General features: G+C 40.3%; 1 protein-coding gene and 1 long non-coding RNA gene across 2 annotated transcripts; one reads left to right on the forward strand and one right to left on the reverse strand.

Annotated features, from left to right (window-relative positions):
* Positions 1-7,871: 7,871 nt before the first annotated feature.
* Positions 7,872-120,841, forward strand: Wwc3 (WWC family member 3). Its single transcript, XM_085837892.1, has 23 exons — positions 7,872-8,462; positions 51,620-51,729; positions 54,984-55,187; positions 65,597-65,673; positions 67,216-67,295; positions 80,631-80,760; positions 81,595-81,744; positions 84,237-84,310; positions 91,939-92,181; positions 99,858-99,947; positions 100,743-101,305; positions 106,505-106,625; positions 107,897-107,971; positions 108,820-108,906; positions 109,814-110,006; positions 110,380-110,547; positions 110,906-111,057; positions 112,489-112,654; positions 113,399-113,563; positions 115,182-115,274; positions 116,083-116,310; positions 116,754-116,881; positions 118,342-120,841. Exons 1-23 carry the CDS (start codon positions 8,185-8,187, stop codon positions 118,406-118,408), a joined length of 3,642 nt encoding a protein of 1,213 aa, XP_085694018.1. The 5' UTR covers positions 7,872-8,184; the 3' UTR covers positions 118,409-120,841.
* LOC147004465 (uncharacterized) lies at positions 92,245-97,934 on the reverse strand. Its single transcript, XR_015047125.1, has 3 exons — positions 97,826-97,934; positions 95,626-95,754; positions 92,245-93,264 (listed from the first exon to the last, which is right to left on the reverse strand). It is a non-coding gene; the product is annotated as an uncharacterized LOC147004465 (long non-coding RNA).
* Positions 120,842-142,224: the final 21,383 nt, after the last annotated feature.

The following is a 142,224-nucleotide window of genomic DNA, read 5'->3' on the forward strand; positions in this document are numbered from 1 at the left end:
CCCCTTCTTGTATCTGCAGGCAGAAACCTTGGAACTATGCTGTTTGGCTCAGAATGCAGAGGTCTGCAGTTTTTCCAGATACTCAGGGGACAAGTTCAGTAATCCTAAACAGAAAGGAATCCATAGAGGAGGAAGTGTCTTGTACAAGGCTGGCTCAGGGCAGCTTCATCTTTCTAAAATTATGGTTTGCTTGAAATAAATTTTAAATCAGCCTGCTAGTATTTTGTTAACCAGAACCCATGGGCTGAAAAGGAAATAAAAATAAAAATACACTATTGAAAGAGGCAAGCTGGAGAGGAATGAAATTAGTTCCTTTTCCACAACCACTACAATCCTCTATGTTTTGACACAAGGTCTTTTTCTGGAGCTAGGGTTGGTCTCACAGCTCTCAGTTTCCCATACACCAGCTTTATAGTTGTATGTATACAGTTGTATACACTTGAGCCCAGTTTTCTTGAATTTAGAGAGAAATTGGTCCAAGTGTCATTCATTCTCTCTCTCTCTCTCTCTCTCTCTCTCTGTATTTTTCTTTCTTTCTTTTGAAAAAAATGTCAAAAAAAAAAAGAAAGAAAAAAATGTCAATATGTATTCTAGTAACCCAGGTACGCACCTATAGTGTGATGAAATCTCACTTGAGAGGAGCACTGCCCACCACCAAATCTGAACCAGGATTTCTCTGGTGACAAGTTAGAACTTTGCAAAAACATGTCTGTCTTTATAGAAAGCCAAGGAATAAGAAAAAAGGAGCAACTTTATCCCATTTACTTTCCAATTCCTGAGCCAGTGGAGAGGGTGCCTTAGGAATCTGCTTTTCATCTTCCTTCTCACCTCAGAAATTAAGATAAAAGAATGAGTAAGAGTAACTTCTAATCTTTTTCTCAGAGTAAACTGGAAGGCTTGTACTATTTAAATATATATGAAGTGCTCGTGATTAATTATTCTAGCATTTTAAAAATGTTACATGATAAATTATTTCTTCTGCAACCCCAATCCATTCCTATTTCCCTTGTTCTGTTAGCACAATGTATAGAAGTGTCTGACCTGATACTTCCTAGAATACTCCCATGTTATAGAAGGTAAACAAGACTTCTGTAGTGCCACTGTCTTTCTTTTTCTCATTTTAGATGTGATGACTGTGCCTCATGTGCATTGATCCAATTTTGTGCCTTCCCTTTTAAAAAATACATTTCTTTTCTTTGCAGAAAAGAGAGTAGGCAGCATATAATAAACTAAAAGAAAAAAAATCCAATTCTGCCCTTACTTGTTTGATTTATTCTATAAGAACCATTTTCAAGATAACATTTTCTACAAGTTATAAACCACTGCACTTCAGCAACTTTGGAAAGGGAGCTTCCCAGAGGGCTTTTGGGTAGGAGAACAAAAGAATTTGCATGTCCTTTACCCAGAGCCAGAATGGATTTTTCTGGACTGTTTTTCCATGTGAAATCTTGGTGGGAGGATGGATCCTTACAATGCTCATACTTTTGTTGTTGGCATGGTCATTGGTTTTAATGTGGAGGAAATAAAGAATGCATAATTGTGCATTCAGTTAAGTCTAAAGACTCCTTTACCCAGCAGTATTGTGTATGCTTGTGTGCATGTGGTTTTTAGTTCAACATGGAAAGTCCCATTTGACTGCAAGAAAGGCAGGCCTTATTTTCCCTATGCCTCCCTAGTTTTGTGGCAAAGCTGCAAAATTAAGAGCTTTTTCGTGCACACATGCACACACACAAGCACACGCACACACCCAATAGCTCTTTTCCTTTCTAACTCCATTCTTAGGATTTAGGGACAATCAGCAATCAGCAGATGGCTAGCACAAATGATGTGAAGCAAAAGGACTAATCAGGTAATAGTAGGGTCTTGGGCATCCCAGTGCTGCTTCTTCCTCTATGACTCAGCTCCTTTTTAAAAGACAAATATACCAGTCCCACTTCACTTGCTTAAGGCAGTGTTCTATAGATGGTAGTAGATGGGTTTGCGAATGGAACTTTATCAGAGAGAGTTTCCAATTATTCTTCCATGCCACATCACCCTCCTTTCTCCTCTGTTAATGTATAGATGAAAATGAAGACTACCTATAGATACTGTTATGAGAACAATAACTTACTTACTAAATAGTGCATATTTACTAGATACTTAGAGAAGAGCAACCTCTCTGGAACTGTAAGGATCCCTTGAAGCAGTGGCCAAGACAGGTTCTCATGTGAGTGACCGATTGAGGGCAGATTTATATGGGATATGGTAGGCAAAATAGAACCAAGAAGGCCATGGCAAAGCTGTGGTTTTAGAAAAGTCTACCCTAATCCTTTGGGCAGCTTATGAGTGTATACAGTACTGGAGTTGTTTCCACCAAGGCATGGTAGCTGGGCTGATATTCTGAATAATCAGTTTTGGGGGTGTGTATAGCATAAAAAACTCTCAAATTGTCTCTAGAGCTTGGCTATTTAAACTCTATGTGGTGTCATGATAAAAAGAAGTGACATGTGTAAATGGTTTATGAATGTGAAGTGACCAAAAAGTAATTCAAAGTCAGAGCTGAATGTAGGGACACATGCCTGATATTTTAACACTTAAGAGGCTTAAGCAAGAGGATAGGAGTTGAAGGCCAATCTCAGCTACATAGTGAGCTCCAGGCCAGCTTGGGCTACATGACAACCTGTCTCAAAACAACAACCCCATGTGACTTCCCGGCAACCTTGGCCCTCTGTGTAATAGCCCTGAGTGTCCTGTAACTTGCTCTGTATACCAGGCTGGCTTTGAACTCACAGAGATTCACATGCCTCTGCCTCCTTAATGCTGAGAATAAAGACATGCACCACCATCACCCATCATTGCATGCATACTTTGTATTGCACATTTTGTCACACCATATAACACCAACAGACACTGAAACATTGGACCCAGATTCAAGATGATTGAATGCTATGACTTGCAATCTTTTTACTGTACACAAATTTTCCTGTTATTGTAGAAACATCATAATTTAATTATGGAAAACAAAGACAATATTTTCTTTCCATTATTCCTCAGCATGGAAGTATATATTTAGTATCTCCTTGGTTGTATTGTTCTGAGTTTCAAAAATTGCTATATTTGTGTTGGTGAATTGATAGCATAGGGGAAACAGGAGAAGAAGACCTAGAGAGGGAGATAGCAGGACATAGGTGTTCTAAAGAGGGAAAAGGGGAAATGGAAGAGAGATTTAACTGGGATGGGGAAAAAGGTAGTACAGAGGGAGATGAAGGAAAGAGAGATAAAGAATACTAATGATGTTTGAAAATGCCACAAAGAAACATAATTTTATTAGGTTACTTAAAAACATATATAACATGTATACATACATGTATAGTGTGATATTATGCCACAAGGGCAATAATGTTCTTCTCAGGAGCCATAAGCTATCTGATAAGTGCCTCAGGATGTGACACAAGGAAAATTTACATTTGAGTTGTTGGCAAAGGGGGTCCAAGAGATTGCCCAGACAATATAGGCTATTGTTGTTGACCTTGTTTGCCTCCCAGAACTTGAAGGTAAGGCCCTGTTTCTGAATACACTGTATGCTTGAAACACAGGACTTGGAGGAATCAAGCTAGATCTGATCTCAAAGTCTCCTTAGTGAGGAGTAGCACTTATTGGAAGGAAGCTTCCAAGGGAGAAAGTAACCCATAGTTCTCTCTGGATAGAGATGCAAGCCTTCAAACCACAACAAAGATCAGCCTGAAAAAAATGTCTTCTATGGTGAAATAGTGGCACTTCTATCTTAGGGGTAAACAACCAGCTATCTAATTAGACTTAAGAACCACTCAGCACCACACACTCATGCCTGGTATTATCTTTTTAAATTATTTATTATTATAAATAAGTACACTATAGCTGTCTTCAGACACACCAGAAGAGGGCATCAGATCCCATTACAGATGGTTGTGAGCCACCATGTGGTTGCTGGGAATGGAACTCAGAACCTCTGGAAGAGCAATTGCTGCTCTTAATCACTGAGCCATTTCTTCAGCCCCCTCATGACTGGTATTATAAAGTTAGTCAAATGTCAATGGCTGGAGACATAATAGAACCTATTAGATAAAGTATGAGTATAATTTTCTTAAATCAATATAGCTTCTAACTGTATTCTAAAACATTTTTGTTATACCTACGCGTAAATGTCCCTCTCTCTCCTCATCAGAGAAGCTTCTTCTCTTTAATAGCAGACAGAGACTACTGTAGAGCTCCATAAGTGGTCAAATGCAGGTCATAAGGGATCATGTCATGGCCAGCCCCAGGTGGTAAACCTCCAGCACAACCTCTGTCTTTAAGGCTCAGAGAACACTGTGGGAGAGGAGGCAGAAAGATTGTAAAAAGTCAGAGGACCAGAACGTCTGATGAGAGATAGTGTCTTCTAGATATGACAGGTATGCTGCACCTGTGAAATCTCAACAATATGGTTGCCTAAACAACACCTGCAAAATAACAGCAGTTGACATACCGATGGGGATGGGGATGGGGGGGGCAGATTTCACAAAGTCCTACCCCTAGGCGAAGAGCCCCACAGTCAGAGGCTTCTAAGAAGCAGTTAATCAGTTTTTCCCACGGATGAGACCCAGGATAGGTTATCCAATCCCAATTGCTCAGCCCTAAAACCTTGTACATACAAGGACTCCATATAGTAGTGTGTGTGTCTCTGTGTGTGTGTGTACATGTGTATCAATAATAAAATAATTAGGAAAATCTGAGAGGGAGGAGTTAGAGGGGGAAGGATGTGGAAATGATACAAAAATAATATATTCATTTCAATTTCTAAAATGGACATAAATATACTTCTGCCACAATTGTCTAACATTCATAATAATAAAATCAAAATACTGATCAATTCTAAAGAAAATGAAGATGACCTATGAACTACAAAATCAAATATTCAGCCAGGGCTTAATTATTTATGCAAATAAACAAAAGGCATTTACCTGATTAGTGTGAAAATTTGCTTTAATCTTTATTAAGTTTGTAAAATTGTATGTTTATCAAAGTAATATCTTATGATTTATTAGCAGAAAATGTTTGATTTGTTTACCTATTACCCAGGGTTATGTAAAAAATTCTCATGTGAAGAGGGTTCAGAAGCAGAAAAGGTTTAAGGAGTGCTACTCCAATGGAGGAACTTGCCTCATCAAGGCATTCTGCATAGTACCTTGTAGCATGTGCTACACTATCAACAAGGATTTGGTGACAGCAGTTCATGGATCAAATGGCAAAGACTCAAAACTCAGGGATTAAAGAGACTGTGCCTCACTGAGCATTGGTGGCACACGCCTTATATCCCACCACTTTGGAGGCAGAGGCAGGCAGATTTCTGAGTTCGAGGCCAGCCTGGTCTACAAAGTGAGTTCCAGGACAGCCAGGACTACACAGAGAAACCCTGACTCAAAAAGGAAAAACAAAACAAAAAACCCAAAAAAACAAAACAACAAAAAAAGGACCTTGCCTCAATTTCCCCATCTAGTATATCTTCATTCACAGTCCCATAACCATCTACTCCAGGCTTCAAGTTGAGGCTGGTTTCCAGGTTTCGTTAGGAAGACAAATCACAACTCTTATTTTCTATTTCTTTGTTTGATTCCCAAGAGATAAGGATGGAGTTGCACAGTGCAAGATCTCACCCACTCCCCAGTGCAGTGTCTGCCCATGTCTCTGATCAGTAGAGCAGGCAGAGAGTCTCTCACCACAGTAAAGGCCAATCAATACTGGCTTTTTAAATTTCCTAATTGGATGCAGTTTAATCTCTCATCTTACTCTTTATCTGATTCTTTTTTGCTTTGTCTGGCCTTCTGCCTTTTCTCCTTTTCTATGGGCTGATTTCATACACACACACACACACACACACACACACACACACACACACACACACTTCTAATCAGATTTGTATGGCTCTGAACCGACAATGTATCTAGGAGGATGGGAATGAAGCTTGCCAGAACAACCTGACATGGTGATAAACTGCCTTTGGGATATGCAGAAAGGGAGAGGAAAAGAAGGCAATGACAGTCTATTGGCCATGAGTGGTAGCAACCAAAAGCAAAAATGTCTAAGTGGGTACACACAACATATAGGGCATTTTGTAACACCTGAGTCATCACAAAGTAGATGCCTCCATGGCTACAAAGGGATGCCTCCCCACAACTTAAATCTTTGACTTTCAGATATTTTACCGAAAGTTTAGTAATATTTGCCTAGAAACTACATGCTCCTCACTTCTAAGATAGTTAAAATGTTAAATACTGTGTCAATAGTTGGTTTTAAAAATTGTTTAGGGAATAATGGTAAAAAAAAAAAGTATTCTGTATATGCTCAGTATACACACTGCACACCAGGAACAAAAAGACATTTTCTCTTTTCCTTGGTTAGTCAAATCCACAATTTGAGGCCCTCGAGTATGGAGGGAAGTCTGAATTTGTTTTTACAGTCCTCCACTCCTTTCCTTGGACACCTAGTAATAATTCACGAACCACTAAAATGATGGAGCTAGTGAAATCTCCAACAGAACTGTCTGGTAGAGACTAATAAAACTTGAGGAGCAAAGAAATGTCTGTGTTTTAGGGGTAGATGGGAAAGAAAGACCTTTCTTGTACACCTTTGTTGGCAGTCTCTGAATCTTCACATTCTTTTTAGATACAATTCTCCCCGTTGTACAATAGTCTGATTTTACGAGAAAATTGGAAGGTTATTAAAAAAGAAAAAAAAAAAAAACACCCAAGGAATGAAAACTACCGTGAACATTTTTGAGTTGCGGGACATGGGGAGCACGTTTTCCCTGAGCGACTTCCCTGCGTAGTGAATTTCAACAGCTGGTTAAGACTTAGTCATAAATGCTTTTACGTTGTTGTGCTCAAAAACCATGGCATAGTCTTATGTTTTATGTTCTAGTGTACTAGTGGATTCTGGCCTTGGGTCTATAGCTGGGAAATTTAGAGCAAGACCTAGATTTCACTCTGGGGTCTTTGTTTCTACGTTGTGAGAAGTGAGCAGAACAAAAATTACCAGTTTGGTTTCAATGTGACCTGGCTTCCTGGTCAGCCCTAGCTTTCTAGGGTCTTCGCTCAAACTGTGGGTTCGTAACATTGAGTAAAGAACACAGAGAGGGTTCTGGAGTCCAATGTAAGGAATCTATAGAGGGTCCATGAAGATCTCCTAGCTAGGTTGTGAGTTTGCCACCAGCCTCGATGTCCTCTCATAGTTGTGTCCCCTGTTTCAATCCAGAAGACGGTGGGCGTTCCTCCGCCGGCTCCTGTGGCTTCGCCTACTTTGCAGTGGCTAGAGCTTTGAGTAGTCAACAGACCAAAGGCTCAGCCTCCACCCCCAGGTGCGCAGAGGGGAGGACCCCAGGCGTCTAGGGTCTGAGGGCGGGTGAAGAGCGGTGACTGCCCTCTCCAGGAGTCAGTCCTGAGCAGGCTGCGTCCGGGTGCAGCACCGTCCTCCAGGCTCTCCTTTCTCTCAGAGGTGGCCCGGGGGCGGACTGACGTGGCGGCGCCCGTCCAGGCCGCGCGGTGCGGATTCCCGAAGCTGGGGGAGGTGGCGTGAAGAGGGAGGGTAAGAAGGAGGAGCAAGAGGAGCCAAAGAAGGCAGGCAGAGGAGGAGCCGACAGAGAGAACGGAGGGCGGGCAGAGCTGCTGGACAGAGGTGGAGCTCCAGAGGGAAATGGAGGAGGAGCTGCGAGGGCAATGGAGAGAAGGGAGAGGCGGAGTAAGGGGCGGGGGAGGAGGAGGAAGCCGAGGCCCAGAGCAGAGGTGGAGCCTCGGAGGAAGATGGAATGAGGAGCAGCAAGAAGGGGCGTGGCGAGCCTGGAGGGGGCGGGGCCACGGAACACCCCGCCCTCCCGACCGGGCTGTGTGGAGCGAAGATGGCCGGACCGGCCTCTGGAGCGGAGGAGCCGCCGATAGAGGTGGCTGTAGCTCCGGCTTGGGGACCGTGACTTCGCGCGTGGCACCTTCCTGGGCCATCCCAGCGCAGCGGACAGCGCAGCTAGCGGCTCAGGAAGCCTGTCGGGCGCCGGTGCGCGGGCGCCCAGCAGAGGATGCGCCGGGTGCGGCGGGCGGCTCCCCGCAGCCGCCCCCGCGCCCCAGGCGCCCGGCCTTAGTGCTGGCGGAGGAGGCGGCGCGCGCGGGGCGGCCGGGCGGCGGCGGGGCCCGAGCCGTCATGCCGTGGTTGAGCGGCGGCCGGCGGCGACGGCGGGGTCAGTCGCGGGAGGCCCAGCTGGAGCCACCGCCTCCTGCTCAGCCCCAGCGGGAGCCGCCAGCGCCCCCCGTCGCCGTCCCCGCACCTTCGGTGCCCTCGGTGCTGCCTCAGGCGCGGGCCCGTGAGAGCGCCGAGCTGCCGCTGCCTGCAGGCTGGGAGGAGGCGCGCGACTACGACGGCCGTGTCTTCTACATCGACCACAACACTCGTCAGACGTCGTGGATTGATCCCCGCGACCGGTAAGTGGGCCATCGGGGGCGGTGTAAGTGAGAGAAAGTGTCACCACAGAGGATGTGAGGGCGTTACGTCCAGTCCCAGTGTGGAACAGCCAAGAGTGCTCTAGGTGTCCCTGTCCCTGGGACCCCGGATCAGTATAGGTGCTGAGATGGGAATCGGGGCACTTCTATTCCCAGGATTGGAGCTTTTCTGTTGTCCCTCAGTCCTGGCTGTGGTTGTGAGGATTCCAACCTTTGGGCCCAGGGAAAGGATGGAGTACAGGAGGCCTCTAGGTCTGGGAGAAGTTCCTGTATCCCTGGTGTTAAGATGAGGATTTGTGCTTCTCCATCGTACATCCCCTACTCCCCAGTACTTTGGCTGAGGACGGGAGGCAACCGCTTTAGAGTCTTTAGAAGGATAAACTATCTTCTCCGGGCCCGGTGTTGCGGAGCGGACACTGAATTGATTCCCTCTGAATTGATTCCCTCACGTCACCCGCTGTCCAGGGCCTGGGAGCTGGGCCCCTGGAATTTCCTTTCTGGAGTCTGACGGATGGCCCTCTTTTCCTTTTTCAGTGATGGCCTCGCCCATCTATATCCCGGGCCTTTAGCGGCCCACCGCCCCAGCTTTGGAGGGACAGGAATTCCCAGCCCCTGGCAGATGTGAGATGCGCTGTCACCTTGGATCACAAATGTGTGCACCAGTTTTGAGAATGAGAGAATGAGTTCCCTGCCTGGAGTGTTCAGTCTGGTTTTCATCCAAAACCTGATGCCAGACGGGCATTAAAAGTATTCCCAACCCTTCTGGAGTTAGGAGAGGCTGTTCCTAAAACTGTTTTGCTGCTCTAGTGCCTTTAAAATCAAGTGAGTTAAAATTCTGTTTGAAATAGCCTTGCGTATTGTGGCCAGAATGGGATATGATTAGTCCCATATGCTTTTGGAATAAGTGAAAAACAAGAGTTGAATTTACGTTTCCTTTTTGTGCATGATATGCACAGGGCACGAAGTTGTCCAGTTCATGTAAATAAATCTGATCAAGTAAAAACAGATTCTTCTAAAAGCACTACCAGATTTCATTTAATGTCATGGAATAAAGTTTCTCCTGCTTCCATTGAGTCAACCAGTTTTGGAGAGATGGTGTGTGTGTGTGTGTGTGTGTGTGTGTGTGTGGTGTGTAAATGGGAATTCGGTTGAAACCCAGTGTTTCCACTGGTTATCTGATATCTTGTCCTCTCTGGAGCAAGTTCTCTCCACCCTGTCCTGAATGCCAAAAAGGAAATACTGTAGGCTTCCTAGTGATTTCAAGACTTGAAAAGGCCCGTGTGGTGACATTGTGCCTGCTTCCTCCCACCTACACAGGAAAGGCAGCTTTCATGGCACTGGTGTTTGAAAATAAACTTTTGAGGAGGGAAACTGCTAACTTTTTTGAAGATTTCTATGGGTTTGGATAGGGTAACACAAATCTAAACAATCATGGTTCCTGAACATTCTCTCTAACCTTTGCAGACCTCTGGATACAGACAGAAACCTATGTAAATCCAATCTCAGCTTTATGGGTTCAAAAAATTCTTATTTTAAAAATCAGGTGATGTATAATTGTAAGCACGTGTGAGAGCCCCATCTGTTTCATGAAACCTTGGATGATGCTGAAATTGATAGAACGGCTTGAAATGTGATGCTCTTATATTGTTTTATGTCTATTAAAATTCTAAACAAATAGAAAAATGAACAAATTAAAACAGTGTTTAAAGTAGAGCATGGCAGCACATGTGTGTAATCCCTTGGGAGGCTGAGACAGGAAGATCAAGAGTTCGAGGCAAGTCTGCTGCATTGCAAGACTTGGTCTAGGGGAAAAAAAAAGGCATTTTGCTTAGGAAAGGCAAAGACCTACTTTATACGGCTAATATAACAGTTGTGGTTATCCTGCAAAAGAGGTTTATAATAAATACATAAATGTAAATATTTTAATGTGTAGCCAGCAACATAGGTACATAGGTCCTACAAGAGTCATCTTCTAGGATCTTCATTCACCTCTGTAGATTTTGCTTTCTACAAATCTGTTTTGCTCCTGAATAACATTTTTTTTAACTTATTTTAGATATAACTTAGGTTGCAGGTTTTAAAAAGTAACCTAAGTGCTAAGTGTCGATTGAATGAACAAAAGTGGATATTTTACATTCTTTTTTGTAAAGTAAAAACACGTGTGTACTTTTCCTGAGACATTGTTTTTATAGTGAGTGAAAATTCAGCTGGGGACAGCTTGAACTTCAGCTCCCATAATACCTTGCACGAAATATGTATGGAATGTTCAGCAAGCCACAAACATTTCAGTGGAGCCTGCTGAAGGGTGTGCTAGTCATTCTTCCTCTTTGAAAACACAAGGTTGCCAATTTTTATAGGTGACTAGGAATTCTCTAAGGTTGTAATTAACTTTTATTATATGAACAAAACTGCATATCAGAGCACTATGTTTTCTCCATGTATATCTGACAGGTTTGGAAGCTTGTTTCATTCAGAGGACTGAAAAATGGTTCAAGAGGTGTTTATGATATAGCTTCCAAACAGAGACATGATAGGAGAGGGAAATAAAAGTATGGAGGAATAAATGAATGTGCTAGTTTAGATGAAAATTGCTGACTTTGGACATTATTTTATATGTAATTATTAAAATCATTAATATCATAAAGTATACCGCTGTTAAAAAAAACAAACAAACTGTGTTCCAGAGGATATAAACAAAACCTCTTCTAGAATGTAAAAAGAATTGTTTTCAGTATTATTTTAGTAAAATTAGATATTTCCAGCTCAGCATATTGGTGAATTATTGGACCTCCAAGTTTTAAAGTAGTAATGAAGAGCATGTGGTTGTAAGGAACCATCTTTACAGATAGGGCTACACATGTCCATGGAAAAAAGTCTATATTTTACTGACAGAACTTTTTAGTTGAACTGTGAACCACCCTTCAGTTTAACTTTATTATTTTTATAGATAGATAACTGTTGATATGATTTCCATAGTTAACTTAATATATCCATAAATGTTGGGAAAGAATTTTGCCATTTCCATGGCATGAAGTTAACTTGAATAAGTCATGTGGGATTTATATTCTACATATATTATCTTAGTGTACAATGACCACCCGATAGAAAGTTCTTTCTTTTTTTTTTTTTTAAAGATTTATTTATTGATTATATGTAAGTACACTGTAGCTGTCTTCAGACACTCCAGAAGAGGGAGTCAGATCTCGTTACAGATGGTTGTGAGCCACCATCGGATGGTTGTGAGCCACGGATGGTTGTGAGCTGGGATTTGAACTCCGGACCTTCGGAAGAGCAGTTGGTGCTCTTACCCAATGAGCCATCTCACCAGCCCGAAAGTTATTTCTTACAAAAAATGATTACAAATCTTTTAAAATTTATTTTTTTCCATGTATTTATTTATTTTAAAGATTTATTTATTTATTTTATGTATAGGAGTATACCATTGCTCTCTCTCTTCAGATACACCAGAAGAGGGCATTACAGATGGTTTTGAGCCACCATGTGGCTGCTGGGAATTTAACTCAGGTCTTCTGGAAGAGCAGGTAGTGATCTTAACCACTGAGCCATCTCTGCAGCCCTATTTCTTTATTTATTTATTTAATTTATATCCAGATCACAGCCACCCTGACTACAAATCATATACTTGGAAAATATAGGACAAAAATTTTTGCTTGTTTCTTTTAAAAATAATTTATTGCCTTTAACAGTTTTGCATGTATGTGCTTCCTGCATCGTTCTCTTGAATTATCCTGTTCAAGGATCCACTCATTGAAACTGGACATTTTGTTTCTTATAGCCTAGTGGTGTTATGCAGTACTGGGAATGAAGAACAAGCAGTGGGCAAAAATCACATTTAAGAGCCACAAGATAGTGGTTAAAGGTGCCTGATGCCAAACCTGATGACCTCAGCTTCCTGCCCAGGACTCATGTGGTAGAAGGAGAGAACTGACTCCCAAAACTTGTCCTCTGCCCTCCACATGCATACTCTGGCACATTCCCTTCTCTAAATTAAAAATAAATCGCTGTGAAATCATATTTGAGATCAGAGCTGAGTGTAAATAATTGTGAACTGCTATGATTATGTCACGGCATCAGAGTTGAGAGCCATTTGTTTACTAGATGGGATTTGACCTGGTACCACATGTAAGAATTCTATGGTATATTAATAATTCTCTGAGCAGGCTTTTTCTTCTTCTCCTCCTCCTTCTTCTCTTTGTACAGGAAGTGAACACACAAATTTATTATATGCCCAAGACATGGAAGTATTTTACTCCAAGCTTTTGCCTTAAAGAGAAAACATTCCTTGGCTCTGGTATTTGCAAAGTTGGAGCCTTCTATAACAGAGCCAGATAACACGGCTACCTTCTTGGAACCACTATTCAGTATTAATTAATAGGAGCTTGACTATATTTACCTCGCAGAGTCTATTTCTGGGTTATGTGAACTGTCTAAGTTGAGCTTTCTGATAAACAACTTAATGATTTTTCCATTTTTCATTCTTTAAGATTATAGATAGTGTTTGTATGAACACGGGGGAGTTTTTGGCTTTAGAAGCCATCAGGGGTCAGGCCCTGGAAAGAATCTTCCTTTTGTATCCATTTCGATGTCAACTACTACTTTTCAGTCTAATATCTTTTCTTTGTCTTCCCTTCTCTCTCTTTTATTTTTTTCTCCAAGAAAAGTAAATGGAAAAGTCATTGATTTCCAAAAATAGCTCTCGGATGTTTAGAAATCTCCAAGTTTCCTTCTCTTTCCTTTCACTCTGATTTGGGAAGTGGAAATAATATGTAGCACAATCTCTGGCAGGTTCACTTCAGGAAATTGTGGGTCAAGTGACATGACAGGGTCACCTGGTAAGCCTGAAGTAGGCCTTTTTGCTTCTTGTCCAGGGCCTTCTGCTGCTGTCTGCCTTTCCAATAAATTCAATAAAATTAATCTGTTGGAATAAAAGTAAAGTTAAATCCTATAAAGCTCAATTGTCTCCACCTAAATCTAATAAAACAAAGGAATATTTATGAAGAGTCTTGCCCTTATGCCGGGACTTCACGTGGAGACCAGGTTTTGTTGTAGATGTTTTGTTTTCTAAATAGGAAATAGTAAGCATATTGTTTTTTAAAAAGGTGATAAAGGTCATGGGGCATGCCCTGATTAAGTTCCTTAGGTGAAAATAACTTCCAAGGAGAGGAGGAAAAGTTCTCTTTTTAACATACACTATTTATTGTATATATTTCCTTAAGAATTTCATACATGTATATAGTGTGTTTAGATCTGCTCTACCCCAGTTCCTTCCCTTCTAATTTCTCCTCTATTTATCCTCACCACTTTTCCCTTCCAGTTTCATCTGTTCTCTTTTTAAAAACTTACTGAGTCCACTTAGTGCTGCCTCTATGTGCATGGGTATAGGTTCACCATCTACTGGGGCATGGGTAGTCTTTCAGGGGTTTTTATCCCTGAAGAAAATCCCTCAATTGCCAACAGGGGTGAGACTTCATGAGGCCCTACTTTATCCATGCCACAATTTTAGGCCTACCTTTTCAGCGCTTAAGTTATTCAGTCATAGCTGCTGTGAGTTCAGGTGTGCAATGGCCCTTTGGCCCTGTCATGACTAAGTCTCTTATTCTCTGTACCTTAACCAGTTGTAAGTTTCTGTATTAAAAGTCACTGTCTCTGATGAGGGATGAGAGATCTCTTGATATAGATATATAAATAAGAGCTTAGGGGACAGTTTAATGCTATGTCAATTTAGTATTAGGTTCTCCCCTAGGGTCTATAATCTAGTAAGTCACAATATTTTTGGCTCAGTTAACACTACTAGGAGTTAATTCTAGCTTATAGAATGGTCTTTAAATCAAATCAGAAGGTGGTTGGCTACTCCCATAGCCTATCAGTAGGCATACCTTGCAGGGTTTACATTTGAAGCCAGGAAACTAGTGAGGGGTCATAGGAGGGATTTCAGGGTAAGAGGATTGAACACAGATGGTATGACGGAAGAAAGGAAAACGTGGATCAAGAATGATTAAATGGTGTCAGAGAATGGTAGGGCAGGTTAAAGAAGGGAGTATGGGGAGGAATAATTTAACACTGAAGACCTTTGAAAACCTACTATTGTAGACACTTCTTGAAACACTAGATAGATAGATAGATAGATAGAGATAGATAGATAGATTTTTTTAAATGGAGTTACCTTATATTCAAGTTGGGGTGAGCAAGGCCTCTTTGGACACCATAAACTAGTAAACAAAAAAAATCTAGTGCCAGGTATGGGTCACCTTTCTCTTTTTGAGTTATTGGCCAGTTGGTTTTCAACCACATCCCACCCAAATGTCACAGACTGATGCCATTGCTCTTGGTTATTCTTTTTTTTTAAAAGATTTATTATTATATATAAGTACACTGTCGCTGTCTTCAGACACTCCAGAAGAGGGTGTCAGATCTCATTATGGATGGTTGTGAACCACCATGTGGTTGCTGGGATTTGAACTCAGGACCTTCGGAAGAGCAGTCAGTGCTCTTAACCGCTGACCCATCTCTCCAGCCCACTCTTGGTTATTCTTAAGAACTTCATGATAAGTCTTTATAAATAATGTATTTGGGTCATAGGACATGGAGAAATTAAACTGGTACCACTATTGGAGGGAGAAAAGTATTCATCAGTTTCACTCTGCTAGGAGAGCTCTCTTGAATATGGAGTGGTTTTTATCCTTGTCCATCAGTGTCTTGGGGTAAGATACCCAAGTGCTTATAGAACTGAGTAAGGTAAAAGAGGTGCATGAAAAAAAGAAAAAAATGCTAGAGGTGAGAAAATGCTGAGTGTGTTCCAAACAAGTGAGAGAATGAATTGATTGGCTCCAAGGTTGTATGTAAAGGCCTAAAGACTTGGGCCAGACCATTCCTAGCTTAGATTGCCACAGTCTTGGGGCCAGAGAAGCTAGTAACATCTTGTTCAAACTCCTCTCTTCACACTTGAGAGCCCAGCCAAGTGGTGTGTTCTATCTGTAGTTAGAAGGGCATGGGCTCTCCTGACTCTTGACCCATTGCTTTTTCTAGCATGCAACTTAACCAGCCAGTCCACACCCATTTTAAATATACTACCTCTGTTCATTTAGTTGCTCATCTGTTCCATGGGGCATGTTGCACAGCTTCTCTTTCTCTTTGGCAGTTTTCCCCCAAGGTTCAGGACTCTAATTGCTGCTCTTATGTCTTTTTTTTTTTTTTCAGTAAGACCTCACCATGCAGTAAAGTTTCTCTCGACTGGGATTCCATGCCTTTTTTCCACACTGCTGGAGACAGATCTCAGGGGCCTGTTAGTGTTAGGCAAGCACCTATGATTGAGTCAAACCCTACCCCCTGGCTCTGTGGATATGGTAGACATATGTTAAGTATGTATCATGTGCCAAATATTTGCGTGTATGCTTTCATCAGAAGCCCATAATAGCTGGAGGAGGGATATATGAACACGTGATTAAACTGAGGTCAATGGGAGGCTGACTCAGAGACCTCTTTTCCACAGCCAATGAAGAACAGGATACTTAACACTCCCCTAAGTTGGCTAAATTTTATGCCCTTTGTACTATGCTGGGCCCAATGGTTATTTTATCTTGCATTCATTGTTGTTTGATGTTGATTCCCTTCTGAGGTATCATGACCCCTTAAAGACAGATATATTAATGTCTTATTTTCTGTTAATAAGTTACCTTCTATGGTAAGATAGACTTTGCAGATACCATTATGTTAAGAATTCTGTGATAGGGAGATGATCCTGCCTTATCTGGGTAGGCCCAGTATCATTACAGGGTTTACTGGAGGGAGCAGGAAGATGAGGATAAGAGAGAAGTGAAGATATGACAGTGAAAGCACATGGCCACAAACCAAGAAATGCAGACAGCCTTTAGAAACTGGAAAAGGCAAATAAAGGATGCTCTTTGGAGCCTTCAGAAAGAACTTCAGCCCTAGAGCTACCTTGAATTTTAGTACAGTGAAACTGATGCTACTAAACGTGTGAGATGTAATTCACTTGTTTTAGTTGAAACCCCTTGGTCTTTTGTTGTTTGTCACATCATCAATAGACATGAATACCATATTCCCATGCTTTGTGTCTTCTGGATCAGCTTGCTGTTTTTGAAAACAACCTCTCATTTGTCACATGCCAGTCAAGAAGCATTTCCTACCAGTTGTGCTCTCAGATCCACCTTTCTTGTAGCTTGAGTGTGGAATCTTTCTTTTTTTTTAATTTTTAATATTTTTTATTACGTATTTTCCTCAATTACATTTCGAATGCTATCCCAAAAGTCCCCCATACCCCCCCCCCACTTCCCTACCCACCCATTCCCATTCTTTTGGCCTGGCATTCCCCTGTATTGGGGCATATAAAGTTTGCAAGTCCAATGGGCCTCTCTTTCCAGTGATGGCCGACTAGGCCATCTTTCGATACATATGCAGCTAGAGACAAGAGCTCCGGGGTACTGGTTAGTTCATCATGTTGTTCCAACAATAGGGTTGCAGATCCCTTTAGCTCCTTGGGTACTTTCTCTAGCTTCTCCATTGGGAGCCCTGTGATACATCCAATAGCTGACTGTGAGCATCCACTTCTGTGTTTGCTAGGCCCCGGCATAGTCTCACAAGAGACAGCTATATTTGGGTCCTTTCAGCAAAATCTTGCTAGTGTATGCAATGGTGTCAGCGTTTGGAAGCTAATTATGGGATGGATCCCTGGGTATGACAGTCTCTAGATGGTCCATCCTTTCATCACAGCTGTGTGGAGTCTTTCTATGCTGAGACTTATATATACTACACCCTGTCCTCTGTGCTGGGCTTGGAAAATGGGGATGAGGAGCAGGTTGGTTGTTTGGCAGTATCGGAAATTAGAGACTATTAGAGGCTTTCTCAGGTGCTGATGGCCTACACGGCAGAGATATGGATTCTAGGTCTAGAAAAGGCAAGGCTCCTCTTGAAGATTTTGGGAAGAAAACAAGAAGTCTGAAGGGTTTTGATAATGCCTTAAGATATGGCCAGTGACATGATCAGGGACCTCAAACTTCTTGCTACAATCTTCAGAGTTGCCGAGGTACTCTGGACTAAAATGAAGGACTTCCCTAGCTATTCTTGGAAGCCTCATTCTGACTATTTTGTTTATTCAATAATATAGTTACAAGAGAGAACCTTTTGGGTCACTTAAATGACTTTAAAGCTGATGGTAGAGTCCTCAAAGGTATCTAGACTGTAAAAGTGTTACTAGACGAGGGTTTCTCTGCTATAGTAGTCTTGGTATTTAGGGACAGAGAGTTGTTTGTTTGGAGGTTGTAGCATAGGATAGTTAGCATTATTCCAGGCCTCTATTTATTAGATCTAGATACTGGTAATGATTCCTCCCCAAACTCAAGTTTTGGTGATCAGAAAATTTTTTAGACATTATCACATGCCTTTGGCAGGAAGGTAATATTTCTTGGTTACCTTGCTTTGATGGTAGACTGCATTTTGATTCCAGCAGATAGATAACTCCTGTGGTACTGTAAGACCATCGAGGACTGACTTGTTTCTGTATTTCCATGAAGAACAGAAGTTATACATAAGCATCTGAAAATCCTTGAAACAGCACTTCAAACATTGGGATATTAGATGCATATATTAGATGCATATTGCTCTATTATGATGGTAATCTCAATTGATAGTCATTTATGATACCATAATACATATTGTATATATCTGTATACACAGTGGCACAGAGGAAAATGAATGTATTTATACTTTATTGTTTGTACCAACCTGGAGCTGAGATGGTTCCCTATGTTGAATGTGTAACTGTGCATATATGTACACTTACATATGGTAACACTGCCCACTGCTTACGATGCTCCGAGTCATTGAGTCCTCACTTAAGTGCACAGAAAAGCAGTGAGAGAGTTGCTTCTGCCTTTGCTCAGGTCTTGAAAAAAATGCAGAACAAGCACACACATCTCAAAGGGCTGCCTATGCGCTGTGGGATTCCCACTGTTTCATCTGGAAAATTCTCTATTTCTTTAAATGGAAGGGGCTCAGGGAAAGAGTGGGAAGAAGATGAGAGGAATGTTGATGCTGAGAACGAGGAGTGCAGCCAGGCTGTCTGTGCCACCCCCAGATGGCTAGCTGTGCAGTGTTGGTGGGTGGGCCAGACAGGACATCCTGAGCAGCCAGCTCCTAAGGATCAGCCTCATTCCTACCAGGTGAGAGAACTAACTCCTACCTGGAGCTTGGCTGTGCCTGTCACCTCATGGCTATTTTGACCTTCCAAAACTCTCTGTGTCAGGATGTGGAGTTGACTCAATTTGTCTTTTTAAATAGTTAGCTTGTCTCTTGCTTAGTTTTAAACCTTTGAGATTTAATTCACATACTATAAAATAACTCATTTTAAAGGGGTACAACTTAGTAGCTTTAGTCTATTGATGAAGTTGTCAGCCACTAATCCTTTTTACCCCTCCTCAAAGAAACCATATTTCATTAGCAGCCATTTTCTGTCTTCCCCAAAGCCAGTCTACCACTAATCAGTTTTCCATGTGTATCATCTCCTAAATGTCTTAGGTTGTCCCTGGATAATTCTTTATAATATTCCTGTGGATCTTTTTAAAAATTAAAAGTTAGGAAAAGGAAATTGAGGACTGAAGGAACTAAGCAAAAATATGTTGTTGTTGGTTTTAGTCTCCTTTTTTTTTTAACTCATTCATATCTTATTCTGCTTTGTCTACATAGTACCTGACATATAGTAGCATTCCTCCCTAAATATTGAATGTAATCATGTGGTGGGGACAAGTTTTACCTATTTGTAATGGTCATTTTACATTTCTATATTTCACAGAATTTTTCTCATATGTTCTAGAGTACTTAAGAGCAATTCCGTCTTACAAAGATGTCACTGCCTCTAGTTTGTTTGACTGGCCTCTTTTTATCTTGACTCAGGATGGGATCCATCTTTAGTCTTGATAAAATCCTTGTTGCTCTTAGATACTAGATCTCAAATGGGGAAGGCTCTTGTTTCCCACAGGACATCTAACAGTATTTGGAGACATTTTGGCTGCTACAACAGGGGGATAGCATATAGTAAGTAGGTGGAAGCAAAGGAGAGTGTTAGGTATGCATATGATAGTCCTTATAACAAAAGTGACCTAGCCCTAGATCTTAATAGTACCTGAGAGAGAAATATACCAAACATTTAGCATAGAAGTTTACATTGCTCACACAGGATTTCATGACCCAAATCTTTCCAGTTGAACTGGGATGTGAGGTATGAGGCAGGAATAGTTGAAGAGAAGTCCTTCATCCCCATAAGGTGATGTAGAGCTAAATAATGTCCTATAGGGCTAAGCAGCTGTTCTGCTGCCATTGTGTTAGGAAGGAGCTGTTTGTGAGGTTGAAGTTGGGAAAACAGAAAGCGTATTTGTTTATTCCCTTGCTAAGGTGTATGGATAGAGGAATTATGCCTCTGGGTGATCTACTCTCCATACTTTTTCTCACGCAAAATTAGAAATGTCTCCTTAACTTTAAGTCAGTTAAAATCTGTTTTTTATCCAGTCTACCAGCCCACAAAGTTATATTCATTTATATTTTCTACCCAATGTCTTCTGTAGTTTTCTTCATGACTTTTTTTCTTTCTTTGTTTGTTTGATTTGTAAAGAGAGAGTTTCTTTGTGTAGCCTTGGCTGTTCTGGAACTACTTCTGTAAACCAGGCTGGGCTTGAAACTCACAGAAATCCGCCTGCCTCTGCCCCCCTAGTGCTGGGATTAAAGCTGTATACAACTAAATGCCCCAAATCTTCAAGGCATTTTTACTGGGGCCATACTCTGTCACGAAGTATATATACCAACCCTTGTTTCCCTTATTTTTAAGCATTTTGATTGCTTGTGATACTTACGATAAAGTACTCTAATTGGAATGCTCACATGTACAACTCTTTTCTTCAATTTTTTTTCTTTTTTGTTCTGTTTTTGTTTTATGTTTGCCTTAGAAGGGTAATGTTGTTTCTAAATGTAGGGATAAAAATGCCTTTGTTTTGACACATTTCTGTTTTGGAATGTTTTAGAGTTATAGAAGAGTTATAAAATTTGGGTAGCTCCCCCATTTTTAACTTCTAATATTATCATTTTTAGCTTTGATGAAACTGTGATGTGATGCCAATCTTGATCCAGATTAATGATAGGCAAACTCTAGATATTTGTATTTCACCAGTGTTTCTATCAATTTTCCTTTTCTTTGCCAATGATCTCTCTCTCCTTCTTCCCCACCTCTCTCTGTCTCTCTCTCCCTCTCTCCCTCCCTCCCTCCCTCCTCCCTCCCTCCCTCTCTGCCTTTCTCTTTCTCTCCTTCCCACCCCCTTCTTTCTGTCACCAAACAGTCTTGCTTTGAGGCTTCATGGATTTTGGAATCATGGAGCTTAAGAAATCAGATATAAGGGAGTAACATTGTTCAGATAAAGATGGCAGCATGTGGAAAGCTTCTATGTACTTTAAGGAAGATCACAGACTTGTATAAGCCCAAATCTACTCTGTTGCTGAATGTGTGTATGTTCCTGTTCTTAACCATCATAAGCCTAGATATATCACAAAAGATTAATTCTACAGTGAGTCACTGAAAAATTTTCATGGTTTTCTAACATAGCTTCAAACAGTAGGGTACAGTCCCAAGTACAGGATAGTTTTCACATGGATAGGGAGACTATTGGACCAACTCAGAAACCTGAAGCTTAGTGAAAGAAAGTGAGGCAAAGACAACAGATTGTATAATATGACTACTACTTTATTCAGAAAATAGAAATTTGTAGAGGTGTGAAATGGATTAATGATGTCTGTGTCTAGAAATGAGAAGATCTGGTGTTGGCAAAAAGGCAAGAGGTATCTTATTGGATAATATCCTAAGATCAAAATGTATGTTGTACAACTCAGTAAATTTATTAAAATCATGGTATTGTACACATGATATAGGAAGAGTATTGTACGATGGCTATATCTAGTAAAGTTTTTACAAGCAATATTTTTTTAAAGATTTATTTGTTATATGTTTGAGTATGCTGTAGCTGTCTTCAGACAGACCAGAAGAGGGCATCTGATTCCATTAGAGATGATTGTGAGTCACCATGTGGTTGCTGGGAACTGAACTCAGGACCTCTGTAAGAGCAGTCAATGCTTTTAACCTCTGAGCCATCTCTCCAGCCCCTATAAGCAATTTTTAAGGGGAAATCATTTTAAAATTCAGATAGCAACCTTGACTTTGTAGTTGGAGAAATCAGACTATGTAGATTAGATTTGGCAACCTCTTACCATGCAAAAGGATTTTGGGGCTGCTTAAAAAGTCCATACAATTGTCGGGGCAAGGTGCCAAGAAGCCACATGTTAATATTGCTTAGGAACTTTGCCAACTGTAAGAGGAGAACAATAATATGCAACAGCCTGGTAATCATTACAGCCACAGCTAACTTCACTCAGAGCCATTGATCTTGTAGGATGACTCACTCATATTTCTGTTTGTTTTAGGAAAGTTGAAGTGGTGTGTGGTTACATGTCAGGATTGGGATTATTCAAAAGGAGAATCGTGTGAATAGAGGACCAAGTTGGTATTTAGGCCTTCTTTAAGTATCAACATTCTTCCCTCCCACTCCCAACCCCCCACTCCCGAATTTTGGTGATAAACCTTTGAAAATTGTATTATACATTTTTTGTCTTTTTAAATTGCCATTTGAATGGATGGCCAGAAACAGGATAGACAGGAACCTTACATCATATCAGTAACCATGTGGGCTGATTGCAATCATGGGACAGCTTTTCCATGTTCCTGGCTCTATAATTTGCTGTGGGCTATCTGATACCCTGTTTCCTCTTCTATAAAATGTAGTTGAAATATTTGCTTTCTAGGTACTTTGGAGGATTCAGCAACATGGTATAGACACTTAGGTCAGTGTTACTGCAGAAAAGATACTACATTTTATTGATCTTGTGGTCACTTTATTTGTGACTGTGTGTGTGGGGGGGTGGTGTTCTCATGGACATATAGGTGTGTATGTATTCATGTGCAAGTCAGAGAACAAACTCAGGGTTCTATTCCTCAGATACCATCAACACCGTGTGTGTGTGTATGTGTGTGTGTGTGTGTGTGTGTGTGTGTGTGTGTGTGTATGTATTTTAAGATAAATTCTCTCACTGGCCAAATACTCACCCAGTGGACTAGACTGACTGAATTGTAAGTCCCAGAAATCTATCTTTCTGATTACAGTGCAAATCACCATATGTGGCTTTTTTTGTAGGTTCTAGGGTTTGAAGTCAGGTGATCTTATGTGCAAAGTAAGCTTTTTAGTAAGTTATGATCCCAGACATGTTTTTAAGAATAAGATTTTATGCAAGGTCAGGATCTTCAGCTACATCTTCTTGTAGCTCAGAGAATATGTCGTTAGGTTTGACAGGGTTAGAGAGAAGCAGTGGAAAACAATGAAGAGTTCACTGTGAGCTTAGATATTTTTCTAGCAGCATGTTGCCAGAGTTGTAAAATATCTTCACCCTTAGGTTCACAAATTCCATTGAAAGTGGTGGTTCTCAGCCAGGGATAATTTTTGCCTTCCAGGGGACATTTGGCAATGGCTGGAAACATTTTTGGCTGTCATAGCAAGGTGGTGGGTGGGGATAGTATGGGCTAAGGTCATGTAGTGGGTTGGAAGCCAGTAACATTGCTCAGCATCCTGCCAAGCCCAAGATGGCCTTTCATGACAAAGAATGAGCCATCTCTACTGTCTACAAAGTGGAAACCAAGTGGTCCTACATTGTCCAAATGGAACTTACAGCAGTGGTTGCAAAGAGCAGTAGTGAATATATAATTATCTTCTAAGGTAAAAATTCTGCCAGATGATGGTTGGTGGTGATTATAAAAGGTATAGGTCGCCATTTTGTGGAGGATATCAGGAAAAGCCTCTCCAGATTCAGGCAGTGGTCTTTGAGCTAATTCTTGCAGATCAGATGGGAGCCTGCCATCTTGCTAAAGAGCCTTTTAGGGAGAAAGACCCACAAAGGCTGAAGTGAGGAAGAAGAGGCCAGTTGGAAGGTGCTATTTGTAAGTGAAGCATCTATTGACATGGACTGTGGATCTGATTCTAAATAGGCTAGGAAGTCATTCTCCTTGAAAGATTTACCATTTTACTTGAGGTTTTCTCACTGTTTAGAAGACTAGGGTGGTAGGAGCTAAGACAAGAGAACTAGTTTGGAGAGACACTGATGGATCAGGGCAAAAAGGAAGTGGCGATGCTTGCAGACATAGATATATGTAGTTTCTTAAGTCCCTGGATGCTGTGCTTTGGTTATGTATATAATTCACCCTTCTTGAGACCCTCTCTCAGATCCCATATCAGCTTGGGCAATATCAGATCCTGTCAAAATGGACATTCATTCATAGTGGTTTGATCAACAAAGAGGAACTGGCTTTTTCTCTGAATTATTCTCAGCTCTGCTGCTGGACCTACAAGAAATTTTGTATGACAGAAAATGTAGGGCCATGCACATATTATGTTCTTACTCTTTCACTACATGTATAGTTATGTATTTAAAGATGGTATCTATAGAGGAGATCCAAACACTTTATGAATGCCCATATGTTGTAAGTAATGGTGCTTAGAAAGGTACATTATTATTTAAAATTGGTGATTACTTACTAATGGGTAGAGTGATTAAGAACCTGAAGCAATGGGGCCTGAGATTCTGGGTGAGCTCTTCCACAGAGATGTCTACATTATTTATCTTCACAAGTACACTGACTTTTTTCAGAAGCACTGTGGTCTTGTTTTACTTGCTATACATATACTTATTCAAAAGGCATTTGAGATAAATCATTCTGTGATTGACCTGATCCAGGTTAACCTTAGATTGTCATCTTGTTAATCTTAGTATGAAAAGCCAAGACACCAGAAACCAGCCTTCCCTTCTCTCCAGCCCATATCATAAACCTCCAAAATGTCACCATGTACATGGCATATTGACAAAAATGTCAAGGATTACCAAGAATAGCTTCTTGCATTCATATGCAGTTACAAGAGAAGGACAGAGTAGCTTTTGAATTTCAAGTGCCCCTGCAGTGGCCTTAACCAGCAATTCTTGTTTGAACAACTTCCAAAGCACAGCTCTACCATGGGACTTTAGAAATACGTCATACCTTGAATGTTAAAATATGAACACACACACTTCTTATGTTCCCAGAGTTACTAATGGGATTATTTTTGTTGTTCCATTTGTCACCCAGTTCCCCCTTTAAAATAAAGATGGCTGTAATGTTTTACATAAACTGGTAACTGATTTTTTTTCCTGACTCATTGTCTGAGTCTCAGATCTCAAGCTTTGCCAGCTCAGTCAATATTTGATGGAACTCAAAGTCTGCATTTCCTTCAGATGTGGTCATTTTCTCTTGTCACTTAGAGACACATAGTGCTTCTTTCTCATCTTTTTAGGAATGGTTACTGGCCACTCACTGTTTGCAGTAGACTACATTTTATTGCAGGAGCCAACATCCATTTCTGTTTCATTTTAGAGTTCTAAAACCATGTAAATTAACTCAAACAGGTGGTAGGAAGCAGGAGTTAAGCTGTTTTTTCTTCTACCTTCATGCCCTATGCCACCAGTGGGGAAAAATCCTTGGTAAGCCGGTAGCATGGATATCTAGGTCTTCTGTCAGTGGAGAGATCTTCACTGATCACTTTACAGAAGAAATGAATGTGTTTCTGTGCCTCCTATGTCTTTTTTGTGGTTGTTCTAGGTCTCACTAGTGTAGGATTGATTGTGCTTTCCACCTGAGTTAATGAAGGGGCTTCAGCATAATCCAAACTACTAAAATAAATGGAAATCGGGACGTTTTCCATGAAGTAAACCTATGACATAATGGCACCTCAAGCATATGAGTTACTGACATTGGTTTTGCTGAAGTGGTTTGCCAGCAATATTTGCAAAGGTGGGAAGTGTGTGGGTGAGAGAGAGAGGGAGTGTTTTCTCTCCCACAGAGCAAATTCACATGAAAATTAAATTCGTCTATTAACGAATGTGTTTTAAGTGAAAATAATGTCGTTAAGTTCTTTCTCTCACACCAGTTACTTAAAAATATAGATGTAAATAATGCAGAAGTATAACATTTGATTTTCTGGCATGCTGTCATTATATGTAAAGTTCATACTTATAAAGTCTGCTGTTAAGTTACAATTTTTTATGGTGTTTTAGTAAGTTTTCAGTTTTGTTTTAGGCCACATTTATAGCTGTCTTTAGCTACATGTGGCCAGTGGGCTGTGGGTTGGACATACCTGGTATTGAAGCAGGATTCTTTTAGTAATTAAGAGTTATATTTACTCAATGATAGATCGATTCTTCAGAAGCAAGGAAAAGAAGATGCTTGGCAAAGGTGTTGTTTGTAGCCCAGTCAATAAAAAGACAAATGAATAAATTTAATGATCCTTCATTGTAACAACTTCAGTGAAATTATTTAAACAGTATCAAATTCAGTGGACCTCTGATTTAACACCCAATTTCTGAAAAAATAACAGCAACAAATATTCACAGTGAAGAAAATGACAATGTCATAGGCTTGAAGCCTATTTTTATGGTGTGCCTTATACCCCATAATTCCTGTGGGAATCACAAACTCAGTGTCAACCCACCAGCAGTCCTGTGGGCCTTCCTATCCAGTGATATCTGTAACCACTGGTATTTGAGACAGCTCCTAGTTGTATCCATCCATCCATCCATCTTTTTTTTTCTGCAGCCATAATCATCTCAATAGGACATACACACACATGTGGCCCCTTTCCAGAAGATTCTGATCAGTAGGTTCTAGGATGTCCTGATACTCATTACTCCTTCCCCCACAAATAAAAATTATTCAGTCTAAAAATTAAAATAACATTTAAATAAAGCTAATCACTAACATTTTAAACTGTATAATTCAGTAACATCCAGTACATTCGCAGTATTGCGAAACTATCACCTTTATCTTGTTCCAAGACATTTTACCAGCCTCAAAGAAAACCCTGTACCTATTAAGTAGTTACTCTTCATTCCTCCTCACCTCCAGCCCTAGGCAACTGCCGACTTGCTTCATGTCTTTATGAATTGGACTCTTCTGCACTTCTCATGTGAATGGAGCAGAGTATGCATACTTCTACCTCACTGCTTTTACTTTAGCACAATGATTTCAGGATTCATCTGTATTGTAGCCTGTGCCAATACTTTTGCTTTTATAGCTGAATAATATTCCATTCTATGGATAGGCTATGTTTTATTTATCCATTCATCTATTGTTGGTCACTGGGGTTGTTTCCACTTTCTAAATAGTGCTGTCATGAACATGCATGTGTATAAATGTTTGGACTGGGAACACTTGACCTTGGCAACTGTAAATGATGGTACTTGTAAAGGAAGAACAATTGTGGAGCAGTTATAAATGCCATTGTATTATTTCTTTGGAGCAGAGGTGTGAAATGGAGATCAGGACATGAGTTTGATGTTCTGCTGACCACAAAGATATTTATATTAATGCTGAACAAGTTTCCTGCTCTCAGCTTCCTTTATGCTGTCTGAGCCCCACCCACAGGGTGAGTGTGGGGAGTGTGTTCGGCAGTAAGGATTTGTTATTTGTTTGCTCCCTGGTAGAGCTGAATTCCTTGAGGTTAACTCCTGGCACTGAAGATCTCAAATAGCTTTTCTTCAGCGAATAGTTAAACAAATGCATAGCACTTTGTAGTATTCATGGAGCTTTTCCTAGGGTGGGGTCCTCTAGTGCTCTCATCCTTAGCCAAGGTGACATGCCTGAGGCGTATGAGCATCATTTATCCCAAACTTCCTGCACGCCTCACCTGGCAAGTGCTCTTGGTACGTGCCTGCCATCTGGCTGCCCAGGTTGTTCCCTAGGAAGGATTTCCCATCTCGGGGCTTAGCTTGCAAGGGTCATTGCACACTAAGGTGCCCACCTGGGTTGGCTCACAGTTGGCCAGATGTAATATATTACAGAGTGGAGGGGGCTGTGCTAGAGTGAAGGGATGGTCCTAGTCAGAATAAGCCACTTTTGTCTTTGTAGACTGTTAGCCCACGTGTACCAGCTCTTATTTATTTATTTATAGGATTTTATTACAGATTTCAAAATGAAATCTGAGTTTAACTGCTGACAGCCCACTGTAGCAATGGCAGAGCATCCCCAGGGCATGCATACCCCACTTGCCCTCAGAGATGGAAAAAAAGGGATGGCCATGCTGGATTCTGGGTGAACTTTTTAAACAAATGGTTTCTTTTGTTTTCCTATGCACATCACCACCAACAGTTACAGATGATTTTGGGGGTCTTCTCTTGATCCCCACTTCTGAAACAATTAACCAAAAGGTGATCATATATAAAGCAATTTCTCCCTAACCATCTCATGAAAGTACTCTCACATATTACAGTGTCTTGTTAAACATCATTTAAAAGTTACTGAGCTGGGGTTGTAGCTCAGTAGGCAGAATACTTGCTTAGCATGGCAGCACAGCTTAAAACTAGATGTGTGGTAATCCCAATACTAGGAAAATGGAGGCAGGAAGATCTTAATAATGACAACAACAACAACAAAAACATCCCAGCTAGGTTTTACAGGACTTCTATTTTGATTATTCTCAATCCATAGCAAACCCCACATGGAGTGAGTATTGAATGAATAGCTTTTTTTTTTAAAGACATGGTCTTAAGATCATCTAGCCTCAGCTTTTGGAGTGCGGGGTTTACAGTTGTGTACCACCAAGCCCAGCTAATAAATGATATTTTCAGTATGCATAATTTGTTGAATCATAACCTTAGCATGGTTCATTTGGTTTTATAATTTATTTATTTTTCTTGTTTCAAATAGAATTTTGGTGCAGCCTTTTTAAAACTCACAGTTTTTAAAATTTTGTTTTGTTTTGCTTTTGGATTTATTTGTTTGCTTGTTTGTTTGTTTGAGATTAGGTTTCTCTGTGTAGCCCTGCTATGTTGGAACTTGCTCTGTAAACCAGACCGGCCTTGAATTGACAGAGATTCTACTGCCTCTGTCCTCCTAGGACTGAGAGTAATGGTTTGCATATTACCAGCTGCTACATATTTTTTCTTTATTTTTTAAAAGATTTATTTATTTATTTTATGTATGATGTACAGTCTTAAGAAACACCAGAAGAGGGTATCAGATTCCATTACAGATGGTTGTGAACCACCACGTGGTTGCTGGGAATTGTACTCAGGTCCTCTGGAAGAGCAGTCAATGTTCTTAACCACTGAGCCATCTCTCCAGTAGCCAACATATTTTTAAACTTATACATATTTTATTTATTTTTATAGATGGTACTGTAGGCATCTGTGGCCATAATATTCTCTGTAATGGGAATACTCTATGTATTAGGGTATATTTAGAATCCTTCCTGGTCTCTATTGTCAAGATATCAGGAACAGTATCCAATTTGTTTTATTTGGTTGATTGTTTTTGTTTTTTGTTTTTGTTTTTGTTTTTGTTTTTTTCCCAGACAGGGTTTTTCTGTGCCTGGCTGCCTCTGTAAACCAGGATGACCTGAATCTCAGAGGTTTGCATGCTTCTGCCTTCTGAGTGCTTGGATTAAAGGCATGTGCCACAACTTTTGACCCAATCTGTTCTTATGATAAATGAAAATAAGTCTTTAGATTTTGTCTTTTCTGATTGAAGATCACTGAACTAAAAGGTATCAAACAATGAATTTTAAGATTTGAGACCTTGACCTGTTGTTCACTGCTTATGTTTACCCCCTATTTTACCCATTCTTTTCTGAGACCCTGGGTTCTTCCACCGTCTTTTGCTTTCATCCCAGAATGCCTCTAATTTGGGGCCTTCGATAGCAGGTATTTCTTTTCTCCTAATGCTGGAGGCCAGAAGGCACATTTTGTTCCTAATATGCACTCATTTTCTCTCCTTGCAGACAGTCACCTTCTTACTGTGTCCTAACAAAAAGGGAATCAAGCTCTTATTCCTCTTCATCTTCTATCTTTTATTTATTTATTATTATTATTTATTTGGTTTTTTTTTGGTTTTTCAAGACAGGGTTTCTCTGTATAGCCCTGGCTGTCCTGGAACTCACCCTGTAGACCAGGCTGGCCTTGAACTCAGAAATCTGCCTGCCTCTGCCTCCCAAGTGCTGGGATTAAAGGCGTGTGCCACCATACCTGGCATCTCCTATCTTACTCTGTAACCCAGGCTGGCTTTGAACTCCATGTCCTATTGTCACTGTTTGTCGTCTTGTCATAATCTTAGGGACATCTTCCCTACAAGATTAAGTCCTGTGCCTTTATGACAATATTTAATTTTTATTACCTTACCAAAGGCCCTATTTCCAAACAGTGTCATTTTCTAGATTAGGACTTTAACATGAGCTTTTTGTGGTGCATAGTTTAATTCATAATATTCTACCCTTGGCCCCTCAAAATTCATGTCCTTCTTATATTTTTTAATAGATGATTGAGTAAATTTAGTAAAAAATAGTTTCAGTAAAGTTTCCAGTAGAATGAATTCTGAATTCATTCCAGCATCAACTCGAACATCTGATGCCCAGAGTTTCTTCTAAGTAGTATCTAAATCAGATTTGGCTGAGATTTGTGTGATTCATTCTTGAGGCAAAATTCCTTCCCAGCTCTGAACCTGTAGAACCAGACAAGTGGTGTGATTCCTAAATATACTGGTGTAACAGGTGTATGGTAGAGAAAGAAGCAGGAAAGGAAGGAGGTGGCAGGTCCTAGGCAAGTCTCAGACCTGGAAAGGTTATTCCATAAAAATCTTAAGGCCAATGTGTAGTCTTTGGCTTGAGGCCCCACTTTGCACTACCCACATAGCTCTGCAAAAGCATTGATTCTGAAACACAGAAGAAAATATCCTCATTTCTGGGCCCATGGTAGGAAGATCTGGCAACTTTGGTGGTCTCTGAGTTACCTTAAGGGTAATTCTTTGCTTTTTTTTTTTTTTTGAAAATTAGTTTATGTTCAGTTTTGAGCATAGTTTCATTATTTAGGTTCCAAGAAGTCTGACATCCTTCATTCATTTTTGTCCTGATTTCTTCATCCACTTAAGTTCAGACTGGCAGTGGGATACAATATTTTTTTCATGACTGCTACTGAGATAGCTGATTAATATTGTGGGGAAATGTCTGTAGGCAATGCTTGTCTATCCCAGCTTTTCAAAATCATTTCTATTTCCATAACCTTTCATTGCTCTTCTTCCATCTTTAAGTCCATCCATCCATCTACCCAGTTATTTTTCTTTCTTTCTTACAGTCCCCCATTTGGCACAGAAGACTCTGGGGTACACACTAGGTCCTGGGGAACAAGACCTCTTCACAATGCACAGACTATAGTAGAGATAGCTGAAGGCACTGGTTTTTCAGTGAACCCTCAGAGCACAGAACCTTGGGATAAAGACTTTCTGGGCAACTGGTAAGGTAGCCGCCTCTCCTTAGAAAGGGTAGTATGAATGCACACAAGGATAGGATATTTTGATATCAAGTCATTTTCAGAATTCAAGCTCTGGGTGCTTTGGAAGATACAGAAAGAAAAGGCCTCCCTCCCTTCTTGTATCCTCATTCTCAGTGATGGAAATGCTGGGTCACCTCTCAAAGCCAGAGAATCATGGGCCTTTGACCTTCTTTGCTTTCTGGATCTCAAGATAACTGTTTAGCTCTTTCATGTTCCTTGTCCCACCATGAGGTGGACCTTGAGCACACAAGGTTTGTGTCAACAAAGGAACTCAGCATGCAGTTCTGATAAGCATTGTTCCAGTGATACAGGTGGCCAACCAGTTGAGCTCATTAGCAGGTTCAGTTTACCTGACAATTCCCTTTGATGATAATATTGAACTCTTTTTGGACAAGCACCAAAACGGTACCCCCTGAGGGAAATAGCTTGAATCCTATGTGCATAGCCAGGCTTGGTAGACTATGGCCTGATACCTGCATGCCAGCCTTAGGGCTTGCTAGGCTGCCTGGATTTCTACAGATACTTTATTTACTATAGCTTTTAGAGAAGTTCAGTATGGCTGCTAAAGACCTTCTGGGTACCATAGGGTCTGCCAGAGTGCCTGGGATATATGGCTTGGTTCCACAATCCTGAGTTGGAAGTAGTTGATGTGATATAGAGTATTTACTACATTCTTTGAAGTGTAGCATTCCAGCTTCCTTGCAGTTCTAAAGGGGAATTTGCTATCAGACAGCGTCATAGAGTTAATCAGAGGCCTCCAGATGTTTTGAGTCAAATTTTGTTGCCCATTGTCCTGCTCTGGAGATTTAATATAAAACACCCCTTCCCCCAACAAAATACAATTCGTATGACTTGATTTTGAACAGAATGACAGACAGTCCCTTCATCAGTGCCTTATATTGGAGGGATGGAGACCTTTATTCTAGAGGAAGTCTAAATCTAGTCCAGGAACACCATCATTGAGTCGTTGATTTGCACATTTGTGTGTTGGGCCTCTGCTGGAGGCACTGTGAAACAGGTGCCAACAACTATGTTCCTGCCCTTTGGGAGACTAGAACAGGGGAAAGCTCGTCCTTTATGTCTTTCAGAACACTTTAAAGGAAGGCCACTGGAGTAGGTGGAATGCTAAGAAATGTTCACAGAGGAAACCTAGTTGTCCCTGCAAGTAATTTTCTCACAGAATACAGTGGACTTATTATTCACCAAATCCTGTGCCAGAGACTTAGTGATTGACTTCATCATGGTATCAAAGACTGTAGCCCCACCGTACCTATTCCCATTCCAGATCTACCTGAAGAGCTCAGATTTTCTGTTCTGCTTGCCAGATGGCTCTCTCCTGGCCATACCTCCCCTCTCTCTGCTCTCTACTTTTTCTACAGCCCAGATCCTCTTTTGCAAAGTCAATCTGCTGAGGACACATCCTACCTAGTTCCTGGTACCCAGTGGCTCCATGTCACCTGCAGAGCTTAGCTTGTAATCTTTATCAGGACATCCCAGGCTTTCTTCAGCAGCTTCTCTTCTAGAGCAGTTCCGCACTCTACAATGGGACTGGCTTGTTAAGGCTCAAGAGTCCTGTTTTCTTCCTTTGCACTTTGGAGGTTGTACCATGGTACCTAGGTTAAAACCAGCCCTTCCACCTAGAGGTGGGGTTTGTTTAGTGCCATGGCGATGCCCTGGGGAGAGAGCTTTGAGAATAGGCTTCCTGAAACCAGAGTTCCAAGACTGGCTGCATTGTGAGTATCCTGAGTTGGCACATTTTTTCTAGGAAGATTAATCAATACCTGTCTCTAACACTCAAAGAAATTCAGGTCCTACAGAGAACCGCCATCTCCGAGAGCTTATTATGCTCTACATACATCTTTGCCATGTAATTTTTAATGTCATAAAATTTTGGCATTCCCCACTCTGTGGCTTTAAAGATCATAGATGGAGTTGGCAAAGGTGCATTTATAAGCAATGGCATTCTCATGCCTAAGCAAAATAGACTAAAGAGTATTGGCAGGAAAAGGTGAGTGGGGTAGAAAACGGAGTGATAAAAAATCCTGTAACTTTTCCTCCTAGACGTCTGGGGCAGGCTCCAACACAAATGGAAGAACTCCATCTTTATAGTATTTGAAAAGTTTACTATGAGATCGTAGTGCCCAAGGGACTGTGACATTGTTGCCTTGGGATGCTGGGGATATCCAAGAACCATCCTGGGTCACCTCCCCTGTGATGCTATTTCTAAAGGATGTTATTATTCAGCCTCTTCCCTCTCCTTTGGCCACTGTGCTTTTCCTTTCCCATTTCGGCTGAATGCACTTCTTCCGTTAATTGTTACTATTTGTTTCTTTTTTCCCAAAATCCTTCCTTAAAACCTCCCCTTTTAAATTTTAAACACTTCTTCCTGTCTCTTTAGGGGTAAATTAAAGGACAAATTATTATAATATAGTATTATATTTTTAAAAGACTGGGTCAAAACCCATTGTAGCATTTTGGCAGCATGAAAAATAAAAGAAGGTGGCCAGTAACTTGTCTCATGCTTTCACAAAAGTAATCATAATTAGAAATCCTCTCATATATTATGTAAGGGACTTCTCAAGAGAGTAAGGATGATAAAAAAAACAGCCATTGAAAAGCAGAGTCTATGGGCACATTCTTATTATTCTAACGTGGCCAAGAAACCCTTCGATTTTTGCCTAAACTGTGCTAGTTTGTTGTACAGGCTTTGACTGGTCTGGTGTGTATTTCTCTCTTCTTAGTTTCTACTCAGGGAAATGAGTATAGAGGCCAGGGCTTTTGTGGGCCACCTCTGAAAATTTGTGTGATGATAAAAGAAAATTTCTTGTGTTTGACTGAGAGCAGTGATAGCCTCAGATGCCTGACTTTTGAATGTGGTTGCAAACCTGGCAGCATCATAGTTGTAAGTGATTGCATGCATTGAGTGCTTTAGCATTTATATGACTAGGCACCTCTCTCTCTCTCTCTTTCTCTCTCTCTCTCTCTCTCTGTGTGTGTATATATATATATATATATATATATATATATATATAATTTGAAGGTTCTGTATTGACCCAATTAATTTTGGATTAAACACATTTAAAAAAAATTCATATCAACTGAGCATATACAGGGTCTTCCCCCTTTATGTTCAGTAAACCATATAGGTTAACAACTACTTACATAACATTTACATTGCATTCGATATTATAAGCCACCTGGAGATGATTTAAAGTAGATAAGGGATATGGGTAGGTTGAATACAAATTCTGCATGTATTATTTTGTTGTGAGGGATTTAAGTACACAGGGAATTTGGTACTCACAAAGATCTTGAAACCAGTCCCCTATGGCTACCAAGAGTGACTGTATAAATACATCCTGAAGTATTGTTTTCCAACAATTGTTACTTAAAGTTAAGAGGACTATTTTACCTCAGTACAGAAATGAAATACAAGCTTACAACAACAATCCATGGTACAACCCTTATGAAATGTGAAATGCTTCAGTAGTTTAAGGATTTATTTTTATGTGTATTTGTGTGCACACATATGGATGGAGGTAACCCTGGAGGCTAGAAGATGGTATTAGATCTCCTAGAGATGGAGTCACAGGCAGATGTGAGCCTCCCAACTTGGGTTCTGGGCTGGGAACGAAACTTGGGTTCTCTCCAAGGTAGTATATCATTTCAGCCACTGAGCCATCTCTCCATGGGGACCTACTCACCGGAATTCATTGTTCCTTTGTGAGTGTCTGTGGTGTGAGAATCCTGATAGTGTTAAGGTGCTGAATGAACACAAATGAATGCATTGGATCAGATATCAGGGACTGAGATAATATTTACATATATTTTGGGGACATTCTAAAATTTTACTGATTGCAGAATTTATAGATCAAAATATCCAGAGCATACAATAACTCAAAGTAAAAGAGATGACCATGAAGCTAGCTTCCTCTGATGTTTCTTTCTCTTCCTCAAGTGTTTCATAGGATTTGGAATCCTGAAATTGTTTCTTCCCACTGCAAATTAAATACTCAATAGGAATCGCAATGTTTGTGTGTGTGTATATGTGATGTAAAAACAGTGTTTAGTGAGAATGTAGATTGCACTTATTTATTGCAGTTTGCTGAGTTTGGACACATACCACACACTCGCACATGCACATGCCTCCCACCATCTCCATGTTGCTCTTCTTCTTGCCTCTGGTTCCTCTTTAGAAAAAGATAGGTTTCAAAAGCTTGACTATTCTGTGTGTCATCATTTCTTCACCTTTCCTGATGAATGAAGTGGGATGCTTGGGGATATTTCCAAGGGCCAATTTCCTTTCTCTGAGGGTCAGCAGGGAGGACTCACATGTGCCCCCAGAAGATACATGGTCTCCTCTGCACATGTATAGATGCCTGAGGTTTGAGAGGAGCTTCGGGATGAAAGGGCAGAGGTAGCCTTAGGGAGTTATGTGAGCCCTTCAGCCTTCTTTGGGTGCTCTTCTTTAGCTCCCTGTCTCCAGAACTCATTTCCTAACTCAACAAGCCCACGTTTTTGATAGTGCTGGTAAACAATCCTGAACACTGGTTGTGCCCAGTCCCCAAAGAAGATGCCATACATCTATCATGTTGGAGGCCATTCTTCTAGACCAATAGCTCAAGATTCAAATCTGTGTACTTGCTCATGAGTTATATTCCCTTGAGACTTCCAGCAACTAAACAAAATACCAAACCTGCTGTATATGACACCTATTTGGGTGGCAGGCTGCATTCAGTGTTGATCAAGTCAAGTCTGACTCATTCTATATATGAAATAGAGCACTTGCTAGGCATGCCCTAGACTTCCACTGGGATTGAGTCAGAGTTAGAGGAGATGCCAGGCTAGCCCTTGAGGCACCAATACTAGGGGAGATGTGACATGTAAACAGGCACATCCCAGAATATAGTAAATACTGAGGCCAATCAAAGAAAGGCACTTTGCTCAGTTACTGAGTCTAGACAGGAGGAATATGGACTACAACTTGGAAGAATCAGGAGGTGGGTGAGTTCTCTCCTTGTCTTAATGATTTCTGAAACCTGGTTCTTGTATAATTCCAGCTAGGGTCTTGCAAAGGACAGCTTCTCTGGTCAGACAAGTTTTTAGGGCTCCATCATCAGCCCGATGGTTTTCTACTACCATAAGTGATAGAAGAAAACTTGTAAGAAGTTAGTTGACACCCTAGAGCTGACGTTTCCAGGATAGTATGCATAAACCATCCAACCCTTAACAGTTGGTTTGGTGAGCTCAAACTGGGAAGAGCTTGATGTGTAAATCACATACCTGATTTTAAAGACTTTAGACAATTAAGAATAAAAACATCTCGCTGGGCAGTGGTGGCGCACTCCTTTAATCCCAGCACGTGGGAGGCAGAGGCAAGTGGATCTCTGAGTTTGAGATCTGGTCTACAGAGTGAGTTCCAGGACAGCCAGGGCTACACAGAGAAACCCTGTCTCAAAACAAACAAACAAACAAAACCAAACAAGAATATAACCATCCCAGTTAAGGAAGGACCAACTTTCTTTCTTGAGGTTCAGCAGGGAGGACTCACAAATGTCCCTAGAAGATACATGGTCTCCTCTGCACATGTATAGATGCTTGAGGTTTGAGAGGAGCTTCGGGATGAAAGGGCAGAGGTAGCCTTAGGGATTTATGTGAAATGAGGTGAAATAGACTTAAGACATAAAAATGTACTTATGGTCAGTACATTTTTAAATGATGGTGTTTCTCAGTATATAAAGAGTAAAATATTTCATTATAGTGGGTTAAAGCATGCCTTTGCAATTAGTCATACCAGTGTCTTTTCCTTTTAAATTGTTTGACTTTCAGTGTCACAGTACTTCCCTAGGAAATTCATTTTACTAACTAGGCTGAATTTTTTCTTTTATTTCACCTCAGTTTTTATACCATTACAGCTTATAGATGGAGGGTAACAAGACATTTTTATGTCATGTGTGGAATGTGAGCTTGATGGACTTGCAGAAAAATTCTTTTTTCTTGCTCCTGCTGGGTGACTGTGATTGGATTGGTCAGGCCTCCTCTGGGTGTGGTTTCCTTTGGGTGGTACACTAGCAGATTGGTCTGAGGTCAGATTGCTTTTAAACTATGTTCCACTCATACAATATTATGCTGCTAAATCAGAATAATAAAATTCTTCTAGTTTTTACAGGAAAAAAATAGCATAGAAGGAAAATAAACCTTTATGGAATATGAAGTAAGTTCCAGAAGCCTTGAAATGGGTTTCTACCTTTCAGCTCTATCACTCACCTAGAAAAGAGGGAGGAACTGAGATAGGATATTGAGTCATTTTTCCGGGCTTAACAACATTACTGTATGGTTGTTCACCTTTAAAGTTTTAGAGAATTGCCATTCTCTGTGCCTGTGAGTCAATAAAATATATATTAAGGGACCTTCCATTCAGCCACTCGTCCATTGAAGGCATTTCCCAGATCTTCTCACTTCCATTACACCAGTGCCTGAACATGTTTTAGAACTGGTTGAATAAGATGGCTGTGAGAGCTGAGCCCGGGAAGTTTGGATCGTTTCCTAAATGCCTCCTCTACTGATTTGTCTTAGGACAATTTATTCTTTGCTGGATGATAAAACATCTTGCCAAGATCTTGCCTCTAGATTTTCTTCTCTTGCTACTTCCTTTCTTATGGATAAACCTATATTCAGGAAGCCTTATTATGTATCTGGAGTTGGCTTAGTCAGTAGAGAATCAGAATGAAAAGATACAGGAAGTCTTCAATGATATTTCACCTAGCTCTGGTAGCCTTCCTTCCCACTACAATGTGCATCAGCTTAGAAACAGAGATGCCCAAGGAAAACCTGATCCTGGCCTCTGGAGTCCTATATATTTTATCATCTGGGTGTTGTGATCTCAGTTGCTGATTTTTTTTCTTTTTTGAGACTTCTAGTAGACTATTTTCTGTCCACCTACCTCTATACAATGATTTGGATTTCTGAAATCAACTAGGTTAATTGGTTAAACACCTCATTGTTTTCCTGGGGGCTCCAGCTTAGAAAGGTGAGTCTCAAGGAACAGAATTCTTTCATTCAGGAAGCTTATGGATTAATAGTGAAGGTAATGCCTACTTTGACAAGTAAGAATTGACAGTGGCCATAATAGAAATGTAGACACTGATCTTTCTTAATCTTTCCTTATAAAACACCAGAGTGTATATGTTGGGGGTAATAGGAGAGAGGAGCAGAATTCTGTAGTTGCTTACATATCTTGTGAATCACTAAAGAAGCATCATCAAATGAGGTGAATTAGACTTTTCACAGATCCAGAACGTCTTTCTTCTTTGTCTGGCACTTCACGTGTGTTAGCCAGCAAACTGTTGAACAGTCAGTCATGGACCTAGGCTTCTTCAATGGTGTGGCTCACTCATCTTTTCGGCCCTTGTTGTCATTTACCTACTCCTTTACTTTTGGACAACAGAATAGGGAAGATAGATGACATGGGGATCCTGCCCAGAAGATATATATATATATATATATATATATATATATATATATATATATATATATATATATGTTAACCTCACATTTCCTCAAAGCCCACAAAACCCTACTCAAGCAAGTGTAGCCTTTCTATAGATCCAAGAACCACATATCACAGTTTCTTTTCCTTAGTTTTGAGTAACAAGTACTCAGATACATCCTTTAAATATTGCCTCAATTGATGGAACAGTCCCATTTTATTGGCTGTTGAAAAAAGCACTTGGCACACTTAATGGGATTTTGTGACATGAGTGATACTGCTGCTGGGCTATTAGTAACACTGACCTTCAAACTTAGGCAAGTGAGCTGTGACCAGATTGCTGCACTGGTCAAAGCTGTACCCCAAAGAACACGACAGTGTGTGGCTTTGCAGGTAGGGGTTGCAGCAAAACATTCATACCTGATAGGAAGTTGTGCTCCTAGGAAGAATATGGTCATTTAGAAGAATCTTAGTAAGACACACCTACTTGAAGGCTATAGAAAATTGTTACAGCTTGTGTAACAAATCAGCAATATAGATCTGGTGATGTGCCTTTTGTTTGTCAGAAAACATTTAGATTGGTGGTGGTAGTGGTGGTGGGGCTCTTGCAAGTGTACTAGTGAATTGCTTGGGGTACATCTAATTCTCTCTCTCTTTTTCCTTTTTATTAAAATTTATGTGACATGTCATTTTATTATTTATTTATATATTTGTTTTTCTTTCTTTTATTCTTTTTTATTAGATATTTTCTTTATTTACATTTCAAATGATATCCCAAAAGTTCCCTATACCCTCCCCCTGCCCTGCTCCCCTACCCACCCACTCCCACTTCTTGGCCCTGGCATTCCCCTGTATTGGGGCATGTAAAGTTTGCAATACCAAGGAGCCTTTCTTCCCAGTGATGGGCTACTAGGCCATCTTCTGCTACATATGCAGCTAGAGACACAAGCTCTGGGGTTACTAGTTAGTTCATATTGTTGTTCCACCTATAGGGTTGCAGACTCCTTCAGCTCCTTGGGTGCTTTCTCTAGCTTCTCCATTGGGGGCCCTGTGATCCATCCTATAGATGACTGTGAGCATCCACTTCTGTGTTTGCTAGGCCCTGGCATAGCCTCACAAGAGACAGCTATATCTGTGTCCTTTCAGCAAAATCTTGCTGGCATATGTAATAGTGTCTGAGTTTGGTGGCTGATTATGTGATGGATCGCCGGGTGGGGTAGTCTCTGGATAGTATATCTTTTTGTTTTAGTTCCAAACTTTGTCTCTGTAACTCCTTTCATGTGTATTTTGTTCCGTATTCTAAGGAGGAATGAAGTATCTACATGTTGGTCTTCCTTCTTCTTGATTTTCTTTGCAAATTCTATCTTGGGTATTCTGAGTTTCTGAGCTAATATCCACTTATCAGTGAGTGCATATCTAAAGACTTCTTTTGTGATTGGGTTACCTCACTCAGGATGATATCCTCCAGATACATTTATTTGCCCAAGAATTTCGTAAATTCATTGTTTTTAGTAGCTGAGTAGTACTCCATTGTGTAAATGTACCACATTTTCTGTATCCATTCCTCTGTTGAGGGGCATCTGTGTTCTTTCCAGCTTCTGGCTATTATAAATAATGCTGCTATGAACATAATGGAGCATGTGTCCTTATTACCAGTTGGAACATCTGGGTATATGCCCTGAAGAGGTATTGCTGGATCTTCTAGTAGCACTATGTCCAATTTTCTGAGGAACCGCCAGACTGACTTCCAGAGTGCTTGTACAAGCTTGCAATCCCACCAACAATGGAGGAGTGTTCCTCTTTCTCCACATCCTCGCCAGCATCTGCTGTCACCTGAATTTTTGATCTTAGCCATTCTGACTGGTATGAGGTGGAATCTCAGGGTTGTTTTGATTGGCATTTCCCTGATGATTAAGGATGTTGAATATTTTTTCAGGTGCTTCTCAACCATTCGTTATTCCTCAGTTGAGAATTCTTTGTTTAGTTCTGTACCCTATTTTTAATGGGGTTAATTGTATTTCTGGAGTCCAGCTTCTTGAGCTCTTTGTATATATTGGATATTAGTTCCCTATCAGATTTAGGATTGGTAAAAATCCTTTCCCAATCTGTTGGTGGCTGTTTTGTCTTATTGACAGTATCTTTTGCCTTACAGAAGCTTTGCAATTTTATGAGGTCCCATTTATCAATTCTTGATCATCACCCCTTCCTGATAAAAGTTTTGGAAAGATCAGGAATTCAAGTCCCATACCTAAACATAATAAAAGCAATCTACAGCAAACCAGTAGCCAACACCAAACTAAATGGAGAGAAACTCGAAGCAATCCCACTAAAATCAGGGACTAGACAAGGCTGTCCACTCTCCCCATACCTATTCAACATTGTACTTGAAGTCCTAGCCAGAGCAATTTGACAACAAAAGGAGATCAAGGGGATACAGATTGGAAAAGAAGTAGTCAAAATATCACTATTTGCACATGATATGATAGTATATATACATGACCCTAAAAATTCTACCAGAGAACTCCTAAACCTGATAAACAGCTTCGGTGAAGTAGCTGGATATAAAATTAACTCAAACAAGTCAATGGCCTTTCTCTACACAATGGATAAATGGGCTGAGAAAGAAATTAGGGAAACAACACCCTTCACAATAGTCACAAATAATATAAATTACCTTGGTTGACTCTAACTAAGGAAGTGAAAGATCTGTATAAGAACTTCAAGTCTGAAGAAAGAAATTGAAGAAGATCTCAGGAGATGGAAAGAGCTCCCATGCTCATGGATTGGCAGGATTAATATAGTCAAAATGGCTATCCTGCCGAAAGCAATCTACAGATTCAATGCAATCCCTGTTAAAATTTCAACTCAATTTTTCGCTGAGTTACAGAGACAAAGTTTGGAGCTGAGACAAAAGGATAGACCATCTAGAGACTGCCATATCCAGGGATACATCCCATAATTAGCCTCCAAACGCTGACACCATTGCATACACTAGCAAGATTTTGCTGAAAGGACCCAGATATGGCTGTCTCTTGTGAGACTATGCTGGGGCCTAGCAAACACAGAAGTGGATGCTCACAGTCAGCTATTGGATGTATCACAGGGCCCCCAATGGAGAAGCTAGAGAAAGTATCCAAGGAGCTAAAGAGATCTGCAACCCTGTAGGTGGAACAACATTATGAATTAACCAGTACCCCAGAGCTCTTGACTCTAGCTGCATATGTATCAAAAGATGGCCTAGTCGGCCATCACTAGAAAGAGAGGCCCATTGGACTTGCAAACTTTATATGCCTCAGTACAGGGGAATGCCAGGGCCAAAAAATGGGAATGGGTGGGTAGGGAAGTGGGGGGGGGGAAGGTATGGGGGACTTTTGGGATAGCATTGGAAATGTAATTGAGGAAAATACGTAATAAAAAATATTTTAAAAAAAGAAAGGGCAATTTGCAAATTCATCTGGAATAACAAAAAACCTAGGATAGCAAAAACTCTTCTCAAGGATAAAAGAACCAATCACCATGCCTGACCTAAAGCTGTACTACAGAGCAATTGTGATAAAAACTGCATGGTACTGGTACAGTGACAGACAAGTAGACCAATGGAATAGAATTGAAGACCCAGAAATGAACCCACACACCTATGGTCACTTGATCTTCGACTAGGGAGCTAAAACCATCCAGTGGAAGAAAGACAGCATTTTCAACAAATGGTGCTGGCACAACTGGTTGTTATCATGTAGAAGAATTCGAATTGATCCATTCTTATCTCCTTGTACAAAGCTCAAGTGTAAGTGGATCAAAGATCTCCACATAAAACCAGAGACACTGAAATTAATTGAGGAGAAAGTAGGGAAAAGCCTCGAAGATATGGGTACAGGGGAAAAATTCCTAAACAGAACAGCAATGGCTTGTGCTGTAAGATCAAGAATTGACAAATGGGACCTCATAAAATTGCAAAGCTTCTGTAAGGCCAAAGGCACTGTCAATAAGACAAAAAGGCCACCAATTCTCTTATATCATTTGCTTTTACAGAACTATTTCCATTAATGAAAGTTGTGTACAGCTCTTTTAGGCTCTGAGGCAAGAACCAGGAGTCATCTTTCCTCTGAGTAGCCAATGAGTTTATCCATGTACCTTGACAGTTTTGTGTTAGTGACAATGAAAAGATTAGCCAATGCTTACTTCAAAAAAATTTTATCCTCAAGGAGTCTTTATCTTCTTATTCTGTATACAGTCCTTGGATTTAGGAATGACTAGTTCTAAGGATCTGTCACTGACTGGGACCTTCACATTTCATTAAGGCATCGCATGTCAGTTGTAATGATGACTGCATTCTGAGTAATATTACTCTTCACACTAAATTCTAGAGTTGGGACTTGATAATTAGTGCCTTTTCCATTTTATGCATATTACAATTAATATTTGAAGCTAAAAATGCATTTAAACAAGTAATCGAAATGACTTTTCAGAACTAACATGGCAGGTTTGTTAAAACTTCAACAGAAGAGATGGCAAGATACCTCAGCAGGTAAGAATATTTGTCTGATGAACTGAGTTTTATCCACTAGGTCCCACAGGTAGAAGGTGTTCTCTGACCTCCATGTATTCACTGTGGGAGATGCATGATCATGTACATTTGTGCACAAACACACAATAAATGTAATAAGAATTTGGCAGCCATCCAAAGAATCTTTTTTAAAAGAACCCTTGCAGCTTCATTTTTGGGGCAAGCAATATCCCCAGAAATCTGTTGCTTGCTACTGAGTGAGAACCTTGGCTCTAGGGTATAAATGTTATGCAGCCAAAAGTTGGAAGAAACAACCAGAAGAGCACACAGAGTCGAATTCACCACATAAGTAACCACAAACAAACTGTGTCCAAGTTCCGGTGGGCTTGGAAATATCCTGGGAGCCAGGCATCTCAGAAAAGGTGAAGGAAGTCATTATAATTGCTTGAGGATTGGTTGGCTCTGAAATTGAGATTAATGGTATCCTCTCTGAATAGCATATTAAAAACAAGCATGCATTGGAAATATAAAGATCACTTTGTTCCAGGAGAGTGGAAAGTGTAGTTCAAGGGCAAAGAATTACTCTGGCCTCCTGATAACAGAAATGTGTACAGAAATGTGTGTGCTCTCTACTCATAGTTCCTACTTCAGGCCTCTACTTTTCTATAATTTGATGATTAGTATAGATTGGACAAGCCCTTGGGCCCTGCCTGGCTGGGAAAGAGACTATAAGCTTCTAGGCTCATCTTCTCAGGGCCCTGCTACCTCCTAGTTCCTGCCATGTAGTGGGCAGAGCAATGGCTGCAAAGATATCTGTGTCCTGATACCTGTAACCTGTGAGAAAATTGTTTTAGGTGGCCAAAGGGACTTTAAAAATGTGACTCAGTTAGGGATATTTTCATGGGAAGATTATTGTGGTGGGCCCCACATCATAACAAAGGGTTATCTAAATAGAAAAGAAAAAGCCAAAAAGACTGCAAAAGAGTTGGCCTTTCCAGCAGTGTTTCTGAGAAAATAGGAGTAAGAGGCTACAAGCCATAGCCCCAGGACTTAGAAAAAGGCAAGGCAACAGTTTCCCCCATGGCAGGCTATGTGTGTCCCTCTAGACTGTGACTTTGTAGACTACATGTGACTGAAAGTAGCTATGAATGTGATCCAATGCAAAATCAAAACAGGACACTATGAGAATTTTAGGTTTTAGATATTCTGTTTTGTAATTTTATTGAACTGTTTATAAGCTTAAACTTTTTAGATGACAATTGTAGTGTCAAAAGTCTGGACATGCTTAGAAATGTGAAGCAGACCTCTGTAAGTGTGTTAGATATCTTTAGACCTGAGACTGGTCAGAGAACAGTGGGCCAAACAGCCTTTATGAACTGTGAAAGAGGAAACTCGACTGTTTGAAACGACCACTTTGGTTGTTGCAAAAAGCAGGCAACCCAGTCTGAAGCAAGTGCTGGTGCAGTGAGACGGCCGGAAGGGGACTAAGTGCCTGCTGGTCTCTATGCTGCCGCCAAGGAGGCCACAGTCAGCCAACATGACCCCATGAGGTCCATCTGGTTATCCTCAGTGTCAATATTTCTTAATAGAAACATGGGCTGGGGATATAGCTGAGTAGCAGTGCACTTGCCTTTGCCTGGCAGGTTTTAGGATGTAGATTCAGTGGCTCATACTGGGGAAGGGGAAGGTGTTAAGAAACTGAGGCTCAGGGCAAAGTGGACTGACACACTCAAGGTTTAATTTATGAGAGTACCCAGCCCTTTTTGAGTTGTCATTTAGACAGCATAGCAGGATGTGGCAAACAAAGCAAAAAGAAACCAGAGTGTGGGCTTCCACCACTCTCTCAGTTCATACTGCCCTGCTCTTTAAGATTGGCCAGCAGGACATAGTCCCTCTGTAGAGGCCAAAACGTATGATTTTCTCAGAGGTGAATCTGCCATGGCAAGATCTCTGGGTGGTGGTTCAGGAGAAAAAAGTGGTTCGTCTGTTTTCAGTTTGTACTGCATTCTTCTACATTTCCCACATTCTGAAAATGCTGTTCAGCTTATGCCACTGTTGGGCCTTCCTGCCTGTTCTCTCTGGGTAAAGCATGCTCAGGCCAGATGGACTTATTCTGAGCTCTGGAGTACATGTATTAAAAATATCTCCAGAGAGTGGTGACAGACCTTACTTCTTTGGCTGGCAGGAGCCTAAGGTGGTTGCTAAGCTCTTTGACAGTATGTAACAAGTGTTGAATATAAGTGCATGTCCATTATTTATCACAAACAGCAGACCATTGGAGCATGCTTGAACAATAGAAGCCTGGTGAATAAATTCGATCTGCTACATAGAATGAAAGATTTCAGATCTCAGTAATGTGAAGAGAGCTAAAAGACATAAATATCCAACTAGAAAAATCAGCTTATGAAATTGTATAGATGTATGTATGTATGATATCACTTGTGTGAAGAGGTAGGGAAAATTGGGAAGGGGAGAAAGCTAACATGTGAGTCTAGGTCTTCTGTATAATGAGTGTTTTCTTGCTAATCTTTAGAGTTTACTATCTGTTTTTGTGTATTGAGTTTAAATAGTGTAGAAAATCTTCCCAAAGCTGAATATTTCTCCACTATATAGATAGATCATGTTTTATATACTCATCAGTTGAGCTCTGTTACTTATTTCCATCTTTATGCAATTAAAAATAAGGTTTTGCCTTGAACATTAGAGTATACGATTTTTGTGTATGTGCAGATAGATATTTTCATTTTCTATGTATATCTACCTAGTAGAGGGGCTCTGGGCTAAATAGTATTAGTATATGCTTAATTCTTTGATAAATTGGTGAATTGTTAAAGTGAATAGTTCTCATGGATATTTATACTACTGAAAATCTGGACTTAATATAGATGTTACCAGTTGGACAGAGCTTGAGTAAATTACATTAATCCCTTGACTGAAAGATTTGTACAAATACAAGTTATTATTTAGCAAGCATTTTTGAACACCTATTTCATTTCATTTCATTTCATTTTTCTTCCTTTCTTTCTGTGTGTCGGTGCGTGAGTGTGTGAGTGCTCAATGTGCATAGCATAGCATGGTGCGCGGATAAAGGTCAGAGAACAGCTTATAAGAGTTGGTTCTCTTCTGGTAACACATAGTTTCTGTGGAGTAAGCTCAGGTCAGTAGTTTTGACAAGAGCCTTTACCTGATGAGCCATCTAGCTAACTCCGAACACCTATTTTATACCACGTCTGGGACAAGGACAAAGGCACTGGAGATAGAACGTTTGTTTTCAAGGAGCTTGGGCTATTCAGTTATTTCACATGATCTTTACAAATAATTTATTGACAGTGGAGGCAGACTCCCTATGCTATAGTGCTAGGTTAGCATGTATAATTTCTAGAGAGACTTACGAGTTAAATGTTAGAAATTTAAGTAAAAATGATAAAGTAGAAATTTCTATGTACTGTGTAATCATGACTATGTCAGACATTTAAGTCTATTTTTATAATTTTTTTATAATGAAACAAAACTATCCCCTCATCTGCATATGAAAACTGTGGGGTGGAGTAGGTGGGTTGTGGGGCAGGTAAAAATTGAAGAGGCTGGATAGGCTTTCTGTGTGTAGAAATGGAACCTTGGGAAATAGTGTGCTGTCTGCTAGACTTGATCCCTTCCTCCTCTCCTCAGACAAAGTGACTCCTATTTGATGTACTTTGCCTGTTCCTGGCCTTACCCAGACATCAGCAATTGCCCTGCTGGGTAGTTAAATAGGAGGCTTTTAACTTTTTTCAGTGGGAAAATAGCTCTTCAAAGTTAAAGCCTTAACCATGTTTTTGTAAGAAGACAAAATTGAATTGCTTATTTATTTGCTCAAAGAGCATTATCTAATCTTTTTCCATAGATTAGAAAGGATTCCAGGACTAGAGCTGAGAAACTGCCCAAACCAGCTAATCTACTAGTCTTGATGATTCCAGAATGTTCTACTTGGGGCCCGCCTGAGCGCCTCCCTTGCAAACAAGCCCACTTATCTCCATTTTAAACATTCGGATCTGTCTGACCTGGAGAGGTGGGTGGGAGTGGTGAAAAGCAATGAGCCAGCATGATTTTACTCTTGAGCAAAGGGCAGCCAGAAGTGTCAGTGTGGGGGATTCCTAACAGGGTTGGGTGAAATACAGCAGAGACACCAACCTTAGAACAAAAGTGCCTTTTGTTTGTAGTTTTGCCTTTTTTGTTGTTTGTTTAATACTTTTTTATTTTCTGAGATTATAATATAATTACATCATGGTCTCTTTTTCTTTAATTGGTGTTATTGCTGCTATTGTTGTTGTTGGTGGTGGTGGTGGTGTGTGTGTGTGTATCTATGTGCATGTGTGCTTTCCTTCTTTTAATTTTGCTGGTGTGAGATTATTTCCTATGTTTTATATTGGTGTAATTAACATCCTTGGGTTGGAGTTTTCTTTCAAGTATCTTATCTGATACATTTATTCATTCCTAAAAATAAAAATACAATCTGCTCAGTCCATATAATGTCACTTTATGTATATCGTTTCAGGGCTGACCATTTGGTATTGGATAAACAATTTGTGTGCTCTTAGTTCATATGTCCAGACAGGGACTTACTATGTAGCTCAGCCTGACTTCAAATTCCTTCTTGCCTCAGTATCCCCAGTGCTGGGATTATAGGCATTTGCCACCATGCCTTACTTTGTACTCCTCCCCTTCATTGATTCATTCAGAATCAAATCAATGACTTTTATAGTTAATATGTTAACATAGAAAAAAAAGGATGTAGGAAATGGGTAAGGGCTGTAAAAAAAGAATAACATGTGTGTTTCTGTGCATTATTACCTAACATATTTTACCTGTATGTTCAAATTGATAACATTTGCAACTTAGAAAATGTTACTGTTAGTGTTAATGTAATCACAGTGTTGGAAATCCTATCTGCTTGGTAGTATTAAAAGACACCTTATGTAGTAAAAATTTAAGTATAAAGAAACACAATAAAAGACAAAATTGTGCTTAAATGAACTGCTGGTGGTCAGCCAGGCTGTGGTGGTGTATGCCTTTAATCTCAACACTCCACACATACTTCCTTACACACTATATAGAAGTAGGAAAGAAAAAACTAAAAGTAGAACTAGAAACAGAGAAAACAGTGGATGTAGCTCATTAAGAAGGGAAAGGAAACAAACACTAAAAATGACAAAATTCAAGTCCCAAAATCTAAAGAAATTCAATAAAAATGTCAAAGACTCAAATGTCTCAGTATCTCCAAGACCTTCCTATCTTAAAGTATTATCCACTGACACATATGAAGACCATCATGAGGGTTTTCTGGTTGTTTGGTTGTTTGGATGGCTTTGGTGTTTTGAGACAAGGTTTCCCTGTTGCCCTGGCTATCCTTGAACTCACTCTGTAAATCAGAGTGACTTCTAACTCACAGAGGTCCACATCCCTCTGTCTACTTGAAAGCCATATGGTGAGATGTAAAATATTGTGCTCGTTGGTGTCAAACAGTCCTGAAGATGCCTGAATTCTCTAGAACTCTTCCCTTGAGAAGGTGTGCATCCTGTGTTCATTGGAAAATACAAGAAGGAATCTGACTATGAAGGGTTTTAGGGTTTGGAGTAATTTAGATTAAAAAGGATTGATTTTCTGGAATTAGAGACCTGGATATTATTGTAGTGGTAGCTGAGACTCTCAGTGAGGATAGGAAGGACTTTCTTAGGAGGAAAGCAAGACTGCCTTCCTTTCAAGATCTCTACTGTGCTCTGATTGAGTAAGGCTACTAAACAGCCTTATGCCTGTGGAAGATGTACAGAAATGTAGTAGATATGGCTCAGAGTACATATGGCAATTTTCTAGCCCACTTGCCCAATGAGTCAAAAAAAAAAAAAATGAAAGTTGCTTCCAAAGCAGAAGGGGTTTGGGAGATGGACAAATTCTTGCTAATGATTTTTGAGGGGTGAAATTGACCTTTTCAGGTCTTGAGAGGGGAGTAGCTTTAGTCACAGGCCTAAGAAAGACTGAAGCCAAGGTGGAAGACTGAAGTGGGCATGGATTTTGCAGGAACAAGGTGTGTCAGGGAGATAGAATCTACCTGGAACAGAAGTTGTTTGGGAATAGGGCATTGAAGTAAAAAGAACTAGTTTATGGGCTTTTTTGAGGCCTGGAACACTCACTTGTGTACGCGTATGTACGTGTGTGTGTGTGTTTTCTTAGAGATGGAATTCAGGGTCTTAAACATGTTAAACAAGCATACTATTCCTAAGCTATCGTCTGAGCCCAGTGTTGTGCATTTTTGCAGAGAGCTACTGCATTTGAGGGAGAGTCCTTGACTCCCTGCCAAGTGACAAGACAGAGTATCATGACATTTGGTCCAGGATGAAACCTAGTACCTTACATTTGGTGCTGCGTGTTTGCTTCCCAATGCAATCTAAGGTCTATCATGAATGGTTCCCCAATCTCACCCTGAAAAGTCAGCAACTATCGTCCTAAGAATTCCACTTTTCAAATCTCAGACAGTGCCCAGAGGCAATATCCTCATCATTCACGTGATCAAATCGATTCTGAAGGTGCATAAAACATGATATATTTATTCCTGAAGTAGTGTTTTCCCAAATACCTTTTTGGCAGCATAACATTTTTTTTTGATATTGGTACAGTAAAGACATGATGAGGTAGCTTAAGCATCTTTGGAATGTGGTTATGGTTTTTCTCAAAGCCAGTGGTCTGGGAGAATGTGGTGGGTGCTGTGGATTCTGAGGCCACCTTCAAGGACTTCATAACTTTTCTGTGGTTGTAGAGGCCTTGCTGTTGACATTAACTGAACTCCAAGAAGTGTAGCTCCTCATTGGCTTGCATTGAGACACTCATTTTGTGCATAATTATAACAAGTCATGTTTGACATAGAAAGGAATTGGAATCAGGAGACATGCCAAAATAAAATTCATCAAAATGGCAGAAGTACTATTCAATTTTCTTCCAGAGCAGAGAGTATGGAGATGTGATTAGAACAACTTAATTTTCTTTATAAAAAATGGAAACATAGCATCTTAAAATTTTCCAGCAGTTCTGTAGTCTAAAGTGGATTGAGCTCAGCAGCCCTGTAAAGATATGTTTCCCACTTGCAAATGTTAATTCAATCATATCATATGTGTAAATAAACTTCAGAAATACCCGTCTTTGGGCATGGTTCTCTAGGCTTATATATGAGACCATGTACTATGCTGGGATGGCAATGATATCTCAGGGTACAATTTGTATTAAAGCAGAATTATTTTTGCTGTGACCTGTTCCCATCATGCACCACATCCTGCTACTGCTGACTTAGCATGGGAAGCATACCATCGCACTACTTTCCCTGGAAGTAAATCCTGTTCCAGATGTGTGCTGTGGGATTAAACAGGGAAATGTGCAATAGATTGGTCTCCTCTGTGGTTCTTCCCTTCCTCCTGCTTCCTCTCCTTCTCCTCCTGCTTCTCCTCCTCCTTTATAATGTACCATTTTTGGGAGGATGTCTATAGCCTATTTTATCTTTTATATATTTTTGTTTTTGCAATGACTATAGCTTCTTGAAATCATATGTTTAGTATGTAAATTAAACGCAGATCAGAGTCAGTGTTCTGATAGTGTTTATCAGTTTTTTTCAACTATCAAAGGATAAAGAGCTTTGTCGTCGAACCAGTTTTGGGGAAATCTCATGGGGACTAGCTATGGTTTTGATGTCTTCAGTTTTCTGCAGCCAGGGACTTGAACAGAAGAAGTGGGAGGACTGAGCTTGTGAAATTTAGATTGTCAGATTCCCATGCATGCCAGTCAGTGTGCATTTATAGAGACAACCAAAGAGATAGCTGCCCAGACTCAGACAATTATAGGTGTGTCCTGTTTTATACAACAGCTGCTGCCCTCAAACCGGCTTGTCAATCAACATGATCATGAGAGTGGGGGGAGGGAAGAGGCTCTGATTAAAAAAAAAAATCCATGGTACACCCTTTACTTTCTCTATTTCCTGCTAAGTCCAGGATCCCTTATTCAGATTTCCTTCAAAAGAAGAGATATTTGTAGGCATGGTGCCTCGGCTGTTTTTCTCTAGGAAAAGAAAAAAAACAGGACTCTTTGAAATCTACGGTACAAGGAATGAAGGAAGTACTCACAAGGCCTCTCACTGTATTGTTAGGTTTCTTGGCTTTTTACTTTTTTTGCAGTGGTTGATATTTGATTTATTAGTAGATAGATGACAATATTGCAAGTACTTTGTACATAAACCTAAGGCAGTGTTCACGTGTATTACGTGGAACTGAAAGTTGTGAGGGAGGACATTTCTCAGGGAGGGAGAACAGAGCCTAGTTCTCTCCTATTCTGGAAGAGTTACATTCCATTGCCATGGCCTCATTAATCACACTGTGGAAGGAGACGCTTGTCTTACTTGTTTGGTTAGTCATTGTCAATATCTGTTTTCACTGGTCTTTAAAGTGTGCTTTGCAATAGTATGAGGCTTTTAATTGTGTTTGTACTTACATGATTATCGATTGTTAAGTAACTAGACCTGGTAAATTAATTTTCAAGCCAGTAGGTTGGGCAAAATCTATCAATTAGTTAATATGAATTATTATTCTACACTAAATAATAATTTAGATCAGCAAAATTATTTGGCCTGATTTTGAAATTTGTTTTCATAATTTTGTTTTGCAGGATAACAAAGCCACTGACCTTTGCTGATTGTGTTGGGGATGAACTTCCTCTAGGATGGGAAACTGTATATGATAAACAAATTGGAATTTATTATATGGACCACATAAATAGTAAGTAGATTGATAAATTTGCATTGTTATATGTGAGAGTTTTCTTTTTTCTTTTTCTTTTTTCCACATAGAATCTCAAAAATGCTAAACCCTTGTTCTATAGAACAAAATGATCATGGAGGTTTTGTAATGTGGTATACTCAGTTTTCCTTAGCTGAGTAATGAATACACAAAGCTATTTTCTATAAGGAATAAATTCCACAGGCATCCACGAAACAGAAAAACATCTCATGTTGATTGCAAAGTAGTGCCTACACATTCTTAGAAGCTGTTGTGATTGTCTTCTCCCCAGAGGCAGTGTCGGGAGACATTTTCTATAGTCAAGCCTGGGAGAGGTGCTTTTGGATGTTGTGGGTGGAGACTAAGGGTGCTTCTCAACATCCTATAGTACTTAAGATGGCTCCACCATAAAGAGTGAGCATGCTTCTAATGTGAGTAGAGGTGAGGTGTAGAAACCCAAACTTAGAAGCTGTACCACATTCAAGATCTGTTTTCTAGTTCTTGCTCTTGGTATTTTGCCTCTTCATCAGCCTTCTTTGACCAAATCTTCATTAAGTTTCCATTTCTGACTCTCTTTGCATTTTCATTCTAGCTCCTCTCAGTACTTTTGTCATTGTCATATTGCTCCTGAGGCCATGAAGCATGACTTTCCCTTGGCTTGTTTTCTGTGTTTCACTTTATTATGTATGGCTGTACAGCATGTTTTTCTTTACCTCTGTGACTTTGGAGTTTTTTCCTACTCTGGGCCTGTAAGGCTGACTACAAACTTTTAGTTGCATGGATCTGAATCTTTGTGTCTTAGAACTTGGAACAGTGGACTGTCTGATGTGGGACACTGAAACTAGAGCAGTTCCAGCATTTTCTAAAGCTTAGCCAATAATTATTGGAGAAAGGGAAGAAGTACTTCCCTGGCCCTTCTGCTTTTCAGGTGGGTACCCAAGTGTCAGGAAGTTTTAGGGTGGATCTGCTGCATACTGGAAAGGACAGAAGAGAAGATGAGAGGCTAAAGCTAACGGTAGCCTTTTCACTGTTTCTTAGCATGCCCAACATCTCATGACTGTTCAGGGGAAAGCGGTCGTCTAGACTTGTCTTCCTAGCTAAGGTTCCAAGGGGAAGTTTTAAATACATACTTTCTTCCTCTCTAGGGTCCCCTGGACCACGGGCATTAACACTGTGGCTGTATCACTAGGTTTTGTCCTTCTCAGGAACTGGTGGCATGGATGCTTATACTTACCAGATGGCAAAGGCAGTGTGGGTCTCTAAAGATTTCCTGGGGAGCCTGCCTGCTACTATGGACCCAGGACCCCTTCCAGCCAGTCTTCTCTCATAAACCAAGCTGTCTTCTCTGGTATCCTCTTGTTTGCCATTTCTGCTTTCGTCTTTCCTATGTCACAACAAACATTTCTAGAATTCCTGTATACTTCCTATTGCGTTATAGTCCTTGGGACACAGGAGAATAAAACAAGTTCTCAGTTCTTAAGGGTTTAATACTCTCAGAAGTGGACATGAACCTTATGAGCAAATAGAGACAAAGGATTTTTTTCCAGCCACCATAATAGCATGTCCTACCACATAGGAAACAGTAGGTGAGGGTAACAGTTGTAGTGTCCAGAACTCCTTGCCTACATCTCTTCAGAGACCCAACTTTGAAATTCTTTAAAACACAAAATCTGAGTAATCGAGTATGAACATGGGAACTGTACAGGTTGATGATGAAGTAAGGAACAAATAGATCCTAGACTGGCAGCCTACAAGGTTCCCAAGACCCTCTGGGGCTCTGGAATAGTGAGAATAATGCTGTTCACCTGGCTGGTTTCAGTGGGTCTCACAGCTGAATAAACATCAGGAGCATATCTGGGCAGTTATTAAAAAGCCTGCCCATGTCCTATATTAAGCCAACTGTATCTGAACTCTGGTGCTGGGATAGGGCTCTGACTTCTGGTATTTTGCATTTCTCTCTCCCTAATTGAATGTTTGGAGAGCTTTGTAAGAGTCTGGGGTGACAGTGATGACTAAATAGGGTCAAGGAGGTCTTAGTTTGGAACATTTACTCTGTCTCTGACTCTGTCTCTGTTGCTCTCTTGTCTGTCTCTGTCTCTCTCCCTCCTTCTGTGTGTATGTGTGTCTCCACATGTGATTTACCTTTCTAGCCCTTTGAGGTAAAATGCATATATTATAAAGGAAGTCATTTTAAAGTAAACAGTCAAATAGCACTTTGTACCTTTGCATAGCCACCTGGAGTTGCAAAACACTCTCATTTGAACCAAAGGGAAAGCCACCTCCTTAAGCAGTCACCCTGCAATCATCTTTCCCCCAGTCTCTGGTATTTACCAATCTGCTTTTTATCCCTGCAGTTTTGCCTATTCTAGACATTTCATATCCATGGGGTCAAACACTATGTGCCCTATTGGGTCTGGATTTCTTCAGTTAACATTGCGCTTTTAAGACTCCTCCGTGTTGGAGCCTCTCCATGCTGTTACCGCAAATCTTCATGACCCTTAGCATGCTATGGGAGGGAAACACAGACATGGATTTCTTTGAGGATAGGAGTCAGGTTGATTCCCAGTGTGGCTAAGCTCAGGTGAGGCTAGTTGGTGTTACTTATACTAAAATGGAAAGCTTAGGATGAGGCAATGTGTGCTGTGTATTGTCTGGCATGGTCTTGCTTTGGATAGTGAAAGGCCATTGTATGAGAATGAGTTGCGCTTTGGAGACTAGCTTACAATTACTTTGAGTCTGTGTAGGAGTTGAAGTCAGGAAGCAGGAATTCCACAGACTGGAATTGGAGAAAAAAATTGGAGCTGTAGACATGTCTTTGCGCTCCCCAGGCCTGCAGAATGAGAAGGCAGAAGTGGGGAATGTTACAGTTGTGAATGTCACGAGATAAAGAGGTCAAGAGAGAATACAAAGATAGTATTGGGGGATAGTAGGGTGTAAATTATCCCACATTAAAGAGGTCTGTGAGAAGAATGTTACAAATACCCTTTAGCTTTACCGTTCTAAACTCATTTAGGGTCATCTCCAATGCTTATTTTCTTGTATTTCCTTCCATTTTGTCTCTAACATTTTCTTGTCTGAGCTATGGGTACCTTAGTAGAAGGTGGGCCACTCTTCAGAAAGGTTCATGATGTTGACTCTTCCATATTGTTCATTTTGGTAATTTGTTAATTAATTACTCACATAAATACCTGACTGTCAGTCAACTTGCAGAGTTCACCCTCAGCTCACTTGTGATTTTTCCTTTTTCACTTCAGAGCTTACCCAGATTGAAGATCCAAGAGAGCAGTGGAGGAGAGAGCAAGAACGCATGCTGAAAGAGTATTTAGTTGTAGCCCAGGAGGCTCTCAATGCCAAGAAAGAAATCTACCAGATCAAGCAACAGCGGTTTGAGCTAGCTCAGGAAGAATATCAACAACTGCACAAGTTGTGTGAGGATGATGGCCGCTCATATACCAGCTGTGAGTTGATTTGTCTCCTTCAGTGAACATCTGTTTCTTTAAAGCCACTCTCTTGGCTGAGTTCTCTGAATATGGTCAGTTGTATTTGGGCAAGACAGCTTTGTAAAGTCTTAGTCACATACTATTAGGCAATCCATATTTATTACGTTGTATGTGTTGCACCAAGATTCTGGACTATGGTGTTGACTAACAACGAAAGATCAGGTATGAATGGTAAAAAGTAAACATCCATACAGTCTCAGGCTATGATATGAAACAATCTCCTATTTCATGTTTGCCAGGTTTCACTTGGAGGGTTCTGCTTAGAGATGGCTTCAGTTAGCACTGCTTGTCTGAAAATGATCTCTTGAGAAAACCATAGAGCAGCTTTCTGAGTACTGTGTGGGGAGATCCAGCAGTCTGTAGCTATGTCAGTCTCCCATCTGTGTAAAGGCTGTTTCTGGGCTTTAGGACTTTATTGGTCAGAACACTGGGAGTCTAACTCAGGTGCCTCTGACCCTTAAATAAGAGGCTGTTCTCTGCTGATCTTAAAAGGAACATCGGGGGGGTTACATTTAAAGGCTGCCAGAAATGGATTCTCATTTTACTAGTGCTTACCAGGCACCTAGGTGTAGAAGGATCCAGGTTCAGTTTCAGAAACCAGAACCTTTTGTGACGTGAACAGTCACTATTTGAACCTGCATGGCCCTTCCCAAAAGAATTACCTATACAGATATCTTAGTCACCATTGTTTTTGCTGGCAAAGATCTTGGAGGAGGAAGGGAGGGAAGAAGGGAGGGAGGAAGGGAGGGAGGGAGGGAGGGAGAGAGAGAGAGAGAGAGAGAGAGAGAGAGAGAGAGAGAGAGAGAGAGAGAGAGAGAGAGAGAATATGAATGAATGTATGAAATGAAGTTGGTACTATAAGGTTTTGCTTTTATCAATAGCCATGTCTGGTTAAGACATCGGGGTGGGGAACCTACTACTGACACTGCTTTCTTACCAGGTATTTACTCTGGTAACAGAGCTTTGACTTCTAAAGATACAATCATAGCTCTTTTTGTACTGCAAGTCAGAATGGAATTGAGGTCAAAGGGCTGTATGCCTTGTGCTTTTGTTTTGCAACTGCTGAAGGTGAAAAGCTTGGAAGCTATGGATATTGGGGAAGGGTTTCCTTCTGAGTCAGGAATTTAAAGGATTTCCATTGCTCTGTTTCTTGAGGGACCGCAGACAACTCAGGTATGATTGTGCGTTGTTTTCAAGTCTTCATATCTCTTGGTCAACTGTAATATTTGTTCCTCCTAGTTTATTTTTTGAACTTTCCACTGGAAAGTAATAGATCAGCTCAGCAGTGAGCTATAGAGACTTTCTTCTCTCCACAGTTTTCTTTTAATTTCGGTAGGAGGGAAATACTGGCTTCATAGAATGCATTAACATATATCCCTTCTGTCCTCTATGAAAGAGTTCATTTTTTTTTAATATTTTTATTACATATTTTCCTCAATTACATTTCCAATACTATCCCAAAAGTCCCCCATAGCGCCCCCCACTTCCCTACCCACCCATTCCCATTCTTTTGGCCCTGGCATTCCCCTATATTGGGGCATATAAAGTTTGCAAGTCCAATGGGCCTCTCTTTCCATTGATGGCCGACTAGGCCATCTTTCGATACATATGCAGCTAGAGACAAGAGCTCCAGGGTTCTGGTTAGTACATCATGTTGTTCCAACAATAGGGTTGCAGATCCCTTTAGCTCCTTGGGTACTTTCTCTAGCTTCTCCATTGGGAGCCCTGTGATACATCCAATAGCTGACTGTGAACATCCACTCCTGTGTTTGCTAGGCCCCGGCATCGTCTCACAAGAGACAGCTATATTTGGGTCCTTTCAGCAAAATCTTGCTAGTGTATGCAATGGTGTCAGCGTTTAGAAGCTGATTATGGGATGGATCCCTGGATACAGCAGTCTCTAAATGGTCCATCCTTTCATCACAGCTACGAACTTTGTCTCTGTAACTCCTTTCATGAAGGATTTGGTATCCATGCTACTTTAACTATTGTGATACCATTTACTAGAAATGTCCTTGGGTATAAAGTTCTTTGTGGAAAATTCTCAACTCCATAAAGGCATATTTAAGTTTGTGTTTCTTCTTGAGTCCATTTTTGTATTTATGTGTTTCAAAAGTTTATCTACTTCATCCAGTCCCTAAGTCAACGGTCTTTTCTGTGAAGGTAAAAGTATAAATACTGGTAGCCAACTACATTCGGCCCATTGGAAGATAGTTGGACTGTAAGCTGAGCTGTCAAGTCTGCAAATAATTTTTTTAATGTTTGTAGGCAGACTTTGAGGTAGGTGGTCTCTTCCTTCATGCCTGATATTAATGTGTGTGTGTGTGTGTGTGTGTGTATAAGCAAAAATTCACATTGAGACTAGAGATCTGTATCAATTGTACTCTATATTCTTTTTTGACACAGTCCCTCACTGAACCTAGACCTCCCTGATCAGGTTAGACTGGCCAGTTAGCTACCATGTGGGCTCCAGAATTCCAGTTCAAGTCCTTGGACTTGGCATCGAGTGTCTTACCCACTAATCCATCTTGCTACGCTTTTATTTTTCTAGTATTAAAGTAGAACTCCAGGTTAGTTATTTAAAACATTCTTATTTTTTACATACCCTTTCAAATATAAATTCTTCTTTAAGCTCTGTTTGACTCCATCCCTCGAAATGTAGTACGCTGGGCTTTTTCCTATTTCTTTTCATTTTCTTTTGTGAATTAATTTTGACACATGGGGGTCTTTAGAAGTAAGTTGCTGGACTTCTAAAAGATGTCCAGTTGCTGCTGATGTATAATTCTGTGCTCTTTTGTATGGCCCATCATGTATGTAGTGCTCTCATAGTATCAAAGGTCACAGACTTAGAGACACAAGGTCCCACTGAGTTGAAACATCGGCTTAAATCTGGGGCTGGGGTCGTACAGTTAGCAATTATGGATTTTCCAGAAAGTTACTTAGCAGAAACAAGTTGAATCCACTTAGCACTTTTTGTGGCTAAAGAAGAGTGGATACTGGCAGTGTTTTGTTGCTGGGTTGTTGTTTTATGTTAGACCTACCTAGTATTGTATTTCTTTCCAGAAATGCTTATGTGCTTTATCTGTTACATGTTTTGGTTATCTCTCCAAGAAAGGATTCCAGTTCAGACTTTAGAAGGCAATAGATGGTGTGGAGAGGTGGCTCAGCAGTTAAGAACACTTGTTCTTGCAAAGGACCTGGGTTTGGTTCCCAGCATCTTCCTGATGGCTCCCAACTGTCTGTAAATCTAGTTCTAGGGGATCCCATGTCCTCTTTTAACCTCTGTCGACACAAGGCACATGTGGCACACCAACATAAAAATGAACAGAGCAAAACATATTACACACAAAATAAAATCAATAAATATAAAAACAAATTTTGTTTTAAAAAGAAGGAAAGAGAAGGAGTGTATGTCAGGAAAACTTGAAAGAACTTTCTTGTCCGTGACTGGAGAAGGAAAACTTACTCAAAGGAAAGTATGTGCTACGACCTGGCAACAAGTAGTGTAACTTGGCCTGAGCATGGAGACTTAGCATAGATGACATTGAAAATGCAGATATCCTTAGAGTACTTGCTTTAAGGAAGAGTAAGTGAGGCAATCCAGTGTGGTGCGGAGCCTATGGAGCAAGGCTTCTCAAAAGTCCAAGGGAACTGAGGCACCGACAAGATCATTTTTTATATTTCCATAGGCTTTTCATTCCTTTGACATTTAGGCAAATAAATAATTATACTCAATTATATTCCTTCCTCCAGTTAGAAAGACTCAAGATACTGTTTTTGACCGGACTTCTGTGTCACCAGGAGAAGTACCTTGTGACTCTGAGTGTAGTGATGTTAGGACATGTTCAACAGGTTCCATCACCTGACTTGCCAGAAGTAACCTTCTAGACCCAGTCGATCCAGGAGTAGGCTGTCTTGAAGGCCAGAGTTGGGCCCGTCCGTTTTCAGGAAAGGGTTGGAGATGCCAATGGAGCTTCCTGGGGCCTATCAGCTCACCAGGGAAAAAGTCAGCAATGAATGGAATCTAGGAGTTAATCCAAGTGCTTTATCAAGTGGCTGCTGTCCCTAGGGTTTCCACCAGGCCTTTTCAGTGTTCTGTTTAACCTGAGCTACTGATTACAATAAGGAAAACCCTGCTAGTCATGACTCAACTGAATTCTTTCTAGCCACAGGATAAAGTTCAGTAGAGTCCTATTGGCTTAAATGTCTGTAATCTAATAGATGTCTTATATGGCCACAACAGAGGACCTGGAACCATATTAGAAGCTTCTTCTGGCTGGATCCATAGCTCATCTGGCTCCAATCAGCTCCATTGGATCTCTTTGTATGCCAACTGGTCAAGGAGGACGTAGTAAGCTCCTTGCTGTGCTACTGTCTATCTAGATCTGCTTCCTATTCATTAACTTTCTCCATTGAAATAACTTGAAGCAAAAGCAAAACAGCATTTAAAAAGCTAGTGTTTGAATATGTTAGTATGAATGCTAATCATAATCACAAGATGTGATCTTCATTGTTCTCTAAAGAAATTGAATATAAGGCTGGGGAGATACTTTAGTTATTAAAGAGCTTGCCTTGCAAACATGAGGACCTGAGTCCAATCTCCAGAAACCATGCAAAAAACTGGGTGTGGTAGCACATGCTTCTAATCCTAGTACTAAGGGAGGTAGAGACAGGTGGATCCCCTGGGGAATCAGCCAGCCTAACCTACTTGGCAAGTTCCAAGCCAGTGAGAAATCCTGTCTCAGAAAGGTACTGCTTAAGAAGCAAAATCTGAGTCTGTCTTTGATCGACGCTTGCATGTATACTAGCGTACACATCTATTCTGGCACACAGATGAACAAGCACATGTACACACAAGCACAAACCTCAAGTGGGGAGAGACACAGACAGACAGATAGGCAGAGAGGAGAGGAGATGGGAAGGAAAGAGAGTGAGAAACAATATCTATGGGACTAAATGATTTCTTTAGTTGTTTAGTTATGTACCCAGGAGATGATAGAACTTAAACTGGAACCCATATGTGTTTGTGACCTTCAATTCTCTATACTTTTTCTTAAACAAGGAAGAGGCATCTCAGAAGTGCTGGTTGCAATTTTGAAACACATTTGGCACTCCTACATTTTCAGGTTATCTAAAACTGACTGTAAATGAATAAGGTGTCTAGAAATTATGCAAAATACATGGGACAACTACAAGGGAGAGTACTTTCTGTTTCTTGACTTTCTTGTGTCCCACACAGGATCATAAACCATCCATTCATTTTTTTTTCTTGTTGCACAGATATTTAGTGCCTGCTGTTGGTATGAACTAAATGCCGGAGACACAATTTATCCTTAATGGCTGATTGTCAGGAAAATGAGGCAACAGTGATAAACATAGAAACAAACTAGAACAGCCATTTCTGATGCTGGAACAGAAGGGTGTGGAGAGGATTGGAGGAGTGGAAGTGCATTTTGTCCACACCCTTCACATATTTACCCCTGAGCTATATAGAATCACCAGAATGACACTTTATTCATTGGAAAGAAAAGATTTGTGTCAATATTGAGCCATCTGGTATCTAAGAATATCCAAGCCTTGACCTTTTTTTGTTCCTGACTAAAACAGACTCAGATGCTCTGCCGTATTAGAACATGTCTCCAGGAACAGAGATCACAGTCGTCCTTCATGTCTCTGATCATTTGAGCTCACTGCCTGGTATACAGTCCTATTTTATGCTTTGTATACCTCAGGAGATGAAGCAGTTGTATGGTGGACATACCTCTATTTTTCCTACTGTTCCATTTTTCAGAATTCTCTCCTACATGTTTCATTGCAACATATTCCTCTGTTTGCCTTCCTTTTACTGATTAATGCATTCTTTTATCTCAGCAATTTTTTTCTGTAGTTACTCCCTCATTCTTGTGAAACTCTAGCCTCTGCATGAATTCAGATGAACTATGTGACCATTCACAGGAGCCTTTGGAAGAAATTTTTGCCTGGGGTAGAATTGTACTCCGAGCCACAGGTCTGCAAACTATGTTAGCCCTGCAGGCTAAATTCTATCAATGCAGGTGTTTGCAAAAACATTGTCTTGGAACTGAGCCATGACCATTCACTCACTTACTGTCTATGGCAGTACAACAGCAGAATCAGGTATTGGAGACAGACTATATTGCCCAGAGAGCCAAACAAACATAATTCGTATTTCTCTCTTTATGGAAAAAGTTTCTGTCAACCTTGGAGACAAGTCTCATGGAGAGGGCCTTTATCAACTGCTAATGCCTGTTAATTATCTAAGGATGGAATTAGACATTTTATTGTTTGTTTCTTTCAAGTTTCTCAGGTAATTCCTAAATTGAGGTCTGGAGGTCTAGATTGACTGTGGCTTGTCTCATCTAGCAGCAGGAATGCAACGTTATTATCACGCTTCCAAGAAGGAGCTGAGCTGCCACAAAGTATCTCTGGGTGCCTTGGAAAGAGGCACTCTTATCTCCGGTGAGAACATGCTGACTCATCCTGGATTCTTTGGTCAGGTGGTGGCAAAGCTTGACCTTATCAGCCATCAGTGCTGCCAACATTCTTTCTGAGGCTCCAAGTCCATCCCACTCAGACTATCTTCCATCGGCACTCTGCTAAAGGTTTTCTCATCTGCTTGTCTGCTTTAGGATTGAGAGCTTTAGGCAGTCCTGTCATCCTTTTGTTTCCCTTTCCACGGGCAGGTTGGAGCAGGCCAGAGAAAAATAGATCACACAGCATTTTTCTCACATGTTAGTCAGCAAGCCTGAATTCTGAAGGCTACAGGAGGGCATGCCTATTTACTGAGAGCTAATCCCCAAGAGCTCAAAAGGTCTGTGGTTCCTCCTGTGAATGATGGCCTAGTTTAGGTCAAGTCACTACAAAGTCAGTGTTTTCCTTATAGAGGGGAGACATCATCCTTTTCTCTGTGAGACAAAGAGTTTTCTGACAATAGATAAAATACACGGGAAAGGCATTTCTCTGATAAGATGTCTAATACTCTGCATTTTGTGATTCAGCTAAAGCTATGGCATTATTGTTATATCATCCAAGGCAATATTATATTCCTGAACAGATTCCTTAAGTTATTTGATGCCTTTCCACATTGACCTGTCTATAGAGAAGAGATTCTTGACGTGGAAGTCTGGTCTTTATTATAAACATTGGATTGGAGATAGGTACCTTGTAATAAATGTGACGTATGTGCTGTGAAAAGGGGTCAGGAGTCTAAGGTAGTTTTTGGACTCTGAAAGTGGTTCTGAAAGATTTACTGGAACCGAGGATTTTATTTATAAGTTGAATTATGCTATTAAAAGTTTTGCCAGTGTTCATAACTATTCTTAGCATCTAGAGATTAAATATATTTGCAGTCTTGGATACTTGGATTGCAATTTCTCTTATCCTAGAGATAGAATTTCTTAATTTTAGAGAGTAACAGAAATTATTTCCATACAGTAAAAGCTGACATTTCATATCATTTTATCTGTAGGCTTGGAAGATGTGCCTGGACACTAAGCATTTCATGGACAATAGAGTCTCTCTGAGATTGGGTGGTGGGGGGGGGTTGTTGGTGGGTTTGGAGACTCAAGGTGGTAGTCTTGTTGCATTGAGGCCACCATCTAGATCTTAAGTATGCTGAGGATGACTACTGGTCAGGGTTATGGTTTTGTTAGGGAGAGGTTGCTGTGTAGATGTCCAGTAGTGGCCATCTGAGTGCAAATGTATGTGGAGAGCAGACCTCGGGTATTGTTCTTCAGAGGCTTTAGTTTGCTCTTACTATTATTTACTTCTCACTGATTAGGCTAGTCTGTCTGGCCAGCAAGTCCCAGAGATTCAGCTATCTCAGCAATGGAATTACAAACCCCTTCCACAGTGCTTGGTTTTTTACATGGCTTCTGTGGCAGGTACTTCACGGACAGAGCTTACTCCCAATATCTGTTGTTACTAGTTCTTAGTTCTTAACATGGAGTTTAATGTTGTCGAATTTCAGTACTAGGGTGATTGGTTAGTTTTGAGCCTCAGTTGACTTTTGGAGTGATCCTACTGATTTAAGTTAACAAGTTTAACTTAAGTGTAAGGGGGCAGATTACCAACCCTTAGTCTCATTTGCATATTATATTTAGCTATTTAACTGAGGCCTTTAAGTTAGGTGTAGGAGTTATGCTAGATGTGGAGACTGTGTGTACATAGGGTGTGGGTACAAATGTGAGTATAAACAGCATGTGTGTGGAGGTTACGGGGGGCAACCTTAGATGCTGGTCTTTACATTCACCTTGAGACAAGCCATCTTGTCCTTTCACATCTGTGTATGTGAGAATACCCCAAAGCGTCTGGATATTCTCCTGTCTTCCCCTCTTAGCTTGTTGTAGGAACACTGTGATTAGAGATGTGTACTGGCTTCATCTGAGTTTTGGGGATTTAAACTTAGGTCTTGATATTCGCATATCAAGTACTTTGCTCATTGAACATTTTCCCCCAGCCCAAATGTAGAGATTTTCTATAAATGATTTTTGCATGGTAAGAACAATGTGTAAGGAGCTGAGAGATGCCTCAGCAGTTAAGAGCAGTGGCTGCCCTTCTGGAGGACCCAGGTTTGATTCCCACCACCCACACAGTGGCTCATAAACTCCACTTCCACAGGATCCGGTACCCTCTTCTGCTTCCATGGGCACTAGACACTTCATGGTACACAGATATACATGCTAGCAAAACACCCTTACATATACTATTTTAAATCTTTAAAAATAATATTGTTTGAGCCACGACATTCATTGTTAATCTTAAATGAAATCCATGAGTTGGGTAACATTGAAAGTTGTAGATAGAATTCTGGTGTGTGAGGAGTGGGGGGGGGGGGCTGGTGCATGCTATGAAGATTTCTATGAATGATCTGTATTCCTGGCATAAGAATTGGAGATTTTTTTCTTGTTATGACAGGGTCTCACTCTGTAGCCCATGAGGGCCCTCAGTTTAAAGCAGTCCCCTTGTCTCAACTTCTCAAATCCTGGATTACAGGCATGAGCTACCACACCCAGCTAGGAATTGTGTTATAAAAATGTTTTTCTCCATGTCCTTGAGAGATCACAATTCTAAGTATAAGACAATTTGAGATAAAGTTAGCAGACATTGCACTCTTCCAGATATTTATTTCCAGTATATTCAGTTGTTTGAAGTTCTGACTAAATGGGGCTTAAATAGTAGATTTTCCATAGAGCTGTTTTTAAAATAGGAGCTCTGAACTGCTCAAATTAACTTTGGATGTGGTTCTAATTGAAGTTTTAAATAATCCTGCTGTGTAAGCTACTTGATGGTTTTAAGCTGTCCCTTCCAATATAAAGTGAGGGAAGGATCTTGAATTAAATTCTAGTTATAAGCATCTAAGTTAACTATAAGAGGAACTGTTTGTCATAGATACTGAAATCACAGGCGGCTAATGATGATTGTGTAGCTTGACTCACAGATGAACACCATGGAACTGAGGAAGAGAATAGACATCAAGTTACCAAAGTAAAAAACAACCAAGAATCCAGCTATATAAGCAAAGGTGATAGAAACAAAAGGGGAAAAATAAAAAAAATGGAGAGAGATGAGAGCATGGGGAGAGAAGAGAAGCAGCTACTATCTGTCTCAGCCACTGGAATGCAGGAAAGGATTTGTAGCTTTGTGAGGACAAAATGGGCAGAATCCAATCTGTGGTGCTTATTCACCCCATATTAATGACATCATGACTTTAAAAAGTATTAAATCATATGTGTGACACTGTTTAAGAGTCTATGGATTTATTTTTGCCAGACATCCAAACAGACCTAGAATCAAAATGTGAACATCTTACTTCAGTTTCCAGGGAACAAGTAACTTCTGGGTATACTGCCTCAATCTGGTTAGACTGACATAGTAACTAGACTTTGACAGAATTAAAACTAACTGCCGTATAATTTTATATATTTTCAATATAACTTTGTTTTCTTTCTCATGTCAGCAATTATCCAACTGGAGAGTATAGACAATAAACATAAATCCTTTGACATGCAACCATGGGAAATAACAGTAGTTAACATGAGTCTATCTGTTAGGCACTTTGTTTATATGGGAAAGAGAGTAACAGAGAAAGAATAGTTTTCCATATCATAATCTTTTCTTCCTTGTGTCTATTTGGGCTTTACCCATCATAGATTTGTAGTAGAAATAAACAATTTATTTATTTGGAGCTTATATTTTCTTATGTGATCATTTAGTAACTCTTAATTAAAAAATCATTGAGGTTGTGAAATCTTAATTATTTAGGAGTTAGTGCTATGGATCAAAAGTTCCTTTTGTCTATTTGTTTTAAATATGCTAATATAAAATAAAATATTTTCACTTTTCCATAGCCTTCTCTGGATATTCAGCTAATACAAAGTATGATCCACACCAGATTAAAGCAGAAATAGCAAGTCGTCGGGATAGGGTAAGTAAAAGAAGGATTTCCACAACTAGAAGCACTGTATATATTTTTATGTAACAATACTTATTATGATTCATTGTGTGATCATCAGTATGGCTGACACTAAGATATTAGTAAAATTTTTATTTCCAGAATTATTGTTGCATTTTGCTTTTTTTTTTTTTTTTTACTTGTTTTGCCTTGGCAGAAAAAAAATGTTTTTTTTTTTTTTTTTTTACTTGTTTTGCCTTGGCAGAAAAAAAATGTTTTTTTTTTTTTTTTTTTAAGCTATTTCTCATCAGACAAAAAGTAGCCAGGATTCATTGCATGTCTCTTAGGGTAGACTATTCAACCACTTGGGAAGATGGCATGATGTCAGGGCCCAGTGTCACAGGGCTGCTTCTCTGTGCCATTAGATACCACTTTTGACCTTTGATATTTGTTCTTCTTGAGCTGCTAGTCCCAAAGGACCAGTGCTTTATCAACAGGATGCTGATTCTTCTTTGATGACACCTACATTCTTTAAGTGACACCTTGGCTCGTTTTTTAGACCCTTGTCCACCTAGTTATCTGAGAGAGGATCCATGTACTGTTTTGTGATGAAGCTCAGAAAATGTCTTAATAGTGACACCTTCTTTATTGGTGTCCAAGTCCATGAATTAGGCTATGTGTTTTAGTTCTGAAAATTGATCACAGCAAAGAAAACCACCTGGGGATCTTTGTGAACTTGCAAGTTTTTTAGGCCTATTTCTTGGTGGTTTGATGGAAAAATAGAGTAGATTTAGAATCTGTGTAATGAACCTTACCAGGGGATTGAGGTTTAGATAGTCAGAGGCTACAGGTATCCTTGGTACTATCTATGAGGGGTAAGTGCAAAGGAAAATAACAAAATGTTATTTGCTGTGTGATTTGTACATTGTTACCCTCAAAAAATAAATACTTACCATTCCCTACTTGCATATGACCTGTAAGGATTATAGAGTTAAAATTGTTCTTTGGAGAATTTCATTCCTGTATATAATGATATATGATCATATCAATTACCCATTTCCTTCTTCTAGCTCTCTTCCTGTCACTCTAAACAGTTCCCTTTCCCAACTTCATGTCCTTCCCCCCCCCCCTTTTTTTTTTTGGATAGCCTATGTCCAATTAGTGTTGCCTGTATGTATGTGGGTATGAGGATATTGACAGAAAAATGGGAGGCCTACCAATGGCCATGCCCAAAGAAGATTATCACCCCCCCGCCCCATTAGTTGCTAACTGCTAAGAACTCCTCAGTAAGGGAACAGCTTCCCCATTACACTGGAGTTTTGGCTGATTTGTTTTGTGCAGGTCTTGACAGACAACCACAGTTGCTGTGAGTTCCTGAGTGCAATAACATGTGGTATCTGGAAGACAGTATTTCACAGCACTCCTTAGGATTAGAGATTTTTAAGTCTATGCAAGGCAGTTTTTCTAGACTAATGGAGGGTACATGACCCATGTAGTTGAATGCTAAGGAAGAACTTGGATGACTGTTGTATAAATAATTTATCATGGCTTACATTGGGGAAAAATTGTTTTTAGCTTTCCAGATTAAAACGGGAGCTGGCCCAGATGAAGCAGGAGCTCCAATACAAAGAAAAGGGTGTGGAGACCCTACAAGAGTAAGTTCTTGCATGTGTACATGGGAGCATTTTCATGTGTTTTTCTTTTTCTTTTTTTTCATTTGGCATATTTGGTGCTTGGACATATCATGTTCAAAAGCTTTACAACTTTCACTTTTATGCTTTTATTTATGCTCATTGTTTTCTGATCTCAAACATCAGAATCTTTCTTTTTCTTGAAGATACCTTATTCCTTTAAATGGAAATACTTGGGAAATAAAATCCTGTTTTTCCATTTATAAATACTTTATTATAGCTGTACTGCTTAAGACACACATGAAAGTTTACCTTTAAACTCAGGATTTTATTAGTTTCTTTTAAGTATTTTAATTGTAAATGTAATTGAAACAAAATTACAGTCTAGTTCCTCAGTGTTCATAGTAACACCTGAAGTTCTCAGTGGTCATATATGGGTAGGACATATTTTCTTTACCATGACAATAGTGATATTTTGGGCTAGGTGACTTGTAGTATAGACCATCCTGGACATCAAGGAACTTATGTAGCATTCCTGACTTCTACACACCAGCTATCAGTAGCATTGTGATTCACTTGTACTGTGTCCAGCCAGTGGTTCTCAACCTTCCTAATGCTGTGACCCATTAATACAGTTCCTCATGCTGTGGTGACTCTCAGCCATAACATTATTTCATTGCTACTTCACAACTGTAATTTTTGCTACTGTTCTGAATTGTAATGTGAATATTTTTGGAGATTGAGGTTTGCCAAAGAGATGGTAATTGACAGCTAGAGAACTACTGATCCAGATGTTGTCAAATGCTGGCAATTGAGAAGCCTGCAGCTAGTGACTAGATATTGGATAGCATAGGTTTTAGATCCTCATCATCACAAAAAGTACTGTTAGATGTTGTCATTGACAACACTTCCCTCTTTTCACACCCTTGCAGTTAGAACTGTATTACTACAAACAGGTTGAGGAGGAATTTTTTATAATTACTAACCTGTATTAAATCAGCATATTAAATGAACAGGAGTCAGTATTTTACAGATGATAATGGTGTTGGCCTGAAAGAGTTTTTCTTAAGAAATAGTACTGTACACCTGGGAATCTTTTTAGAGGCTGGCTCCACTGGCTAACTTGGCATGTTCTTCATCTTCCTATGCATGTGTTTCTCCTCTTTTTCATGACTGTCTTAGCCATTCTGCCTGCTACAACAAAATACCATCAGCTGGGGCTTGGCAAGCATTCTTTATTTTCATAATTCTGCATGAAGTTTGGAAGTCTGAGTCCATTCCTGGAAATGACAGTTCCTGACTTATAGATAGTCACACTTTCACTCTATCCTTACAGGGCTAAGAGAGAGGCGGTTTAAGTTGTGATATCTCTCCCTTTCTTCTGAGGACATTTGTGGTTACACTCATGCCTTTGTCTAACCCCAGCCCTGTCCAAGTATCTTCACACTAGAGAATAGGACTACAACAGAAGAATTGGGGAGGGATAAAAATATGCAGTTGATTAGCAATGCTGATCAAGTTCAGTTGCCCAGAGTACAAAATTACCTGGTACCTAGTTAACCTTCAACAAAGGTATGGGTCTATCTGCATGGTTACTGAGGTTGGTAAAGACGATCAGCATAGAATGTTTTGTATCCTGAATTCACACTGTTACACAGTAAGAAATATGAGGGCACTGTTGGTCTTTATGAGGAGGTAATGGATTACTTACTGTATTTGACAAGTGTAGTTACCCAGCCTTGTGTAAGGGGTATGATCTGAACATGGCAGATTCTAGTTTTGAACATTCAATTGAGATTGACTAATTTTTCTTTTTCATGTGTGTTTGTGGTGTATTTGTATATGCATATTTAAGTATGTGTGGACTGTGTGTCATGTATATGGAGGCCTGAGACAGACATTTGGGAGTCTTCATTGCTTTCCACCTTTTTTTATTAAGGTAGGATTTCTCAGTGGAACCCAGAACTACTCTCTCCATCTTCTGAATGCAGAATCATAGGCAGGCCATTACCCCCACCTGATAATGATATGGCTTCTGGCGACCCAACTTCTGGTCTTCATGATTGTTGCGGATCCAGCAAGTACTTTAACTTGTGAGCCACTTATCTATCCTGGGACTGACTTTTGTAGTCAGCCAGGATTGGCTTGCTTCAGAGTTGTTTTATTTGTCCCTTTTATAATATTAAAGTCATCAGGGTGCCAGGGATGACAAAAAACAAAGGATTTGTTAGGTTTTGCCTGGGGAAGCCCGGCTTTCTCTGACTCTAATTCCCAGGAATGTTAAAAGATGGCCATTTCTCAGAAACACAGGCACGCCCCCTGCAGGTGGGTTTTGATAAGCCGATCAGCATAATGCCATCCAAGCTCTTTTAAAGTCATTATCCCTCTTTGTTCTTCACTAGCATTGAGCAGGCTGTTTGTGTGGTCTGCCTGTTTCGATTCTGCAATCTGAGATTCTTTTAATTAGCACTCTTCAGTTAGCACAGCTGTTTTTGTTCTTCTTTTAAAAGTTTTGTCTTAAGCAAATCAAGTGTCTTCTCTAACAGTGCTCTGTTGGAAACTGCATTGTCACTTTATACTTCCTGGCTACTGGCTTTGTTGCTCATTTGGTCCACTTGATGCAACACTCTCCAGTGTACTGATGCAGACTTTTTAATCTCCCTACCCCATCTGCCATCATATATCGAGCCCCTAGATCACCTAGCAATTTCTAGGATGCTTCCTTGTGTTGTGACTATTCTGCTAAAAGGGATGAATAAAGAATAAAAGCAAACCAATAAATAGATCTGATAGGCTGTCAAACGTTGCCTGTGCTATGTAGTAGAATAGGAGATTGCTTTGCTGCTCCAGGTGCCTTTGCTACTGGTAGATTTGCCCTATGATGCTGGATAATCTGACATCTGCAGGGTGACTTCTGTGTATGCTGGAAGCTGCCGTACATTTCATTTTTTACTTGCAAATGTTCTGAGGAAATTGAGTGGGGTTCAGAAAGAATCTGAGCGTGTACAGTAGCCCCAAGGCTCACAGGGGAGCCAAAATGCTTTTTTTTTTTTTTTTCCTGAAGGCTGTGGCTTTTGGTGGGGATTGCTGTTCTTGGTGCCCAGTGCCACAATGGGCCAGAAGAAGTTATGATATTGTTTTTAGTTAGTTTCTGCTTGGATGCAAGACTTCATGCTTGGGAGTAGTCATTGCAAACTTATCTCCTGCCAAGGGCAGGCTCCTCATGCCTGCTAGATACCCACCCTACACTGGGATGTCAAGAAGTAGCTGGGGAAATTCTGGACCTAGCCTTGGTCCTGAGGGGCTTACTTCATTTCTGAGCCCTATTAGTGGCTTTGAATGCCTCCTAGGAAGAAGCTTCCCAGAGAGAGCTCTTCTTACATAGCCTGCGCTGCTCTATTGGAATCTTCATTGTCTCTGTGTGTTTACTGTATTATATGATATAGGCTGCCGGGAAAAAAAGAAAACAAAGACACTTACATTACTCTTAAAATGCTTGGGAAGTGAAATACAGGCTATGAGATTTTCTACAGCCTAATTAACTTTATGTCATTGAGGATTGGTCATTTATGTTTGTATCAAATCATGGATATTAGTGTTGCTCATTGAGAATTTTTGAGAAAAAAAATCATCCCATTGTCACCTTCAAGTTCATATAGCACATGGGCTATTATACATTAATGTGAAGCTTATTTGCTTGTTGTTTGTTTGTTTGTTTGTTTGTTTCAATTACAAACACAGTTTAAGGCAACAACCTTAAGTTTTCCTCCAGAAAACTCTTCTTGCTTCCCAGAAACCGCAGAGCACCTCAATGGGAGTTTGGCCTCTTATAACATTTTAAAACTTGACTTGTTTATCTTGGTGAATTTCCTGGCTCTGAGGAAATCCATCATTATGCTTGGATCCAAGGGAGGAAGAAAGAACCTTTTGTATTAAAAAGAAATCTATATATGCCACAAGTATTTGAGGAGGGGAACTGGCCTTGGATATAATCTCTGAGTCTCTGGATTAATGATAAAGTTTTATATATATATATATATATATATATATATATATATATATATAGAGAGAGAGAGAGAGAGAGAGAGAGAGAAGCAAGCTTTTAGTGATAGAAGACAAATAAAAGTAAAGAGAAATTCTCCTACAGCCTTCTCCCTATTTTAACCCAACAGTGACTAGTCTTGGCAAATATGTAGCCCTGTCTCATTCCCTAAGTTCTTATTGCAACAAATCCCCAAATCACATTTACTTGATTAGTCTTTTTCCTAAAGCTGTAGACTTTTTTTGGAATGTAATTTGAGTGCTAATATCTCACTTTCTAGTTACCCTATCAGCAGTGTGCTTTCCTGGTTCCTCATTCTGTTTGCCTCCAGTTTCCAATGAGGCCCTCACAGTGCATTTGTTTGGTGCATGTGTTAAATATCTTCATATGTGCTTCTCCTCCTGTTTTCCAAAAACTGATGTTCTCAGGAAAAGAATTTATGTGATCTGTACAGTTTCCCTGGTGGCTTGCTATAGCCACGCATAGTATTTTCCATAAGCTTTCTGCCTCTTTTTGTACATGTGTATTTTTCAACATAAGTACCTGAAAGGTGGTTTGGTTGGTCATAAGATGAATGTATTTGTTATATATTGGACACTGCCAATTTTTCCTACAGTGGCTGCATCATTTTGCCTCCCTGCCACTTGACATAAATTTCTATTTTCCATGCCTTTGCCAACAGAATGTGTTGACAAGCTATGGCATGGCATTTTTGCCTATTTCATTGGTGAGTGAGAAAGAGCATCTAAGGGAATTATTAACTTGCATTTCTTGCAGGACTCTTTACAAAAGTCTTCAGAAAATAGAAACATCATTTATCCCCCAAAAAAGTCGTATGTGACTTTTTCAGTGAAAGATCAGTGGATTCTCTTGCTCACAAGTTTTTGAAAGCTAACTTGACAATTATCTTCATGTGACTCATTGCTAGTGTCCAGAGGCAAATAGAAGGGGACAGAAACTGAAGAGTGTTCTGGAATGAACAAAACACAGAAATGGGCTGGGCATGCTCACAGGTATGGGCAAAGTCCCCTTGGTAGAGCCCTGTTAGGTGATCTGAAGTGAAGCTTGTGATTGTATCTGACTTGTCCTGGTTGAGAAGCCCACTCACTTAACATGGCTTTTCCCTAACTTACTCCCATTGAACCCTTTATATGATTTTATTACACTTTAGCAGTGTAATGTCCCTGACACTGATGTGATAGCCAGAATGCTGCCCTGACACCACCCCTCTTGTTACCATATCTCTTGTTTATGGTGTGATATTTCCACACCTGGCACACCGTCCCTCACACAGACTCTACTCTGACCACTCAGAGTTGGCCCACTACTGTGAGTAATCGCAGAGATTCTTTTTCAATGTCTCCTCAGCTTATGACTCTCAGGTGGCCTTCTTTCTCCCCTAGAATATTAGCTAGATGTGATGAGTTAGCTTCTTGGACTAACTTCATCTCCCTTTAGATTCTTTCTCACTCATCCATGCCAACCCTCTTACCCACCATGCTGCCTCACTGCGTGTCTGGGACACTTACTTTTAGTACAGTCAAAAGGTTTTCCTAAGCTGCTATTATCTCAGGGGGATCTGTAGGTTGACCTGGTTATCTTCTTATTAACTGCTCAATCATTTCCTTCTCCTCTACATTTTGGATTATATTTCTTTTGAGGCCTGTGTTTTAAGAAGTCATGTTACTTATGCCTGCTATTCACATTATTAAAAGGAGTGTCCAATAAGCAGTCCAACAACCAGTTTCTACTAGGTTTATTCCTGCCACTCAATGATCTTCCCAGCCTTACGATTGTTTAAAGAACTTCCCAGTTAAGGTAAGATGAATAGAGTTAAACCTATTTTTTCCCTTAAATAAGTAAGAGTGACTACACACTTCTGAATATTTGATATCAAACTAAGGCATCACTAGATAAGAGAGTTAGCATTTTCTGTCTGAGGATTTAGAAGTTCAGGAAAAAATGGAATTGCACACAACTAGAGTAAGGTTCCATTAACAGTATCCTACTAACATGACCAGAAGGTACAGCCTGTGCACCCCCCATCAAGCAGTACTAAGACAGCAGTAAAATGCACAGAAATGGAGTAGAAACAAAGGGAGCATTGTTCCCAGTCACAGGACAGACGTAGCATTCCACAGAGGACCTGCTGTTGCTAGCAAGCTGCCAGAGCTTCCTGATGTGCTTGCAAGGCCGTTTCTAGAACTACCAATGTAAAATGTAGTGGTTCTAACAAAAATATGTATCCTTTTGTGTTCTAATCTTCACTATTAACATGGAGGACCTCTAGAGACTGACAGCCCTTTCTCGAAGATGAGGGTTTATAAGGTGTTAGTCTTTATATAAGTCTTTAAACCTTTGTATAAGGTTTAGTCTTTCTTCTGCTGCTGCTAGTGAATTCTACTGACAGTTCAGTTGATCACCAGAAATGGAAAGCTTAGGGCAATATGAAATTGATGATAAACATCTCTTACATGTCTCTGACTGGTATCTTTTCTTCTTTATTCTTTCAACTTCTTGAAAAAACTATAAAGAGGATTTGGGGACCACATTTGGCTATAGTCTTCAGGTTTCACCCAGTAGGCCTTGGCTGTGAGTATATTGTTCATCTAGTGATGAAGAAGATGAGTACTCATAGGAAGAGCCTTGTTTGGCCTTTTCATTGTATTTCTTACAGACTGTGTAGACCTCAGCAAGTTACTCAGCTATCCTAAAACTATGTACAAAACATAGAGTATGCAAAACAAAAGATTGTTGAGTCTTTGTACTGTTTTCTTCCTATACTGTACAAGAACTGTCGTCCTTCTTAGTACTACATTGTATTCTTCCTGAGAAGTAGTCATGCTTCTAGGAGTAAAATACAGCTTATAAACACTGATTTGTACTCAAATAATAAAACTAAAAAAGACAGTTCTTTGGCAGATATCTATGAATTTCTTTTTTAATTTAAACTATTTTTATTAGATATTTTCTTCATTTACAATTCAAATGCTACCCCAAAAGTCCCTTATACTCTCCCCCCACCCTGCTCCCCAACCCACCCACTCCCGCTTCCTGCCCCTGGCATTCCCCTGTATTGGGGCATACAACCTTTGCAAGACCAAGGGCCTCTCTTCCCAGTGATGGCCGACTAGGCCATCTTCTGCTACATATGCAGCTAGAGACATGAGCTCAGGGGGTACTGGTTAGTTCATATTGTTGTTCCACCTATAGGGTTGTAGACCCCTTTAGCTCCTTGGGTACTTTCTCTAGCTCCTCCGTTGGGGGCCCTGTGTTCCATCCAATAGCTGACTGTGAGCATCCACTTCTGTGTTTGCTAGGCACTGGCATAGCCTCACAAGACACAGCTATATCAGGGTCCTTTCAGCAAAATCTTGCTGGTATATGCAATAGTGTTTGTGTTTGGTGGTTGATTATGGGATGGATCCCCGGGTGGGGCAGTTCTGCATGGTCCTTCCTTCAGTCTCAGTTCCAAACTTTGTCTCTGTAACTCCTTACATGGGTATTTTGTTCCCCATTCTAAGGAGGAACGAAGTATCCACACTTCCTTCTTCTTGAGTTTCATGCGCTTATTGTATCTTGGGTGTTCTAAGTTTCTGGGCTAATATCCACTTATGAGTGAGTACATATCATGTGTGCTCTTTTGTGATTGGGTTACCTCACTTCTATGAATTTCTTAATGAAATAAACCATACTAATATTTTGTAAAAGACAAAATAATTGGATGATCATCTGAATTTGACCAGAATTTCTATAAACATTTATTTTTGGAGACCTGTATATGTCAGGATAACCCGACATTTACTATGTAGTCCATTCTTGAACTTAAGATGATCCTCCTGTGTTAGCTTTCTCAGTAGTGGGATTACAGATTAGAGCCACCATGCTCTGCCTGGATTTTTTTTTAAATTAGAGGGAAGTTTTAGAAAAGTAAATTTTTCAGAAGGGAAAAAGAAATATCTCCTTCCCATTGAACTTTTTGTTAGATAACAATTGATTATGCAAAATGGAAGCAATTTGAGTTTTATGAATTATTTTCTTGTAAAAATCTATTTGGTTGTACCTTGGCCAGTCTGTTACGGGGTAATAGATTAATAGATGACACACTGCACAGGAGGGATATCACCTTACTTTGTGATTCTGTGCAGGCTAAAAAACTAGGGAGTATATGAGTGAGTATTGAATCCTTGCCCTGCCACATATTAACTTGCCACTGGTCACATAGTTAATTGCTGCAAACTCCAACTTCTTCATTATAAAGTCTACGAGTATTATGCTTGTCTTATAGATCTGTTCATGACTTAAATGTATGCCCAGTGTAAAACATGCAGCATGCGTCTATCATCTGCTAGGTACTTGATATATGGAATTATTTTTAGATACTATTTATATCATAGTACTTATGATATGATTGAATAACATAATTTATGTAACTGAATTTTGTAATAATATACAACTTTTGATAGTGGTTTCTCAGAGGCTTTTAGTTTTTGAAATTGTCATATAATTGCTTTCACTTTTTAATAATTATTTTTACTTTATAAATGTTTTACCTTCTTATATGTATGTGAACCATGTGTGTGCCTAGTATCCAGAAAGTCCAGAAGAAAGTGTCAGAGCTCCTGGTACTAGAGTTACAGTCATAAACTTCCATATAAGAGTAGTGGGAACTGAACCCAGGTTCCTTACAAGTTAAGCGCTCTTAACTGCTAAGCCTTCTCTCCAGATCCTTCTTTCATGATTTTTACAGCAGACCCTTTCCCCATTTTCTTCTAGGCAAGCAACTTTATACAAAATAGGAAAGCTATGGGGATTGTATGTGGCCCAGAGGCCTACTTGGGTTCTTTGCTCTGTTCCAGGGTATCTCTGAAACAGGGTCTAAATAGGTACACTGGTATATTCTCTCTCTCATATCTCTCATATCTCTCTTCTCTTCCCTCTCCTCTCCTCTCCTCTCCTCTCCTCTCCTCTCCTCTCCTCTCCTCTCCCTCTCCCTCTCCCTCTCCCTCTCCCTCTCCCTCTCCCTCTCCCTCTCCCTCTCCCTCTCCCTCTCCCTCTCCCTCTCCCTCTCCCTCTCCCTCTCCCTCTCCCTCTCCCTCTCCCTCTCCCTCTCCCTCTCCCTCTCCCTCTCCCTCTCCCTCTCCCTCTCCCTCTCCCTCTCCCTCTCCCTCTCCCTCTCCCTCTCCCTCTCCCTCCCCTCCCCTCCCCTCCCCTCCCCTCCCCTCCCTCTCCTCTCCTCTCCTCTCCTCTCCTCTCCTCTCCTCTCCTCTCCTCTCCTCTCCTCTCCTCTCCTCTCCTCTCCTCTCCTCTCCTCTCCTCTCCTCTCCTCTCCTCTCCTCTCCTCTCCTCTCCTCTCCTCTCCTCTCCTCTCCTCTCCTCTCCTCTCCCCTCCCCTCCCCTCCCCTCCCCTCCCCTTCTCTCTCTCTCTCCCTACCTCTCCTTCTCCCTCCCTGCCTCTTTCTCCCTCTCCCTCCCTTTCCTTCTCCCTCCCTCCCTCTCCCCCCCCCCGTCTCCCTCTCCCCCTCCCCCTCCCTCTTCCTCTCCCTCCCTTCTTCCCTCTGTATATGTGTGTGATATGTGAATATGGAAATCAAAGGACAACTTCTAAGAACTTTTGGTTCTTTCCTTCTGCGTTGTTGAGGCAGGGTTGCTTATTTCTGAGGTGTTGCATATCAAAGTAATTTGACCTATATGCTTCCAGACAGTTTTCCTAAGTCTACCTTAGGCTACTACTATATTTGGCTTTTAATGTAGGTTCTGTGGGACAAACTCAAGTCATCAGGCTTGAATAGTGACTGCAGTTACACTCTGAGACACCTTGATAGCCCCTAATCTTTATTCATTTTCACTGTCCCATGGTCATATAGGTAGAGCTGTGTTAAAAGCCAATGTTCAGGCCTTGAAATTCATTTTCATTCTCTAAAGGCCTCTGAAATGCCCACTGTTGGACTAAATTGCATATGGTGCTGATGAAGTCTGGTCTTTTTTCTTTGATGTGGCTGCTGTTCCTGATGTGCAACCTAGTGCCACAGTAGGCTGCTGGCTTCACTACTAAGTTTAATGGTGGCCAGGCTTAGGTGCTACAAATGCCAAAAGCTGCAGGGCAACCACCAGAATTCAGATCTAGTAGAGGAACAGGTATAATTCTGTAGCCTTCACCATGAAACATATGTATGTAGCTATGGATACTTTATTGATACTCATTCCTAGGCACTTGGAAAATTACATTTAATATAGTCAAATTTCCCTTCGGTCTGTGAGGTTGGTTGCAGGCCTTACTCTGTTTTTAATTCTGGAAGAATAGGAAAGCCTACTCGCAGAGGTAGTGGCCATTGATGGTTAGATAGCAATTGGACTTTCCTGGCTTTGGTTTTTTTGTCTAAAGATCACCTTCCCCTTTTCTATAGACTTAGCCTACAGAGAGTTCAGTTTATGAGTAACAACAATATAAGGTAAAGTCTTTTATGAGAAGATTAATACAAGTCATATTATTTAAATAATCCTTGCAAGAAACATTTGGTGGCTTCCTTGGCCATTAGTGGTTTAAAATGTATGGCACTTGAATTTTTCTTTGTGTTTAAGACTTGTTGCTCTTTCTACAATATGTAAGGTGGGAACATAAATGAGATTTCTCTGCTTTATGAGTTCCTGAATTGCGGGTTTTGATTCTTGATGCTGAGATGAATTGCTCTCGTGGGGGCGTTTTTGATTTGTTTTTTTTGTTTTTGTTTTTGTTTTTGTTTGTGTATGTGTGTGTGTGTGTGTGTGTTGGAGTTTGAACTCAGGTCTTCACATATTTTAAGCACATGCTCTAGTCATGAGATACATTCTAACTCCAGAAGAAGAGTGGCACCTAATGCCAGCATTTATGCTTGAATAGGACACAGGCTAAAAGAATCTCATCATTATTTGAGGGTGTCACTTTGTCTTTCAGTAATTTCATAACAAAAGCATTCTCTGTCATAGAATGCTTCCAACTGTCCAGTCATGGGTCTTTGCACGTACAGAAGCCATGGACTTCATTTTAGTGGTAACTGCTATATAAATCAGTGAATGATAATTAGTATAAGAGGTTCCTCTAACCTTGTGGGTGATAGTTGTTGGATAAACAAAATTTTCAGTCCTACTTGTAGATGATCAGGTTCTGCTGATAAGTTAGTTTCTAGGCTTCCTGTCTATCACACCATTTAGTCTAATAACATCTTCTGTGTATACACACACACACACACACACACACACACACACACACACACACATACATTCACACACACACTCCTTGTTTTGTTGTGTTTTGTTTTAAGACATAGACTTCTTGTGTATCCCAGGCTGGCCTCAAACTTGTGATCCTCCTGCATCCTCTGCCTGACAACTTCCATATATACCACACTCAATAGAACGTTTAATATTTTATTGCTATCAATGACAAGGTACTGTAGAGTTAAAGCTAATCATCTCAATCTGTTGAATGAACTGTTGTGAGGGAGCCAGATCAAGGATCTTTTAAGAACAAAGAACAATACCACCACCTAAACTTCAGTTCATGTTCATGTAACTTAACGTTTGGAATAGAACACTGTAGTTAAAAACAATATATGCGACTGATTAAAATAATGTATAAGTAGTTTGTAGAAATGAACATTTGAGAAACATATAAGGTATAACTGGCCCACCATGGAAGTGCCTGTGGAGTCAGATTATGATTGGATTTAGGACTGTTATTATACAGTATGTGCAGTCCAATGGTGCATTTGTATTTGTCTTTTTATGGGAAGGACTTAGGCTCTGACTTCATAAATGTTCATAGTAGTTGATGGCTATCAGAGAAATGCTCACTGGTTCTTTTGCCCTGTTCCATCCAAGACTCAGTTTCATTGCTTCTGTATTTGCTTGTCCGTTCTAAGGATGCCAATAGGTCAGGTCAACTCTGGTGCTGAGCTTGGCTTTGTGTTATGTCATATATGTCAAGGAAATAATAATAATAATGAAACAGTAAAGTTGGCAACTTAATACCTTTTCTCCAATGAGGAAGTAGTCTTATTATCCTCATAATCATTACAAACATTACATTCTAGGCCTTCTGCCAGGTGAGTCCTTTCCTTACAGTCTCCTTAAATCTTATCCCTGGTCTGTGGGAGTAGTATTGTTAGTATTCTTATTTGAGATACAAGGAAGTAGATCAAAAGACATGGTTGATTTGCCTAGGGTCCCACAGCTAATGAGTGGTGGAGCTGGAATTCTACTCCTACTCACAGCATGCCAGATCTGTGTAGTGGAAAACCAGGCAATTTAGGCTCACAACCAATGATCCAGATCTTTTGGATAACCTGTGAGAAAACTTTAGGCCCAGAACCTGTGGAATGGTGGGCTTGGAAGCTGAAGAGTAAGGTAGCTAGTTTCCAGGGAAGGAATTAATTCCACATCCGGAGCAGTATCTCCATCTTTTTAGCTGCAAGGGCTTAACAGGCTTGAGACATAGGCATGGGAAACGTGACAGCGGACAGGCTTCCAAGACAGCCTGCTCTTGAAAGGTGGGGCCAAGTCTGATCCTGCTTTGTATCCTCTATGTACTACTCGGAGCCAGGCGTTTATGTGCATAGGTTGACTCAGTGCTGGATGAACAGACAGAACAAGGAGTGAGAAGAGAGAGTAGTGAGAAGGAGGAAGCAGGAAGGAAGTTTTGCTGGATGGCTATTTCAACTGAAGGAAATAACAAGGAGATAGAAAAGAAAATGATAAATGAAATGCATGGAGAAGGCACACGTTTTCAAGTGTTGAGGACTGAAGATATAATGCAGGAGTAGAGTGAGTGCCTAGCCTGTGCAAGGGCCTGGATTCAATCCCTAGCACCACAAGAGGAATTCCAATCTTTGTTTTCAAGCATTTTATTGAAGCATACCACTTCTTACTGTTTTCTGTATCCTTTGCTGGCATACAAATCTCACCCATAAGTTTATTTTATACACATATTTGACCACTAACCTGAGAATGCTGAGAACAAATGAACAAACTTTGGTTGCCCTCCCAGCGAGGGACTATCTAATGTCATGTCTTACTCAAGCCTGCTGCTTAGTGGAGGGTAGGGGCCCCCTCCCCTGCACAGGATCCTCCTGAAGCAAAGGCAGACATCCATTAACCAGGTCTCAGGTCTTTGTATTTGCTAAAATGAAGGAAGGTTTTATGGAGTCTTTGCTGTTCTGGGCCTAAACTCTGCTTTTAACTGTTTCTCACCTTTCTGTGATACCTTTGGATATTTATTGTTTTTTAAAAAGGATGTTGTGATCTCTGTGGAATGACTGTAATTTTTAATTTTTAAACAGGATTGACCGGAAGATGTCAAGTACTCACACCAACTACAAACTGGATGAGGCCCAGGCTATAATGACTGAACTCCGTACCATTAAGAAAGCCATTTGTACAGGAGAGAAAGAGCGACGGGATCTGATGCAGGTAAAGCTAAGGCTGCCTCCCGAAAATGCTGCCTGCATACCTATCTGTCATTTTTATTACACGTTATATATTTGCTATATACATATTTCATGAGGACTCTGTGCATTTTGTACACGAATATCATGTTTAAGTAAACATTAATTTTGCCTGATAAGTATATGATATAAGATATTATGTTATATAAACTCAAGATGACTGGCCCCTTCCAAAAAGCCTTTGTTTTAGTTCTGAGCAAACTACCTGAGCTATGTTACACTTGTCCTTTCTGATTCTGATGTCTTTAACAATGCCAAAAGTGTCCCAAGTCCTAAAGAAAAAGAAAACAATGCTCTTTCTCTCAACCTCCACACAAACAAGCTCCATGTGCCAGAACACATAATTTTCTGTAATTTTTGGTATACTAACACCCAGAGGAGATTAGTATTGACCATGTAGCACAATGGGTGAAAAATCAGGTTTCAAAGTCTGGTCTGGGAGATGTTTTCATGTCTGGATTACCTGTAAAAATGTAAGGTGGCATGCATCTTTGCCAGACCCAGTTACTAATTGGGCATTTGGGATAAAAATGCTTTTATACTTAAGAAACACAAACATTAAAGAAACAATAAAATTGCTTCATAACTATTACCTGTTTATGACGGATTTAGTTTCTCTTTACTTAGATGACTAACACTTTTATTTAAAGTATGTGCATTGTAAAAGATGCTTTTGGGAAAATGTAATGTTAATGGAGATTAAGGTGGGAGATCTCTCTAGTCATACGCTATAGGCCTCCTTGAATCAAAATGAAACAGCTACTTCTCCACTCACAGAACTTGTCTTACTCTTTTCCAGAGTCTGGCCAAGCTTACTGACAGCTTCAAGAATAGCTGCTCCATTGTGGACACTCTGGCAGATTTCTCTCACAGCACAGGTGCACTTGGTAACGCTGGTGCCCCTCAGCAGTTTTGCGATGCTGGCTCTCAGACGGACACTGTAGGGGAGGTATGCTCATCCAGGGCAGAAACATGAACATGCTCAGAGGGGAGTCACTGGCTTTGGTGGTGTTGTCACACATTTAACATTTAATCTCTGCTTTGAAGGTATTTTAGCTGACGTGTCATTAAATTTGAAAGAAAAGTCACATTTCTCAGTTTAACTGTAATGGTACAGTGGTAGAGAATGCATATTGTCTTATGATGAGGAGTCTTAAAAATGACAACCACCTTGAGAGCATTAAACTTAAATGTTTTTTTTTCTTTTTTTAAATATCCATGACATTTTAGAGCATAGCTTAGCAAATTATTTCTGTCAAGGATGAGAGAGTAAATATTTAAGGCTTCGAAAGATAGGTAGTCACTTCCTTGATTGGTCAGCTGTCATTCATTATAATGCAAAATCTTGGGTGATACCTAAGAAAATGGGCTTCTTGGGTGTCAATAAAACTTTATTTTAAAAACCAAGCAAAAAACCCAAGCAGGGGACTGGACTTGGTTCCAGGATCAGATTGCTGATCTCTGTTTTGAGCTATGATTTCCAAAGCTTTAGGATTATACTTTTTTCCATTTCTTGTTCTGCTAAAAAGAATATTAAGGAATTGATTTTCTTTGAGGTTTGGAACAACTTTAGCATGCTTTCCCTTTATAATCAGCAAAGCATTCAATTGGGCACAAAAAACCAAATTGGGAAAATAATCATTCAAAACTGGGTAGTTAATAATCAAAGACTTACTGTGTAATATCATTGGATGAAGTTAGAAATTAATTTGCTATCAAATGGAGAGCAGTTTGGAGGAGTTCTTATGCTTTAGGGCCATTATGCAAACATAAAATAGTAGTGGAAGGTGTGACGCCCCTAACATTAAATAAAGGAAAGCTTAAGAGAGAAAAAAAACAGTTTGTGGGAAAAAAATAACAGTTTTAGTTATTTGGTAGTTTGAGTGTTTGAAAAGTAGTACCTTTCTGGGGAAGGTATAATATAAATTATGAAATGATTAGGTGTCCTGGAAATAATTTGCTTTCAATTTTTATTTTCATTATTGCTGAGAATATATTTAGACATTATTTGGAAAAGGATATTTTATTTAAAGAACACTGTTACCACCTGCAATACACAGAGAAGAATCTGTGAGCCAAAGAACTTGCTGTTTTTGCCTAACAATTTTGGAATGGAGGAAAGAAGCATGCGCAAGACTTGTTGAGCTCTGGAAATGACTTTTTTCTTCTTATCCTAAAGTTGATTTAGAATTTATAGCTCTTAATTAGTTTGAGTAAAACAGATACGATCAAAGCTCTCTAATGATTTCAGTAAGCCATTCTAAAAATGTCAGGTTAGGAGTAGTGGCTGGTTCTGCCATTCCAGCTGTAAATTGTCACGGTTTATAAGCCCCTGAAGTATAATGGGGTCAACCCTAGGTTGGCAGCTTTACAGCTGTTATCTTAGTTTAACTAGTTTTTTTGTTTTGTGTGGATTTTGTTACCTTTAATATAATTGGCATGAAAACATTTAAGTTAAACTACTAGCAGTATTCTGAGCAGTTATAGTGCAACTCGTAGGTGATCCTCCCAGACATGGCCTTTTCCCTTTTTTGTGTGTGTGCCTTGAGCTGTGGGAGGAATTGTCGAGCCCCTTATTTAGGAAACTAGTCTGTCTAATGTAGACCTTGGGATTTGTGAGTAGAACTTCTAATTTTGTCACTGGGATTGGTTCCTAAACCCCTTGGAATACTAGAATCCACTAATGATTATGCCTCATATGTCGGATGGCATGCTATTTGCACAAAACCCCATATATTCCTGCTGTTCATTGCAGCTCACCTCTACATGATTTATAATACCTGATATAATACAGATAGTTACTGTATTCTTATAGTTTGTAAAATAATGACAGGAGAAAATGTTCTTCATATACAAGATAGATACAATTATTGTGGACTTAACTACATTTTTAACCCATGGTTGGCTGAATCTACAACATGAAACTCAAAATATGGAGGGTTGGCCATGTTTTTTATTAACCGAAAAATTAGAGAACCTATAGTACAAAGCAGGAGTGAATGTTTTGCTTTCATGTTAGCTTACAGAAAATGGTTGCCTAGTTAATTGAAATGCAGCTCATTTTTATTCATTGCAGTGAGTGATATAATAGATGAACATATTTATATATATTCATGTATACACATGGATATATAGCATATACATGAGATATGTATATATATATATATATATATATGAGATATATGAGATATATATCCCTTGTTTTGAAAATAAAAACTAATAACAATTTTAGGAGCCAGCAATTGCTTTAGCCTTCAGCAGCCAGAGGTAGCAGCACAGTATTACTTCTAGTGTTCCTTATAGACCTTTGAAAAGTACAAAAACACATTGTACATGATACTCTGGGTTTTTTTTCTCAAAAGTTTAAGTGAATTTTCTACTTTTAAGACATGTTTTTAATATCTGTTCTCTTTCCTTTTTTGTTCCTTGTGTTCTGGAAAGTTTCTCTTTGATGATAAAACGAGACTTGTAGACCGTGTCAGACTTAACTGGCAGTATGAAGAAGCCCGGAAAAGGTAAGAAGTCCACTTTTACACTCTGGCCCTCTGCTTGCCTGCTTGCCTCCGTAGTAACAGGCTGAGGATGTCTCTAGTGTCTAATTGCCCACATTTTACCAGAAAGCAAATCCTGATAAAATAGACATGACCTTTATTCTTCAAATCATCTTCATATACCTGGTAAACTTCCAAGTGTGCTGAAAATGTGAAATTCTCAGTACTGAAAGTTAAAATGATGGGAAATCAGTAGAGACTTCAAGTTTCTCTTGAAGAAATACTTGATTACCCTCCCTGCCCTTCCTTTCTTCCAACCTATAAGTAGCATGCATCCACCAGGCCATTGGAAGCAAACTATCTTGTCTTGTCACGTGCATTGGTGTGGATCCCTTAGGCTGGTACAGTAAGTCATCCATCTTACCATCAAAAGCAGTTTGATACTGATCAATCAGCAGGTGATAGCAGTTCATTTGTTGGAGACAAGTGACATTATTTGTGTTGACATATATTGTATTTTATCTGCCTTCTACAGACTTGGTATTTACCAGGGTTTATTCCTTGCGTTTGTCTTTTCTGTCTCCAACCCCCCCTTCAATCTTTACCACAGGACATTGGCCAAATCCTTGCATAGCACAGTATTTTTGCCTCTGTGAGTTTAGTGCGTTGTCTTTCTTAAGTATTCATGTTCTCAATTTTTAATATTTGAATGGCTTTCATGGCTTCTGCTTAGAGACATTTTCTCTATTATGCCTTATGGAAAGAGTCTGAAAACGAAATCATTTTAAAATTTGTTTCAGAAAACCATGAAACATAGATGTTCATTTTTATTTTACTTTTATGTGCAGTGCTGAGGATAGAACACAGGCATCCACGTGTTAAGCATATGGCCTAGCACTGAGCTATATCCCACCTGCCCTCTTACCTTTTATTTTCATTACAGTGTCCCTTCATTGGCTAGTCTGGCCTTGAACTCATGCTAGTCCACAGAGGTCTTGAGCTTATGATCTTCTATCAGCCTCAGCTAGGGTGATAGGCCTATTACCATAAGTCCCAGACTAAAGAATAGCTTTAAAAACACTCTATTCAGTTATAGATTGCATATTGTTTTAATATCTTGGGCAGGGGGAGAACAGAGTACTAAACATAATGAGGGACTTCTGAGAAGCTTGCCATTTGGACCAATGTTCATTGATATCTAGAAATCCCCCTTTATGAAACTGTAACATTAATAGAAAAGCCAACCATCTGACTTCCTTCTGTGGCAGTAGCCTAAACCAAAACCTACTTCTCTTTACCAGGATGAATCCCGACAGCTCTCTTAGGACTTTTCAGGGTAGACTTGTGGTTGGCATTGAACTTCCCAAGTTCACTGGCCAGTGCTGGTTACCTCCCTGGTCATAGGCTTCATTTTGCATGCATTCTTTCATGGTAGCTTTGGGTGCTTGTGGGGGCGATTGTTTCTTCTGACCAGTCCTCTACTCCTTCGTTCCTGTTTTGAAGCAGAACTGCCAAGTGTGGGTGCTGGAATTTGCTGCGCTGTATTAAACACAGAAAATAGATTATTGCTACACTTACAACCATAATTGTTATGTGTTGCTGTGACATTTACCAAACATAGCAAGTGACTTCTTTGTTCTAGAAATGGTGTTAGTATGTACCAAGTCACCTTTTAAATGTTGAAGTAGTACGTTTGGATGAAACATTGAGGATTTAAGATTATTCAGTGGGCAGGCACTGCATTTAATCATTACATTTGTACCAAAGTATGGTGTTACAGTTGTTAGAACCCTGTTAAGATGTTTACTGTAGCTACTTAGAAGAATCAAAGTCCAGCATTTGTGCCTTAGCAGGAGAGTAGAGGCTTCTTAGAAATGAAAGACAAATGGGACTCCACAGGTATGGTGAGGTTAGGCATCTCAAGATGGGGAGAGATGTTCTTAAACGATCTAAGGGAGGCCTACTTCCAAGCCAGGATTCTTGTGAGATAGACGCCAGATGGTCAGAGTGAGAGAAGGCATGATGATTGGAAATCGAGGCCCACTACAAATTGGAAGAAGCAACAAATTGTAATGTTTTAAGCAATCACGTTGTCCATCAGTTTGTTTTTCTACCAGGAAATCAAATATTTTAATTCAGTCCATTTAGATATTGCTTGTGAACACTGATAAAAGCATATCTTTTAACTTAGTCTTTTGATTAAAATGCTAATAATTTCCAGAAATTCTCTCATGGATACTGTCAGACATCACACTCTATCAACTATCTGGGTATCCCTTAGCCTAGTTAAGTTACACATGCAAAGTGACAATTATACCTATCCACTGCAGATATGTATATATTTTATATATTTCATATATGAGTGGTCAGAAGAAACAATTGCTTCCAGAAGCACCCAAAGCTACCATGAAAGAATGCATGCAAAATGAAGCCTATGACCAGGGAGGTAACCAGCACTGGCCAGTGAACTTGGGAAGTTCAATGCCAACCACAAGTCTACCCTGAAAAGTTCTAGGCCACAGAAGGAAGTCAGGTGGTTGGCTTTTCTGTTAATGTTACAGTTTCATAAAGCTGATTTTCTAGATGAATTTCTCTTGTCAGGTGTAAAAGGAGGAGGAACTTTCCTTGAGTATCTAGAGTTGAGGTTGCTTTAAAGAAATACAAAATTATCAAAAATGTAGATTTCTGGATGGCGAATGGCTTTATGTATGCTAAGATTAAAAAAAAAAGTGTCTAGGAGTGGAACTTGTAATTCCAAGTGAGAATGTGAGCATTCCTGAGAATTACCTGGCCACACTACCACTCTCAGAGTAACCTGTTTTGTATTTCAATTCTGAGTTATGTGAAATATCCCAAGAGGGCTGCTTTTACCTCTCCCTCCCTCCTATAATGACTCCTTGGATCCCCAAGACAGACCTTATTAGAGGGATATTTTCATATCACTGGTTTAAAATTTTTGGAATTTTTTTTTGAAATTGGAAGAACAAGTCTTCTTGAAGCAATCCGGATGACGCAGATGGCTCCATATTTTTAACCTAAGAGCACTTGTTCCAGAACTATGCACAATTTGTAGCCGTTCCCATGGAAACATTCGGCTCAGATAGGAACAAAACATGTGGTTCGTCCAGTTCCTGTGTCTTCAGTCTTGCTGTCAGGCTTGGTCCTGGTGTTCGTTGGTTGTCAGAATTCAGTGAGTCCAGTTGAGGTGATTAGTCACTTGGATTTATCCCTTCTTTTCTCAAGTGACTTTGCATATGAGCTTTGACAAGTAAAGAGAAGCATATTTGCTATTGTAGCTCCATCTTTTTCATTTGTGTAAAGTTAAGGAGTTGAACACTTGCTGATTTTCATTTTAGAAAGTATCTCCCTAAAAAGCACTTTTTCTCAAGGGGAGAGAATGTTGAAGAGGGCAGCTGAGGGACAGGAATATATTGACAGATATTTCTTATATCATGTATTCTAGATGGAGAATTTTCCAGGTAGAGGTTAGTGAAATGCACGATGACCTGTCAATATTCATTTATTCTGCTGCAGAGATTTTGTCATGTTTACAAGTTAGATCTCAGCTGAGATTTTCTTTGACCTTTCTCTCATAAAAGTAAACATTCACAAGAAGAAAACCAAGTGAAAATATATGAGATACCAGGGCCTGGAATTGAATTATGAAGACACGAGTTTCTAAGTTGCCATCATGGCAGTAGGATATGTCATGACTTGTCACCATCAAAATGGATGACATATTTCCTGAAATAGTTTGCTATTCCAAAAAGCCACATGATTTTAGAAATGTGGAAAATTATATAGCAGATTGAAGACTTTAGGTATAATTTGGGGTTACTCTTGATGTGCTTCCAGTGTTTTTAACATTAAAAGTACATTATTCTTAAAAATTGTAGACAATTGAAGATTTCCCTATCAACTGTGAAGATCTGAGCAGTTTGTTCAGCCTACACACAGGTTTCTACTCATGGTTTAATATGCCTTGATTATGACAGAAAAAAAAACCACTTGATTGGATATCAGAAATGAGCTATAGTTCATATTTTATTTCTGCATTATACCTTTCCAGGGAAAAGAATTTAGAAATTACATAATAAATAGGAAACCTAAAGTGAAATTTTGCTTTCATTTCTTCACTCTCAGGACATGGAGAAACATGTTTTAAAACTCTTAAAGGCATTTGTGTAAGATTATACATATGCCTGTCAAAAGTAAAATCAATAAAGTATATAGTAGATTTGTACAAAAAAGGAAAAAGATTCCTTCCAAATTGTAACAAATTTAATTGTAAGTGGCTCTTAGGACTGTTTAAAAATGAATTTGGAAAAGGTGTTTGTGTGTGGGGTGGTAGTTCTGTAAATATTCATCACGGTCTTGCATATCAGGCACTTAATTTCATTGAAATGACACTTCAAAGAAAAGCCTTTCTGGACATTGTTTTTTCTACAATGGAACAAAGGCTGTGCTAGGGCCTTCAAAAAGTGGGTCAACTATTTAGCATGGATCTAGAAGGTGCAGAGACTGGCACATCAGTGTTTTGCCTCAGGCATGAAATCTACTTCCTCAAGGAAACCTCCAGTAGTAAAGATGCTCCCTGCCTATGGCTCTATTCCAAACCCTTAGCCCAACAGAGAAAGAATGCTACTGAAAGGTCAGGGAATTGTGCTAGTGGTCAGTTGTTGGGAGAATCCTTTCTTCTAGTGCTTTTTGGTTTCTAGAGGAGACAGACCACAGACAGATGTGTGTCTTTTAACTTTGCTGAAAGGGGTTCAAAAGCCAACATCCAGAATGTGGTCACCAAGAAGGGGATTACTTTTTCAAAGATGTCAATATTCTAGACTCTGAGGTATCTTGAAAAGCAGCTTACAAGCATCTTCGTTGTTGTGAAGTTGGAATTAACAAAGAGATATGCTTAAGCATGGAAATGCTTGCCTAGTTTTCAGCATGGCACAAACAACTTTTCCAGATGGGTTACAAGAAATCATCCTCATCCGGATCTTGTTTCTGCTGGAGAGGTTGGCCCTTCCTAGCACAGTTTTCCTGTAAGCTATGAAAAGTTATAGTACATGGTTTAACTTCGGCTGTTCTACTGTTTTAGTATGCTTGAGATGAGCAGGCTCTTTGAAATAGTCTCCTGTGCTTTTCCTCCTTCCTATAAGTTTTTCTGCTCATCAATTTTTCTAGATAGTATAAATTCCTTGAGATTTTCCTGAGAAGGATAGCATTATCTGGAACTGGATCTTCTGGTACCCCAGCCAGTTGAATTCTTTTACATTCCAGCTAACATAGAGCTGCCAGGCTCACTTGAGTCTTGATCTCTTTGTTGTATTGAAACCATACAAAATTCAGTTTGCTCAGGGTTTGGGACTATGATATCTAGTTTAGTGATAGAGTAGTTACTTAGCATGTATGGTGTAGAGAAGATGACTCCAGTAACACACACACACACACACACACACACACACACACAAAGAGAGAGAGAGAGAGAGAGAGAGAGAGACAGACAGAGAGAGCGAGAGAGAGAGAGAGAGAGAGAGAGAGAGAGAGCGCACTAGGGACGGGAGAGGAATGCACACACAAACACACTCATACATGCAAAACAGAGAAAACCCTCTGAAAACTTAAAATGACTGCTTTTGAGAATGTGTCCATATTATAAGTGTGACAGATGTGGCTAGTTCTAGCATAGCTTAGATAGGCTTTCCTAAGAAGCAGATAAACTGAAATAAACATCTGCTATGAGGACATAGCCGATTTTCTCACTACTCTTCAAGTCTTTTATATTTATGGTTTTACATGTCTTAGCTTACAGTAGATTGTTTTATAATTTTTTTTCTGGGTGTAATGTCTGATTTGGCACTGAATTATTTATGGTCCTGCTCAGAGTGTGTTTTCATTGGGCTTCAGTTATATATGATGGATATAAATTTTAATTCCACTAATTAGACATAGGTGGATATTTAAGCCCTGTTTAGTTGCCTCTCACATTACTTTTTTTAGTGACATGATTTAGCATCATTTCCCAAATATTAGCTTTAAGTTAGAAAACAACTTCTCTAATAAAGCCACTGATGCACGAGTAGTGTTTCTTTACCTCCCTGGAGAACTGGGCGAGAGTAAAATACATATACTTAAGCTTTAGCCTGCAGCAGACCCTTTTCCTTCTGAGACTAGGGTTTTCAGCTTGATTCTGTATGCAGGGAATGAGTCTTGTCTATTTCTCCAGCCTTAGTGAGTCCCTGTGCTCATTATCTAGATCAGACAGAGCTGTATTTGGCACAGGACTAAGCTACAGTTTATTTAATGCATGTGGTAACTCTACTCAATTGGTGGCATCTAAGTAGAACTCAGGTTTGAGAAAGATTATGAGGGCTGGACCCAGCAGACAAGAAGCCAGACAGGGTTAATGCCATGTGTCCTGGGCACAGGAGGTAGGCAGTCTCATGTGTGCTCCTGCCCTGCATCTGCCATTCCCATATTAGTGAAAAACAACATCCTGTCAGTCCCTGATGTAACTCCCTAAAGGTCATTTAGCACCTTCCAGACTGGGCAGAGTTGCAGAGGAGGAAGCTCTGCGAGTCCTGGCTGTTCAGCTTGAGTGAGCAGCAGAAGTGCCTAGAGGACTTGCCAAGACCCCAACCTCATGGCGTAGGAGTCAGAAGATCTGAGCGTGGGCCTGATGCCTTTCTAACCGCTCCCAGGTGATCCTGAGGCGCCAGTCCTGAGGCTCTACTTTTATAATCATTGCCTTAAGGCTGTGTGGTGCCTGACACTTACATGTTCGCACAGATTTCTGTCATCTCAAAGAAGTATTTGGATTTCATTTTTAGGCATATGTGCCAAACTTCATCCTCCCCAGCACTGGGTTCACGTTGGGTCTGGCATTCCTAGTTTTGTCTTAAAGAAACCTTATCTAAAACATACTGCTCACACTTTTAAGTATGTTTTCAAAACATGAGCCGTGTCTATTTCATTTAATCTGAATTCAACACCACTTCAGGGCACAAGTGATGAAGTCTGTTTGCCAGGCAAGCACTTGGAAATTTAGGGTCATGGAAGTGTTCAAGCACTCAGCTTTTGTTAAGTATTTGCCCCTCCTTACCGCACTTTTCAATCCCACCTGGCTAAGGGCTTTGGGGCAGGAAGGAACAGATGTGGAGCCTGGGCCCCCAGAGCTGTTCTTTTCAGAAACATTTTGATGGATGCATTTTTCCTCCTGTTATTTTCCCAGTGTGTCTGTTAGTGCTTACCCCCGGATAAGGGGGCAGAAACGCAGAGGTGTCTCTTGGATGAATAGTTTAGATACCCGTGATGGTAGAGAAGGGAGGGAGACATGAGCAGCTTCCTTTCTCCCTTGGATGGCATCATCAAGGAAACTGTGAACATGTTGAGGAGTGCTAGCCTTTTTGTCAATTCTTTGAAACAAGTACAAAGTAATTATTGTTACCTCACAGCTCAGGTGAGATATTACAAACCACTTCTGTAGTGTTTTCATGACCCACTCATTTCAAATACTATTAAGTTGAAGCTCGGAGCAATTATCTCACCATTTATTTAACCAGAGTGAGTTTATAGAGTTGGCTATAGTGATATGTGTCCACATCAGGTTTTCTGTTCATTCCGATCTCTCCCTGTCCCTCTTTCTTTCTCAGAGTCTCCAATATTCAGCAGCAGCTGGCTCAGCTGGCTAACGAGTCATGGCCAGGCATGGCAGAGGCCGACAGGGACCGGCTGCAGCTCATCAAAGAAAAGGAGGCCCTGCTGCAGGAGCTGCAGCTCATTATTCAGCAGCGGAGGTCAGCAGAAGATGTGGTTCGTCTGGAAGAGGAAAGGAGGCGCCTGGAGGAAGAGATCCAGCGTGCTAGGGCCACATCTGCACAGGGTGCCACAGAAAGGTGTGTGGCTTTCCAGGACTTTGGGAGCAGAGGGTACCACTTCTAGAAATGAATCAACTAGAAATACTAAGTGAATGATTTGTATATCATGTGAGGGTGTTCTTAATTGGTACTGTTCTTAAACAGTCCTTGTGTAAAAGCGTTTGAGCCCAGAAATGTCTTGAATTTTCATGTATTTTATCTAAAACCCTTTTATTACATTTAATTTGTTTGGTATATGTCTGTATATGAATGAATGTGAGTGTGCCACAATACTAATGTGAAGATCCCAGGAGAACTTGCAGCAGTCTGTTCTATCATAATGCGGGTCTGAGGGATCGACCCCATCTCATCAAGCTGAGCAGCAGATGCCTTTTTTCCTGCTTGACCATCTCACTTGTCCTAGATTATTTTGTTATATTTGGTTTTATTATTTTATATGTTAGGTTAACCTTTTAATCATCAATCTACAGCCTCTAGAATCCTTTCTCTTCTTTCTTTTTTCTATTCTCCCTTTCTTCCTTCCTTTCCTTTGTTTGTTTCATCCTTCATTGTTCGCAACAGGGTCTGGATGACCTTCAACTTGCCATGTAGCTAATGGTAGCCTTGTATCTACCTCTCAGGTCCTGGGATCACAGGCATGAGCCTTCTCTTGTGGCTGGAAGTTTGGTTTGGTTTTTAAATTTTGGGGTATTTTTTGTAGATGCATTTTAATGAATTTGTAATCTGAAAAATCTAAAATCTGAAATGCTCCAAAATCTCAAGACACACACACTTAGGTGACTAAAACAGCTTGAGATTCTATATCAATTCAGGTTTGGGACTCCCAAATGAGGCATGTTCCACTTCCCCTGAGAACAGTGACTGCCTGGCATGTTTCCTTGCTATGTGGGAAGTGGAATCATGTGCCTTCTGTGCCATAAGAGGAGCCAGCTGCTTTCAAAAGCTCCTGATGCCTACTCAGAGCTGGGACGTGAAAGCCAGGTGCTGTGGCTCACATCATAATCTTAGCACTTAGAGGTGGGAGGATTGCCTTGGGTTCAAGACGAGCCCAGGATACATTGTAAGTTTCAGAGTTTGATGGGCTTCAAAGTGGCATCTTATCTGCAGAAAAAGAAAACAGACATAAAGTGATGGAGGAAAGCAATAGAGAGTGAAGAAGGAAAAGCATCATTTACACTGTTTCCTGTTTGATGTTGGTGCTTGGTTCTTCTGCCTATGTTTACAGAGCAGTGCCTGTGCTGGATTGGAGGCAATTTGAGGAGGGGGGCAAGTGGGGCTCTAGCTCCAGAATAGGGAGCCTCTGTTGCCTGGGGGAATTGCTCCTTGTAACATTGTGGGTGTCTCCCTACTGCTTTTATCTCTGACTTTGATTTCTAGCCAGGGAAGCCAGCCTTTCTTTTGCTGTAGGAAGTCGGCAGCCTTTTGTGAGTCCCTTTCTGAACGTGCCTTTCCTCAGTTACTCTTGAGACGCTTTCAAGCACAAGACATGTGAAGCCTCTGTCTTTTGTAGTCTCTGATGCCAAGTTGTTCAGTCTTTCATCATGTGCCACGTCTCCTGGTTTCCATTTGCTGCCTGCAATTGCGGAGTGTGCCGAAGGCTGGGTCTGCTTTCCACATTTAACAGCTGTCAGTGCTTTATCTGTGGCTATCTGCCGAGCTTTGGGGACCCCCCCCTTGTTAATACACTGGCGTACTCAAATTCAGTATATTGGCATGACCTTAAATTTTATCTCTCTGAGCATTGTCTAGAGTTTAAGTAATGGGAATTACTTGACTTGTGCAGATACATATAGTGATAATATCATTGTGACTTCTTTTTTTAATTTTATTTTTATTTATTTTTGTTTGTTTCTTTGTTTTGAGACAGGGTCTTACTATGTAGCTCTGGCTATCCTGGAACTCCTTATATAGACCAGACTGGTTTCAAACTCACAAGAGATCCACTAGCCTCAGAATGCTGGGATTTACCACCATAACCTGTTTTCATTGTGACTTCTGACTGTTCTTTGTATTACCTAGTAATCCTGATGTTTGAATCTTTAGGGTAGATAAATGATGGCATGGAGGCATTTGAGGCTCAGAGCGCATGGGAGCATTGAAAGGAAGTGGTAGTATTTGGAGAGTTTAGCTTAGCTTAGTAATAAGCAGAATGAATTTTAATTTGCCTGAAATGATAGCATGCCCTACCGTTGCACTCCAAACCTAGAGCAGAGTCTGAATCTCAAATGGCAGAATTTAACTGACCTTTTTTGTGTGTGTGCTCTTGGGCTTTGGTGCTTTCTGAGTTATACTTTAGCTTTTCTTCTACCTTGGTATTCTCTTTTGTATGTTGTGTATAGGAGGAGGGCCTATTGTTTCTGCTGGTCTCTGTTCAGAGGGGTGAGATTTCATTTAGAAATGGTGCCTCCTCAGAACCTCGATCTATGTGCCTTTGATTCTAGTTGCCTTCCTCATGTGAAGTTCAACTTTGCCAGTGCTGTGAACATAGGATTCACATCTATAGAACTCTCTGGGGACAGTGTTAGCGCCAATGCCTGAGACTAAGGGATGAAACAACAAGGCTGGAGTACTTTTTACCACTAGTCTCTTGTGGGGCCAGGCTGGGTAGTCAGTTCTGGGACAAGAGACCTCAATCAGAGCTGAATAGATCCAAGTGAATGTCCTAAATCTGCTGCAAAATGACCTTGGTTACTGGAAAACATATATGTGTGATAACTCTTTCTCCTTTATACTTTAAAGCTGCTGAGTATGAGACCAAACACTCCAAAAGGTTCCTACAACTGTTGACACTCTCCACAAAGTGGCTGCTGGCCACATTTCTCAGTGTCACTTCCCACTAGTTTAAGTGTGAGGTTCCAGGCTAGGAGGTTTCTTGTAGCTCAGTCTATATCACTAGACCATAGTGGAAATGGAACAATGGGACTGAGCTTGGCTCTTTTTTCTAAATTGTGGCAGCCAATTGACCAGTTATGAGACTTGTCTCAGTTCCAAAATCGTTCATTCAGAATTATGGTTAGAAAGCCTAGTGAGGGGACATAATTGGAACTCACTTTCTGTTTTCTTGCTGTGAAGAGACACCATGACCAAGGCAATTCTTATAAAGACTAACATTTCATTGTGGCTGGCTTACACTTTCAGTCAGTCCATTATCGTCATGGCAGGAAGCATGGAAACCTACAGGTAGACATTGTGCTGGGGAAGGAGCTGGGAGTTCTACATCTTGATCCAAAGGCAGTCAGAAGGAGGCTCTGATTCCACACTGGACAGAGGTTGAGCCTAGGAGACCTCAAAGTCCACCTACACCTGTGACACACTTCCTCCAACAAGGCCACACCTACTCCAATAGGGCCACACCTCCTAATAGTGCCACTCCCTATGGCTAAGCATTGAAATAAATCAATCTATGGGGGCCAAACCTATTCAAACCATCACATTCCACTCCCTCCCCCCTCATAGACTTACAGTTATAATACAAAATGCATTACTCCAACTTCAAAAGTACCCATAGTCTATCCCAGTCTCAACAATGTTTAAAACTTCGAAGTTCAAAGTCCCTTCTGAGATTCATGCAATCTCTTTAGCTGTAATCACCTATAAGATCAAAATTAAAAAGCAGATTATATATTTCCAACATCAGAGGATATACATTAACATTCTAAAACATCACAGTGAGGAAATGCTGGACCAAAACAAGACTAAAAATCAGCTGGGAAATCTCCAAACTCTGTATTTCCATGTCTGATGTCCAGCTCCTTTCATCTTTGTTGACTGCAACACAATTCTTTCTCTTGGGCTGACTCTATTCCCTGTTAGCAGCTTTCCTCAGCAGACATACCATAGCTCTTGCTTCTCTTAACATCTTGGAGTCTCCAAGGCAACTTCAACTTCACAGCTTCTTGTTCCAATGTCTGGGTTCCATACATGATCTTGTGAGCTCTTCCAAAGGGCTTGGGTCACTTCTCTAGCTCTGCTCTCTGTGGCACTCTAGGCTCTGGATAACTCCACCCCACTGCTGCTGCGTTTTTTGGTGGTCGTCCCATGGTATTGACATCTCCTATACACTGGGGTCTTCTGCTAGAACTGAGCTGCACTTTCACCAATAGCCTCTCATAGTCTCTCTTCATGGTGCCAAGCCTCAACTTCTTAGCATGACTCCATCAGTTCTGGGCCTTCAACTACCACTGAAGCTGTACCTTCACCCATAGACTTTCCTAGCCTCTTACAGTGCCTAGCCTCAGCTGTTCTCTATACCCTTCAAAACCACTACCACCTGGGTGATTCTTACACATTACCAAGTCCATCTGCAGCACAAGGTATAACCTTGTATATCTCTGGAACATACACCTTTTTTGTGTTCTCAGAAAACATTTCTCAGATTTCACTTCAGTAACGTTAGTCTCTTCTTAGTCACTGCTGATTTCTCAGATCCAGCTAACGAGCAGCAGCTGTCCCAGTGGTCACTTCTAGTCTTGATTCTAAAGCCAGAGCCACACAGCTAAAGCTGCTGAGTTCTGCTGTTTGCTGGAGCTAGAACAGGGCCCCCTTGTTGTATTATATTTTTACCAGCTTTCAAGTTTTAATGATTTCTGTCACTAAGTTTGGCTATCTTGAGCTTGCTCTATAGAATGAATGACCTTGAACTCAGAGATCTTCATGGCTCTGACTCCTGAGTGCTGGGATTAAAGACATGTACACCTGGACCTAAGCTTTTCTTTCTCTGGAACTTGCTCTGTACCATGCTGGCCTTGAATTCAGAGATCTGTGTCCCCCAGTCTCATGGGTTTCAAAGTAATGTATCATTATGCCTGGACATAAGCTTTTCTTTAATTCCTTTTCAGAAGATCTTTTTAAATTCTGGATTGTACTTCAAGTTGACAAGTAAGCATATCCATCTTAATCCATACCCTGTCAATTAGACACACAGTCCTAGCTCCTTGTCTAAATGAATAAATGAATCTCATGTCGAAATAAAAACAGTAACTTGGTCATAATAATCCCTAACATGATATAACCACCATTCAGCTGTAAACACATAAACAATAAACTTGGCTGGGTGGGATCTTGCCACAAGGTCACTACCCCCTTAATCTGTTTATCTCCTTGAACTCCATTCTACTTTCTGATGCTCATTTAATACTTTAACTATACATTTTGTATTTTTCCTTTCTAAGTTTGCTATGCTTGATCAAACTGCTCTTCACAAGAGTAAACCACATGACAGTCTATGCTATGCTGTTTTGAAATGTTTTTCCTCAAGGCAATTACTCTATTTCTTCACTTTAGAGCGTCAGGCAGACTCTTTAGATAAACAGTCACATTCTTCAAACTATCAGAAGAATGACCTCCAGACAATGCTCTGAAATTCTGCTTCTCTAAAACCTCTTGAGCCAAGCCTTTACAGTTCAAATCACCCTCAGTACAACTATCTTCCAGGTTCCTCCTAGTGCGGTCCATTAAGCCCCACTTAAAGCATTCCACTACTTTCCTAACCCCAACCCTCCAAATCTCCATTCCTCCAAACAAAAGCGTGCTCTGCCTTATCTCGGCAATACCCCACTCTCCTATACTAACTTCGGTCTTAGTTAGGGTTTCCTTGCTGTGAAGAGACACCTTAACCAAGGTAATTCTTATAAATGCAAACATTTCATTGGGGCTGGCTTACATTTTCAGAGGTTCAGTCCATTTTCATGATAGCAGGAAGCGTGGCAGCCTACAGACAGACTTGGTGCTAGAGAAGGAGCTGAGAGTTTTACATCTTGATCCAAAAGCAGCCAGAAGCAGACTGTTCCACAGGCAGCCAGGTGGAGACTATGATTTCACCCTGGGTGGAGCTTGAGCATAGGAGATCTCAAAAGTCACCCCCTACAGTGACATTCTTCTTCTAACAAGGCCACACCTGCTCCAATGAGGCCACACCTAATAGTTCTACTCCCTTTGGCCAGGCATTAAACCACCACACTTTCTTTTAGTCTCTTTTTCTGTTTTTTGTTTGTTTGTTTTGTTTTTTTTTGTTTTGTTTTGTTTTTTTGTTTTTTTTTTTTTGAGAAGTTAAAGATGAATGTTTGGTGCCTTTTACATTGATATACCTTAGGTAAGAATTTAAACATGACTCCAAATTGGGAAATGGTTTTTTTTTTTTTTGGTGAAAAGAAACTCCCTTTCTTGGCACATATTATCAACAGAATAAGAATGCTAGAAAGAAGAAGCAATAGAGCCTGGTAAATTGAAACCTTCATAGCCAAGGCAAGTTACTTTCATTTCATGAGGGTTTATTTCCTCATCTGTTAAGTGAAGGATAGAATCAAGTGAATGACAAGAAATGAGGTGTGACATGATTCCACGTGTTAAGGGCATTATCATTTTTATGCACTCATATGATTTTAAATATGATATAAAAAGTCCACCTAAGAGCATTGTATTGCTGAAGTTTTCTATGAGCAAATAGTAAAATGTTTTTCTTCAAAATTATAGGTAAGTTAAATCTTAAATATATTACATTAAAAAGAGTATATTGCAGCTCTTCTCAAGTTGTTGGATCCCAGAATCATCTTCTACTGTTAAAATGATTAAGGACTTCTAAAGAGCTTTTGCTCATATGAATTTTTATCTATCAATGCACTAGTGACTTAGAAATTACTTTGACATTGTTATTTGATTAGAGATTACAAGGCCTTATCAGAAACAATAATTTTATGTCTGATAATGCTTTTGAAGCAAAAAAATTAGCATAGTACTTTAACATTTTTATAATAAACTTTTTAAACATCTGGTTTGTTCAGAAAGCAGCTGTTAAAGTATTTAGCTTGTCGTATGTTATTTCTGGTGAACACATGATTATTTTGCTGTTCACACAGACATGTAGTAAAGAAGAGGGAACATTTTTGGACCTTTGAGGTCTGTGGACCATATTTTGAAAGCCATTAATTTTCATGTATGTTATTAAAATATGTTGTGTAATGGCTCATGTTATAAAGATGTTTGATTCAATGATAAATGCTATAGGGCTTGTTTTACTATAATGCCAATGAAACTTTACATAGCTTTTTGCCTATAAAAGGTCCTAGGATGAGATTCTGTAAGGAATCTCAACAGATTAATGCATGTTGTGCATTGGAACCCAGTCCCATAGCTCTGTCTATTCTTTTACCTACTTACCCTGACATCCTTCACTCACCTTAATCACCTATTCACACGACCATCAATACCCACCTGCCCATCCACTTGCCCTCCCACTTGTCTTCTCCCCCGTTCTCATTTATCTCTTCAACCCTCCCTTTTATCCATTTGCTCCAACCACCTATAGATCAAGTATCTACAGTCTTTGAGCCAGCTTCAAGTGCCAGAGATGTATTTTCCAAATATGACAAAACCCTTTTTATTATGTTGCCATTTATAATGTATGCCTTTAGAATTCACTTAATCATTTCAACCTGAATTATTTATGAGGCATTTACAGTTGAATTTCTCTTCTATACCTTCTCTCCCTTCTCCCTCACTCTCCTCTTTCTTTCCCTCCTTCCTGTCCTTTGCGTCTCCCTCTCCTGCAATTGGGTGGTGGGGATTGAATCAAGGTCCTTAGGCATGTTAGACAAATGTATCATCGAACTACATCCCTAAACCCTATAGCTAAATTTCTTGTTATAAAAACAATTCCCCTACTCTTTAGACTCACCAATTGCCTATTTTTGCTACAGGATTCTACTTCAGGAAAAAAGAAACTGTCTACTTATGCAGCTGGAAGAAGCTACACGTTTAACATCATATCTCCAGTCGCAGTTAAAGAGGTAGGCTACTTTTGAAGGAAAATGTATACTTATTAATTTTATTATTTTATTACAGAGATATGTATTATATTACAGTAACATTTGAATGAACTTCAGAGTTTCTTTTAGCTTAGATTTTCTACTACTAGTGATTGAAACCTGAAGTGTAGTTAAACAGAGCAGAAAAGTAGACATGCTTTGTTTTGTACATAACTTGCTCACATACAACTCAGGTAAAATGAGGAGAACCAAATTGGCTTTAGAATAGTAAGTCTGACCCTAGGATGTTTGCACATACCTGTAATTCTATCACTTGAAAGTTGAGGCAGGAAGAAATGGAGTTCAGTTATGAAATCAAGTTTATTAAAGGAGTGTGAAATTTACTTACCAGCTTCAGAAGCATTCATCTATGTACAATTTTATTATGAGGCTTTTTGTAAAAAAAAAAAAAGAAAAAGAAAAAGAAAAAGAAAGAAAGAAAGAAAGAAAGAAAGAAGGAAGGAACATCTGGCTGTATAATGGCAGCTCCCATGGTCAAGCTCTTACTGTATTGTGAATGTATTCTGAAGCAGAAAGTTAATGGCTTCATATGAATGACATTATTGGTTACTCCTCCAACTCAGGAAGGAGTCTGCTGTTGTGTACTGCCCCCAAGTGTCATTCAAAAGAGATAAGAAGCAAATTCTGGCCAGATGCTCTCAAGCACCCAACTGCATTCCTGTTAGCTCTGTTCTTCCCTCGGGCTATACAGCCCGCTTACCAGTGGGTGGTGGGAACAGCATGTGCTTTTCTCACACCATGGCTCTTTCGTTTCAGCCTGTCTGCCAGTACCCTAACTGTGTCCTCTGGGAGCAGCCGTGGGTCCCTGGCCTCCAGCAGGGGTTCCCTGGCCTCCAGCCGTGGCTCCCTCAGCTCCATCAGCTTCACAGACATCTATGGCCTCCCACAGTATGAGAAGGCCGATGCTGAGTGTGGCCAGCTTCTGCGCTTCGATCTGATCCCCTTTGAATCTCTGGGCCGAGATGTCCCCTTTACAGACCCACAGAGCCACTCTGGCTTCCACAAGCAAAGGAAGTCCCTGGATACACCTCAGTCTTTGGCTTCACTGTCTTCTCGCTCCTCCTTGTCCTCTCTGTCACCCCCTAGCTCTCCCTTAGACACACCCTTCCTCCCAGCTTCGAGAGATTCCCCTCTGGCACAGATGACTGACACCTTTGAGGTAGCAGGCCTGGGAACTCTGGACAGACTGCGGTCACAGGCCTCTACTCTAGGAGATGAAGATTTGCAGGGAACTGCGACACTTCAGCCACATGGAATCCCTGTGGATGGAGAAGGACCCCGTGAGCGAGGACCTCAACCTGTGGCTCCTACTAGTGCAAGTAAGTGGTGATAGGAAGAAAGGCTTGAATTTCTGGGTGTAGGGAGTATATGCGGGCTATGGCTTTGAGGCTAGTAACATTCTTTTTTTTTCAATTTTTTATTAGGTATTTTCTTCATTTACATTTTAAATGCTATCTCCAAAGTCCCCTATACCCCTACCCCCCCACTCACCCCCACCCTGCTCCCCTACCCAGCCACCCCCACTTCCTGGCCCTGGCATTCCCCTGTACTGGGGCATATAAAGTTTGTGTGTCCAATGGACCTCTCTTCCCAATGATGGCCGACTAGGCCATCTTCTGCTACATATGCAGCTAGAGACATGAGCTCCGGGGTACTGGTTAGTTCATATTGTTGTTCCAAATATAGGGTTGCAGACCCCTTTAGCTCCTTGGGTACTTTCTCTAGTTCCTCCATTTGGGAGCCCTGTGTTCCATCCAATAGCTGACTGTGAGCATCCATTTCTGTAGTTGCCAGGTACTGGCATAGCCTCACAAGAGGAGGCTAGTGACTTTCAAATTGCTAGTGAGCTGTTAGTTTTAGAATATTAATAGGGCTAGGAAGAATCTAGATCTTAATTAGTCTTTCCTTTCTGTGTCAGGAATGATTAGCATTGATGAAGCTGTATTTGGCTTATTTATTGGAATCTACTTATTTGTTGAAAAATAACATTAAGAACTACGTATTTTCCATATTCAAGGGCAAATAAGGAGGTGGTAGGTAGTCAGTGCACTCTGCAGGGCATGTGGTAAGATGGAGTTTTCTGCGTATATTCCCCTCAGTCCAGCATGTAGACATGCATCTGATTATACCGTGGTAGAAATGTCTACCCCCTCTGTCAATTTGACCTTTCTCTTTAGCCATATGGCCTTGTTTCTGAGTATATAATTCAGTCAAAAGTGGAACTAATTTTGATTGTGCCATTTCAGAAGACACTCGAGCTGGCACCAAATCGAGAATCATTAGACTCTACAGGAAGCTTCATCTACTCAGCTGTGTTATGGTTCATTGGCACCACAATGCTGTTTGAGAAACAATAGACTACTTTAGCACCAGAGACAAAGTTTGCTATACCTGAAGTTCAGCCCATGTAGTTAATAAACTTTCACTTACCCAGAAAAAAAATGTAGACATTGAATTTAGGCTAGCACTAGATAATGTATATGGACTAGAGGTTCCTTCTTCCCTGCTCTGAGGGAAATTTGGCCATGTCTGGAGAAACATTGAGCTCTCTCAGCCTGACAGAGGGGATACTCTGGCACCTAATGAAGTGAGGCCAGGGAAGTTGCTAAACCTCCTATAATACACAGCTCAATCTCTACCACAACAAAATTGATTTAGCCCAAGATGTCAGTAGTACGGAGGCCAAGAATCCTGAGAAGCATTCTATTAGCCATGTATCCAATAGAGTATAGTATGGTGTAGTGAAAATGGCTTCAAGTAAGCAGCCTGCAGGCCAAGATTCTGTTCCTTGTCACTTTGACCTCTAGTTCTGCGACCTTCCTTGAATTGTCCCACTTTTCTTGTCCTCAAACAAGGTGATCTTTATGGTTTCTTCCATTTGCCACTATTTTTTAACCTAAGAGATGAGTTGATACATTGATAGAAAGATCAGTTACTCTTTAGATTAGCTTATCTATAATATAGCCATCTGCTAGCATTTGTGTGTTTACCTGGAGATTGTTATGTTCTGGGATACCTTGCTTCACTTTTGACATCTCTGTTATTCTGGTATCTTACCCTATGTTTGCAAACACAGTTGTATGTCCCCTGAAACATTGTTTCTGTAGCTCATACATTCAGGCAAGTTTCATTCACTTTATTCTTCTTTATAATTACAGGTTTATCACTCTATACTTATTCCTTTCAACATAAATGAAATAGTGGCATAAACCTATTGTTCTAGTCTCCCCACCCTTATTAAATTCTCTTTAAAGGTTGAGAATGAAGAATATTAGTTTGGTTATGGAGAAAGTCTGTTTGAGGGCATTCTGGGACAGGGTAAAACAGATTTGGAGGGAGAAGAACGGAATTAATTTCTGATCCTACTTTCTCTAGTTTTCTTTCTTGTTCTATATCAGACATTATGAGTTTCAACAATTTAGACTCTTTTGTCTACATTTAGGTACTGCCACCTGGTGGTAGATTCATAGATGACACTGTCAGTTGACTTGTGTCTCGTTAGATGCTGAGAAAGCATTTGACAAGATCCAACACCCACTCATGATGAAAGTCTTGGAAAGATCAGGAATTCAAGGCCCATACCTAAACATGATAAAAGCAATCTACAGAAAACCAATAGCCAGCATCAGAGTAAATGGTGAGAAGCTGGAAGAAATTTGAAATAATTGACAGACTCAGTTCCTGGGTCCTGCTAGGTGCTCCCAGAATGGAAGGAACTGATTTCAGGTCTAAGCACCTGGGGACTCCTTGCCTTCCTGTGTGCTTTGGAAGCTGCAGATCCTAGAGTTATCAGAGCATTCATGCATGCTTTTCAGATTCCCCCTCATCCCATTATCTGCTGATGGACAGATGGCAAGACCAAGAGTAGACTATAATTTGGGACATTTTTTTACATTTTTGCTAAAGTTTTGTTTTAACTGGATTTTTAAAGTTAAATGTATCCGGATTTTGAAATGCTTTCCTTTTTTTAAACTTACTGGGTAGTCTATGCTAACAAAATCCATAAAAATCTTTTGAGTTTACTGTCTGTTTATTGATGATTGTATTATACATACCCTGTTGAAAATTATCAGTAAAATCTTATAGATTTTTTTTCTATCTCTTCTCATGCTGCTCCACAGAAACATTCACTGTAAGTGGCCTTGGCGTTCTTCTTCCCTCCTTTGTTGCTCAGGCTGCGGGCAAAACTTTACAGTGACTTCATGCTTAGGATGGCTGGGGGGTGGGCAGTAGCTTATTGGTTGTCATTATCATTATTTCACTGCTGTTATTGTTAATCATGTAAGAACTGGTTTTTTTTTTCAAAAAGCTTTCAGTGCTTATTTCCTATATGTATTTTTCTCCAAGATTTAACAGCATTCATTATTTTAATATACCAGTTGGCAGCTTTGGCTATTGATTTTCCATTTTAGTCCCCTTCTTATCAAGCAGTGTTTAGTGTGTTCCTTGGTTTTAGTGTCTGTCTATTTTAATAAAGAAAGAGCAGTGTGATTTTTGTTTATTTTTTGTTTTATTTTGTTTTCAATAAATATATAGTAGATTTTCTATTTCCTGTATCATTTGTACTACTTCTCAAGTCAGTGTTGAAGTCCTGGAGGTTTGAGTATCTAATATGGACATCTGTGTCTTTTTTCACCCAGGGAACTTTATTCCCTTATTGATCTGTGAATTCAGTGACTCCATCTTAACTTTTAGTGTCCATCCTCTCTGAATGGACTTCCATTGTAATGATGAGGGGAAAAAATGGTTAGACCTGAACTGTGGGATAGGACTTTGGAAGTGGGATGACTCTTACCTAGCGGTGTTTCTTCAAAGGGATTTCAAGCTGTTTGGAAACAGTGTCTTTGGTGGGTGTCAGGCTAATGAGTGGGAACAGGTATTGGTTTTACTTGTAGAGCCTTGTGATGTAGAGGTTCAGCTACCAAAGATGCAGTCAGGGTTGGGGGTCAGTTCATGGAACAAGGAACAAGACAAGAGCAGAGCATTGGCGTTCCACTTACAATTGGAGAGTTTTATGCCCTTAGTTACTTCAGGATAAAGCCTGCTTCTGTCCTTGGCTGATGAGAGCAGAAATAGCTTACCTCCATAGTTGGTACTACAGGTAACTAGAAAGCTAGCTTTTGTTTCCAGTTAACAGTGAGCGACCAAAGGTTTTACCTTTGACTATGCTTGGCTTTAATTGGTATGGGTAGGAATTTGGTTAAAAAGAGGTGGCTGGGTTGTCATTAGAGTCATCCTTTCCCTTAGTTCAGAATGTCAAGTTTTCAGTTTATTATAGCCAGAGAAGCATGGAGACCACAGAGATACCTCTATTATTAGCAAGTGGCAACATGAAGCCAAAAATTGTGCTTAACTTGGGGCATCATATTTATTCTGTATTTTAACAAAGCATGCCCCCCTGTAAAGCATAGGTTCCTACATATATAACCACATGTATCATAAAAAGGTTGAGTATGTTTGTATTGAGTTTGTTTAAAGAAACTCATTTCAGTGGAAGAAAGGGATAAACTAGGTAAGAAAATGTCAGTGATTTTTTGGGGGCTTTTAAAGGTAGACACAAAGGATAAAAATCAAATACTCAGTGATGATAGCATTCTAAACCAGAAAAGCAATTTCAGAAAGCAGTCTGTCTGAGGGTATCTTAGAAGGCCTCTACAGTGAGATCAACAGAGAGTTGTCAGTCCCTGTGCAAGCCACAGGTCTCCAAGACTGTTTTCAAAGGATGGATCCGTGGTTTTGATTTGAAGAACATTGTTAAGATATATTTGGATAATTTAAAAAAGTGATTATAAGCTCAATATCAAATAGGATTATTGTCTAAAATATGGAGACAACCAAACAGCGTAAAGAAGGAAAGTGAAAAATAACACCTCTTGGTGTATCTGCTGTTCTCCTGAGCCTGAGTGTCTTTCTTTTATTTTTAAATTATTTTTACATTTTAATCAATCAGCATACAATGTATTACATAACAGTATGATAGCTTTAAACAAAATGTGTGTTTGTGATTCTGTTTCTCTCCAGTCTCTACCCCCTCCTTGTAGCTTTCTTTCCCCTATCAGACTCTTTCAGGGGTTTCCCACCTCTGCCATCTTATTCAGTATGTCCTCACCACCAAAGGGGAAATACAAGATCTATGAGCCCAAATGTATGTTTAGACAGGTAAGAGATTTTTTTTAAAAGAAGATACCAGTGTCACCTCTGGCTTATGTGTATCAGCCATAACGGTGCATATGGTAATCCCAGCATGCAGGAGGGATAAGAAACATCTCAAGTTCAAAGAGCCAGGATTACATAGTGAGCGCCCCCCTTAAAAAAAAAAGCAAAGCAAGAAGTAGTATCTGTTGCTTTGTTTTTCCTTGTGGTTTTCAATATTAAAGACAATCACCTACAATATCTTATCTGCATGCACATGACATGGCTTGTCTCTGGAGCACTTTAGTGACTTTTCAGCCCTCTGCCATAGATGTGCTGGCCTCCTATGCTATCACCTCTAACCCAGGTGTGTCCCTTGTTTGCAGCAGTGACCCTGCGGGAAGACAGCGCCAAGAGATTGGAGAGAAGAGCACGCCGTGTTTCTGCATGCCTGTCAGATTACTCCCTTGCCAGTGACAGTGGGGTTTTTGAACCTCTAACCAAAAGGTTAGGAACTGATCACCTTGTTTCCATGTTCCTAAGTACACTAGCCAGAGTGTTATTGGTATGTACACCAAGAATCCATATGGAAATAATTAGATTCTAGATTTTGTTTATGTTTCCATGCATATTTTTCTACCTCCTTTAATCTTTGGAAGGTTGGGCCTTCATAACACGTGGAGAAAACACCTCAGGCTTATTTGTGTTGTTCTTGAATGGCTTTTCCCACTCCTGGCCCTGACCAGTAGAGCTGAAAAACAGCAACTATGCACAATGCATACAAGGGACCTGCATTCCTAGCAATGAAGACCCTCCCTCTCTTTCTACTTTAGCTACAGGGAGTTCCTTGTGGTCAAAACAAAACACAACTTTTGGGAATTAGGTAATTCATTTTGATTAGCTGTCTTTGTTGTCATTGTGTATCTGTATAGTTGCACATATTAAGTATCTATAAAGACATTTTAATCAGTGCAAAGTTTTTTTAAAGTTAATTTTTTGAAAACTGCCTTTAGTATGTCACATGGATTTCAAAACTTATGCAATTAATTTCTTAGACAAAGCAAAATCCCAGAACAGCACAAATAAAAAAACAAGATAGCTGTTGTTATAGCTCATACCTATAATTTTGACATTGTGGAAGCTGAGACAGGAAAAAAATGCCACAAATTTGAGTCCACCTTGTGTTATAAGGTGGGTTCTTGGCCAACCTGGGCTAAGATAGCAAGACCCTGTCTAAAAATAGAGAGGTAAATTGGAGATATGGCTCAGTATTTAAGAGTACATAATGCTCTTGTAGGGTACCTGATGTCAGTTCCCAGTACACACATGGCAGCTCACAATCATCTGTTCCTCCATGTCCAGAGTTCCAATGCCCTCCTGACCTCCATGGCCACTACATATTTGTAGTGCACATAGTTGCACTCAGGAAAACACTTAGATACATAAAATAAAAATAAGTCTGTTTTTAAACCAAGGGAGTGATAAAAAGAGAAAGAAATTTGTGGGCAGGTACTGATGAGATAACCCATGATAGATTCTGGGACCAGCTATGCCTTTTGAGCCCCCTTATGAATGAAAATCTGTGTATGTGTGTGTATAATATATAATATATTATAATATTATAATATATATAATATTCTGATATATATATATATATATATCAGAATTTGATAAAATTCTTCTCAGTAAGAGACACCCTGAGCATGAGAGACCTTGTACATATCTACAGTGCTGAAGTATTTTTGGAATAAACCTGGTGAATTTTCTATTATGTTTAGAAATGAAGATGCTGAAGAATCTGCTTTTGGAGACACTTTCGGAAACAATGAGCCCCAGATCTATGTGGGATATCTGTGAGTATAGAAGGCAACTTCCTGTTCTTCAGGATGCCCTATGGAATGAGGCCTGCTTGGGTGATATTCTACTAGCTTTGATACTCCCAGTCATGTCTTTAACCTTAAAGATGCCTTGTAGATGCATTTCCTTGGGCAGGTGAAGGAGGATAGAGGAACCATATGACCCGGGTGATTCTTTCCCATTCTTGTTAGCGCCCATCTTTCTTTTGTCTCAGATGAGTTAACAGAGGGAGAAGGTAAGAGGGAAAGAGAACAGTGACTGCACTGCTGTCTTTCATCACATATACCACAGCTCAGGACTGTTAGCTTAGACTTGAAAGATAGAAAGTCTCAACAAACTCAAGATCTTAGGGGTACATTCCCCCATTCATGCTGGAACTTGAAAGTGTTCCCCATAGTACAAATAGCAGGGTGAGTCATCCAGTGTTCTGCAACATGGCACTTATAGATAGATGTCTAGCTACAGTTTCAGTAAAAGCAGGTGCTTTTACTGAAGGATGATGTTTATACTGGCAGTGCAGGATTTTTAGGTCTCTGTAGTTTTGGCCTACCCATTCTTGTTATTCTGGTCCAGTTTTCTTAGTTCTTATACTGTTGACTTTTAGAATCAGGTCATTTTTTTGCTATGGTGTCCCCATCTTATGAACTGTAGGGTATTCAGTTGTGTCCTTGACACTTTTGTTCCAGTTTTCATAATAAAAAATTCTTTGACATATTACCAATGTCCTTTAGGGGTAAGATAAGGTAAAATAGCCCTCAGACCATGGCCACTATTGGAGTTGGATCACAGGGTCATTTCCTCCATGGGGAGTTTACAGTCCATGAATTTGAGCTTTATTTTCCAGGCATGATAGTCCCAATGAGTATCTCCTTGTGCATGTGTTGCAACTGAGGAACCTTGCTGGGCTGGTGATGAAGGAAGACTGCAAAATGTAAGTTCCTGATATTGGAGAACTGGAGACTATAAACAGCTAGTGATGTCCTTCCTCTGGCTTTCCTCTGCATGATACAGCTCATTGCCTATTCTGCTCAGCAGACTAGGGAGCAGAAAAGCAGTTTGGGAGCCCGAATTTGCAATAAAAGAGTAGGAAATATTTATTGAAAGTACAGAGGATTTATATACTTTTTAAACAAGCTTAATTAATTGAGACATTTGATGTACTGTGTTGCTGTCAAGGAAGGGCCTATAACTGACAATATTGAGGATTACCCTGTGGTGCTAGTACAAGCCCATTCTACTCTATGATCCTATGACGTGTATTAAGAAGCCTGAGACTGGATTCAAGGAGTTCTTGGCTAAGGAGATGAATAGGAAATGTGAATTGGTGCCATTTGTCAGTTAGCTAGTTGGCCTCAGTGGCAAAATCGCTGCCATTCTGTGCTCTGTGACCCTAGGTGGATACTATTGGAGGGTCTCCCTAACATGGGTAACGGGCAATAATGGTCCATTCAAATCTAAGGTAGTCAACCCCATACATTTTTTTGTGAGCTAGCTTTGTAAACATGAGGATCCACATTGAGATTCAGCTCTCCTGGTGATACACACAGCAGTTGTCACAAGTATTTCAGGCCTCTCGACTATTTGCTAAGTTCCAAGCTAGGGGGCAGAAAGCACAGAAAACAGACTGTGCTTCTCTGCATGCTAGAACTGTGAGGAGAGGGCAGAAGAACTCTTGCTGTAATAGTGTCCAGCAGAACCCCAAAGCCCCAAGTCTTATCTTAGCCAGCCAGGCATACTCCATCCAATCTACAGAGACACATTAGTCCTTTGGACCTGGAGGGTGGGAACCATATTAGCTCATGCTGTCTACCAATATGTTTCCTTCCCTCGGTTCCTAGCCATATCCGCGTCTACTTGCCACCACTGGACTCTGGCACTCCCAACACCTACTGCTCCAAGTCTCTGGAATTCCAAGCTCCATTGGTGTTTAATGAAGTGTTTAGAATCCCTGTGCATTCCAGCATGTTGACATTGAAATCACTGCAGTTATATGTGTGTTCAGTGAATCCTCAGCTACAGGAAGAACTGCTGGTATGTGTAGCAATATGGCCTCTGCCCACGCATATGGTGCTCACCTTCCCCCATTTCCTTTTCCCCTTCTCCTTGATTTATGACTCCATCTTCTTTCTCTCTTCCTCTATATTTTCTTTGTTCCTAATTTTATCTTTAATTTCTTGTTTATGCTTATTCATTTATGGTTTATATATGTGTGTGTTTGTTGTATATATGCATATATATGTATATATATATATATATATACATACATACATATATACAAACATGAATGCTGGAGAAAGGGAGATATGTTGGTTCTGTCAGTCAAATTTGATATCTTAAAGGACAATATTTATGGAAGAAAACCATTAAAAACTGGTTCTGACTTTTACTTTTAACACCCCTGCAGGGCATTGCTCAGATAAACTTGGCCGACTGTGACAGTTCAAGTGAAATGCAGCTACGCTGGTATCCTGTGCAGGTCTTTGCCAGCCCTGAGCCACCTAAGCCAAAAGAGCCTGTACGAGTTATAGAGAGTGCCATACGGGAAACCACGAATGCCAGCTCTGGAAAGACGGTACATGGCCCTGGCTCAAGGAGCCAATCTTCTATGGCTATTTTCTTTACTTTGAGACTGGCTTTACTCCAGGTACTCATTTCTAAGAAGATTTCTTGTAGATTTCAAGTCAGCATGGGTTATCAGTGAAGGAGTTTCAGGGGAAGGAATTAGATGGGAACATAGCAATATAGCCATCCACTTCCTAAAAATGAATTTTAATGCAAACATATTCATGATCAATACTTTTTTGTATAAATATGTGGACACAGAGCTATAGGCCCAGGGTGAACAGTGTGGTACTGTGAATGGTAGAATCTGTTCTCCTGTGTGGCCAAGAGGTTAAGCTCGTTCTCAGAAGCATCCTTTCCTCCTTCAGGATGCAGTGACAGTGCTGCTGGCCAGAACCACAGCACAGCTACGAGCTGTGGAGAGAGAGCTGGCAGAGGAGCGTGTGAAGCTGGAATATACAGAGGAAGAGATCCTGGAGATGGAGCGTAAGGAAGAACAAGGCGAGGCTGTGTCTGAGAGGTGAGTGCCTAGTTCTCTGCCCTCTTAAGGCTGCATAAAGAAGCAGAACTCGGTACAATATCTTAGGGAGGTGAATTGAAGTTACTGCAGACAGGCTAGCCTGCTCAGTGCCAGTCAGCATGGCTCTCAGGGGATTATTTCTGCATGCAAATCAATTCCCTCCTCCTTGCTTCTCTAGAACATGCTGGGTAGTGCTACCATGCCATTGCTCAGGAGCCCTATTCTGGTGGGAAATATCATGGTGATACTTACAAGAGAAATACCCTGACTTCTTGCCCAGTCCTCTTCCTTTAATCCAGTATTTTTTTTTCAGTACTCCTCTGAACATTTTGATATATGGAGATGGATGCTTAGTGCTTAGCCTAAGGTGGCTTTGGAGTTCTTTGGCCTTAGCCTTTTGAGTGCTAACATTATAGGCATATGCTATCATATATGACTCAAAGTTCCCTTCAGGTTTGTGTGTATATGTGTGTGTGTGTTGTGTTTGTTTCATTTCTCTTAGGATACTGAGAATTAAACCTGTGGCTTTGTGCATTCTGGGCAGGCATTCTGCCATTGAGCAATACTCCTGAGCTATACTCTTACTGTTGTTGTTGTTGTTGTTAAAACCCACCTTACAGAAATTTAATCTATCTGCATTTACACTATACAACTCATTAGTTTGGGGTATAATAATAGTATGCCAATAGTATTACCAACATCAGCTGTGGAGAATTTTCAGTAAACAAAAAGACCCCCGTGTATACAAGCAGTCACTCCCATTCCTCCTTCCCTCTGACCACATTCAACCACAAGTCCATTTTGTAGGCTTACATCCTTCTGGACACAGTCCTCAATGGAAACATATAATCACATAACCAAGCAGCATCTCTAGCTACTGCTGCTTGAAGTGGTCCATCAGCGACTCCTTGCCAATAGAGGCCTATGGGAAATGGATGACTAGTTCAGGTGAATGAGCAGTTCTGGTGATGTGGCTTGTCTGATCCTCTAGGGGGGGCATTTACATGTTGAATCTCTTCCACAGGTTTTCAAAATGAGTATTGTCTTGTGAATCTTACTGTTTCTTCCCATGACTTTTCCTGAATTTAGTTTAGACAGAAATGTGTTTTTGGAGCACATGGCAGAGGGATAAGGCATGCTATGCTGTTCATGGTAAGATAGCAAGATGGGAGGAGTTTTCTAATAGAGTTTTTGTACCTTAAGTGGCTCATATTGGGTGATAGGGAAGATAAAACTATTAATGAAAGACCTTGAAGTAATGTTGTCCTTAGAAAACAGAAATACTCCTACTTTATGAGAACAGCAGCTGTCTTCAGTCATTGAAATAAAACAGGTTTTACTTGCTCTTTCTGCTACTCTGCTCTGAAAACAGCCATGAGAGGTATCATCTCTGATGAGTTTTTCATGGTCTGTTTCAATATTTACTTTTAGGAGTTGGCAGGCTGACTCGGTTGATAGTGGCTGTAGTAACTGCACCCAGACCAGCCCCCAATACCCAAACTCCTGTTACATTGGTGTGGACTCTATCCATGGGCATGTGGTTACTGGCCAGGCAGATTCTTACAATCCTGAGAAACTTCAGCCCCTGCCTCTTAAGGTAAGTGAAAAGTGTCAATAGAGCCTTTGAATATCTAGTACCTGGCTGGTCCTAGAAGGAGAAAGGATGTGTTCCCATACCTATTATGGGAAGTGTAAGGACAGGGTAGATGAGTGGCAGGTATACTGTAGGAAGCTATCCTGATGTGCTCACCTATAGGAGTAGAACATACACTCACTAATAGCCATGCCTTGTGGGTGTTAGAGGGTATGGAGATGTGTGGCATTTAAAGGTAATATGTAAGCAATGTTCCTGTATTATCAAGTGCTGAGATGTGTAGCATTGCCTAAGATGTGAAAGGGCTTAATGTGGACTCAGCATGTCCTACAGAAATGTCCATCATCTGTAGATTATGAGAAAAGTACAGCTCTGACTTTAAAAAATGGAACCTTTTACACCATTCTGTGGTGATCCCTTCCCATCTTCAGGAACAAAAAAGTTTTGACCAGTTGACACTATATCTATATCTCACTGAAATGTTATCATTCTAACTATTCAGTATACCACAATCTGCTGCCACCATGGTCCTGAAGCAGCATCTATGAACTCTTCCCCCAGGCAGCTTCTTAGTCTTCTGCTTATATAGCAGATTAGAGCACTTGCTTCACATGAGTCCTCCCAGAATTGCTGCTGTTCTACTGTTTACAAGCTTGAAAAGTAGCAGCTACCAAGAGAAGAGCTTGTTCACATTAAATGTACCATTTGTGCTCTGAAGAAGTCAGTAACAATGAGCCTACTACTTAGGTTGACAAGGAAACCACCACAGAAGACCTTTACCTGGAGGAAGCTGTGGGAGTTCGAAAGGAATGGCCTAGCCGCCGTGCCCGTGGCTCTCCTTTTGTCCGCAGTAGCACTATTGTGCGCTCGCAGACCTTCTCACCAGGGGCGAGAAGCCAGTATGTTTGCAGAGTGAGTTGAAACACCTTTACTCTTGTGTGCAACACTTTCTTCTTTCTCTTTTGTTGTGCTCTCAGTTTTACTATCTCTGATAAAAATATGTATGTTCTCAGAAGCCATTCTAGTGAATAAATGACCACCATATGTGAGTGGAGATAAAATGAGTGCTAGGCACTCAGCTTGCCACCTGGTTCTGAGCCTGTTGAGTTCTGGATTTCTTCTAAATTTTACCTCCTACAGATTTTTACTGTTCTATGTGCCCCATCTCATGATCAGGAGGCAGGGTGAATATTTTGACAAACCAACACATCAAAATGGAGATTGTCTTGAGTTGGATAGAAATCTGTAGATTGCACTAGCATCTTATCTTCATCCCCTTATTTGCATCCTGTAGGCTCTAAGGAATACATTCCAGTTTGCCTACATGGACACATATGCTTTGGGGAGTGATGGGGATACATAGTCAAATTCCATTGAAAGGCTTCACTAAACATTGACATCCAGGTCCCACTTGTCACTGGTCACAGATGGGACCTGGGAATTAGAACTTCTGGTAATTCTAATGTGCTAATGAGACTGAGAACCCATAGGTATGTGGCTTGGAAATCCAAACCACTGTAGTCATTGAAGGGAGGGCAGGGAATTTGAGCTGATCAGGCAGGACCAGGGTGACATTAACACCAATGACCTAGACAGTGAAGTGGTTTGGAAGGGAAAATGGTCATGATGCCGATGTGGGTGGTTGGACATACTCATCTGAATCCTGTTCTCATGGTCCCTCTTTAGCCTATGCTCTGGCAGACCCATCACGGACAGATTCAGATGCTCGTTGACAATAGGGTGGTCGTAGGACAGACTTTGCTGCTTAGAAGAAGATTGGCAGCTGCTTGGTTGAGCTCTGTGCCCCAGCATAAAAGACTGCATTTATTAGTAATGGTGTTAGAAGCCTTGCTGTTTATGTGCATGTTGGTATGACCACAGGGCAAGTAAGCTTCTATGCCACTTGTGTTCCTGAATATCTCCTGTAAACTGGTACAGAAAATAAGGCTGGGAAGGCACGACTTGGGCACTCACACAGTCAACCATTGATCCACCACCACATGAAATCCGTAGGGGCTCCATAAAGAAGTGTTCTTTATTTTCCTCTTTAAAACCACACCTTTCCCTTGACTGGCACAGCAGGGCTTGGTGAATGTTGGCTTGTCCTTCTACCCGGAATGACTCTCTTTTTCCAAAAAGCCATTTTACTAAAACCAGAAATAAATAGCTAATATGAATGATTGCTAAATAGTGGAACATGCTGAAGACAGGACCTGCTTTCATAAGCACACTTAATATCAAATTGTAGTTGCTATGGATAGCACACAATTATGATTGACTTGATCAGTTTAGAAAGTCCATGTGGTTAAGTTGATGAGCATAAAGAAAGACCAGTTTGGCAGCTTTGTTTGTTTTGGTTTTGACTTTTTTTCTCTTAAAACTGTTCTGTATGTCCAAAGACCTGGTGAAAGCATCAACAAAAAGTTTCAATGTGTTTTAAATGCCTGGGAAAAATCAATCCTATTTGGATTCACAGAGATTGAATTGGGAATGTCTAACAAATTGTTTCTGGGTATTCTTTTTGGTACAGCTTTATCGTAGTGACAGTGACAGTTCAACACTGCCCAGGAAGTCCCATTTTATACGAAATACATTAGAAAGACGAACTCTTCGCTATAAACAGGTGTGTGCTACAGAAATTAATATGGAATCTATAACAGCTTGGTTTTTCTTTATAAAGATATTATTTTAGGAAATGCTTAAGGACACATTAATTAAAAGACTTTTATTTCCTTGTAACTTCTTTAGAAAGTGCAATAGTGCCATAATTCTACTAGCATTTCTTAAGATGATTTTATATCATATGTGATCATTATATTCTTATATGTATTAAATGTATAATCGTTTCTACATGATTTGCAGACTGGGGGATCCAAGAAAGCATGTACTTAGACTGCGGAAGTGGTGTCTAAACAGCAGCAGTAGGAACATTTTAATTGAGTCAGTGTTTTTTATTGTCCTTGACCCATTGGATGCCAGAAACTCCAGTTCCTGCTGTTACATATTTAGCACCCCCCAATTTTAAACACTTTAGTGTGTTGCCAGTCATGCTTTTCAGATGCCAGTAAAAAAATAAAATTTAAAAACAAACAAACAAAAGCAAAGCACAGTTTGCTATCTTAGACATATATTATCAAATGGTATGTCTACAAGAGTGTGTTCATGTTTGATCTGTCACCCTCATATGAAGGCCTATTGCTTTATACTCTGACAATTATACTTGTAGGCCATGATTAAAGAAGAAAGTTTGCTGTTTTTAATTTGATGTTGAAGTAGAGATTTGATCTTGCCAGAATCTGGTGTTTTTAAATATGGGTATGGGATAGGTCAGGCTTAGAGAAATACTTGTCCCACAGCCATCTCCTGTTAATTGTGGAAGAATCTTCCAGAAGATGGAGCCTGTGCCAGCCCAAGCTGGTTGCTTTCTATAGTCTTGCAGGTCGTCCCTGGCCGAGCTGATGGCCCGCACCTCTCTTGACCTGGAGCTGGACCTCCAGGCCTCAAGGACTAGGCAGAGGCAGCTGAATGAGGAGATTGGCACCCTCAGGGAGCTGAGGCAGCGGCTGGAAGATGCCCAGCTGCGGGGCCAGACTGACCTCCCACACTGGGTGCTCCGAGATGAGCGGTTCCGCAGCCTACTGAAGGAAGCAGAGAGGCAGGTAAGGAAGTCAAGGGCCTGCTCTGAACTCCCTCTAGAATTCCCTAGCTATTGCTTATCCATGATTGCCACCCTGATCTCTAGTTATGAGTGGCCCTATAAGGATATAGTAATAGAAAGGACCCTGACATTTGTTTTATGAAATTTTCCCCTACTATGCACATTTGTGGTGGGACCAGTAGATGCCAAAAGGTTCTTCAGGGAGACTGAAGGGCACCAAAGTCCTCCTTCCCTTGTGTGGAGAATGCCCTGAGACCAGGCCTGGCTCCAGCCACCATAGCCAAGTCTGTAGAGATTTCCTGTGTGGACAGAGATAGGGCAAGTCTGCCTTTTGGATCTCTGTGGCTGATTTTAAATCTTCTGGATGCCAGGGATGGGAGCAAACTCATTCATTCTTTCTAAGTAGCAGTAAAAAGTCTTGCTCATCAAATGTTTCTTTCACAGACAAGACAGACCAAACTTGACTACCATCAGGAACAAGTAGCTGAGAAGATGCTGAAGAAGGCGTCCAAAGAGATCTACCAGCTGCGAGGACAGAACCACAAGGAGCCAATCCAAGTACAGACCTTTAGGTAGGTATGGAGAGGGGATGGAGCCTGTGCCCAACATTATTGCTTACTGCTTTCCTATCACCATGGTACCTGGGTTAATATAAAAATACAGTTACCAGGAATCTACTGTAAACAGTATCTCTAGCCACTAATAAGATTTTGATGTTTTTGTCTGATGTTTATATTTTTCATGCCTCCTGTAATCATAATATAGAAGTTTGTTGTTTAAAAATTAAAATATCCCACAGTGCTACATGCTTTCTTAGCTTATTTGAACATAATGTTTTATCTATAATTTACCCATTTGTTTTACTTTGTAACCTGATGCTACTTTCTAAATATTTGCTACTATAGGTAACTAATTTACATACATACATACATACATACATACATCCTTGTCACATTTCCTTTTCTTTTCTAAAGATTTATTTATTTTTTATTTTTATGAGTACACTGTAGTTGTCTTCACCATGTGGTTGCTGGGATTTGAACTCAGGACCTCAGGACCTCTTAACTGCTGAGCCATCTCTCCAGCCCCCACATTTCCTTTTAAATTAACTTTCAATTGAAGCCAAATCTGCAAACTGCAAAGCATGTGTATCATATAGTTGAGCTATCATAGACTTGCTGTCACAGGAAAGAAGCATTTATCATCATTATCATCTACTTTCCTACATTAGAATCACTATTGCATAGAGTAGGTCTACCTACACAAGCTGGTAAAGCTTTTGGGGGAGAATTAATTGCATGGTTATATCTATATTTTCTGTGCCTGTGAAAAATTACAGTAGAATTTAGAAAGCATAAAATTAGTGCATTTAAAACAAACTTGTCAATAACATTTGTTGTATCAATAATGTCATGCTGCTACTCCCTCCATTTGGTTTTCAAATACTGCCATCATCTCCAAAGGAAAGTATCTCATACCCACTTGATGCTCAAGCCCACCCCCTTCCTGAGTTCTGCCAACCAGCAGTCTGTGTACCCCCTCTCTCTCTGCATTTGCCTCCTGCCTATTTCCTATTAATGGAATCATACACCATGTAGTTTTCTGTGTCTTCCTCATTGCATTTAGCATCAGGCTTCTGAAGGTCATCCACATTGTAGCATCTACCTGTGTCAATTCTTTTTATTGCTAAATATCATGTTTGACTTTCACCCTTAATATTTTGAAATCTTTAATATTCATATCCTTGTTATAATTAGCATTAAATGGTATAACATTCTTCCTTCAGTTATGATTTAGAACTCATTCATTCACACTTACTTCTTAATAAAACAAATATTTTCTGTGTACCTACTATGTACAAGTGAGTATTTTAGCAACCATAGATAAGCACAGCACAGGGCTTCATGCAAACAGTTGTCACTGGCAATTTTCATTCAGCTCCTCCAAATAGCCTAGACATTTACTTTCCTCCTGAGCTGCATCCATAGCCCTTTCAGATCTACTTCTAACATATAATTCTTTCTAATTCTAGGGAGAAGATAGCATTTTTTACAAGACCAAGGATTAACATACCTCCTCTCCCAGCTGATGATGTTTGATGTAGTGCATTGTGCACATGAAGTATTTATCTGCCTGTTTTATTTTCATGAAGTTCTTAGATTAGCTAAATTTGTCTTTAAAATATTTGTGCAAAGCTATTAATATACACATTTTGTAAAAAAAACATATATCTATACATATATATTTTATAATAGTGACGGCAACAAGGCTTGGTTTTTCCTTGTTGTGAAATCGACATCTCTGAAGACAGGTTATTTTATAAAAGATCAACTATCATGTTAAGAGTGTATAGTTTTTACACTGTTTTATTTGACTTAAAGGCTGGAAGACAGAAACGAAGTGAGTTCAGGCAAATTCACTGTATTGTAATTTATTTATAGTACTTTTTTCCTTGAAGGAAAATACTGACTTTAAGGTATATTTTAAGACTGAAATTTTGTTCTTCAGTATTTGTCATGCAGTAGAGTGGAACTTGGGGCCGGTTGTATTTCTAACACCTAAAACGCAAACACTATGTGCTGAGTTTGTCCTGTTTATCAGTTTCTCATAGGTGCATCTATCATGTATATTGTACACTTTCACTCTCTGTTTGTTATGTTAAAATATCAACTGCAGTGCTTCAGTCATACTCTGCAAGCTGTGTATGCATTGTTGGGCTCAGTGCTCTGGGCACTGACAACTCCTCATTGCTATCTTGTCATCTAATGCATCTTTCTGTGCTTACCACAAGTCTGAAGCTGGCAACAGAGCATCCGGCATCCCAGATTTCAACCTGCCTGTCCACTGGTGAATGTTGGCTGTTCACACTGCTTACAGTTGTCAAAGCATGTGCAGCTACCTTTGCCACCTCTGGCTGATCTGACAGACGTAGGGTTGGAGTGCTCTCCTGCTACCCTACTGATTTATGAAAGAAAGTGAAAAGAGTGGATACAGCAGATACTAAGGGCACAGACATAACCTTTGAAGGTGCTTTTTGTGTGTGGAGAGAAGGGCATGTGGGTAACATGGCTTACCTAGCAAGTCATTGCAGGGGAATATTTGAGATAAATCAGAACGCTAACCAATATTCCTCATAGAATCTTCAAACTAGCTCATGAGGGAGAAAATTAATGGAATAAAAATATGCCATGATTCTTTTAAATGCCAAACAATTTAGTTTGCCTAGCACACATTTATTCTACATAAATGTGCTTTCCTTTCTGAGGCCTTGAATGAATACATGAAGTAATCACAAGAAATATAAAAGAAAACAGAACTCTCTTCCTAGATCTTTCTTCCCCTTCTTGGAAATATCCCTTGTAATCAGGTCTCCTTTCTCACCAGTCTGTAACCTCTTCCCTTGTATAACCCCCTTTCATTTTTGGATTTATTAAAAATGAATTTTGTTAAAAGCATTTCATTGACATGTGACCAATCACAGACAATGGAATTTGTCAGTGGTGGTAAGACTGAAAACCTTCTTTTTTACAGTTGTCATCTCTTGCTATGCATTCCTGCTTCTAGCCTTGCTTTTTTGCTCCCACCCCCAAGGTGCCAATCCTTAGAACCAACTGTGGCTGACACTGCCTCACAGAGACAGCTCTTCCCAGGCCATTCTCTACCTGGAATGAGGTAGCTTTTCTGCCAACCCAAATTAGGGAGCAGCTGAGGAAAACGAACTATGCCAATACAAAAAAAAACTCCCAGGCATATTTTTTTTTTCAGAAACATCACTGCCTACCTTATAGCAGTTTATGTGGGGAGTGTTGTCTTCTTACTCTTGCCCCCCACAGCAGACACATGCAGTCCCTGCTTCAGGATGAGCCTGAGGAGGAGCGCCTAAGTTTGATACCTTTCCATCATAATCTGTCCCTGCCAGCTGGCTTTGCCACATGTAGAAGGTGAATTGTGTGCAGGTGTGCTGCATTGCATGGACGGTTTGCTGCCATAGGAGACATGGTACCCAACACCCTCACTTGCTCTCTTCTGGCAGCTGCCAACCTCTTAAAATTACCATGCCAGGAATATATTGCCTACTTTAGACAAAAGAAGGTGTATGGACATTAGGGAGCTGGAGGGAGTTTCCATCTGCTGTGTGAGTTTGTGTATGTGCTTCACCTGGTGAGAAAGAAAACCACTGTCTCTGAGCAGCTCTGGTCAGGCAACAACCTGAATTTTGCCACCAAGGTCTCTGAAACAGCACCGAGTGTAAAAGGGATTTTTTTTTTTTTTTTTGCTTTATCTAATCATTGCCTTGTCAGACTTTGGTGATTATTGCTGAACTACGTAACCTTCTGTTGTGGGAATAAGTTATAATCAGTATTCATCTCTTTCTTTTGTCACTGTTCTCTCTGATTGTGTAATTGTATCCTTTGAAAGTATTTCTTCTATAAAATTAAACTAACCTGCCTTAAGAACAAATGGAAATGTGTGGTTTGTTTCTTTAAGTGATATGTAACTTAAGGGAGACTTTTAAATAAACAAAAATGGTGCAGGAAATGTGGCTCAGTGGCTGAGTATGTATTTCACATGTACAAGGATGTGAGTTCACTCTCAACAGCAACATATAAATAAAATAGGCACATTGTATTAGTCAGGATTCTCTATAGAAACAAAACTTATAGAATGAATCTACATACATGTAGAAGGGGAATTTAATAGAATGGCTTACAGGCTGTGGTCTAGCTAGTCCAACAATGGCTACCTATGAATAGAATTATCAGGAATTTATTCCACAAGACTGGGTGGCTCAGCTGGTCTTCAGCATATGTTGGAATCCTGAAGAAGTAAGCTCTAATTAATGCCAGTGAAGGAATGGATTTGCCAGTGAGAGCAAGAGCAAGCAGGAAAAGAGATCAGGCTTCTTTTTTTCCATGTCCTCTATATAGGCTGCCCGAAGAAGGTGCAGCCCAGATTAAAGGTGTATCTTCCCACCTCAGAAGATCCAGATTAAGGGTTTATCTTCCCACCTCAAAGATCCTGATTAGAAGTGTGTCTTCCCACTTCAAATGGTTTAATTTAAAAAAAAAGTCTCCCACAAGTGTGCACAGTCATTTGGGTTTTAGTTCATTGTAGATGTAGTCAAGTTGACAACCAAAAAATAGAGCTATAAGAGGAGAGATTAGTACAATGAAATGCACACTTCATACCCACCTGGCTTCCACACAAGCCATTAGTGTTTCCCCAATTCTCAATCTTCTGGTTTGGAGTAAGCTCCATACACCTCTTTTTCATTTTAAAATATTTCATCAAATATTGTTAATAGGAAAATAACATGCATAATGATTTTATTATTACTTGGCATCTAATTGTTCCTTCATGTTAAAACACTGAGGACAAATGTAAATCTACAACCCAAATAAGCCAGTGCAAAGAAAACACAACTCAAGAATACAAGCTGCATGCCTGGATTAGGCAGACCTACCACCACACTACTATATTTCCCTCCCCCCCCCCGCTATGAAATCTCTTAAAACTTGTGGTTTCTCCAGGCCATGTGCTTCTGCTCCATTTTCCTTCCACCTCCTCAGAGAGCTTAGCCTCTTTTTCCCTCTCCTTCTCCATAAAACTTTTCAGCTCCACCTTTCCTTCCACTTCGCAGTCACCGTTTCTAGCCTTTATTTTACCAGCTAAATGAGAAGAAGGTTCCCAAGAAGTCACCTGAGTAAGTGATTCACTCTTTGTCCTAGGCAGCCCCTCTTGGGAAAGCGGAATTAGCATCAAATTACAAACAGCACCAGGGCAATCCACAACTTTTCCCCTTTTTTGTCCAACTAAAAGGTCCTTTTCCCTCGGATATAAATTGAGTACAACTATTACCAGTCTACTGTTTATAAAGTATAAGATACACTTAACACCCAGTTCATCAATTTTGTCAGTTAAATAAAGCACTCTGCCATCTATCCTAATTTAAAAGACATAATTCTACACCCGACTTCTGTCCTGGTTTTAGATAGTCTGCCATCTGAAAACCATCCTCTCAAATCTCTCTCATCTTTCTCAATGCTAAACAGCTTGGGTTGGCTATGAGACGACCACTCTTCAACCCCGTTAGAAATCCAAGAACGACTAATATTACCTGAAAATATAAGAAGCACAAAACATCGCTTCCAGAACTAAGCCAATTTATAGAGACCACTGATTGCTTGGGCAGTCCCTTATTCTTCAAAATACTGGAGCATCAGTCTTCAGCCTTCTGGCTCGGGATTGTCGGGCGGACCTTTGTAACGCAGAATTTGGAAGGGCTGCTTACCCTGCTGTGGCAGATGATCAGTCCACTCTTCCACATAGTGTGTCCTTTTTCTGGACAGTATTTTGTCTGTAGATGAATTGAGGCAATTCTTGCCTAGTGGCTGTCTCGCCACAACTGGAGCAACTCCATAGATGCTCAATTTCTTCTTTGAATCCAAGAAAGGGGTGCTGTGAGGAGCAGACAGGTCTCTAGTCAAATGATGTTGATTGTGTTAGTCTCTGATGCCAAGGTCTTCAGGAGGTCTCCATTTATCATATCTGATTTTTTTTTCAACTTGGAAGCTCTGTTTAACTCTGAACAGAATTAAAATAGAATCAATCCATTCATTCATTTTTATGCATATGACTTTTTTGTTAATACCTTTCTTGAAATAGAATTCAAACAACATAGAATGTACTCATTTAAAGCACATGACTCAAGAGTTTTTTCATATGTTTAGAGTTGTGCAAGTATTACCATGATTAATTTGGATATTTGATCACTCCCAAAGAAACCTACGCATCTATCAGCAGCCACCCTTCATTCTTCCCTCCTACTCTACTTACTTTCCCTATGTATTTTCCACTAGGACATTTCATCTGGAGGGACTCATATAATATGCATCATTTTTTTAAATTTTTAATATTTTTTATTACATATTTTCCTCAATTACATTTCCAATGCTATCCCAAAAGTCCCCCATAGCGCCCCCCACTTCCCTACCCACCCATTCCCATTCTTTTGGCCCTGGCATTCCCCTATATTGGGGCATATAAAGTTTGCAAGTCCAATGGGCCTCTCTTTCCAGTGATGGCCGACTAGGCCATCTTTCGATACATATGCAGCTAGAGACAAGAGCTCCGGGGTTCTGGTTAGTACATCATGTTGTTCCAACAATAGGGTTGCAGATCCCTTTAGCTCCTTGGGTACTTTCTCTAGCTCCTCCATTGGGAGCCCTGTGATACATCCAATAGCTGACTGTGAGCATCCACTCCTGTGTTTGCTAGGCCCCGGCCTCGACTCACAAGGCTCAACTCGCTATATTTGGGTCCTTTCAGCAAAATCTTGCTAGTGTGTGCAATGGTGTCAGCGTTTAGAAGCTGATTATGGGATGGATCCCTGGATACGGCAGTCTCTAGATGGTCCATCCTTTCATCACAGCTCCAAACTTTGTCTCTGTAACTCCTTCCCTGGGTGTTTTGTTCCCAATTCTAAGGGGCACAGTGTCCACACTTTGGTCTTCATTCTTCTTGAGTTTCATGCGTTTAGCAAATTGTATCTTATATCTTGGATATCCTAAGTTTTGGGCTAATATCCACTTATCAGTGAGTACATATTGTGTGAGTTCCTTTGTGATTGTGTTACCTCACTCAATATGCATCATTTTTATATGCCTCTTTTCATACTGCATAATGCTTCCTAGATTCAGCCCAGTATATTATCTATCAGCATTTTATTTCTGCAACTGAGTAATCTTCCATTATGTGGGCAGACCATATCTTATCTATATGTTTGTCACTTGAACATTTAGGTTCCTTTTATTTGGGGATGATTATATGTAGTGCTGTTGCAAGCTCTCAAGTTCAGGTTTTTATGTAGACATGTTTTCATTTCTCATTGTGTTGAGCTGAGAGGGGTTGCTGGGTCATGTGACTCCTTGTGTGTTGGAATATCTTCCAAAGCAGCTGCATCATTTTACGTCCCCGGCACGTATGCACTAGGCCTCCAGTGTCTCCTTATTCTGGTCAATACTTGTTTTGCCACTATAGTGACAGCAAATCTTGAAGTTTCAAAGTGGTATTTCATTGTAGCTATGTCTTTGAGCCTGCACAGACACACAATTTGTCACAAGTCCTACAACTCTTCCAGTTTCTGGACTTAGTGGATTAATCTCTGGTATAATTGAATAAACCACAAAGTTTATTACTTATAAAGCAGTAGTTGTATGGTGGTGTTCCTAGGGAGATGTGGATTAGTGTTTACCCATGAGCAACAGGCCAAAAGGAGAATACAACCAAATATGTCTTGGCGAACCAATACATTTATTTGGGTTACTTACAAAAGCAAGGGTGATTCAAAAAGCTAGCCACAGCATGGCAGTCATCTCATGAAATCTAGAACCCTGCAACACTGCACAACTTGCAGGCTCCACAGGATGGAGAGTACCCTTTACGCAGCTCAGTCCTTACTGTTTATATAACCTTAGGAAGAGAGGAACCTTGTACATGTGCTAGGTTTCAGGAAACTGCTGAGACTTTTGAGTTGTTCACTTCTTGGGTCTTTTTTTAATTTCTAAAATATACTTTCATTTTTCTGTATGTATGTTTTCATGCTGAAGGTACAGGCAGTTTGTGAGCCAGCATATGGGTGCTGAGAGTAGAACCAAGGACCTCTGGAAGACTACACAATGCTCTTAACCACCAAACAATCTTTTCCACTCCTCTTTTTAAATTAGATTTTATATTTACTGTATTTTTAGAAGAGAGGGAGAGAAGGGGTGAGGGAGAAAAAGGGAAGGATGGAGGGAGGGACAAAGCAAAGGAAGGAGAGAGAGGGGGAGGGGAGAGAGAGAGAGAGAGAGAGAGAGAGAGAGAGAGAGAGAGAGAGAGAGAGAAAGCTCTTGCAGAAGATGGAAGGTGTTGGATACCCTGGGGCTAGAGTTATAGGGGTTGTAAGCCACCTAGAGTGAGGGCTTGGAAGTGAACAGATCCTGCAAGAGCAGAGGTTAAGGGAATAACCGGTATTAATTACCCAGCCATCTCATTAGTTCCTCTGCTTTTCACTGTTGTTGGTTTCTTTCTTCCTTTGGATTAAAGCAGGGCACTCTTTTAAAACTTTCTCAATCTTAATAAGCTTTCCTCCAGGCTGGACTGTTTCAACTCAGTTCAGAGGAAATTGCTCCTTGACAGTAGTCAAATCTGGAAATTTTTTCTTTCTTTCTTTCTTTTTTTCTTTCTTTTTTTTTGAGAAGAATGACTGGGTAAGATTTCCATATGGTCATCATCTGGGAACTTCCAAAATCCTGTGTCTTTGTGTAATCAGTGTAGCATGTTTTTCTACTCATGAATTGAAATACATTTTAAAAAGATACTCATCTATTTGGTTACCCTGTGATAACAGTTTCTGTGAGGAAGGCATGATAAATGCTTAATTTTTTTTCTTTTTTTTTCCTTACTAGTTTTCAAAAGTGCAGTTCCTAATACCAGTGTACAGTGGTGAGCAATTTGTTGTTTTGTTTTTGAGAACTTTACCACTAATGTTATTATTATTATCATATCAGCAGGAACTCTTCTGCGGCTCCCAGTGGGCCTGGGTGCCCAAGAGCCTGAAGAGTTCAGAATGGAGTGGGGGCCTGCGGGCTGGATCTAGCCATGGCTGATGGGGAAAAGAGGGGAGCTCCTGCTGGATCCCATGGGGATAGTGTCCTTGGCTTGTCAGTGGTCAGCTGGTTTGGGTTTGGCTTGGCTTGGTTTTGGCCAAGGCTGGGAGGGCAGAGAGGCCTACTATGGGAGATTAGACAGTGGCTCTATAGGCAAGACCTTCATGGCTCCCCACTATCCTGATGAAAAGAGGCAGTCCATGGTTGTAAGACATATATTGTTATGGCAGAAAGTGGATGAGTAAAACCGTACCCCATTGGACCTGAGGTTAAATACCTTTGGCAGGGAGGAGTGTCTGGAAAGGAATGTTTATTGGCTAAGCCTCCAGACCTTTATGTACCTCATTAAAATGGAGATCTGTCTTGAGGCTATGTGACCATCCTCTCTCTACCTGTGGAGGGGTTTAGGGCATTGCCCTTACGTGATGGCCACAAATTTATGGAGGACTGCAGCCTTGTGCCACGAGCATGGTTTCCAGGGGCGGGGCGAAACACCTCCTGTCCCTTTAGGGTCCCCGAGGTTTCTAGCTCAACCAGGAACCAGGCTGCTTTTCACCGTCCTACACTAGAAACCTTTCTTACTGCTGCACTGGTCATTATTTTTAGATTTTTTTAATGGTTCAAGTTATGAGTTCGAGGCCAGCCTGGTCTACAAAGTGAGTGCCAGGACAGCCAGGGCTATACAGAGAAACCCTGTCTCGAAAAACCTAAAAAAAAAACAAAATCAAGTTAGAGAACTGGGGTGGAGGAAACGGATATTAGTACTGGACTATCATACCACCATTCACTTGCTTTAACCCATGTCATGTGAGCACTTGCACAACAGTTTAATAATAAGGCCAACAGTACTATTAATGATAGAATTGCTGCAAGCCATTTGCAGTCTCCTGAGCCTTAATGTATTTCTTATTAGGAATGTAAAGTCAATTTATAACTATCTAAACAAATCGAAATTTTATTTTGGCCCTTCTTCCTTATTTCTTTTCATTCTGTACAAATAACTATTTTTAAAATATTGTTTTTTATTTGAAACAAACATATCTATACACAAATATATACAAATGTACACACGAATATAAATGCACAAATATATATGCTATTACATTTGTGTTTCTCCCCTTTCATAATGATATTCTCCACTTGATTTTTTTCGTATCAAAATATATCTGAAGGGCTGTAAGTGTAGCTCAGTGGCAAAGCATCTGTGTCACATCCAAAAGGCTTGATAGTTTGATCGCCAGCTCTGCAGATAGTGTACAATCATGCTTGCATGCATGCATGCATGCATATGCACACACCTCTGCACTGGTTGTCATAAAAGCTTCTGTCTAATCACTCTCCCCATTCTCTCATCACTTAGTTTGTGTGTTTCTGCCTCCAGTAAGAACATGTGACATTGGGTTTTGGTCACGTAGTTAATCCATGATGATCCCAGTTTGGGTTTTTGTTTAATTACTTTTGCAAAGACTCATTCTAAAGAAGGCCATACTCTCAGATTTAAAGGTCATCAAAACCACCACCATTTAAACAAGTGTACAGTCACATATGGTGGTGTAGGCCTGTAATCCCAGCACTTGGGAGGCCAAGGCAGGAGGAGCCTAAAAGTAAAGCCAAGGTAGTTTGCACAGCAAATTTGAGGCTGATCTGAGCTATCTAAATGGAGTTTTTAGAAAGAAAACCAACTGTCTTAGATAGGGTTTATATTCTTGCACAAACATCATGATCAAGAAGCAATTGGGAAGGAAAGGGTTTACTCAGCTTACACTTCCACATTGCTGTTCATCACCAAAGGAACTCAAGCAAGTCAGGAAGCAGGAGCTGATGCAGAGGCCATGGAGGGATGTTTCTTACTGGCTTGCTTCCCCTGTCTTGCTCAGCCTGCTCTCTCATAGAACCCAAGACTACCAGCCCAGAGATGGCACCACCCACAAAGAGCCCTTCCCCCTTGATCACTAATTGAGAAAATGCCCCACAGCTGTATCTCATGGAGGTACTTCCCCAACTGAAGCTCCTTTCTCTGTGATAACCCCAGCCTGTGTCAAGTTGACACACAAAACCAGCCAGTACACCAGCCAACCCACTACAGTCTGCTTTCTGGCGTTACCAAATTTAAATCTATCCAACATGCAAAATTTATTCTCCCATTTTTGTCACAGTGGTTCATAGAGGATTATCCATCCTTTTCTTTCACTTTTGTACACAGCATTGATGGCCGTGAATTTATCCAACCATCTTCAGATTGTGTTAAAAATAAATTCATTGATTAATTTCTTTTGAAAACACATTTTCATGAATTTTGGGCCAGGATTTCTTGGGGGATGGACCCTAAAAGTGGAACTTCAGAGCCAAATGGCCCTATTTTGTATTCCCATGGTAATGTATGTCAGTCTCACCACAGCCTCACTGGTAGTATGTCATGTATGTGAGTCCTGGCCATTCTGTGAGAAAACACTACAGATTCTATATCTGTCCCTCTGAGAGGAACTGTTGACAGTTCTTAATTTTCAACCCTAACCTTTCTTCCTTTCTTCTTTTCAGTACCTTCCTAGCTATTCTTGCTTGTTTGTTCTTTCAAATGAACTTAATAATCAACTTATCTGGCTCCAAAAAGCAAACAAAGCAAACAAACAAGCAAACAAAAAACAAAAACAAAAACAGAAAGCCAAATAATGTTTTCGGACATTTCTTCTCTTGCCTATTTTGTTTTTGGTTTTGTATTTGTTTGTTTGTTTTGTATTAAAGGCAGAAAATAAAGTTAAGATAAATACACATACACTAAGAGGAATATTTTTTCACTTGGACATTGTGGCATGTACCTATAATCCCAGTAATTTAGAAACTAAGAGTAGGCTGGAATTCATTATGTAGTTTAGATTTCTCTTAAACTGCTAGCAATGTTCCTGACTCGGCCTCCCAAGTGTTGGGATTATGGCCTGAATCACTTCATGCACCTTGATGCAAAGGTTTTTAGTCTGCGTTCTGGTGGTATAATAAAGCATGATGCCTGGTGACTTCTAAGAATATAGATTTATTTCATCAATTGTTCTCCAAGTCAACAATGCCTGCCATATAAACGGTGACAGTAAAATGAATGCAGTGGCTTCACATTTTGGTGAGTGCAAAGCCAAACCCAGCACTAGTGAGAAATAATAAAGACTTATTACCTGCCAGTCTGTGGTGGCACCTTCAATTCCAGCACTCAGGAGGCAGAGACAGGTAGATCTAAGTGAGCTTGAGGCCAACCTGGTCTACAGAGTTCATTCCAGGATCCCCAGTGCTAAAAAGAAACACCCTGTCTTGAAAAAACAAACAAACAAACAAACAAACAAGATTTAATCCCTGCCACAGGTAAGGAGAGTACAGACCTCCCCCACCGAAGTCCAAGCAATGCCCCCCTTGAACAAAAGAAACATGAAGCAAAGTACCTACTATAGGAGTTCACCCTGGAAGACATAGATTTACTTAAAGACTCAACAAAACTGGAGAACCTGGATGAAATGGAGAAGTTTCTAGACATATACCAGGTACCAAAGTTAAATCAAGATCAGGTTAATGATCTAAACAGACCCACATCAGTTCAGTTTGTGGTAGGTACCTTGCACCGCATCATCCTAACATGGTGAAACTGAATAAAGGCAAGCAACGACATGTGGACTAGCCTAAACCCGGGGTTTGGTTAAAGACTACCACTGTCAGTAATCTGCTTCCCTGCGAAAGGCATTCATGTATCTGAGCAACTAATTGCCTTATAAGGACTCCACAACCCAATCCATGCACGAATCAACCAAATGTCAAAGTTATTTGGAAAACTACAATTGTACAATTGTATCCAAACCATAATAACTAGGGTTTCCCCATTTAATTAAGAGTATTGTGCAAGAGTAACCAGAATATATTATACACATGTATGAAATTTTCAAAAGCAAAATTAATTTAAGAATAAGAACTTTATATTTCTTGAGATCAACTTTGGTAGCTCCTTTTAAAATTATGTTTATATGCTTATGTCTATTAAGCGTATGTGCAAATGAGTGCAGTGCCGATGGAGTCTTGAGGAGGGTGTTAGAACCTCTGGAGCTAGATTACAGGTGTTTGTGAGCTACCCAGCTTGGGTGCTGGGAATCAAACTCAAGTCCTCAGAAAGAGCAGTATAAGTTCTTATGTGCTGAGCTGTCACTCCTACCCCATAAGGTGCAATAATTTGAAAATTATTTTATCTGTGTTTTACTTTCTCTGTAATAAATCACACACAGTAATCTTTTATATAAAATACTATTTTTGTTAGCTGAGATACCTATCTATCCATAGAAGGAGGCTGAATGAATGTAAAAGTCAGAGGTGATGGATGACTCCAAGGAAACACCATCTTCTAGGTGCAACAGGGTTGATGCACATGTGAACTCAGAATCTGTAGCAGCATGCATAAGACCTGGCATAGATTTAAGCCAGGTGGGGTCCCAGCACTGAGAGAGGGAAGTGGACAGGTACTTCTATACCTAACCAAAATCCTGTCTCCAATAGACAATTATTGGAAAAGGAAAAATTAGTTTCTCCTGTAGAGTCTCACTGGGAATCCAAACCACACTTAAGGCTAGGTCCACGCCAAGCCACAGATAAACAACTCAAAACAAACTCTCTTGATGTGTTTTAGGATCTTTTGTCTTATTGGGTTTTGTTTCTTTGCTTTTGAAAGAGAGGGGGAGAGGAAGAGGGAGAGAGAATTGGGTGGGTAGGGAAGTGGGGGAGAATATAGGAGTAGTATGGTAAAACTATATGAAAAAATCTTTTTTCTGGGTCTTTTCCCTGTCATTTGCTGTTTCCATATGTGTGTCTTCTTCCATGTGTTTTTATTGATTAGGCTACTTTTTAGATTAAAAGCTAAACCTGTTGTCGCTCATTTTAAAAGTCTCACAGTCAGGTGTGTCAGACCACTATTCCACTGATGGGCTCCAAGGGAGGGTTCTCCTTGTCTCTTCTAGATCCTAGGGATTACAGACATTCCTCAGCTTGTGGCTCCATCTCTCCTGTCCCTCTTCCCATCTTCACAGGACCTTCTCACCTGTATTTCTCCCCTCAACTCTTCCTCTCCTTTCTCTCATGAAAGCACCGACTCTTGAGGTTATGCCCCGTCCTAGGTTTCACTTTGAGAATCCATAGTTAATTACCTCTGTCTGATGCTATTTCAAAATAATCATTCTCTGACATGTTGAGCAGACCCCACTTCGAGGTACACATACATACAGAGCACTGCACACACTTACCCATACACGTCCAAGCATTAGTAAGCTGTTTATTGAAAGCTGAAAGCTGGATGCTCTTCAGCTTTGCTCAGGTCCTGCCCTGGGTGCATTGGTACTTGTGTGTTAAGGCTCCTAGTTTTCTTCACATTTTTGGTAATTCCTATTATTGAAAGCTAGTGCCTAGTGACTCTTTAACTATTCGTTGGCTAACATCATCTACAACACTGTGAAGTAGTCTGTGCTCCTAGTGCACCTCAGTCACAACTCCATCTTGTTAAACACCAAGAGAGCCAAAGATGCTTTCATCTTGTTATCCCTCCCTTTGGTTACCTATGTACATTCTCTATCTTCTAGACTCTTTTTTGTGCTTGTCTCTTTCTCCCCAGATTAATATTAAAAGGCATTCTTTGATATTTCTAAAATGCTTTATTTTAGCACATCATCTGGATATGAACATTTATTAATAATATTGTTTTGTAAAAATGTTCTTGCTTCTGTTTGGCATATACTTTTCAGCTGCTGCCTTTCCTGCTGGCAGTAGCAGGAACTTGTTCAAGGAGCTAGTCTCTCCTTTAGTCCTAACACTTTATTATTATTATTATTATTATTATTATTATTATTATACTATTAAAACATGTTTCTCCCCAAGGCTTTTCAATGTATTCCATGATAAACACATACTATTTTTTTAATTATTAATATTTTTATTACATATTTTCCTCAATTACATTTCCAATGCTATCCCAAAAGTTCCCCATAGCGCCCCCCACTTCCCTACCCACCCATTCCCATTCTTTTGGCCCTGGCATTCCCCTATATTGGGGCATATAAAGTTTGCAAGTCCAATGGGCCTCTCTTTCCAGTGATGGCCGACTAGGCCATCTTTCAATACATATGCAGCTAGAGACAAAAGCTCCGGGGTACTGGTTAGTCCATCATGTTGTTCCAACAATAGGGTTGCAGATCCCTTTAGCTCCTTGGGTACTTTCTCTAGCTTCTCCATTGGGAGCCCTGTGATACATCCAATAGCTGACTGTGAACATCCACTCCTGTGTTTGCTAGGCCCCCGCATCGTCTCACAAGAGACAGCTATATTTGGGTCCTTTCAGCAAAATCTTGCTAGTGTATGCAATGGTGTCAGCGTTTAGAAGCTGATTATGGGATGGATCCCTGGATACGGCAGTCTCTAATTAGTCCATCCTTTCATCACAGCTCCAAACTTTGTCTCTGTAACTCCTTCCCTGGGTGTTTTGTTCCCAATTCTAAGAAGGGGCACAATGTCCACACTTTGGTCTTCATTCTTCTTGAGTTTCATGCGTTTAGCAAATTGTATCTTATATCTTGGGTATCCTAAGTTTTGGGCTAATATCCACTTATCAGTGAATACATATTGTGTGAGTTCTTTTGTGATTGTGTTACTTCACTCAAGATGATGCCCTCCAGGTCCATCCATTTGGCTAGGAATTTCATAAATTCATTTTTTTTAATAGCTGAGTAGTACTCCATTGTGTAAATGTACCACATTTTCTGTATCCATTCCTCTGTTGAGGGACATCTGGGTTCTTTCCAGCTTCTGGCTATTGTAAATAAGTCTGCTATGATCATAGTGGAGCATGTGTCCTTTTTACCGGTTGGGACATCTTCTGGATATATGCCCAGGAGAGGTATTGCTGGATCCTCCAGTAGTACTATGTCCAATTTTCTGAGGAACCGGCAGACTGATTTCCAGAGTGGTTGTACAAGCTTGCAATCCCACCAACAATGGAGGAGTGTTCCTCTTTCTCCACATCCTCGCCAGCATCTGCTGTCACCTGAATTTTTGATCTTAGAGGGCAGAACAAAATAATTATGGGGGGGCAGAGGAAGGGGGATCTTGGTGGGAGAGAATGAAGGGAAATATGCAGCTGCTGAGAGTGGGGGTGGAGGAACCTCTAGAAAGTCCCAGAGACCGGGGATGTAAGAGGCTTCCAGGACTTGATGGAGATGACCTTAGCCGAAATGACCAAGACTGAGAAGATGGAACCTGAAGAGACCACCTCCAGTAGATACCTTAGTACAAGGAGATAGGAATGGATCGATTCACATTCTTCTACATGTTAACAACCAGTTGTGCCAGCACCATTTGTTGAAAATGCTGTCTTTCTTCTAATTGACCACATAATTGGTCACAAAACAGGCCTCAACAGATACAAAAATATTGAAATTGTCCCATGCATCCTATCAGATCACCATGGACTAAGGCTGATCTTCAATAACAAAATAAATAATAGAAAGCCAACCTTCACGTGGAAACTGAACAACACTCTTCTCAATGATACCTTGGTCAAGGAAGGAATAAAGAAAGAAATTAAGGACTTTTTAGAGTTCAATGAAAATGAAGCCACAACATACCCAAACTTATGGGACGCAATGAAAGCATTTCTAAGAGGAAAACTCATAGCTCTGAGTGCCTCCAAAAAGAAACTAGAGAGAGCACACATTAGCAGCTTGACAACACACCTAAAAGCACTAGAACAAAAGGAAGCAAATTCACCCAAGAGGAGTAGACGGCAGGAAATAATCAAACTCAGGGGCGAAATCAACCAAGTGGAAACAAGAAGAACTATTCAAAGAATCAACCAATCAAGGAGCTGGTTCTTTGAGAAAATCAACAAGATAGATAAACCCTTAGCCAGACTCACTAGAGGGCACAGGGAAAGCATCCTAATTAACAAAATCAGAAATGAAAAAGGAGACATAACAACAGACCCTGAAGACATCCAAAACACCATCAGATCCTTCTACCAAAGGCTATACTCAACAAAACTGGAGAACCTGGATGAAATGGAGAAGTTCCTAGACAGATACCAGGTACCAAAGTTGAATCAAGATCAGTTTAATGATCTAAACAGTCCTATATCCCCCAAAGAAATAGAAGCAGTCATTAATAGTCTCCCAACTAAAAAAAGCCCAGGACCAGATGGGTTTAGTGCAGAGTAGTCCTAACTCTTAATGCCCAGTAAAACTTTTTTTTTTTAATTTTTATCTCTTGGTCTCAAGAATGAATCCAACATAACAAATCATAACAACCTTAGGGTTGATAGTAACACATATTTACCTTATTACACTTCTGGAGATTGGGTTACACTGAGGCCAATTAAAGCACTGTATTTCATCAGCAGACATCAGGCAACAACATTTTCTAGACTTTTCTACTTTTAGAATCTGCTTAGATTTGCCTGCTCATGGTCCCATATTCCATTCTCAAGGCTCACCATGTGGCATCATTAACTCTTGCTTTCTAGCTGCTTATTCAATCTTCATGTCACTCTCTCTGATTTTAATCTTTCCACCTCCCTTTTATTAAGGCTGTTGATGTCATTGCAACCATCAATGGTGCACGTTCTAGGATGTGCTGGCTGTTTTTTGTTTGTTTGCTGTTTTGTTTTTGTTTCGGCTTGTAAACTTGACACAGATCTAAATATATCTAGGAAAAGGTAGTTGTAATTGAGGAAAACGCTTCCTTAAAACTGGCTTGTAGGAAGACATGTGCTCCACTATGTTCATAGCAGCCTTACTCAAAATAGTCAGAAACTGGAAACAACCCAGATGTCCCTCAACCGAAGAAAGGATACAGAAAATGTGATTCACCTACACAGTGGAATACTATTCAGTTATTAAAAATGAGGACATCATGAATTTTGCAGACAAATAGAACTAGAAAATATCATCCTGAGTGAGGTAACCCAGACCCAAAAGGGCATGGATGGTATGTACTGACTCATAAGTGGATATTTGCCAAAAAGTACAGGTACCCAGGATATAAGCCACAGACCATAAGAAGTTTAACAAGAAGGAATGCCTAAGTGAGGATGCTTCAATATTACTTAGAGGGCAGAACAAAATAATTATGGGGGGCAGAGGAAGGGGGATCTTGGTGGGAGAGGGGAGGGGTGGGGAAAAGAAGGTCAGGATTAGGTATGTGGGGAGACAGGAGAAAAGCCTAGAAGGCCATGAGAATGAAGGGAAATATGCAGCTGCTGAGAGTGGGGATGGAGGAACCTCTGGAAAGTCCCAGAGACCGGGGATGTAAGAGGCTTCCAGGACTTGATGGAGATGACCTTAGCCGAAATGACCAAGACTGAGAAAATGGAACCTGAAGAGACCACCTCCAGTAGATACACAGCACCCCCAGAGGAGAGATGCGGTCACCAACTCACTTTCAAAATCTTGACCCAGAATTGTTCCATCTAAAGTAAATGCAGGGACAAAAATGGAGCAGAGATAGAAGGAAAGGCCATCAAGTGAACCAACCAACTTGGGATCCAACCCATGGGCAGACAAGAATCCCTGAGACTATTACTGATGCCATATTGCACTTGCAGACAGGAGCCTAACATGGCTGTCTTCTGAGAGGCTCTACCAACAGCTGACTAAGACAGAGGCAGATAATTACATCCAACCATTGGACTGAGGTCCTGGACTCCTATGGTAGAGTTAGGGGAAAGATTGAAGAAGCTGAAGGAGATGGCAAACCCATATGAAGACCAACGGTGTCAACTAACCCAGACCCCTGGAAGCTTCCAGAGTTTAAGGTACCAACCAAAGAACACACACGAGCTAGTACTTAGCCCTTGGTATATATGTATCAAAGAACTGCTTTGTTTGGCCTTAGTGGGAGAGGATGTGCCTAATCCTGTAAACACTTGATGCTCCAGGGAAGGGGGATGCCCAGGATGGGATGGGGGATGGAGAGCATCCTCTCAGAGGCAAAAGGAAGTGGGGATTGGGTGAATAACTCTGAGGGGGAACTGCAATGGGGAGAAAATTTGGAATGTAAATAAATAAAATGATTAATTAAAAAATAAATGAGGAGCCGGGCGTGGTGGCGCACGCCTTTAATCCCAGCACTCGGGAGGCAGAGGCAGGCGGATTTCTTAGTTCGAGGCCAGCCTGGTCTACAAAGTGAGTGCCAGGACAGCCAGGGCTACACAGAGAAACCCTGTCTCGAAAAAACCAATAAATAAATAAATAAATAAATAAATAAATAAATAAATAAATGAGACTAATCGGAAAATGCAAAACAAAAACAAAAAGATTGGCTTGTAGGTAAGTCTGTGATGAATTACCTTGATAGATGATTAATATGAGCAGCTGAGCATACTTTGGGAGGTAACAACCTCCTTTAGAGGAGGTTATCCTGTGGTATATAAGAAAGCAGGAAGAGCCCCTTCCGGTCCGACCAGCACTGGGGTAGCTAGGGCTCAGAATCGGCTGACACCTGCCAGCTACCCATGACACCCGCCACGGGAGCTTAAGACTTCTGGTGAGTGGAACACAGCGTCTGCTCCAATCCAATCGCACGGGACCTGAGACTGCATTAGTTAGGAAGTTAGAAAACCGACCTGAGTAGCGGCACAAGCCCCTTCCGGTCCGACCAGCGCTGGGGTAGCTAGGGCACAGAGTTGGATGACACCCTCCAGCTACCCAGGACACCCGCTACTGAATCTTAAGCCTTCTGGTGAGTGGAACACAGCCTCTGCTCCAATCTCTAAACAAAGACAACTATAACAACTAACTCCAGAGATTACCAGATGGCAAAATGTAAACGTAATAATCTTACTAGCAGGAACCAAGATCACTCACCATCATCAGAACCCAGCACTCCCACTTCGCCCAGTCCAGGGCACCCCAACACACCAGAAAAGCTAGACCCGGATCTAAAAGCATATCTCATGATGATGGTAGAGGACATCAAGAAGGACTTTAATAACACACTTAAAGAAATACAGGAGAACACTGCTAAACAGGTAGAAGACATTAAAGAGGAAGCACAAAAATCCCTTAAAGAATTGCAGGAGAACACTGCTAAACAGGTAGAAGACATTAAAGAGGAAGCACAAAAATCCCTTAAAGAATTGCAGGTAAACCAGACCAAACAGGTGATGGAATTGAATAAGAGCAACCAAGACCTAAAAAGGGAAGTAGACACAATAAAGAAAACCCAAATTGAGGCAACGCTGGAGATAGAAACCCTAGGAAAGAAATCTGGAACCATAGATGCGATCATCAACAACAGAATAAAAGAGATGCAAGAAAGAATCTCAGGTGCAGAAGACTGCATAGAGAACATCGGCACAACAATCAAAGAAAATACAAAATCCAAAAAGATCCTAACTCAAAACATCCAGGAAATCCAGGACACAATGAGAAGACCAAACCTACAGATAATAGGAGTGGATGAGAATGAAGATTTTCAACTCAAAGGACCGGCAAATATCTTCAACAAAATTATAGAAGAAAACTTCCCAAACCTAAAGAAAGAGATGCCCATGAACATACAAGAGGCCTACAGAACTCCAAATAGAATGGACCAGAAAAGAAATTCCTTCCCACACATAATAATCAGAACAACAAATGCACTAAATAAAGATAAAATACTAAAAGCAGTAAGGGAAAAAGGTCAAGTAACATATAAAGGCAAGCCTATCAGAATTACACCAGATTTTTCACCAGAGACTATGAAAGCCAGAAGATCCTGGACGGATGTTATACAGAAACTAAGAGAAAACAAATTCCAGCCCAGGCTACTATACCCAGCCAAACTCTCAATTACCATAGATGGAGAAACCAAAGTATTCCACGACAAAACCAAATTCACACATTATCTTTCCACGAATCCACCCCTTCAAAGGATAATAACAGAAAAAAACCAATACAAGGACAGAAACCATGTCTTAGAAAAAGCAAGAAGGTAATCCCTCAACAAATATAAAAGAAGACAGCCACAAGAACAGAATGCCAACTCTAACAACAAAAATAAAAGGAAGCAACAATTACTTCTCCCTAATATCTCTTAATATCAATGGACTCAACTCCCCAATAAAAAGACATAGACTAACAGACTGGCTACACAAACAGCACCCAACATTTTGCTGCTTACAGGAAACTCATCTCAGAGAAAAAGATAGACACTACCTCAGAATGAAAGGCTGGAATACAATTTTCCAAGCAAATGGTATGAAGAAATAAGCAGGAGTAGCCATTCTAATATCTAATAAAATCGACTTCCAACCCAAAGTCATAAAAAAAGACAAGGAAGGGCACTTCATACTCATCAAAGGTAAAATCCTCCAAGAGGAACTATCAATTCTGAATATCTATGCTCCAAATACAAGGGCAGCCACAATCATTAAAGGTACTTTAGTAAAGCTCAAAGCACACATTGCACCTCACACAATAATAGTGGGAGACTTCAACACACCACTTTCACCAATGGACAGATCATGGAAGCAGAAACTAAACAGGGACACAGTGATACTAACAGAGGTTATGAAACAAATGGATCTGACAGATATCTACAGAACATTTTATCCTAAAACAAAAGGATATACCTTCTTCTCAGCACCTCATGGTACCTTCTCAAAAATTGACCACATAATTGTTCACAAAACAAGCCTCAACATATACAAAAATATTCAAATTGTCCCATGCATCCTACCAGACCACCATGGATTAAGGCTGATCTTCAATAACAAAATAAATAATAGAAAGCCAACACACACGTGGAAACTAAACAACACTCTTATCAATGATACCTTGGTCAAGGAAGGAATAAAGAAAGAAATTAAGGACTTTTTGGAGTTTAATGAAAATGAAGCCACAACATACCCAAACTTATGGGACACAATGAAAGCATTTCTAAGAGGAAAACTCATAGCTCTGAGTGCCTCCAAATGAAACTAGAGAGAGCACAAATTAGCAGATTGACAACACACCTAGGAGCTCTAGAAGGAAAGGAAGCAAATTCACCCAAGAGGAGTAGACAGCAGGAAATAATCAAACTCAGGGGTGAAATCAACCAAGTGGAAACAAGAAGAACTATTCAAAGAATCAACCAATCGAGGAGCTGGTTCTTTGAGAAAATCAACAAGATAGATAAACCCTTAGCCAGACTCACTAGAGGGCATAGGGAAAGTATTCTAATTAACAAAATCAGAAATGAAAAGGGAGACATAACTACAGATCCTGAAGAAATCCAAAACACCATCAGATCCTTCTACAAAAGGCTATACTCAACAAAACTGGAGAACCTGGATGAAATGGACAAGTTTCTAGACATATACCAGGTACCAAAGTTAAATCAAGATCAGGTTAATGATCTAAACAGACCCACATCCCCTAAAGAAATAGAAGCAGTCATTAATAGTCTCCCAACCAAAAAAAGCCCAGGACCAGATAGCTTTAGTGCAGAGTTCTATCAAACCTTCAAAGAAGATCTAATCCCAGTTCTTCACAAACTAGTCCACAAAATAGAAACAGAAGGTACTCTACCCAACTCATTCTATGAAGCCACAATTACTCTGATACCTAAACCACAAAAAGACCCAACAAAGATAGAGAACATCAAACCAATTTCCCTTATGAATATCGATGCAAAAATACTCAATAAAGTCCTCGCTAACCGAATCCAAGAACACATCAAAACAATCATCCATCCTGACCAAGTAGGTTTCATCCCAGGGATGCAAGGATGGTTCAATATATGGAAATCCAGCAATGTAATCCAGTATATAAACAAACTAAAAGACAAAAACCACATGATCATCTCGTTAGATGCTGAGAAAGCCTTTGACAAAATCCAACACCCCTTTATGATAAAAGTCTTGGAAAGATCAGGAATTCAAGGCCCATACCTAAACATGATAAAAGTAATCTACAGCAAACCAGTAGCCAACATCAAAGTAAATGGTGAGAAGCTGGAAGAAATTCCACTAAAATCAGGGACTAGACAAGGCTGTCCACTCTCTCCCTACCTATTCAACATTGTACTTGAAGTCCTAGCCAGAGCAATTAGACAACAAAAGGAGATCAAGGGGATTCAAATTGGAAAAGAAGAAGTCAAAATATCACTCTTTGCAGATGATATGATAGTATATATAAGTGACCCTAAAAATTCCACCAGAGAACTCCTAAGCCTGATAAACAGCTTCAATGAAGTAGCTGGATATAAAATTAACTCAAGCAAGTCAATGGCCTTTCTGTACACAAAGGATAAACAGGCTGAGAAGGAAATTAGGGAAACAACACCTTTCTCAATAGTCACAAAAAATATAAAATACCTTGGCGTGACTCTAACTAAGGAAGTGAAAGATCTGTATGAGAAGAACTTCAAGTCTCTGAAGTAAGAAATTAAAGAAGATCTCAGAAGATGGAAAGACCTCCCATGCTGATGGATTGGCAGGATCAACATTGTAAAAATGGCTATTTTACCAAAAGCAATCTACAGATTCAAAGCAATCCCCATCAAAATTCCAACTCAATTCTTCAAGGAATTAGAAAGGGCAATCTGCAAATTCATCCGGAACAACAAAAACCTAGGATAGCAAAAACTCTTCTAGAGGATAAAAGAACCTCCGGTGGAATCACCATGCCTGACCTAAAGCTGTACTACAGAGCAATTGTGATAAAAACTGCATGGTACTGGTATAACGACAGACAAGTAGACCAATGGAACAGAATTGAAGACCCTGAGATGAACCCACACACCTATGGTCACTTGATCTTTGACAAGGGAGCAAAAACCATCCAGTGGAAAAAAGACAGCATTTTCAACAAATGGTGCTGGCACAACTGGCTGTTATCATGTAGAAGAATGGAATTGATCCATTCCTATCTCCTTGTACTAAGGTCAACTCTAAGTGGATCAGGAACTCCACATAAAACCAGAGACACTGAAACTTATAGAGGAGAAAGTAGGGAAAAGCCTCAAAGATATGGGTACAGGGGAAAAATTCCTGAATAGAACAGCAAAGGCTTGTGCTGTAAGATCGAGAATCAATAAATGGGACCTCATAAAATTGCAAAGCTTCTGCAAGGCAAAAGACACAGTCAATAAGACAAAAAGACCACCGACAGATCAGAAAAGGATCTTTACCTACCCTAAATCAGCTAGGGGACTAATATCCAATATATATAAAGAACTCAAGAAGGTGGACTCCAGAAAATCAAATAACCCCATTAAAAAATGGGGCTCAGAATTGAACAAAGAATTCTCACCTGAGGAATATCGAATGGCTGAGAAGCACCTGAAAAAATGTTCAACATCCTTAATCATCAGGGAAATGCACCTCAAAACAACCCTGAGATTCCACCTCACACCAGTCAGAATGGCTAAGATCAAAAATCAGGTGACAGCAGATGTTGGCAAGGATGTGGAGAAAGAGGAACACTCCTCCATTGTTGGTGGGATTGCAAGCTTGTACAACCACTCTGGAAATCAGTCTGCCGGTTCCTCAGAAAATTGGACATAATACTACCAGAGGATCCAGCAATACCTCTCCGGGGCATATATCCAGAAGATGTTCCAACCGGTAAGAAGGACACATGCTACACTATGTTCATAGCAGCCTTATTTATAATAGCCAGAAGCTGGAAAGAACCCAGATGCCCCTCAACAGAGGAATGGATACAGAAAATGTGGTACATTTACACAATGGAGTACTACTCAGCTATTAAAAGGAATGAATTTATGAAATTCCTAGGCAAATGGATGGAACTGGAGGGCATCATCCTGAGTGAGGTAACACAATCACAAAGGAACTCACACAATATTTACTCACTGATAAGTGGATATTAGCCCCAAAACTTAGGATACCCAAGATATAAGATACAATTTGTTAAACGCATGAAACTCAAGAAGTACGAAGACCAAAGTGAGGACACTGTGCCTCTTCTTAGAATTGGGAACAAAACACCCATGGAAAGAGTTACAGAGACAAAGTTTGGAGGTGAGACGAAAGGATGGACCATCTAAAGACTGCCATATCCAGGGATCCATCCCATAATCAGCTTCCAAACACTGACACCATTGCATACACTAGCAAGATTTTGCTGAAAGGACCCAGATATAGCTGTCTCTTGGGAGACAATGCCGGGGCCTAGCAAACACAGAAGTGGATGCTCACAATCAGCTATTGGATGGATCACAGGGCCCCCAATGGAGGAGCTAGAGAAAGTACTCAAGGAGCTAAAGGGAACTGCAAC

Source organism: Mus caroli, unplaced genomic scaffold (assembly GCF_978045245.1).
Source record: "Mus caroli unplaced genomic scaffold, Mus_caroli_1 scaffold_5, whole genome shotgun sequence".
In the NCBI taxonomy this organism is placed as follows: domain Eukaryota; kingdom Metazoa; phylum Chordata; class Mammalia; order Rodentia; family Muridae; genus Mus; species Mus caroli.

Excerpts from the sequence above, each read along its gene's own strand:
- Wwc3 (XM_085837892.1), top strand. The coding sequence starts at position 8,185 with ATGCCGTGGTTGAGCGGCGGCCGGCGGCGACGGCGGGGTCAGTCGCGG. Across the intron at positions 67,296-80,630 it reads GGTGTGGAGACCCTACAAGA|GATTGACCGGAAGATGTCAA; the intron begins GTAAGTTCTTGC and ends ATTTTTAAACAG. Across the intron at positions 81,745-84,236 it reads AGACGGACACTGTAGGGGAG|TTTCTCTTTGATGATAAAAC; the intron begins GTATGCTCATCC and ends TGTTCTGGAAAG.